Source organism: Tachysurus vachellii, chromosome 19 (genome assembly GCF_030014155.1).
Source record: "Tachysurus vachellii isolate PV-2020 chromosome 19, HZAU_Pvac_v1, whole genome shotgun sequence".
Classification (NCBI taxonomy): Eukaryota; Metazoa; Chordata; class Actinopteri; order Siluriformes; family Bagridae; genus Tachysurus; species Tachysurus vachellii.
Genome location: NC_083478.1, coordinates 11,375,226 through 11,519,404, shown reverse-complemented (window position 1 = coordinate 11,519,404; position 144,179 = coordinate 11,375,226). Strand labels below are relative to the sequence as shown.

Sequence of the window (144,179 nt, the reverse complement as noted above, 5' to 3'; positions counted from 1 at the left end):
TTCTTTTGTTTTCTATCACTTCCCTATTCAATTACACCACATTTAAATGGTGTTCAAAATCTAGACAGGCACATAGCATTGATATGATGTTCCTAGTTGTTTATTGCAACTTTATTTGTGTAGTGGACTTTCCTCAAACTGTTACCACAAACATGGAAGCACACAGCTGTATAGTATGTGTTTGCATGCTGTAGCATTGCAATTTCATTGTCTGTCTGTCCAGAATATGGAATTCTTTAGAGGGAGCTGCAGCTCAGACTGTTGCCTTTCCTATCAAGATGTGTATCTCACCTTGCTCATTGGATATACTGATTTAGCTTAAGGTTAATCACAGCATAATAAACTGAAGTCTGTCAACATGGAAAGGTCATGTTCAAAAAATTGGCTTAATCCAATTAAACCATCACCTACTGTATATTGATCTGGGGATATTGCTTCATCGCATACATATCCTTCATTACACAGCTGTAGTAACAGTTGCCAAAATGGATGCAAAGTGTGCAAAGTGGATGAAACATATAGCTTACCATCGATCATCATACCTTGAAAAGTTGAACTACATTCAACCACCACTCAGAGTGGTGGTTGAATGTAGTGCAACTTTTCAAGGTATGATGTCAAAGTTTTTGGCAGCAGTAAGACCAGCAGACAATCATTTTTGATTAGCAGACAAGGACAGCGATGAATAATCCAGCAAGAGAAAAAGCAGTTGGTCCTTTTGGATCTAAGTCATCAGAAAATCCGACAGTAAGTCCCGTACCAAGGAACAGAGCAACGCAATTCACAAACAGTCCTAGAACATATGCATATATGTACTTTGGCTTGAGCTGCTACACAGGTGACTTAAGTGGTTAGGCTTTCTTTTCATTTTATATAATAAGCAGGGAGTGACATATGCCTTCCACACTAACTTATAATGAATCAATTTGTAAGCTGGGCTTTTTGAATGAGCAAAACAATTTCCCCAGACATTGTCTCAATCACTCACAATATTCAATATCTCAATATCTCTCAATATCTCTTTCCCAAAAACCCTCAATCGGAAAATTTGTAATACTGTCATACCACATGTGATTTCTAAATAATACTCACAATACCTATAGATACCATACTAGAGTCCATCCATTTATTATAAATGGGTCTCTTTGTACTCCTTGTACTTTTAGTTGAATGATTCCTCTCTCTTAAGTTTCCTTTTGAAACTCAAAAGGCGTTACATAGCAATGGTAGTTATTGTGCATTAGCAGTTCACCTTATTAAAGGTTAATTTTAATTGATAAATGCTCATATAATAGTGAGTTGGACTCATTTCATATACTGTATTAAGGGACTTCTTGTCAACAGTGACATTTCACATCTCTCCTCTGAAGCCTTTTCATTAAAATATTTTTACTGATTAATCAGTAATTATTCTAGGTTTTCAACAGAGATTCTATACATGGTAGCGGACTAACAGTGATTATTGGTAATTCCACTCTTGAAATTCCCTCACGTAGGATCTCCTTTTGTTACTATTACTTATATGGTTTTAAGATCAGGAGTTTCAGTTTGGATGACAAGTTAATTTCCTCACAACTCATTAAGAATCCTCAGTTTTAATTGAAGGTCATTCAAATGCCATTCTATTAAAATTTAGGGCATTTGACAGAAAACTACAAAGAAAAGCAAAAAAAATAAAAGAAAATCCCTAAAGTGATCTTGTAGCAAAGCTTTTGCCCTTTTATAACTGCTGTCTGGGGCCATATAAAGTCAACACCGAACAAAGTAAAGCCTATCAGCGCTGCTATCAGTTTAAAGCTCAAGCCCATACTCCTAAACCTCTTCTAAATGTACTGTACTTTAAAATATAGCCAGTGATCCGTATTTCTCTCTGGGGAAGGCCAAAAAGCTGCTGCTGCTTCACTAGAAAAAATGTTATTTTGGCATTGGAGGATTTTTCCAATACTATCCTTAAGTGTATCGGACTGAATAGGAAGCTGTTCAGACATGTGGCTTTCTGACAGCACTGGAAAAGATTGAACTGGATAGTATCCTGGAAGCGAACGCTTGGGGTTTGTACCATAGAAAAAGTAAATTAAAGATTTCATCTAAAGAAAGAAAAGTATTTGTTTTCATTGATATTTCAGCAAAATAGGCATTTGTGGCTTCTTTATCTTTGCTTTGAAGGTTCACAGTAAGTGGCTTTACAACTGGGTTTGTTGCAGGGGTTCTGTGATATTCCAGAACAGACATTGAAGATGCCAGTTCAGCTGAAGAGGTGTCCAGTTCTGCATTCAGTTCCTGAACTTTATGATTTTTTATTTCATTGTGTGTCTTTCCTCATTCAGTGCCTTCTCTTAGCTTCAAGGTCATGTTTTTATTTCAGTGCAGCCGCCATGTCCATGCCCACTTTGAACTCCACTTCCACCTGTAGCCTCGCAGATGAAAATGAAAATGTCCTTGACCTAAATTCCTCACTAGACCTGAGACATGCAGTCTATAGGTTTCCACAAAATTCGATTTCCTGCAGTTCAGTAACCTTAGATGCACCAAGATAAAGTCTGACATTTTAGATTTAAAACATATAGATGTATCTTCTTTTGTAATCCTCTTCTTATCACAGTTTTTGGTTTGTTTCATGTAAAGCTTTTAAAACAACCAGCAAATACTCTAATTTTCCATTATTTGCTTCACACATGTAGCATCTTCCATGAACTCAAGCATTATATTCGTTCTATTGGTTAAGTGTGCAAGCTTTGTTTTTCAAGTATTTCCTAATTTAAATAAATATTCATTCTCATTTGAATCCATAACTATATTTGCGAGGTAAAACTTGACTTCTTTTTTCTCGGGTCCTCGGGTCACGGGGAGCCTGTGCCTATCTCAGGCGTCATTGGGCATCAAGGCAAGATACACTCTGGACGGAGTGCCAACCCATCGCAGGGCACACACACTCTCATTCACTCACGCAATCACACACTACGGACAATTTTCCAGAGACGCCAATCAACCTACCATGCATGTCTTTGGACCGGGGAAGGAAACCGGAGTACCCGGAGGAAACCCCCGAGGCACGGGGAGAACATGCAATTTAAATAAATATTCATTCTCATTTGAATCCATAACTATATTATACTAACTGTGCCCCCATGACCCGAGGCACGGGGAGAACATGCAAACTCCACACACACAAGGCAGAGGCGGGAATCGAACCCCGACCCTGGAGGTGTGAGGCGAACGTGCTAACCACTAAGCCACCGTGCCTCATTTATTACAGTTTTTATAAAATGTAAAATAAATCTCAAACTATTTTGGCTAAACTAAAATAAGGAACGTGTTGTAAACTTTTTCCAGAGAAGACCAGGAGACTTGGATATCCTTGTGCAGTAGTCTTTATTGTAGATACACAATCAAGTCTGACTTAAAGTTGTATTACCTTGTAAATATACACATTTTAGGGGCAGTCCCATCAGATAGAGACAAAACACTCAGGTGACAATCAAAGCATGAAAGGATGTAACAGCCCCACACCAGATCCTGGACTTTCACCCACCCTTAATCCCGTTAACATAACAGTCTTTCGCAGACCGCTTCATTATCATAGAAACGAGTTCACCTCTAATGTTTGGCATTCCTACTTGACTCAGACCTTGAACCCCATTGCCAAATTAAACAATGGGACAGATGTCACAAAGGGACAGATGATATCCTGAGTTACCTTTGCCCTTTCCTTTCATATTAATGAGATACAGGAACCACAAGACTAATGTAAAGTTTGAATTGAACTAGCCTTGTAACTTGATTGGGCTTCTATATGATCCACAGAAATATGCTAGAACTAAAAGGAAATAAAACAATGACTTAAAATTATTTTCCCACAAACGTAAAGGTATATGGTGGATTTCCAGTAAAATAGCAGACAGCAGTATGGAGTCATATTGAGAATTGAGTTGAATGACTGTCTCTTCCCATTGTGACCACACCCACCAGGTAAGCAGACCTTATTTTTCCAGCCAACCACTAGAGGGGGATAAACACAAATTAAAATTATACTGCAGTAAATAAATTGCACCATTTTGGCTCCTACACTGTATTTGCCATATATGTATTTGAGGGGCAATACTATTAGCTACAGACATTTTCTATGAGAAAGATTTTGTTAGAGGAAATGTTCTTATCCATGAAGGTTATAATAATAAAAATAATAATTCTGTGGTTCACTTCGAAAGCATGTACTGTATATAGTGTTTATGTGTGAACAAATCAAAGCAGAGTAATAGCTACTGTGCTTGCACATCAAGTATATTTTTTTGGATACAAGAAAAGGAAATTGTGTGAAAGCAATGGGGCCTCACTCACTCACTCACTCACTCACTCACTCACTCACTCACTGTACTTCTGAGCCCTTGGTTTGGGTAGCAAAATAACATAAGACACCCCATATTTCATCTGCACCAACATAACCGAGAGAGTGATCAGCAAATGACTCACACTGTGATACCGTTCTCTTTTCTCAGCAGCAAGCAAGACATAATCTTCCTGTTTTCAAAATCACATGCCAAGCAAACAAAAGAAGTTTCCTGCACTTTTGGAAAAATTGAGACCACCAACAGCAACCATTATGAGTCAACTATACAGAAATAATCTGAACATTAATGCAACAGCAATAATATTGTCATTAGGATACCAGAGTGGTGCAGCAGGTATTGTTCATGCCTCATCGCTCCAGTTATTGTGCATATCAGTTGTGTCAAACTCAAATGATGGGAAAATATCATTATTTTTATGAGGTTTTGAATTGCCATAATTAAAGTTTCTTCATTTAAAAATGTATTATTACTTATTCTATTTATTAGTAATAGTCTGTTTCTCAAAAGAAAAAAAGGAATGACTAAAAGAAGCTGTTTGAACCGTATGTGCTATTAGTAGGTGAAAACCATATTAAAGCCTTTTAAATAAATGTCTAAGGAAAGAGCTTGAAGGAGAAGTCACTTGAGATAAGCCTCATCTCAGTTTATCTCAGTTTAGAGTATGCTTAGCATCCAATCTATCTTGTTTCTCAGTCCATTAGCTTCTCATTATTTAACATATTTATAGGTCTCTACACTGGTTGGCTTTGAGACTTGGAGTTAATCATAGAACCACAAAAAAGACTAGCAGCTGACTGGATCATTTTAGACAGTGGTGTGATGGACATTGTGAGCTACAAGAATAAGTGCAATTTATAGTGTCACAGGCAGAAACTGCGAGGTCAATACTTTAAATTCTGGATATTTCCACACTGGTGTTGTATGCAGCACACAGTAAACACTGATATTTTATAAAGTATTTTTTTATTTTTGAGTGTATCACATCTATGACCTATGGATTTGTTTTGCATGTTTTCCGTGTGTTTCTTCTGGTTTCTTCACTTCCGGAAACATGTCAGTAGGTGCACTGGCTACTCTAAACTGAGCTTAAGTGATGCATAGTAATAAACACTGCAACCTTGACAAGGGCAAAGCAGCTACTGAAGGTAAATAAATGAATCACGAATGACTTATTATTGTAAATTGCAGTCTTCAATTCTACAAGACTTCATTCCAAGACTTAATTCAGAGTGTATGTCTGACTGCTTTGTGATGTTTTTTGTAGCTCTTCTGAATATTAGCACTAGATTTCAACCATTGTGTGTCAAATAAATGCATGCAATTATGAAGCTTGACCAAAGAGCCAACCATTATTTTTCTAATTATCCCCTTACTATATAATTATATAATGATGTAATTATATAGAGGTCACAGAAAAAATAGGTTATATTAATAGAAATAAAAAAATAGGTTATATTAATATAAATAATTGTGCTTAATTATAGTTCAGCCTTAATAACCACTTTATCCTAGTTAGGGTCACAGAGGATCCAGAGCTTATCTGGGGAAGATCTCAGACCTCATAAAAATCAAGGTGCAATTTGTAAAAATTGTGGCAAATTGGAAAGGCTGGAGTTGTGAATCAGCAATATTACCCACTGCTCCACTACCACCTCTCTTCTATAAGCAGAACTATATGCAATAAAACATTATTGTTTTTTCCATTATCGAGGACAATTACCAGCTTTTACTGTAATCAAAGCAGTAAGTAATGAATGTAATGAATGGGTCAGGATTGTCCTTCTTATTTTAAACATAGCTTTCACAGAGCAAAAATGTACAGAGAAACAGCAAAGCTCTCTATTGGTCTTGAGTGTGAAATTCAATCGTGTTGTCATTTGTTTTTGTTCTCAAAAGATATGAGTTAGATTGAGTGAGTGTGTGTGCATGTGTGTGTGTGTGTGTGTGAGAGAGAGACAGAGAGAGAGAGAGGGTTTAGATTGACATGAACAAAAAGAAAAGAACAAAGAAAAAGAAAGAAAAGAACAAAGTTAAAGGCCCAGAGTAATTCATTTTCTCTGGAGCAGAGTTCATGTGTACTTTGGAGGAAAGCTCACAACACCGAAGCAGTGGTGACAGATTTTCATTTATTTGTTTGTTTGTTTGTTTGTTTGTTTGTTTGTTTGTTTGTTCGTTTGTTTGTTTATTGCCAGAGTGGAAAAAGGTTTCTTGAAATTTTACAGTAAATAACAGGCAAAACAATTTGCCAATAAAGAAATATTAAACGTACACCATATAATAAACAAAGTTCTTGTAAACAAACTACATAATACTGTTTTTTTTACAGTAACTATGGTTAGTTAGTTCTAAATACATTATAATGTTGTACATGAACTTCTTTACATGAACTAGCTGTAATTTTATAAATCACTGTATTTACCTGAAACTCCAGTTGCCAACTATTCCAAACTGAAAAGCTTTTTTAACACTAAAAATTGAATAAATACTATAGATATTTACACAAAACCCAATACACAACCGGTTATTTTTATAGTAGCTAAGGATTTTTAAAATCTTTCCATTACAAAAAAAATCATTAGACTCAAATACAGACAAGTACTAATATTTATTTTATGTGTATAGCTAAAGGTGATCCTGAAGGTCCTAAAAAACTGGATGAGTTGTCTACATGACATTTGATCATCACTGGATTAAACAACTTTTGTAACCGATTGACATGTTTTTTCACCCAGCAAAATCTAAACATTACCCGAAAAGAAGCATGTACTAAACATTAGAGTCAAAATATAAAACACAACTACAGGAACTACTTGTTTGCTAAACTTACCTATACTGTAGGTAAATCCTTCCCAGAACACTTAAACCAAAAGCATATTTAGGCCCAGTGATCAGTTTGCAAAAACAAAATAAAAAAAAATAAATAAAAATAAAAAATCACACTAGAATAGATCTGAAAGCCAGATTGTCTTCTTCTCAAAGTGCGTCCTGGTGCCATCTCTTCCCCGCATGAACGACTCAAATGCACCCGGCTATCCACATGATGTAAAACAAGACGTGATTCATCAGACAAGGTCACCTTCTTCCATTGCTCGATGGTCCAGTTCTGATGCTCATGGACACTCACTGCAGGTATGTAACGCCATACAAAGCAAGCTGTGACCTACTGTGTGTCCTGACACCTTTTTATCTTGCACAGCATTTACTTTTCCAGCTATTTGTGCTACAGTACAGTAGCTATTCTGTGGGATCAGATAAAATTGCCTTCACTCCCACTTTACTACCTCGAATTATTAGCCTTGGGTAGACAGTTTTGTCTGTGGATGAGTTCTTAATGTTCCACAAAGATTTATATATTATATTTTCAAAAATAAAATCTAATAAATACAATGCAATCTTTTGCTGTAAAACTCCATAAAGTAGGTAGTAAAATATCTCCATGAGCTGTGTGAGGTGACACAGAGTGTGAGATGTTGTTGTATTAAAAAACATTCAACAGTTGCATGTAACCATTTTGACAACATTAAGGCAGTCTGATCTTGTAGAAAGCTAAACAAGTCTTCATTTTATCAACAATTATTCAAACCATCTCCATACAGTCTCTAGGAATATAACACTGCTCTCTTTTTTTACTCTTACTCACATCTTACTCAGCATAGTCCATAGGACCTGAATGCTGTCAGGCCAAGTATTGAGAGCTCCATTGCTGTACCGTCTCTGGATTCTTCCTGGAACTTCCTAACCTGAATCAGAAGAGGAACTATGTTGCCAGCACTTAAGTATGCCTGAGATGATGATGCCTCTCTGTAAGTATTGCACATAGGTTTTTAAAACATTTTGAAATATGTATGCTTGCTTTTGAATCTGAATGTGTCTGATCCAAATGCAATGATGAGAGAGAGTAGTGATACACATAGTGGTGCTTTGGATTCAGCAGGAGTGAGCTCAGAAATCAATGAGAACATTCAAATATCTCCTGATCTGAAGTAATTAGAGGTGTAGATATAATGTCAATACTAGATCCTCAATCTGCTGAATTTTCTATTGTGTCCCCAACTGAAAGAATTATTACTTATCAAAAGAAACAAGTTTTATACAGCATGTTCAGGCTGTTCACTTTCTGTTTAACATTGTATAAAATCAATTTTAAGGCTGTGCCAGCCCTGCTTCATGCAACTGCTCAATCAACCATTTGTGTGCTCTTGAGAGGCAAATGTGGACTTTACCTATTTTTCTGTTGTAACTGAACTTTTAAATGACAAGTAATGTTACACATTCAAACTCACAGTTACCTTTGTGACAACTTCATTTTGAATCTGTTGATTAAGCTGTAGTAGATCTTTTATCATCTCTGTGTTCCCCCTGGAAATAAAACTGAATTTTCTAAATGAAAATGAACAATCTGGGACACACTGAATGAACTTTTAGGTCAGTGCATTTTGATGCGCTTAGTAAAAGCATGAAAGATTAAACTAAATCCATGGTGTAATGCTGTGGAGTAAGAGACGGATGCAAATTACATTTAGAGATTTTATTGAATTTATTTTTTTCAATTAGTATATGGTCACTTGTCAGAGGTATATCACAGAAATACCTAAAAAAAAAAAAAAAAATTAAAAACTAAAATCTGTAAGATATTGTTTTGTGTATATTGTTTATATTTAGCTTTTAAGTCATAAATAAATAAATTGTCTGATTATATATGATAAATGACCATTGGTATATGGGTGAATCTGAATTAGGTGAATATTAGGAGCTAGCAATTAAGGGGATTATTTTTGATTAATCTTTTTAAAGGAGAGGTACCAAGATGGTTAGAAGGAGCTGCACTGCGTCTTTGTGGATTTAGAGAAAGTATGACAGGGTGCCGAGAGAGGAGCTAAGGTACTGTATGAGGATGTCATGAGTGGCAGAGAAGAACATCAGAGTAGTTCAGGATATGTACGAGAGGAGTATGACAGCAATGAGATGTGCTGTAGGTCAGACAGAGGAGTTTAAGGTGGAGGTGGGGCTACATCAAGGATCGGCTTTGAGTCCCTTCTTGTTTGCTATGGTGATGGACAGGTTGACAGATGAAGTCAGACAGGAATTTCCATGGACAATGATGTTTGTGGATGACATTGTGAACTGTATTGAGAGAAAGGAGCAGGAAAGGTGGAGATCTACTTTGGAAAAAAGAGGAATGAGAGTCAGCCGTAGTGTGACAGAATACATGTGTATGAATGAGAGGGAGGGAAGTAGAACAGTGAGGTTACAGGGGGCTGAGGTCAGTATTTGGGGGTCAACCGACCAGTGGGACGGGGAGTGTGGAAAAGAGGTGAAGAGGCGAGTGCAGGCGGGTTGGGGTGGGTGGAGAAAAGTGTCAGGAGTGTTGTGTGACAGAAGAGTGTCAGCAAGAATCAAAGGGAAGGTGCACAAGACAGTAGTGAGGCTAGCTCTGCTGTATGTGTTGGAGACTGAAACATTGAGGAAAAAGCATGAGGCAGAGATGGAGGTACCAGAGATGAGGATGTTGAGGTTCTTTTTAGGAGTGAAAAGGATGGACAGGATTAGGAACGAGCACATCGGAGGGACAGCTCAGGTTGGCTGTTTTGGGGACAAGGTTAGATTGAGATGGTTTGGACATGTACAGAGGAGGGAGATGGTTATATTGGTAGAAGGATTTTGGAGATGGGGCTGCCAAGTAAGAGGTCAAGAGATATATGGCTGTGTTAAATGAGGACATGAAGGTAATTAGTGTGAGAGTAGAGGATGCCAAGAATAGCATTAGGTGGATGATTTGCTGTGGCAACCCCAACGAAAAAAGCAGAAAGAAATAGATTTTTGATAAAGGTTTTAGAAATAATTGACCGGAAATTTTAAATGATTGAAAGTACTGACCAATAAATTTCTACTGAAACAAGTTCAGATGTTCAGTGCAGGACACCTCTTGGCATTTTTTTGATCATACTTGGGATTAATGCATGTGTATAGCACTGTAGATGACATTTCAAGTATGGATGATAAATTCAGGGATAATGCTCACCGGGCTTCTCCTTACATTTGCCATTCAGTTTATTGGTGAAAAGTCAAAGAGCAGAATGGTAAGTGAATAGTTTATGTGGTATAATTAATGAAGGAGAGACTTTGAATAATTTTTATTTTTTGTAGTCACAATTAGCTGATTTTAGAAAAGTGCGTCGAGAAGCAGTAGAAATATGATTAGCTCAAATGGATGACAGCCTTTCAGGAGAAGAAAGAATCTGTGGATAATGTGTGCCATATCTATATAGCAGCTCTATAGCAGCTCTATGGCTCTGTAAATAAGTAACAAACAAATAAAAAACTCAGTGTATTACAGAAGTACTAAGGGAACCATAGCATTGTCATATAGATACTGTTTGAACAAAGAATTAGAAGCTCCTAAAATGTTTTTTGTCAATCAAAAGTATTTTTAACACCAAAATTATTAAGTAATAAAAGAAAATGAGATGGTCAATGAGATGGGGGGGGGGTGCTATGTAGCATTGATTCCATATCTCTGACCTTTAACTCCTACCACTCGCTTGCATATATTGACCTTCACCTGGAAAATCACTCATTTGCTAATATGCCAAAAAGGGACAACAGTGGCATTTAGCGAATGACGAAACTAAAAACAGATTCAGGTTGTGTGCTAAAGCTGAAAGGCCATCAGATATCAAATACAGAATCCCATCTCTCATTGGGAACCAACATAGCTATTTACAATCTGTAACAGTACTAAGACCAAGCTGCTCTTCTTAATTTACATTAACATCAGTTTTATAAATAAAAATGTTAGACTATACAGTTTAAATAAGACGTGCTGGAGATAACTGACCATGAGGAATGGAGGTCACAAAGGGGAAACAATATGCATTCGAGGGCATGATATTGTTTTGAATGTGAGGGAGCATATTGCATGTGTTTAGCATTTCCATCATTGATAAAGATTATAACAGTTAATTATGAAGCAATAATGGAGAGAGCAAATACAGTTGGAATGTGGGTAGCATTGTCATTAGAGTTTTTTGCATGTTCTCCCTATGTCCATATGAGTTTCCTTCAAATAATACAGCTCGCTTCCATCTGCTAAAATCAAAGATACAATAACAATTAGGCTCATAATAATTATTAAATGCTGTTCTCTGTTTCCTCTTCCATGTAAAGACATAAAATGTAATTTAAATATCATATCAAAACTGCATGTGTTTGTGTGTGTGTGTGTGTGTGTGTTTGTGTGTGTGTGTAATGTTAAAATGTTTGACTGTGAAACATCTGAAATCATGTTGTCTTTTTCGGTATACCATTGGAGCCGAATGACCATCTGAATAAGGGGTTCTGTATGAGAATAAATATCTCACCATACGAATACACCATGACTGATCATTACCTCATAATGAGTTCTTTCTTGCCACGATCTACACTATTCCACAGGCCATTACACAACCAGACACTCTTCTGACACTCTATATGATTTTGATCATTTGATTAACCTCAAAGTCTAAGCAATAACATGCTTTTGGATGGTAAATAGCTCTTGGATGTTTGGTGAAGATTGACACATCATAACAATTCTCAGACACACTCATTCCTTCAGACACAGGGGGATTAAATGTGGATTACATTGCATTTTAGTTTTATTCACTTGACCTTTTGCCAACTTGAACATCCAAATTTCTGATGTGGGATTCACTGATAAGTGAATGTAAAGTACAGAACATTAGTGAGTACACCCCAGTGTAATATCACTTAACCCCATGAATCCTGATATAATGAACAGAAAATTCTAATTGAAATTTTAATTGAAATGTTTACTGAACCTTTAAACAAAATACAAAAAAATGATAACCATTCATATGATTTTGTATCGTATTTGATACATCAGGCTTTATGGCTTTAATACTCCTGATGTAGATCTGGGTGACTTAAAGTCATTTGTGAAGCCTGTTGTTAAAAACCTGGGGGTTTTAATGGATGGTGACTTTAAACTAGAAAAACAGATTAATTTGGTAGTTAAATTGTGTTTTTATCAGTTAAGGCAATTATCTAAAGTCATCATTTGTATCTTTTACTGATTTTGAGAGGGTCATCCATACTTTTATATCATCCCGCCTGGACTATTGTAATAGTCTCTATGTAGGCATTGGTGAGGCATCTCTAACACGTTTGCAGAGGGTAAACAAACGAGAACACATTATACCTATATTGGCTTCCCTTCATTGGTTGCCCGTTCATTTTAGAACATTTTACTTTTAGTTTTTAAATCATTAAATAACATTGGTCCCAGATATCTCTCAGATCTATTAAAGCCATATGCTCCATCCAGAGCACTTAGGTCTGCTGGGCAACTGCTTTTAGTATCCCCCAATGCAAAATTAAAGAGCAGAGGTGACCGTGCCTTTGCAGTAGCGGCCCCCAAACTCTGAAATAATTTGCCTTTGTACATTAGGCAGGTGCCTTCACTGGCTGTTTTTAAATCACATTTAAAAACATATTTGTATGGGGCAGCATACAACGCAGTATGAGAGTTACCTGTTAGGAGTTCTTTTTAAGTGTGTGCTACTAATTATTATTGTATTTATTGCATTTTTATTAGTCTTTTATTTAGTTTTTATTTATTTATTTTATTATTATTATTTTATGCTTTTTAATTCTATTGTTTATTTTATATTGTTTGTACAGCACTTTGGTGAACACCTGCTGTATTTAAAAGGTGCTCTATAAATAAACTTTGATTTGATTTGATTTGATTTGATGGCGATTTACAGACCACAACAATATGTATTTTAAAACAAATACATAAATTGTTCATTGTAATTTGAACATTTAAAACATTTCCTTTGGTTACTTTTGGTTTGTTTTTCCAAACAGGAACCTTTTTAAAACCTTTTTAGGGTTTTCAGGACTACTTACTTTAAGTCCTTGGCTCTGTGTTGCTTTCTGTAGCTCTTTTTTGTTCTATGTAGCACCATGGTCCTGGAGAAACATTGTCTCCTTTCACTGTGTACTGCATCAGCTATAGATGGTTGAAATGACAATAAAAGCTACTTGACTTGACTTGGTTAAATATAGAGTATTTCCTCCTACTTATTAACAACAAAATAATAACTGCACATTATTAAGCATTAGTTAAGCATTAGTAAATACGTAATTAATCATTTAAAAAGCATTTCTTCTTTATTAATAATAGTATATTTGAAATTCAGGCCTTAAAGTAGGAACTGATTGCAACAAAACTTAATACACCTGTGATCACTGACACCTAAGTTAGAAAACCTGTGATCACTGAAACATTGAAGCTATACTGTAGACTGTGTCTATCTCCATCATGGCGCCACATTGAAATCTAATTGTGAGAACAGACGAAGATGGAAAAAGATTCAGGCAGTGTCAATTATGTTTGTACATAGTTGTACAACAAACTAAGTTGTTTTGATAATTTTTTTCTTACTGCCTTTAAATTTGGCAGCATAGATTTATGATTGGGAGAATCTTGCTCAGGGATGACAGGGATGACATAATATTTAAGCCAACCAAGAAGTTAGAACAATGCTGGCTCAACAAAAAGACAAGAGGATTTTTTTCAATGGCTTTTGTATTATTGCAGAAAATATGCTCTGTGACCAACAAACGTGTATTGTTCTTAGACATATAATCCGATTTACATATACTATTTACAAAGGAACACAACTTTTATGAGTATCTATGAATTTTGAACCCTGAATACTTTTGGAATCAGTAAAAAGCTATGCAAATTGCTTCCAACAATTCTTATTAAAAAAAAATAAAGAAATAAACATGCTCACTGATAAAGATCAATTGTGCTCATTTTGTGGATAAATCTGAATGAATAATATACAATTTTGAGCTGACTGCAAGGAGGCGAGTGTGGACACAGAGAGACTATAGTAGATGACTTATGCTGTTCAGCAGGATGACGTTTATTGTCCCTGACAGCTTCTGTAGCCTCTTGTAAGCAACCATCTTTTCAAAACATGTAAAAGCTTTAAAAATTACAAGTGAGATATTGCTGGTACATTTTTTGATGTAGAATAAAATGTGAAAATACCTTTAGCTTGTTATAACCATTAAACTTATTTCAGGTTTTTAAATAAAAGTGCAACAAGGCCAACTTATTTCCAGGTTTTAGGACTTTTACATTATATTTACATTTACAGCATTTAGCAGACGCCCTTATCCAGAGAGACTTACATTTTTATCTCATTTTTATACAACTGAGCAATTGAGGGTTAAGGGCCTTGCTCAGGGGCCCAACAGTGGCATCTTGGTGGACGTAGGAATCGAACTAACAATCTTCCGATTGGTGGTCCAGCACCTTAACCACTAGGCTACCACATCCCATCACAGGACTCATTCCTGCAGCACACTTTTATTGTTCTAATCATATCTAGCTCTTGCCCAGTGTCCCAGTCACAGTGGCTCTCGTGTCAGAAAGGTAGGAAGACTATGGTTACAAATATTTAATGTTTCATATATATACCATTTCAGCATTCTCTTTCAACTCAGACATAATGCTCTGTGTTGATGTGCAGAGTCTCTGATGCATTCCTTGTTCACTCACATATCTTCCTTTATACACAATCTTCAGTCAGAAAGCAACACAGTAACAGTGCGTATAGCTTATCCTTGACCAACTACCAGCCTTTACCCATTCTTGTTAAAGCAGAAGTTGAAGTATAATGACTTTTCAACAAGGTTTTGTTTCGATGGAGACAAAACCTAAACTAGAAGGTTATTAGTTTTATTTGTTTTTAAATCCTTATATGTTCAGGTTTTAAGCTTGTAAGAGCTCTTCAGTGTTCTTTCCATGTGTTGTTATGGAGGGTTATTTATTTGAGAAAAGATTAAGAATTACATACACTCTGCCCTTGAGGCATGGAGGGCAGAGAAGTGAGCATACCTGAGGAGCTGAATTGCTGTATGCATGTATGCTTGAAGCTTTAATAAAAACCCATCTAGTTTTTCCGATTTCTTTGTCTCTGTCTCTTTTGCAGACATTTTCAAATCTATACCTTTTTATTATCTTAAATCACATTCTTAATTAAAATGACTAATTCTAGGACAGGGTTTGTATTGGAACATGGAAATCAAACAAAACTAGATGAAATAATAATGTGTAGTTGCATAAGATGTACGTTTCTATTCTGGTTCATTATGCAATGTAAATTTTATTCCTCTGACAAACAATATTTATATTTAATCATTTGTAATATGTCAGATAATATTTACATTTATTTAAACATATCTTTACTCTTTCAGTTTTGGTCCATTTTACTGAAGGACAAAAAATTAAGAAGTAATAAACTTGAGTGGATCGAAACCAAACATGCTGCTGTTGTTTGATGAAACTGATTCTTTTGATTTTTAATGATCAGAGGCATGAACAACCTGAGTTAACTACTGAGAGAAAACTACTGATATAGGATTATCACAAGACTAGACTTTTTAAATCTGACATAGACTAATAAAGAATGAACAAGAAAAATGTCAACAGGAAGCTGGTGGAAAGAGTGGGCTCTACTGTACAGTATGTATATCACATATATCACCCATCCCAACATTTCACAATTCTAGTAATGTAGGCTTGCTTCCTTCACTCTCTTAGTCACCACTGCTTCTGCTCAGATCTCAGCATATTTGGCTGACATATCATCATGGATGGCAACTTATCAACTGAAAGTCAATTTTGAATCGCTCTTCATCCAAGGTGTTTCATCCCCATGTCAGAATCTTGCGATCTCCTTAAACAACCCTCTGATCTCCCCTTCAGCCAATGCTGGCAACCATGGGGTAACCATGGACAACTGTCCTTTTCCGCACAAATTACTAAATTGACATGCTTTTATCGGTATCTTTACAATTTCAGGAGGTTTGGCCATTTTTATCCACACAGCTCATGCAGGTGTTATTCAGTTTCTTATTAGTGACTGGACTACTGTAAACCGCTGCTGGCAGGTTTACCTCTGGGAGCAGCAATCCAAAATGTATCTGACAATTTATTAACCTTCCAAAATTCTCCAACATCTACTTATTGCTGCGCTCCCTTTACTGGCTTCTGGTAGCTGCACACATCATATTTAATACTTTGACGCTTGCCTACAAAGCCAAAGACGGACCATGACCCTCTTACCTCAAAGCTCTTTTTACACCTTGCACTGCACCATGCTCCCTCAGATCCTCCTCTTTCATCTTTCATAAAGACTCTTCTCTGTTCTGGCACTTAGGTTATGGAATGAAGTTCCCATCGCTGTCAGAACAGCTGAGTTACTGGCTCTCTTCAGATGAAGACCTCCCAAAATACCTAAACTAGCGATTGTTTTGTTTTCTTGTTTGGTTTATTGAAAAATTGTTTGTCTGTTTCCTCTATTACCCCAACAGAGATTTACACTATAAGGACAAGGATATCTGCCAAATGGCAAATAAAACTATTCAGTGTTGTTCTGTTGAATGTTCAGGTTTTAAGCTTGTAACTTAAACCAAACAATTACATTGTTGTTCCCATGAGTTGTTAGAGAGAGTTATTTATTTGAGAAGGATTAAGGATTACGTACAATATATCTGACCTTGAGGCGTGGAGAGGAGGGAGGACAAGTAAGTAAAAGAGAGTAGACCTAAAGTGCTAACTTGCTGTATACTTGTACACATGAAGCTTACATAAAACCTATCTAGATTTTCCAATGTTTTTGTGTATACTTGTGAAAATTTTCAAACCTACACCTTCCAATTACCTTAAATTGGAACGTGAAAATCAAACATTTCACAATTCCAGTAATGTGGGTTTGAGTGGTGAATTTAATAAGCAGTGAGCTTGTACCATGGATATCTTTTTATCTCATCTTTTTCTGTCCATTATTGTTACATATTTTCCACAACGAGATCTAGATGCATTTACTGCATACGATGTCATGAAGGTGCAAACTGGCATTCTCTGATCCATCGGATAAAAATAAAGGTGAAGAAACTATAGAGACAGAAACCACTGTGAACAGAAAGCAAAATGAGATCTCTTCACAGAGCTAAATCAAATCTGCTCTTTTTGTCTTATGTAACCAACAAAATCTGTCTATTATATATATATATATATATATATATATATATATATATATATATATATATATATATATATATATATTTTTTTTTTTTTTTTTTTTTTTTTCTATCTATATATAATACTATAGCATTAACACCTTTCTGCTAATGCTGATTTCTGATATTAAGGATCTAGAATGCAGTGACAGAATAAAATCTGAATTGAAGAACAGTTTGTTAAAGTCCTAATACATTCTGTGTTGTGCAGTGCCACAGAAAGTATAGCAAATATTGTGTTCATGTCTCTGATATGAACTCTTGAACTCTTTTTAAACTCTTTTTTTAAACTTGTTTTTACTTTTCCTTCTTTTGGAGACATTGCCAATATTATTTATAAAATGATAAATCTATTTAATGTGAGCTATAAGCTCAGCAGATGAGGGCTTGGTCAGCTTATGCTCTAAATCCTGGTCATGCATTGAATTATCTGCCATTATTTTATTAATTAGACAATTTACAATATGATTTCAACTCTTTTTTTATGATATGGGGTATTTTATTTGAGCTATTTTATAATGAGGGTGGACACCATATTGTCAAATAAAACAAAATGTTCAGGGATTAATGTGATCATTTGAAGCAGGATTATTCATGCAGTGATCCTGGCAATATACTGTACACTTATATATGTAAAATCTTTATTTGTTTGCTGGTCATCATCTTTATCAGCGTCCTAGATTTTGGGTATTTTTGTCTGTTTTTTTGTTTGTTTCTGTATTTAAAAGCAATTGCGTACCTTAACAGATGGTGGTAGAGATGCTATTTAAAAAAAAAATTGATACTAAAATCTGCCAACCTAAGAGGCATAATCTTCTCAGAGGTAATTTTAATAATCTCTGAATACACCAATCAGCTATAACATTAAAATCACCTGTTTACTATTGTCTAGATCCAGGTGATGATATAATATTAAGATGTAATCATATAATGGGATAATCAATATTATTTACTTCACCTGTCAGTGGTTTGGCTGATTGCTGTATGAAAAATGTCATAAATCATAAACTCAAATATTTAGGGATAAATTTATCATTTTAAAATGTATATCCAGAAGTTATATATTTCTATAAAGCTGATTTGTAACAATAGTTATTGTTAAAAGTGCTCAATTGAAGTAAATTGAATTAAACTTTCTATTCACCCATAACTCACATCTGTTCACAATATTTAATTCTGTTTTTCATTTCCTTATACCTGTATAACTGTATAGTCCAACCATTGATTGTTACTTTCTGTTCAGCAATGAGAGGATAGGTTCCCTATTGTTTTATTCTTGATAGAAGTCTCAGCATGTTTTTGCCTGGTCACCGTTCCTTTTTCTACTAAGATGCCATTTATTCTTCAAAGTTATAATGCTACTTTGTGACAATGTCTATTCTTAAAACGATACAAAATTAAAAACCAAATTTGACTCAACCAAGAAAAGACAAACAGTACTATAGGTGTGGAAACGGTTGTTAGAATGTTAGATGTTGGCATATGGTGAATAAAAGTCTCTAAATGAGCAAAAGAGGTGGTGCATTTATTTTTTGTAATGTTTTAAAACCACATTTTTGTCTCTTTTCCATTTACATTTAAACAGGGGACAACATATTGTGCAAGATAGGGCGAAGACAGGATAAAAACTAGTTTAATACAATACAAAAAAAAAACATGATAAAGTTAAAATCACCCATTTTATTTGAAGGTGACCAGAGACAGAGCAGTGCATGAAGACGAGTTTTGGGGAAAATCATCCATCATAGCATTCTGTAAAAGAGCACACTTAAGAAGGAGAGTGAAAGTATGGTTGAGCTTTCAGTAAGGTAAAGCATAAAAAGGACACGCCATTGTGCAGTGGACAGAATAACAGAAAGGTCACATTTAACTCAGTGCATTAAGCAAGGCTTTTTGTATAGTGAAAGGATAGCTATTTGTTTTGTACATTTTGGAGATAAAAAATTCCATTGCCTAAGCAATCTATGCAAGAATTCTATTACATTTTATCTGTATAGCACTTTTAATAATGGACATTGTCTCAAAGAGGCTACAGAAATCTAAAAATTAAAAATGACAAAGTTCAATATTAAAATGTATATTTATCTCTAATCAGGAAAAACTCCCTGAGAAGTGAGGAAGAAACCTTGAGAGGAACCAGACTCAAAAGGGAACCCATCCTCATCTGAATGACCAGAGTATGATTAAATCATTTCATTTCTACAACTATACTGTATATAGTCAGCGGGAATTGTGTAACCAGGGTTGTGTAATCATAGCAGGAGAAATCAGCTGAAGGGTATTCAAGATATGTCTTAATTTTGTGCAAGTTTCAATCAATTTCACATCTTTGATATATCACAAATGCATCGGTTGTGGCAGATGCATGTGGTGCATTTGAACATTTCTAATTCCAGGAATGATTGTTTAAATACCCCATACACCGTAATATTTAAGACCACTGTAAGGCGAAATGTAAGACCACTTACAATGTAAACAGTATTACAGTAGAATAAATTGCTTTACCTGTGAAAAGAAATAATCTAAATCCAGACAGATAAGACATTTAACCATATCATTGTATATATGTTTCTTCTAATGCAGTGAAAAGTGTCATGAGGAGGTCATGAGGAGGACTTACAGATTGTGCAGCAGTACAGTTCAATGATGCATCCCAATCTCATCGTAATATTTCCTTTAGTGCAGCTGGCAGTCCACAGAAAAGTCTGGCATCACACACACATGCACGCATACATACACACAAACACACACACAATCCTGGCTAATGATGCCATTATGGCCAGTATTAAGTGTGTGAAATGACTGAATAGAGAGCTGGAGGAAGGGAAACAAGAGAGGGATTCTCTAAAAAAGAGCTACAAACCCTGATCAAAGTTCATCAATATACTGCATTAGTTTCTTCCTCAGAGCAAAAGTGCCTTGAGACATTATACCTTTGAAAATAGCTCATTTCAGTGCCATTCAAAATAAAGAGGATTCACTAGCATATAAGAATTGCATTGAGAGCAATGGCTACAGCATATAGAGAAGAATGGAAACAGTGGGATTGAATGGAAATTTATTTACTGGAAATAATGGGACCAGTAGCAAGTGTGCTTCTGATTATGATTAAAATCTGTATTGTATTTAGTCATCATGTGCCATCACAGGAACAGCCACACAGACGTAACACATCAGATTGCAGAAGAATGGAAAACTGTGATTTGAAGATGATTTCCCTAATAATACAACATGTAGTCCTTTACATTGGTTTTCACTGTATCAAGTAGTATTAGTGAAAAAACTCTTTCTCTTGAAAACTGAGACTGTAAGACAAGAAGTTCTGTAATGCCAAACTTTTACCTGATGTTAACCAGGCTTAAGCCTGTTGTTAACTATGGTAGCCATGCATATCCTGGGCTCATTCTGCATAGAAATAAATAAATAAATAAATAAATAAATAAAGCACTGTATGCACATAGTGAGGCAGTGCAGTCCAATTTCATGTAACAGAGCAAACTAAACGTTGCATACTTATGTACTATTCTAGCCATTTTTTTTATTAATGTTTGTAAATCTATCGAATTTATTAAATGTATATCAAGGTCAAACAACCAAATTAGTTTTAGTTTAGAATTTGCTATGGTTTTAAGTGCTATTTTAAGTATTTCAGGAAGATATTGTTTGAAGACAGTTGTTCAGAGATCATGGGGAAGTCCATTCCATCACAGTGCGATGACCTCTACATATACAACTTTTAACATACACCTGTACAAACAAATAATAAACATTCATTTTTATGACCTTACAATTTACGATAGCTATATATATATATATATATATATATATATATATATATATATATATATATATATATATATATATATATATATATATATATATATATATATATTTATATCGTAAATTGTAAGGTCATAAAAATGTATCCCCGTGCCTATATATATCATATATATATATAGGTCATATATATATATATATATATATATATATATATATATATATATATATATATATATATATATATATATATAAAAGGGATGTGACAAGTTAGAATCAGCTGGGATGATGTTACTTTTTTTGAACTGTGTAAACACCCCTGCCAAAGACCAGAGAATAAATATAATACTTCTGCACAATCTATAATGTAGATATAATCTATAATCTATTATGATCATCAATAAAATCTAAATCTCTGACTGGTCAATAAGGCACTGAGGCACAACATTCTATATATGTTTCTTCTACCGCAGTAAAGAGGTTCATCAGAAGGTCATGATGCTGGAGTACACATTATATAAAATACTCATTACATGGGATGCAGTTCAATGATGCATCCCAGTCCAAGCCTTCTCCTCTCAATGTAATATTAGTGCAATTGGAGCCCAATAAATATTCTTGATCATAGTAAAAACGTAAAATATTACTTGAAAAAGTATAATGATACTGAATTAACCATTAACTTGCATAAAAACACAATTAAATTAATGTAGCAAATAAATAGCTAGACCTAGAAAATTATCATATTCAAATATATTTATACCCATATTACTACAACTAAAATAATAATTGAAATACAAATTATTTAGCATTTAGTGTAGAGTTCCTTCTTTTCCAGTTTGATTACAAATTCTCACATATGTCAACATTTTAAAATTACTAGGGTACATCTCTACAAATATACATTAGTTTGTTTGTAGTTAACCTGGAGACCTTCATGAGAATTCTTGTGTCTTTTGTCCTAGGAGAAAAAGAAGACAGAATTAAGCAGACACGTCCTTTTGACAAATCCAATCTTATTGCAAAATGGGTTGCTTTAAACCAATAGACAACTCTTTTATATTATTATTGGTTCATCCTTTTTTTAACAACAAATGCAGTCTTCAAGGTTTGACTTGTTCAAAACAAATACATTTTTTAACAATCTGTGACAAGAAACAACAGATTTGATAATGGTTGGGTTCTGATAATAGAAAATGGTTGGGTTGGAAAAGGGATGTGACATGTGGATGTGATACAGACTACACAGCACTTCTGTACAGTATGCAGCAGTGAGTAATATCCAAAACGTAAGGATTTCGCCTGCTTCAGAACCGGTTAAGAGCATCTGACGAGTGGTCTGTAACATAGAATTAGCATAACGTGTATGTAGCTCTGGATAAAGGTATCTGTCAAATGCTGTAAATGTGTATATGATGATACTCCTTTCAGATGTATGGGTTTTCTGTTGGAGTGTTATATTGTTTTATTAATGTATTAATGTAGACATGTGTTAGGTTTGGAATGCTAGATGTGGTGAGGTGTGCTTCTAACATTAACAGAGATCAAGCTCATCTCAGCCCTCAATGCAGCATTATGACATATACAACAGTATGATTAGATTTCACTTAAAGGTTCATATACAGTAGGTTTTTAGTGACAACAGACTTGCCAGCAAATTACATTTGCCTTAGCAAGTCCTTAATATCTTATAAAGACTTTAATCAGTACTTAATATCTTAAATAGCTTTGATTGGTTAATTAATTTCTCTGCTGATGTGCAGAATCTTTGACTTTTAATCTTATTTTGTACATTTAGTATGCAAAAAAGGTTTTGCATTGCTTCAACAAGTTTGTCGAATGAGTCTGGTGAGTGTTTACTAACATAAAGCAAAACGCTGCCACTGAATATGCCTTAGGATTTAGAATTCTAATTGTAGGCAATAGGTGGAACGAACCATCCCTCACTGTCCAATTCCATCCTTGACTCAGGAAAGATGCTATCATAGAGTTGGCTTGAAGAGACAGCCATTTGTCATTGGGCTTTCTAATTAACCAAATGTTTACCAGAAAAGAAAAAAATACTGTTGACTCAAATCTCTTCTTCATTGGGTAAAAGGAATAATCTACCTCAAAAAAGACACTGACCACACCAGAGCACCGGTAATGCTTCTATTGTGTGCCTTACATCAACCATTGTCTCATTTCCATCAGTAATTGAGTGGATAACACATAATGAACCAACCTTTCAATAATGCAATGAGTTCACAAAAATTTTATGGTTTCTATCAAATCACTTCTTCTATTTAGGTTACCATTCAAGCCAAGTACTATCTCAGCACTTATTAAAATCTGACTGGCAGGAATCTTCAAAGATCAAGACACCAGCCATCATTTTTAGATCAAATCTCAGCAAGTTCAATGACATCAAGTTCAAGTTAATTTCACTTTTTCCACCTTATGTCCAGTTATCCCAAATCCTTTAATTGTCTTGGATGCAAATGCAAAACAAGAAGAAATTATAATCTGGTCTGATTAATCTGGTTCCCACTTCCCATATTTTTTTGTACAAAATGGAGAGGTGGTGTTGTGTGCATTGATTCTCTTACTGACATCCGCCCATATCTTCACTGAAGTAGACTAAATAATTGGCCATCATATCAGCTAGTGCAATGAATGGGTTATGTTAATATGGTTAGTTCTAAAAGTTCTGTTTATTCCGTAGGTCTTGTACATGTTTCTTCTGAGTTTGAAGTTACTACTTTCTAAGACTAGTCATTGGATTTGTTTGGCTTACGTCACTTTACACAGTACTCAAAATGTAAGTCACTTTAGAAAAGGGTGTCTGCCAAATGTCGTAAATGTAATGAGTCCTCTTTTTTAAATTGTTTATGTTAATTGTTAATAAACTTAGATAGATAGATAGATAGATAGATAGATAGATAGATAGATAGATAGATAGATAGATAGATAGATAGATAGATAGATAGATAGATAGATAGATAGATAGATGAAAACCATAACATTATGCTTAAAAAGTCTGCGGTTTCTGGTGAGTCTGCGCCCATGAGAATTTCATATTCTTCATGTTCTTAGCTGACAGGAGTGGAACCTGATGTGTTTTTCTGCTGTTGCAATCCATATACAAAAATGTCAGTCAGTGTAGTTAGGTTTTGCTCAGAGACCCACCGCTACAAAAAAATTATTGAGATAAATTAAAATCTACATTTTGGGGTAGCTAACGCTTGATTATCATTCTGAATATTTTGTTGTGTTACCTCCTGCTTCTTACAATTCTACATGGGCAGTGTGTATTTTATTATATAATTTAGACTGCTGTGGTCAGGGTTGGTTGGACAATCCCTTGCCAGAACACTAGGGGTCAATCCAGTAGTGTTTGTTAATTTTTCTATGCCATATGTCGTTGTTTATATTTTGTGCATACCTGTTATCCACGTTATTCTTCCTATTTATACCTGTTTTGCGTTATGTTTTTGTGAGACTTCATTATATTTGGGTGTCTCTTGTCATAATTTTTGCTCCCTATTTTATGTTTTTGTTTTACCCACCTAGTTTATTCTTAGTGCTTCCTGTGTGTCGGTCTTGTTATTTTTAATAAACCCCTGTCTCTCTGCTATCCATGAATTTGGGCACCTGTTCCTGACAGATGGTATTCTTAATTTGCAACCTAGTAAATCTCAATGTATATATTGATAGAGACTTTTGTATATCGCTCCAGAAAATGGCAAAAATGGCAAATGCTGTAAATATGAATAATTACATGTGGGTGGAATGCCTAGTTTAAGCTACATTCTCATTTGTACTAATATAGGTTTGTAATAAAAGAAGTACATTAAATTCCCTGTAAGTTATAGTTTAATTTACAGTAAGTGCTTTAGATACCTACAGTACTATTCAGAAGTCCTAGCTTCAGATGAAATCTTCTGCTGCTTTATTTGTTCTGAACTAAGTGTATGGTTGTTGTACAGTCTCAATAATGAACGTGAGTGATTCCTCATAACAGCTGGTAGGTACACACGTGGACAAAATTGTTGGTACCCTTCGGTCAATGAAAGAAAAACTCACAATGGTCACAGAAAAAAATTTAATCTGACAAAAGTAATAATAAATAAAAATTCTATGAATGTTAACCAGTGAAAGTCAGACATTGCTTTTCAACCATGCTTCAACAGAATTATTTAAAAAAAATAAACTCATAGAATAGGCCTGGACAAAAATGATGGTACCCCTAGAAAAGACTGAAAATAATGTGACCAAAGGGACATGTTAATTCAAGGTGTGCCCACTTATTAGCATCACAGGTGTCTACAATCTTGTAATCAGTCAGTGGGCCTAGTAACATAGTGTGTACCACACTCAACATGGACCAGAGGAAGCGAAGGAAAGTGTTGTCTCAGGAGATTAGAAAGAAAATTATAGGCAAGCATGATAAAGGTAAAGGCTATAAGACCATCTCCAAGCAGTTACAGTAGATGTTCCTGTGACTACAGTTGCACATATTATTCAGAAATTTAAGATCCATGGGACTGTAGCCAACCTCCCTGGACGTGGCCACAGGAGAAAAATTGATGACAAATCAAAGAGACGGATAATCCAAATGGTAAAAAAAAAGAGCCCAGAAAGACTTCTAAAGAGATCCAAGGTGAACTTCATGCTCAAGGAACATCAGTATCAGATCGCACCATCCGTCGTTGTTTGAGCATAAAAATGAAATGAAAAATGAAGCATATCAAGAAAAGAACACTGTAACTACTGTGAAACATGGAGGATGCTCTGTTATGTTCTGGGGCTGCTTTGCTGCATCTGGCACAGGGTGTCTTGAATCTGTGCAGGGTACAATGAAATCTGAAGACTATCAAGGGATTCTAGAGAGAAATGTGCTGGCCAGTGTCAGAAAGCTTGGTCTCAGTCGCAGGTCATGGGTCTTGCAACAGGACAATGACCCAAAACACAGCTAAAAACACCCAAGAATGGATAAGAGGAAAACATTGGACTATTCTAAAGTGGCCTTCTATGAGCCCTGAACTCAATCCTATTGAGCATCTTTGGAAGGAGCTGAAACATGCCATCTGGAAAAGACACCCTTCAAACCGGAAACAACTGGAGCAGTTTGCTCATAAAGAGTGGGCCAAAATACCTGCTGAGAGGTGCAGAAGTCTCAGTGACAGTTACAGGGATCGTCTGATTGCAGTGATTGCCTCAAAAGGTTGTGCAACAAAATATTAAGTTAGGGGTACCATCATTTTTGTCTAGGCCTGTTCCATGAGATTATTTTTTTAAATAATTATGTTGAAGCATGGTTGAAAAGCAATGTCTGACTTTCATTGGTTAACATTCATAGAATTTTTATTTATTATTACTTTTGTCAGATTAAAGTTTTTTCTGTGACCCCTGTGAGTTTTTCTTTCATTGACCGAAGGGTACCAACAATTTTGTCCACATGTGTAGCTTAACTTTTAGAAATGTTTTTGATAAGAAAGTGCCAAGATTGTAAGTCCACTTGACAAAGACACAGTCAGTGGTAGTGCAGCAAGATTGCAAAGAAATAGGCAGGGCATAAAGATGTACAAAATCCCTGTAACTGGTAAAAGACCAACAGGGTTAGTCTATTGAAATCAAAATAATGAATTGGGAACAAAAAAGAGGATATTTTAACAAATCATATTGATTTCCTGAACTTATTGATGCACAGAACATTGCATTAACTGGCATTAATTGTCTCTTGCTCTAGTGTTGCTAATTCCATTTATACATCTTTACACAATCCTGCTAAATCTCCCTTTTGTTAGAGCCTGATTGGCAGTGTCTAAATCTATCTTTCTAAGCCACAATTAATCCATGACACAAAAGAGTATCAAAAAAACATACAAAGGCATTCACAGAATTTTCTTTCACTTCTAGAATTTCATTATGAGGTGTCATGTAGTCCATGGAGCTACTAAAAGAAGTTTGAGACGTTAATTTAGTTTTAAATAAATCCCAAACTTTAAATATTCTGAATTCTGCAGCACATAATTATATATTTATTAATAAAATGTACAAAGAATATGGCACAACTGCTACTCTGTCAGGGGAGGACATACACCATAAGACAGTGGCCTGCAATTAGGGAAGACAAGAGACCATAGGTACAATTAACATAGCTGGAGAGATCTACAGGTCAGATTGGAGAAGGGGTTCATTGTTGAGTTCAATGTTATTAAAATTGAGTTTAATGTTATTACAGGTTGTAAAAGGGAGGGGCAAATATTCAGCCAGGCACAGTACCAGTGTATTACACTATATAATTTAAGTACAGTTTCAGGATTGTAAATGTAATTATAATTTACATACATATAAAAATGCTTTTTGTTACTGTTTAGTGCTTGTTTAAATTCATGTGGCTTTTGCATGAGATTAGAGGACCATATTTGAATAGAATAAGAATTTTGTCACATATACATTAGAGCACAGTGAAATTCTTTTTTCCACATATCCAACTTTGGAGGTTGGGGTCAGAGCACAGGGTCATTCATGATATAGCACCCCTGGAATAGAGAGGGTTAAGGGTCTTGCTTAAGGACCCAACATTGGCAGCTTGGTAGTGCTGGAGCTTAAACCCGATCCTCTGATCAACCACCCAGAGCCTTAACTGCTTGGGCTACTACTGCTCATGTACTGTAGTAGCCATAAATGTATGGGAGGTATGAGTCACTACTCATCAAAGCATCTTCTTTAGTCTGAGGGATGTTGGGAGATTCCACAAGATCAAGACCTCAGAGGTTCACCAAGATAGCCATCTTCTCAACTTCCAGATAACCTCACCTGGGTGACTGAGAATCTTCACAGACAACAAACTCTAATACTTTGTTGCACATAACAGTGGATTCCTTGTTGTGGAAAAACACAACTTGAGCCCATGTCAATTTCTTGCATGTAATATAAATTAAGAAATGACAAGAGGCTGAGTCAATTATTTCCAGCCCAACTGCATTTGCTACAGAGTCATCAATTGGCAGTGTGGTGCCCTGCAATTTAATTTGCTCTCTCTCAAAGATGACACAAAGAATTTCAAAACGCTAGATAATAAACTTGACAAGCCTCTTCACAGAATGAATGTAGACAAACCATTTTTGAAGACAAACCATGTTTAAATGAGTTTTAGAGCTCATCATCAACATGTGAAATCCAATCCACGGTTTTGTTTATGACAAGATGTTCAAAATGTGTGTCAATGGTCAGTAAGAGTCTCAGATTATATAAATAACTGCACCAAATCTAACAGCATCATTTGTATTTTGATATTCAGCACCAGTGACAATAGAGCTTCTCTTGCTGTAATCGTTGTGGGGTTTTTTGTTTTGTTTTTCAGATGTAGCTGAGTATGAGTGAGAAGGGCTATAATGTGTATGTTAGTGGGCAAGGAGAGAAACATAATACAAAGAAAGCAAAGAGCTGTTTTATGGTTTGATAAAACATAAAAAAGTATCAACTGATTGCACTGATTTGGTTTTGTTTAAGCGTTTACTGGGATTTGATATAAACTCTTCCAATTTTCAAAAAGTTAACATTAAAACAATCTGTTTTAAAAAGCTAGCGAATGACAAAAAGTCATATTCCTCAAAACAATCCTGCAGTATGGCAGAATGCATTATCCTGCAGAAAGAGGTGTGTATTTGACATGTAACATAGGTGTATGGAAAAATAGGGTTGAAAAGGTGTACGCAAGTTGACATACTTCTGATTTTACATGGAAGCTTTCATGGTTATCATGATTTAGAAAATAAAAATTTCATACAAATATTATGTTTTTAATTTAGCACCATACGTTTGATACGTTTGCTGGGTGTGATGAAGTGACTGTTGCACATGATCTTTTACTACCATCTGCTGGTTAAATTTAACAAATGCAATACAATACCAGAAAACCAGCATTGGCTGTGATTGAAGAGTTCAGCACTGACAAAACACTTCCTATTTTAACTGAAACTTTTCTTTAAAAAATTATATTTAATGTCAGTTATCTGTGCAGGCCAATCACATACCATGAAAAATAATGTCTTCATGGGCATTATTTTTGTACGTACAGAAGTGTACATAGGTTATTATATAGAGTCTAGCATTCAATTCAAAGTTTTTTTTTCTACATCATGCTTTGATTGGACCATCCTACTATTAAAACATGTTATTAGTCTTTACATTAAATAATTTTCCTAGTTTGTGCAAAATGTTTTTATATAAGCCTTTATTAAAGTAGTACTGGTTGCAATGCTAAGCTTTGCAACAAGACGGGCAATCACGCTGAATCTTGTTTACACAAACATCCCCGCCGTCTACTGTGCGTAGACCTATCACTTACTTAGACCACTACTTGGACCACATACCTGTTATGCTAATTCAGGAATTCATCAGACGCTCTAAGCACGTTCTAACTGTCCCAAATAACCAGAGAGGCAAAGCACCCACATGCCCAGAAAATCCACAGCCACTTATTGGACAGTGGAGACACCCAGCGTATGTGGCAGGGCATCCAGGTGATACGAACTACAGGTCAATTTCACCTGCCTGTGACAGTGACGCCTCAATACCAGATGCACTGAATGAACATAGAGTCAAGTAAGACCATCCCTCCCATCAACAATCAGGTACTCTGTCTAACCACAGCCGAAGTAAGTAGCTCATGAGTAGCGCTGTTGTTCCTACGTACCTCAAGACAACCACCATCGTCCCCGTTCCAAAGATGTCTACAGTGCCATGCCTCAATGACTTTCATCCCGTCGCACTCACACCCATTGTAATAAAGTGCTTCAAGAAGCTCGTCATAAGGCACACCAAGACCCAGTTACCACCCTCACTGGACCCCCTGCAGTTCGCGTATCATCCAAATCGCTCCCTGTACGATGCCCTTCATTTTGCCCTCACCCACCTGGACAATAAAGATACATACATATGAATGCTGTTCATAGACTTCAGTTCAGCATTCAACACAATCATCCCTCAGCACCTAACTGAGAAGTTTAGCCTGCTGGGCCTGAAAACCTCCCTCTACAACTGGATCCTGGACTTCCTTACTGGGAGACCTCAGTTAGTCCAGATCGGGAACAGCATCTCGAGCACCACAACACTGAGCACTGGGCTGTGTGCTCAGTCCACTACTCAGTCCATGCTGCTGACTGAAGAAATCACAACTGCATAGTCATCATCAAGTTTGCTGATGACACAGCCGTGGTGCATCTCATCAGTAAGAATGATGAGTCAGCATACAAAGAAGAGGTAAAAGCTAACTGCCTGGTGTAGAGCCCACAACCTATATCTGAACTTTGACAAAACTAAAGAGATAGTTGTTGACTTCAGGAGAACAGAGAGTGACCACTCTCCACTGAACATCAACAGAGCGTCTGTAGAAATCGTCAAGAGCACCACTTAACACCAGCTCCATCAGTAAGAAAGCCCAGCAGCGCCTCTACTTCCTACGAAGTCTGAGGAAAGCCCACCTCTCTTCTCCCAATCCTGACACTATTCTACAGAGGGACCATCGAGAGCATCCTGTGCAGCTGTATCACTGTCTGGTTTGAGGACTGCATCGTCTCAGATTGCAAGACCCTGCAGCTGATAGAGAGAATACTCTCCTGCCATCTAGAAAAAGGTACAATAGCAGTCAGCCCTCACAACCGGACTGTGCAATAGTTTCTTCCCTTAAGCCATCAGATTCCTCAACAAACAGAAAATTATACCAAACACACACACACACACACACACACACAACTGTATGAACTACACTGGACTGTACAAATCTCTCACTCATTGCAATGCCTTATCAAACTGCTTGATAATTTTTTTAATTGTTCGAATTTGTTTACTTTTGCTATTGTTGTAAAGTGCACTTTATAATATACAGTATACACACTGGTCAGTGCTATTTTGTTAATTTGTCTTGTAGTGTTTTGTATATGTCTTTTGGGATAGGTCTTAAGTCTGAAGCTCTGTGTTGTTTTATGTAGCTTTATGATATTTTATGTAGCACCATAGTCCTGGTTGAAATAACAACAAAAGCTTCTTGACTTGACTTTAGATTTTAAGTCCAAAAGTGACAGAATTTAATGATCACTTGCTGATTACTTGTGCTGTACTTCACAAGTCTGTGTTAGAACAGCTAAAGACCTTCTATCATTTTGTTCTGTTTGGACACAAATGATAAATTCATGAACTAGTTTGTTTTGTATGTTGAATAATGAGGTGTAAAAATGACAAGATCAATTCTGCTATCCATGGTTCTGAGGATGGAAGGAAGGAAGGAAGGAAGGAAGGAAGGACAAATGCTAGTCAGTAAAAAAGAACAGAATGTACACAATATACACCAGTGTACATGAAATACAGTAATCTACAGTAAACAAAGAATAATTCATAGTAAACATTAGTGATTGCTAGAAATAATTTAAGTTTAGTGGGCTGTTCAAAATGTCAGGTCCTTGTTCAAAAGGATTATTCGTTATTGACATACGTTAGAATTTATTATTTACATACACTATTTTACAGTAATCTAATTTGACTGATGCTTATCCAAAGCAAAACAACTAAGAAAGGACATAACTGAGCAAGGCTTAGGGTCTTGCTCAAGGGCCCCCAAAAACTGTAAATATATAAAAATAAATAAATAAATAAATAAATAAATAAATAAATAAATAAAAGTTTTTTTTGTTTTTTTTTACCAATTTCTTTAGTTGTTTGTTTTTCCTGTTTAGTGCAGCAATTCGATTTTATACTACAGTATGTTATTTTTATTCAGACCAATTTCTCTGAATCACTAACATAAGCTGTAAAATTAAAGAAGTATAAATCTATATAATAGATTGTATTTCAAATATAGCATCAGCTTTATTACTTAACATATTAATAATTCATTAGGCTATTGCATTACAGAGATAAAGCTTCACCGTTTGATCATGTTGGCAGTGAAGAGGTTATTTGACACAGGAATTAACTTTCACTGTGCATTTAATAGGTTTTTTTTTTGGAGGGGTGGGAGCTGACTGGAATCCTATTTAAGTGGTAATTTCCTAACTTGTAGGCTGACAAGCATTGTGTGATTGTGTGTAAAGGACCCTGCGAAGGGCTGGCATTACATCGCCATAGGATAACTGCCACAGTTGAATGGATTAATTACTCAAACAAACCTACGAGGAGGACAGTAGAGCAGCAGGTAACATTGTCACATCACAACTTCAGTGTCTCAGTTTTAAACCTGAGCTTTTCTCCATGTTTCCTCCTAGTTCACAAATAAATGAAAGTAAGTGGGTCCAATCCTATGTGTATTCCCACTTCACCTCTTAAAGAATAAATGAATTATTCTAACAAGCTTTCATATCATATATGAATAAATATATATCAATAAATAAATAAATAAATAAAATTATATATATATACGTATATATATATATATATATATATATATATATATATATATATATATATATATATATATATATATATATATATATATATATATATATATATGTGTATGTATATATATACACGTATATATATATGTACATATATATATACGTGTATATATATGTACATATATATATATTTTATGCATATTTTTTCATTGACATATATTTATTTTATTTATGTATTTATTATATATTATATTATATATATAATAAATACATAAATAAAATAAATATATGTATTTATTATATATACATATATATATATATATAATATAATTTTATTTTATTTATGTATTTATTATATATTATATATATAATAAATACATAAATAAAATAAATATATGTCAATGAAAAAATATGCATAAAAATATGCATACATATATACATATATATATATATATATATATATATATATATATATATATATATATATATATATATATATATTCATTCATTCATTCATCTCCGCTTATCCGATATATATATATATATATATATATATATATATATATATATATATATATATATATATAATTATTATTATTATATTTATATATCTTTTTTTTTTTTTTTTTATACCTTTTCAGATGTCAGTTTTCCTTCTTTGCGACTCACTTACTGATCGACTTACGTTCCCCTTTAAGGAGACCTGACGTAATATTACGCGCCTGCTTTCGTCTCAGCTCTGGACGTTTTCTCTCTCGCACGGATTGCAAACAAATCTCACGCACCCTGCGTCCCACCAGCCTTCCCTCTGCGCGCTTTCGGTGCAGTCCGCGCCCGAGCAGCGCGGGGGAAACGCGACGGCAGCGCATAAATGACCCAGGAGGACATCGTGCAGCAGTAAACAGGTATGCAGAACGTGTCGCCAAGGCAGACTTGTGATGAAAACAAGGAAACCGGTGATATGATGCTGCATGATTTCTGCCTGTAAGACACACGAAGGACTGTATAAAAGACACATGGAACACATGCAACAAAGAGGATTTATTTTGCTACATTTTATATGCACGTAGCATTGGCTGTAGTGTTGGGTTTGGAAATGTTGGATGCAGCTGTGACTGCGCACTACAGATGTTTGGATGCAGATGGTATGCGGCGTGTGAGTGCGGTTTAGCGTGATGTTTTCGAGATTCTGCACGTGAAAAATTGTCTGCAATACGTTTCTATAGATGTGTATTTCCTATAAGTCTGTATGGATCATTTTACTGATAGCTGGACGCGTGCTGGTTTTGTGCCTCGTGGGTCGTGACAGGTGCAGAAAGCTTGCGTGTTAGGGCCTGGTGTGACCTTGCACAATTTGTGCCCGTGTCGCAAATTATTACTGATGATCTTTAAGTATTATCAAGGCCCTTGTTGTCAAATAATAGATGCACCAGACAATTTTTTGGAGTACTCAGCCACTGAGAAGATTCTGCCCTTCTCATTTCTTCCATTCAGATCATGGGACATTCAGAACAACGTGTCCTATTCAAACTAAGGTCTTACATGTTTCTAATTAAAATCACATTTAATAATGATTGCTCTGTTGAAAAATCCGACACAATTTACCCAGCTACAAGCTGTCAAAACACTGGCTGAGCTTCTCAAGCTGGTAGACCATCTTTTCCAGTTGGTACGTTTTTTTGCAGTCTTATTGCTTGTCATGTCTTATTGCTGTTTTTAATGGTATAACAAGAACTTTCATCAAACATTGTATTAACAGCAGTAATTCAGAAATTGTTTCCTTTCTATTGGCACATAACACCATATTTGACCGGTTTGACCAGCTGTGCCTGTGTTTTGGTAGCTGGTCAAACTAAGCTGGATTTTTCACACAGATCTGTGAGGCCTGTTATTTTCCTGCTCTTTTCTCTACTCTGTATCACTCCACTTTCACAGCATGTTCAAACCCAATCATTACACTTTGGGCTTCTCACATTCTGGAATAGTGGCCGTCTCCATGGAGACTTCATTCACCCTGTTGGTGTGCAGCTTCATGTGTTTTGTTTTTCTGTGTATGTCTTGTTCAGTACATTTCAGTGTCATCCATGGCAAAAAGCACCATTTCTCTCAAGTGTTTATTTATATTACACTATCTATGCAACAATACTATTAAGAGCAGCTTATAAATGGCCTAAAGGGGTCATGTCCCTTGTGTTTCATAGATAAAAATACTTCCATATATTTTTTTGCTATGCTCACATGTTGTTAGCTAGCTGGATTCATATGGAAGCAATGGTTTATATGAGAACTAGAGGATAATAAGAAAATATACAGTATGGTATGAGGAAATGAGGGTGGGTTGATTTATATGTAGCCAGACTGTAGATTCATGTAGTCAATCTGTGATAGCCATGTCACCTATAACAGCTTCTAGGTTTCTGTGTATTTGGATTAGGAATTTTCTAATATTTTCACTGATAGATCCATAAAACATGGGGCATGGTGGCTTAGCGGCTAGCTAGTTTATTAAGTCATGCATGGTAGACTGATTGGCATCTCTAAGTTGTTCATAGTATGTAAAGGGTTTTGTGATTGTGTACACATTTGTGCCTTGCAATTAGTTGGCACCCCAGCCAGGGTGTGATCCCTATAATCTCCATAATAATAAATAATTATGTATTTTTCATGAACAATTCAGCACTTTGTCAACTCTTATTTCTAAAGATGCTTGTTTTATAAATAAAAACCCCATTACTGGTTAATTATGTATAGTGTAACACTGACTGGATCTATTTAAATTTCTTTGATTACATACACTAAAAAGTACAGGTTGACAGGAAATATTGTAGTCTAGAATATTCTGAGCTAATTGGAAACTTAGAAATTTGCACTGATTGGTCATATGAGAGTATGAAACAACATATGAGAGTATGAAACAACAAAAAATCTAGACTCTTCAATTAAATGGGATTGTATGAACGATGACAAATTAAATGTAAAAACAATATTAAGTGTCTTAGTAAAGTAAGAGCTATGGTGCATCTTGGCTCCAGATTCTACAAGTCTCTGGAATTCCATTGGCGGTATGGAACACTGTAATGTTCTTAATTATCAAACCATTTAGTGAGCCTCCTGACCTGTGGATAGAGTGAATTTTCAAGAGATCATCAGGAAATAATTGTTTTATTGTGATTGTTTTATTGTATGGATTTGCAGTTATCCTTCTCTCTAAGCAGACAAGAGACCCAAACCATGGCATATTTTTGGTCCTTGGCTTCTCAGGCGATCAAGAAACACACATAACATCTCCAAAGAGGAAACATCCTGGAAGATTCAAGAGTACCAATTATACTGCAGATTCTGGTGGTTCAGCATGACAGAGTAATGAGAATGTTTTCAGTTTGCCAAGAACTATAAAGTATGTGAATGTCCTAGAAATACATGAATGTTTCTTTTTGACTGTGACTCATAAGGAGATACTAAATCCAGAATTATACAAATGGGAAGTAGGGAGATATGCACATTTGTGTTACAATAAATAAACAAATTATATACGCCGTATGGCCAAAGGTTTGTGGATACTTGACAGTCACTCACATGTGAGGCATCCCCAAACTTTTGCCATAAATTTGGAAGCACACATGTAGGATGTCCTGTATGCTGTAGCTTTACAATTTCCCTTTACTGGAACTAAGGGGCCCAAATATATTCCAGCACGGCAGTGCCTCTGTGCATAAATAAAGGTCCAGCAAGACATGGTTTTCCAGGGTTGAAGTACTAAAACTCAGGTGGCCTGCACATAGCCCTGACATCATCCCCAACTGAACACCAACTGCACACCAACTGCACTCTTAGCCTGATATGATTGTCCAACCTCAATAATGTTCTTGTAGTTGACTGAACACATGTCCCCAAATCCATGCTCCAAAATCTAGCAGAAAGAGGTTATTATAAAAAAAAAAGAATTTCAGAACTTACAAGACTTAAAAAACAGCAGAAGGCTGTTTTATGCTGATGCAAGCACTTAAAGACCAGCATATTTATGCTGAATCAGTGAAAAATTCTGTAAAATCTACTTGGTTATGTAACTTGAAAAAAAGTAAATATGAAAAAAATGTTATATGTTATGAAACATTGCTGATTACATGTTCAGTATGAGTTTAATCACTTTAGCTTAATCCCTTCTGCACATAATAAATAATTAAAACACAAGCATGTTCACAGGGGTCTATATACCACCCCCTTAAGGTCAGGTTAGCTTTATTGTGTAACCTACAAATGAATAATATTGACTTTGTCTTTGTTTCCAGTAGTCTAGATATTGTTATCATTGTGTGTTTATTATGGTGAAATAGTGACTGGCAGATATTCAGCTTCATCTGAAAAGCTTAGCTCAGGGCAGCTGTGCCTTTCAAACCAGACTGTGGACATCCCAGTGACTGTAAAGAAGAATGATACAGCACATTTTACAACGTAGTGATGAATATGACCGATAGTTGAAAGAATAGGGGTTGAAAGAAAAAAGCTATTGATCAAAGATGTCTTCAGTCCTTTTAATTTGTGTGAATATTTATGATCTGTGGCCGTGCGTGTGTGTGTTTGAGTTCGTGCGTACACTGTTGGGGTGGGGGGTTGCTAGCAATGTGTTAGTGAGTGACTCAGTTTTTCTCTGCATGGTACTGAGTCATGTTCAAAGGAGTCCCAGGGTGCATCTAGTAGTTAGTGCACCCTAATTAGACTGGTACAATAACCCATTTCATTTTCAGAAACATGCTCCACAAGACATCTCTCAAGATATAAACCAAATACAAAGAAAATCCTTCCATCCTGTCAGTTGTGCTGTTGTACTGTATATTTTTTTTAGATGTATCACAGACGAGTACAGTATAATAGTTAAAAAAACTGTACACTACCGAGGAAGCAAATATACTGCCAAGGTGTTGCTTGTTAGAACAACTACTTAACTAACAACCAAATAGGTACATCTATAAACCAGTTCTAATCTTTAGGCTTCCCTGACAAAACATGCATGTTATTTTTCACACAAATTGCAATGAGTGTGGATTTCTGGCTATGTATCTAAATAATTCAAGGTCATATTTTCACTTGGAGTTGCTAAATGCTTTGGGATTCAGAAAACCCGAGAGAATGCACAGTCATCAAGTAAACCCGTTTTAGCATTTTGGCACAGTTAAGGCATACTCTTGCAGAAAATCCCTTGTACAAATGTATAATACAAAGGACACCTTCTAACCAAACTCACAGAATATGTACTTATGTCCTCTTTTTTGTTTTGCTATATGTAGACCGAACATACTAAAATCTAATGATCACAAAAATCGAATAAAGATGGGATTTTATTAAACATGACACTTATGACAGGCGGCACAGTTAAAGTTAAATTTCACACATACTCCAGATTTCCACATGGGTTTCCTCTGGGTTCTCTGGTTTCCTTTTGCCTGTAAATTTATACTTAAGCTTAAAGTATTAATTAAAGGCATTTAATTCAGCCAGCTTTTATCAGAAATTTCGCTCAAGATTTCTATTATTACCATTTTTTCCTGACCTTTTCGTACTTTCTGTTCTGTTGGGGTTTAATAACATGACTAGGCAAACTTATGTTTTGGCCAGATACATGAAGATACATTGAGAAATTCCGAAAACTGTATCAGCAATGGCAGATAAGTGGCTTTTACACATCTAAGTTTACCTTATTTTGGTAAAAAAAAAAAAGATTTTTGGCGTTTACACCATATTCTATATTCTAGTGAAACCAGAGGCTTAATGATATGTCACTGGATTGGGTGTGTCTAGAAAAGGTTTGGCAGGGCAAATGAAAAGTTATTGAGAATAAGCAGTATTTTCTAGTGGTCCTGGCTTTTGCACACACAAAAATTAGTGAGTGGCAGGAAAGAAGGGTGTAAAAGTGAGTAAACTTACTAAAATTACTAACTAGGAATCTTAACAGTGATTCAGGAACAATTTATGAGATACTCTGAGCAAAAAAGTCAACTTTTATCTTAGAGAGGAGGCGGGGTTAGGTATGACACGTTCTTTTAAAGACTGTGACTGGTTGTTCAACATTAAAAATAGGAATGCTTTCAAAATATGGTCTTTTATAAACCTTTGTCTATTATAAAACTTTCTCTATGTTAAGATATTTGAGGCTACAACATGTAGGTTATTACGTTCATGACCTATCATATTAGAGATGCGCTAAAAGCTGTATGTTACATATGTAATAAATGTAACGTAAATGTAACCCTTTTAAGGGTCAAAATGCTCTGTGAATAATCTTTATCTTTACTAGGATCTTTTCTTTAATTTTAAGGGGAAATTCCCACATTTCTGAGAATTTTCGTAGAATGTCGTCACTAGGTACAACTCTTTGCACTAACAGTTTTCATGAATGCGCGCCCTGAATTTCAACTTCAGCAAGATAGACTTCAACAAAGAAGGAATTTTCTGGTTATGCACTTGCACTTTTTGACCATATAGTACACAGTTATAGAAAGGATTTTTTTTCCCAGCAGAGATGAGGTTTCCCTTTTAAATCTAGTTCCTCTCAAGGTTTTTTCTAAAATTTATATATGCAGTTTTGTTGACTTTTCTATTTGCTGTGGGTGTCAGGAATGAATTGATGTATTGCTCAATGCTATAATGTTAGTGACAGATTAGTATTGCAATAAAACTTAATGCTAAGTGGCTAATTCTGCATCTGCTTCAAGTTGCAACCGTCTTCAAAAAATCAGTAGCTCTATATTTTTTTGAACCTCAGTAATTCTGGATGGTGTGTTGCTTTGTCCTTTTTTCCCCCAGGCTGCTTTGAGCCAAGGTGTTTAAGCTCAGTGTGGAGAAACAAGGGAGGGAAGATAGGAGCGAGACACTGATCCTCAGAGAGTGAGCTAGCTCGCCTCCATGTCTTCACCTGTCAATAAAAGATCTACATCTGGGACCCGCAGGTAGGGTGCTAGTATTTTTTTAATTAATTTTTTAATTGTATTTATTTGTTTGTTTGTTTGTTTGTTTGTTTGTTTGTTTGTTTGTTTATTGGGGGGGGCGATCACCTGTAATCTCTCTCCTGTCACATTCCTGAGGCAACTTAACTGCACCCTTTTACTTTATTCTTTCATTTATTCCTGTTTTTACTGCTTTACTCTAAACTTTTTCTTCATTTGACCATGCAAAAGCGACACTATATGCTGTTTTTTTTTCATATTATATGCTACTAGAGTTTGAAAATATGGAAACAGAATTTTGGGGTCAGAAAATTTATATATCACATCTGAAGATTAATTTTAGTTTGCAGCAAACATTTATTCCTTAATTAAGTGCTATTTCATTCTCTTTCTCTCTGCTCGGCTATGGCAGCTGTATAACTTTGTGGTTTTAACTGTGTTTTCACTCTTGGTCTCTTTTTCCCCAAGAAGATGGATGATTGCCTTAAGCTGTCATGCTGAGTAAAAGATTTTAAAGTCAACATACCGAGCACAAATCCTTGCAATTGCTTCTCGTATAAGATGCATTAATGTAATTACTAATTAGAGTAGCAAAATTTGACCTAGAAGATTTTATGTGATTATAACAGAAACGACAATAGATTGAAATATATGTTAATGATATATTTTGTCTTGGAGTTGCTGGTGGTGTGATTGTCTTCAAGTTACTAAGGTATGTTTAAACATGTGTATGCTTGCAAAAGTGATTGCAATTCTTTTGCAGATATATGAAATATTTGTGGGAAAGTATTTGTAGAAGTAATAGTAGAAGTCAGCATTAGAAGCAGTAACATCTTTGCTTCTGGTAGAGCCCAGCTCTCTGCCTTTCTGTCTTGTCTCTCTTCTCAGATTCAATCCTCTGAAGGCCCTGCAGCCCAAATGGCGCTTGCAGCAAATACTGTCTTCTCCTTCTGCATCCCCTCCGTGAGCCTCAGATTCAATACCCTCTTTAGGTCATGGTTATAGCAGAGCGCACTACTGTTAGTAGTTATTTAAAAGTGCAATCCACCCATGAAGCCAGAGCCAACCTAAAACCATCCCTTAACTCATATTAAGGATATAAATGAACTGTATCATTAGGTAAGGTAGAGAATTAATTTATCTTCTCTTTTTAAAAGAGCACGTAATGTCCTATTGACCCAGACCATCTCTTTTGATGTTGAAAAATACATTTTCAGTTCATTAAATAAAATTAGTTGTATAACAGAAGAGTGTCAGTAATGCCACAGCTCCGCATGGTCATGGCTCCTGGATCTCTCTCCTTTGTCCACACTAGTCAGTTGTGGGGGTATGCGGAAGCGGGTAAACAGCCCTTTTATTTTAGTGTGCTATGCTCTTGAGCGTCAATCTTTGAAGATGCTATGCTTCATCTTTATTGTCTAGCCACTATTGTATGATTAGGGAGAGGTGGAAAATGGCAATTAACCAAATAGGAAAGGAAACGGGGAATTTATTTTTCAATGATTAAAGTATAAATAGGTATAAAATTAAAAATAGCAGGTGTCCAATTTATCTTCTAATACACCTTTAACAATGTAAACATTGGGGATCCTCTTACTGGCAGGTGCAACTGTACAGATCTAAATAGCAAAAATGGCATAGACCTATTTAACTTTAAAAATTAAAATCCAAAGATTTATCTATAGTTCCTGCATCACACAACATTTTTACAATTAGTAAATATGCGGTGTGTCCACTTATCTTGTATTTGTTAAGTCAGTCCTTCAACCTGTGCCAACTTAAATAGAATTGCCATGTTGTTTGAAATAACTGTATTTCTATGTTGGCTGAAAAGATATTGATAAATAAGGATGCTACAGAGCCAAGGACAGGCCACAAAAATATCTTGTTTGTGCATAATGTAGTAAGTTTTAAGTGATGAAATAAATCAAAGTCAAAAAAACAAATCACGCACATGTTTTATGGCCAAAATATGGTTGGAAAGAATGGAAATATTAAGGCAGTATCAAATTGTGAGCAATTCAATCCAGTTTATTCTGTAGTGCACATACTGTCTGTAACACAATCACTGTAATCTAGATATTATTTAAATGATTCTTGTGGGTTTTTGTTTGTTTGTTTGTTTGTTTGTTTGTTTGTTTGTTTTCTTTTTTAAAAACCAAACAAAAATATGCAATGAAAAAAATATTTTAGATATTTTTCTATATTTAAAATTTTAGGAAATGTTCTGATTCCTATTTTTTTTTTTTTAGCCAAAAATGTTAAGTAAATACAGTGTGTCGGGGCTGGTTAAGGGTTGGGACGATCAATGGCTTCTTTCTTATGGGAAATTGCAAACTTTAGTGGCTGTTGTGTATGTAGCTTTTGTTTCTTGATATCTCGAGATCTGTGTGACAGAGATACTGAATTTAAGCAAACATCTAAAATAGTACACAGAGAGTATATAACTTAATAACCTATTATTTATTAGACAAATTTATTAGGGTTTTAATCCCTTTTTTTGCTTCCACTTCTGTACAATTAAATATAGCATCTCTCACCACACAGCATCATTAGCATTGCACTTGAACCAGTCCATCTTATAGAACACAGTACGATGGACGTCCTCTGGTGCCCATGTCCCTGACTGTCTCTCTCTGTCTGCTATCAGTAATGATACCAGATTTCTTATGTCTGCATTATGTCCATTATGGTTTTTGTTTGTTTGTTTTTGCTTCTTTGGCCGTATCCACATATCTCTCCCCATACCCATCCATGCAGCCTTGGACAAACTATGTTAAAGGAAAGGCATGTAAAAGCTTCTAAATAAAGCTTTGCTTCTGAATGGTTTGTTGCTGTGATAAAAAAATCATTCTGGGTTGGGAGATAAACCTATTCTGTGGCTTGTTGAGCTTTTGGCATTAAAACACTTTTGCACTCTTGAATGTAAATAAACCACATTCATAGCTACTGGTTTTTCATGGCGTATGTGCAAAAGATCTTGCAGCCTGTGTTAGGACCTTGTATCATTACTTCAACAGTTCAGTAAACATGGAAAACGGTAACACAGTTTCTAGTCTCTCAACCCTTTAAATGAACGTTGCTTAAATGCTTGGCAGGCCTACCCAACCTGGGGATTTATTTCCCACTGAAGGGAAAAATTAAAGAGCATTTATCCTTTAAGCTTCCCTTAATTCACTGTTTATAGTATTTGCCTAGTGTTTGCCTGCTGCTTGGTTTAATATTTTCTGCTTTTGGGGAGTACACTTAAGGTAAGAAGTGCTTCAGTGACATCTAAGTTCTGACAGATTGTGCCCTCAAACGATTAGTTTCATGTCCAAGGGCAAAGTTCCTAAGAACATGTTTAAAACAGGTCTAAAACAGAATCCTCACTTAAAATATACGCTTACTGGACACTTTATTAGAACTTTGTACAACTGGTCATTCATTCATTTATCCAATTAGCCAATCCAGAGCACTACATTGAGTTCCTCTCCTCTCAGCCAAGAACAGGAATCTAGGTCAATAAAATTGAGTATCTGAAGACTAGGAAAAAAAATTGTTTTTTGTGGCTATTTTCACTGCGGTGACATCAATACTTAGCTTTCCTTCTTCTCACACCTCTTTTTGTTAACTGTATCCTATTGGGGTAAAACAGATTAAAAATATATGACCCAATTTTAGAGCAGATTTTGTTGTTTTATTTATTTATTTATTTGATTTTTTTATCTAGTCTTGTTTGTAAAGGTCGTTAACGAAACAGAAGCACTGATATTTCAGAAGCTGAACAATGATTGACATGCATGATTAATCTATCTACATCTTTTACCATTAAAGGTGTAAAACCCTCACTGGACAGTTAATATTGACTTTCTGGCTTAAGTTGTTTATGAGGGTCATGAAGTGATTTTAAACCACTTAACCACTTTGTGTATACTTTGCTTAAAACTTCAAAAAATAGGTGTCTGGGAAAAGAAATAAATCCAAAAAACGTATTTAGTTTAAAACAGAATACAGGATCACGAGCATCCCAACCCTTTGCAGGTGTGTAGGTGTGTAGGTGTATGCAGTTATGTGTAGTCCCATGAGTAATGATCTGTTCTTGTATGTGGGTCAGTTTTGACTATTGCAGGTTTATAGAGCTAGACTACACACCCATGGAGGCAGGCATTATGGTCTCTATGAGGCAGAGCCGAGGATTTGTGACACCCAAGTCTCCAGAGCGCCACTGTCGGTCAGAGCGTCATCCATCAATTGCCCATTCTTTCTGTCTCAACCTATGTCCTGTGTTCTTTTACTTTCTCCGGCAATACTCTAGCATGAATTATTCTCCTCATCTTATGTTTTTTTTTAATTAGACTGGATTGCATATCCAGGACACTTATTAACCATAATGCACTATATATTACTGACTGGACTGCTTGCTCAGGCTTTATCATCTGCCTCGAGGCTAATTTCAGTTTATATACTGAAAGATAAATTCTTTCTTGTTGTTTTTTGCTAAATCATAGCATATAAATCAGCTTGAAGATTTTTTGTTAATTTCTGACATTTGTGTGTATATGTTTTTCTGTTTCTTCAGAGATGATGGTCCCTGTGAAGTTACTCACCCTGTGTTGTGGCATGTTAGTGATTATAATGTAGACAGGCATGTTTTGTTGTGCAAGAGAGCAGTTTATGGCTAATTTTTTTCTATTTTGGATAATTAGTGACATCACAAAATGCTCTTCACCATTGGCCTGTGTTATATATTTCCATTTACAGAAGCTGCTTTAACGTTTTCCTTTTCTCCCTATGCTGTAGGCGGAGTCCAGCACCTGTCAGTAACCGCGATCCCTATGGCAATGCTTCTCTCAGCAGCAGCAGCAACTCAGGATCATGCAAGGGGAGTGATTGCAGCCCCACCCCCAGGTTGGATGCATATTAGAAATTAAATAAATGCATTCAGATTAGAGGTAAAAAGTTCATGGCATGATAACTTTGCAATCTAGTATCATGCTTTCCCAATATTATGTGCTCAATAACTCATATAGAAAGAGACTGGCTTAACAAAACAACTTTCTTCCATACTCCTCTTCCCAAGGCGCCATATGAAGTACACTTCCTGCACGGATAACCATGGTATTAAACCACCTCCTCCTGAGCAGTACCTGACCCCTCTGCAGCAGAAAGAGGTGTGCATCAGACATCTGAGGGCAAGGCTCAAAGAGACAGTTGAACGACTCCAGGACAGGTAAAATCCCTATGTGGAACCTGATGAACCATGACTCACACTGCCAAAAAGAAAATCATTATGTAATCAAAGTCTCAAAGTTCGCAAAAACACAAATGTTTGTTCTTTCAGATTTAACCCAGTAACAGGCAGTTCATTAATATGGTTACAAACATTTATCATAATTCCAATATATAGTGTTCATAAATATATCTGCAACTTTTCCCATTGTTCAATAGATTATAATAAGTGTTTGTGAAATAATACATCCACAATGAGCTGATTTTCTTTTTTTTAAAGTATAGCTTGGACATCGACTTGAAAGCACCAGGTGTTTATATCAATAAAAATGAATATACCTTGTTTTTTCGAATCATGTCCCTTATATTTATATATGAGTTGTGATACAACCTGTTACTGTTTGGTTCCTTTGTCGCTTACCTGTAATAACTTCTCAGGAGTACACTACAAGTTGTCAGTCAGCTCTTAGGTGGATTTATCAGCACTTTCACAATCAAGATTTATTATGCTAAGTTGTTGCTTTACAACAATTATCAATATAACTATGAATATATATCTGGAGTGCTGGAGAAGACTGCGCAATGGTCTGGTTCTTACATCATTAAGATCTTGGCACTCGTGAAAAAAATGTTGTGACATCATATAAGCTTATTGAATGTTGCTATAGCATCATTGTGTGCCTTAATTAAAGCAAAAGACGGTCCAGTGAAATGTTACTGTGTTAGTCAATAACTAAAAATATTTTATTGTAATTTTATATCTAAGCACTTGGAAATTATTAAAGTTGTGCCATTGTGTACAGTAGGCACTTATACTGTTAGCTTAAATGGGCAACTCAACTTGCCGATAGATATCTATAGCTTCTAATTATTAGTTTCTGTTAAAGGGTTAAAGTGATTCAATTTAAATTAATTATGTTTGCAGAGTTTTGCATTTTATTTGGGAAAAAACTCTGAACATGTGCATTTGAACTGCTTCACATCTGGTCATTAATTCCATAGCACACATTCTATTGTGCATGAAAGGTCCCGTGTCTTCCCCCACCCCCACCCCCACACACACTCCTTTACCTCAATCTTTTTTCCTCTTATGCATTGCTGTCTATCTTTAACTTTCTTTCTCTGTTTGATACACAGACAGATAAATGGCCAGACATGCCACATAGTGTAGTATCCTTCTTTAGAATACACTTAGAGTATACATACATACAACTTGTAGAAGTGAGACATGACCAAAATACATTTGAATTATGCTATAAAATACTTATTCAGAAAGTAAAAATCTTATTTCATGTTTTTGTCCCAGCACACATAAAGCACCTTGAATTACTATTATAAATGTCTTATACAAATTAACTTGACTTTTCTTGCTTACTTCTCATGTACTCAGAGACACTGAGATAGATGAGTTGCGGACTCATTTGTCCCGGATGCAGGAGGACTGGATTGAGGAGGAATGCCATCGTGTTGAGGCCCAACTGGCTTTGAAGGAGGCACGCCGGGAGATCCAACAGCTTAAGCAGGTGATTGATGTTGTACGCTCCAGCCTGGGTGAGGCAGACTCAGGAGTGCAGAAGTGCTTCCAAGACATCAATGTCCAGAATCACAAGTTAGATACCCTGCTGCAAAGCATGGAGCTGGCACAAGCCGGAGTGGCAAAAGTTACAGAGGCCCCAAATGGGGGTGGGGCGGTGGGGGCAGGGCCGTGGATTGGTGAGGGGTCAGTGGGCTCTTGTGAAGGCTCACCGGCCCACTCAGTAACCCGCAGCTCTACCTACACTAAACTTAGTGAGGTTGCACCACCCGAACGCAATGAAAGTGGCAGTGGCTCGGATGTGGCTTGCTGCCTGTCAGCAGAGGGTACTCAAGACAGTGGTTTTGTGTGCTGTGGGGAGATGGAAGGGGCTGGAGCCACACGGGCTGAGCTGCTGCTGGAGGCGGCTTGCCTATCAGAGGAAACGGCATCACTGCTAAACGCTTGTTCACGCTTGCCCCACTCAGCTACATACGAGGCACTGTGCTGTGGAGAGCCACGGATGTTGCCAATGCGTTGCAGCTTGGGTAGAACTGCTGGAAGAGAGGCAGCCTTGAGCATCAGCAACCCCTGCTTGTCGCATCACCACCTCTACCTGCACCACCTGCGAGAACAGGCAATTCAGACAGAATATGATTCTGGACCAGCCTCTGCCCCAGTCCATGGAGCTGCTTTTGGCTCAGACTTGGACACTATTGCTGAGGTTCGCACTTTCCGCTCTCAGGCCTGCAGCCCCACCTCCACCTGGCTGTCAGATGAGGGTGACGATCTAGACTCTGTCACCTCTGAGTCTGTTGTCACGGCCACAGCTGGTGGGAAAGCTGTTTTTACAGGGACACAGGTCTCCACTGAGCCAGCCCTGGCACTAGGTGCCACCGAGGCAGTTGTCACGATGGCTGTAGTTGATGATTCTCTGTCTCTGTTGCCCACAGCAAAAGCTATGGCAGAAAATGATGCTGCACAAAATCCTTCCGCACAAGATACATCCCCAAGGCCTGATTATACCTCCTGCCCTGTGCCAGAGATGCCATTGGTGGAGAACCCAACCCCACAAACCACACAGCCACAACGTGTAGCCTCAGAGACCAACATCAGTGGGGTGACTGTTGTAGAGGTGAATGAGGATATTGAAGAAAGCCAAGAAGAAGGTGCCACAAGTACAACAAGCTCTGGCTGTGGTGTGCCTGTAAAGAGTTACTGGAGCCGCCATTTTTTAGTGGATCTTTTGGCTGTGGCAGTGCCAGTGGTACCCACAGTGGCGTGGTTGTGTCGGGGCCCAAGGCGTGAAGGCCAGCCCATGTACCACATTGGGGCATTGCTGCGCGGTTGCTGTACCGTAGCCCTGCATTCCCTGCGACGAGGGGGGGGTCTGCGCCATTACCCTGCAGGGGGAGGGGGGCCAGGAGGCATAAATATATGAGATCAGACCTTGAGCACCAGAGAGATTCTCAAGCTGCTCACAGTGCAGTTTTCAGATCACACTGGCAGATCATTGGGTGTTAAAGAACAGTTGACGGCAGGTCAGGAGGCAAGATTAGCACTGCACCTTTGGTCTTAAGTTAAATCCTAACAATCTTAACTCTAGTTCTGATGTAGGATGGAAGAAAGTGGGAAACGTGTTTTATCGATAACGTCAGTCCTTTCTGGTTTTATAAAATGGTACCCTTTATTTTTTAAAACCTCATCTGTGACCCAGTTTTCCACAATTAGTTGGCAAGAGAGGAAGCTGCTTGTGGTCATCTGACACCACAATGTTGGTATTTGTAGGGGCATAATCAGAGTGATGAAAATAAAATGCTTAACTCATTGTCTTCCTGTGTCCTGATCCCATGATGTACTCTTTTGGTCAAATTCAATAAGACGTGGCTTTAAAAACTATGTGTGTTAATACGTGTGAGTTTGTGTTTGTGTTGTGTTATTGTGCTCTGTAGCTGAAGCACCTGAACAACTGGGCATGATCATTGCTGCAGCAGTTGTAGGTGCATGGTTAGTTCTCCCATTCTTGTACTGCTAATCTATTTATAAGCTTCATATAGACATAGACTGGTGTTTAAGGTGGCTTCTCCTGCTAGAATGTAATCCATAGGCAAAAAAGTACATGACACGTATTAGCTTTATTGTGGTATTCTAAACCAAAATGCGTCTGTGAAAGACAAAGTACAATTTTAGGATGTATGGGCCTCGAAATGGGCTAAAATCAAAGCATTGGAGGATGCATGAAGAACAAGCAATCATACAATGTTTATAGTAATAATAATTCTACTTATTTATGATCAATTTAAAATCGTGTGAGATTTATGTAGAGGTATTCCTTTCTTTTTTTCACTTTGAGAATGTGTCAATATTAGTAGTCCCTGTACTGTAGTTATACTGTCTCATTTTTCACTTTTTTGTGAAAAAGTGTCTCCATGAAAATGTCACTTTCGACTGAATCGGATCTATATGGTGACATTTATTGATATCACTTGCACTACAATTCACTTTATCACAAATTTACTTGAAGTTTAGTGTGTATGCAATATTTAAAGGCAGATATTCACAGAGACCACAGATTCAGCTGACCCAATCATGTACACATATGTAGGTAGTGTACAAATTGCAGCCATGTGTGCTAATCAGAAATAAATCCTAAAGCACCGTCTAGCCAGTTAATATATGAAGAAATTGCTGTTTTAATCTTGTGAATGTCTACATCTTTGATCACAACCTTCATTAGTTGCCTTTTGCTGTAAACGCCCCTCTGTGTGGAGTCACGGCTGTCAGCTGGCATTTATCTTTGGCAATGTACATTCACATGTGCATTGTGAAGCCAACATATAATATTGTAGCTGTTCATGTTTTTTCCTCCTAAAACCACACGACAATCTCTGTGTTGTGCATTCTCTATTTTAAGTAAATAAGCTAGTCTCCTGCTGGCTGTTTAAGCACGTGTGTGTGATTGTAAGACACTGAACATGTGGCGTATATTTCATTTGTTTTTATGCATTTCTGATTTTATATTTTATTTTAAGATTGTTTTAGATAATGATTGTGTGGCCTTTGTATATTATTTGTACTGAAATGGTCAAAGGACGTTCAAAGAATGCCATTGTGGTCCAAATTCTTTTGGGCAGCAATTCATTACCTCTTATTTCTAAGCTTATCAAGAGCCATTTAAATGCTTCAATGCTGTTGATTGCAGGATGAAAGCACGAGGTTTGCACTGAAGTGACTGATAAGACCTTGAACGTTTTCTGTAAAGCCATATTCTACTAAAGGATAGTGTGTGTAACCTGTATTCTAATCTGAGTAATGTACATGATTTAATGAAGTACACCTTGTGTGGTAGCAAGGGGACTTCAGTTTGTGTGAGGGGTTGTGTGCATTTGGAAATGAGTGCATTCCATTGCAATCTTCCTGTTCATTTGAGTCTTATTCTAACAGATTTATGAATCAAATTAACCCGACAAACTAATATTCACTTTACATGTAACAATGAATTGCCAACTAGAGTCCAGATTTCAGCAAAACATCACATGATCATGAATAATCATGGCTTTATATGGAAGACTAAAGCCCTGTTCACACTGCAAGTCTTAATGCTCAATTCGGATATTTTGCTCAGATCTGATTTTTTTTGTTTGGCTGTTCACATTACCTTTTAAAATGTGGCCTATATCAGATACCAGTGTGAACTGTTTGCTGTTTCTTTCTAAATGTTTGTGTAATGGCAGCACAGAGACGCAGTGTTTTGAAAATTTTCAGATGTCGAGGGCAACTTTTGATTATTTGATCCATTTTGTAGGCGTAGTCACGTTTGTGTGCGTACTCGCCGGGACATAATTGTGACGAATGTCGATGTAGATTGACGTAAAAGTCGCATCAAATCTGCCTCGGTTGTTCACACTGCGGCTGATTCAGTCTGATTTGGGTCTGATTCAGGACCACATATGGAAGTGGTCTGAATCGGATTTGAAAAAATCAGATCTGGGCTAGATTTGAGTGTTCACACTACTCCTGAAGAAGTCTGACCTGGTCACAGTGACCCCAGAAAAATCAGATTTGGGCCACTTTTACCTGCAGTGTGAACAGGGCTTAAGATTTATTTAGACACTCTCTTCACCTTATATCAGTAACACCACAAAGCTTTTAGAATTTGCAGGCCAACATTGCTTAGAACACTGATATTTGGAATTTGGGCATAGTATAGTTACTTGATGATGTGCTTTAAAGTCTCTAGGTTTGGTATTTATCTCGGCATACAACAAAAGAACAGAATGTCACATGCATCACATATGAATGATAGCACTCTATTTTTTTAGCATTGCGTAAATTATGTTACACTTCCACACAATGTGTAAAAATGAGGTAAAATGAGGAACAATAAAATTGTTTCTTTCAATGTTTGTAATGTCATTTATGTCAATTTGTTTGTCCACAAAAAAAGTATGGGTTAATAAGTCAATACTTAACTGTAAATCAGCTATTTTAATAGTAATCCTATAGTGTACAGGAATCCTTGTTCACAGCTGTCATTTCATGCTACTCTGTATAAAAAAAGACTATATTAAACAGCATGGTGAATATACTCCCCTCTTTTGTTCAAATGTTTGTCCTTTTAGCCATTTTAAAAATGTCTTCAACTATTCCGCTCAATACATGGTTCATCAAATGGGCTGCAGCACTTAAACACCTTCCCAGCAGTCAGGGGTTGAAACTAGTCAAAACATTACACCATCTTATTCTACAAGAATTATTTATTTGCTTTTATTACAAGTAGGTTGAGGCTACATTTGAATACACTGTAACTGTCATAGAATTTACATATTGACAGATCGAGCCATCAACTATTTATACAGTTTGAGAAGACAACTAAAATGAACATATATATTTTTTTAAAAACAAAGACTAATTCAATCTTCCTTGGTTACAGTCCGGCAGTGCAAGTCCTTCTTGGCACGTAGTTGTGAATGATAAGTTCTTAACGAGACTAATGAAACCTGTGCATAGTGGGTAACGTCGTTTAAGAGTACTGAACTCAATGCCCACAATCCTTATTTTCTTCGGAAGCAAACCTATTCCTATTGGTTTTCTTTGCCCACTAACTAATCGAATGGTGTAAGTTGAAAGAAAATAAAAAGTGATAAAAATCAAAGCCAGTAATACTCAGGGATAGGTCATGGATTATTATTGTTACATATAAAATACAATTAAACAATTGAACAGTAATAAGGAAGATAGAAAAAAAAAGATATACAAGAACATGTAAAGTAGAAAAAGGCAAATTTCTTATGTTATACATGAAATTGATTGAAGAAAGGATTAACTCTAACACAGACCAGCCATGTGCTAGAACAGCCTGATGGAGATTGCAGATGTTCTGGAAGGGGCTGAGGTGTGTGAGAGGCTCAAACCTCAGGCACAGAGTGATCCATTGCTGACCGCAGCAGGCCGCTTGACATCCTGCAGCAAGAAGAGTGGAATTAGCATTTAGCACCATTACATTTATAAGACAAAAAATTTTTTATTTCAACACAACAAATAAGTAATCAGCACATTTTATCAAGAAAATGAATTCATTATATTTAAATGTAAACCTTATCTAAACCTAAACCTTTAAAATGGTACCAAATTTTTTGACCCTAAATAGGAAATACTGGAAAATTCTTTAACTTAAACCTTTTAAGTCAACACTCAAACAAAACTCCAAAACTTTGTTGTTCTAAATTTCAGGCTTTAAATCCAATTAACCTTCCACATTAATACTGATTGATAAGAGTAATTATCATCATGACCCTTGTTAGCATTTTATAGCATTGGCTCGCTCTGAATTCAGCCAAATGTAAATGTGACCATTAGCCTCCATCCACAGAACAAGCATGTGCGAAATCTCTAAAACCATCTAATGAGTGTCAAGCTCATATTGTTTCGCCCTCATATTTGCAAAGATCCCATGTGTACACTTTTAATACCCTATATTATGTTCAATATAACCTGCACTGAATGAATTACTATTGGTATTAATGCACTAACCTCTTAATCATATGCTCATAGATGAACTTGGGCATGATGGTGATGGTCATGGCACTGGGAGATGTGTTCAGGATGTCTTTAATCTGAGGATCCTGCAGACACATGAAACAATTAAATCCTGTACTCTAAAATCCAGTACAATGAAGTAAGATCCAAATAAATAATGCAGTTTATTCCTTCAGTCACTCAAACGCTAGAAATTCGTGCTCAGTTACCTTGAGCCCGATGACATTCTGGCCATTGATCTCACAAATGTAATGATCAGTGAGAAGGCCATTGCGGGCAGCAGAACCATCCTTCACCAGAGAAGTGATACGGCCAGACTTAAAGATAAAGCCGACGTGGCCAGAGCTGTCCTTATGCATGGTGATTGTGCGCTGGAATGGCCTATGTGCAAAGACAAAGAAAGTAATAGTGTAAGAATTGACAGACCTACAGGTATGATACTGTACTAAATCTGTATACCTTGCATGATAAAAGGTGTCCACATGGTGGAGCCAGAGCCAACATGCTGGATGTTTTTAGACACAAAGTACCACATAATCCGTGTTTGGTAAATAATGTTTAACTGAAATATCCAAGACATCATGCAGACACCATTAACATTCAATCTGCATTTTTGTGCATCACTTTTAAGGGACAAAACTTGATTCTCTGACATCTGTTGATGACCTTTAATCTCTATAACCTAGCTGATAAACTGCCCGTTCCTTATTTGACATGTGTTAAAGCAGCAAAAACACTAAGATGTGCAGGACTAGGGATATTCTAGGAGCAGACTAGGAACCTGTGAGCTTGGTTTTGGAGATGAAAGGCAGGTAACAAATGTTCTGAGGCCTGGCATGAGCAAGAGAAATGAAAGAAAACAGTCTAGATTATACACTCACTTCATGAGGCACTCTATACTCTATTATCTGAAGGGCCTCGCTTTTCTCTCCAAACAGCCTTCAATCTGGGTTGTATGGATTCCTTTGAGATTCTGGTCAATGCTTAAGTGATTTATTCACACAGTTCCTGCAGATTTTTCAGATTTTTCTTTTAATACTGTATATCTCTCTATTGGATTCAGATCCAGTGGCTGGGAAGGCCACTGAAGAGAACTGAACACATTTTCATGTTCATGAAACAAATTTGAAATTACTTTTACTGAACTGCTGCTGTTTTTTTTTTTATTGTTTTGGTTTTTTTTTTTTTTGCCCCATCCATAGTAAAATCTAGAGACTGCTGTATGTGAAAATTCTGGGAGATCAGCAGTTCTAGAAATACTCAAACCAGTTCATTTGGCACTAACAATCATGCCACACTCAAAATCACTAAAATAAGTTTTCCTTATCTGATGGTTGATATGAAAAGATTTCGAAGCTGCTGGCCCATATCTACATGAATTTATACACTGCACAGCTGCCAAAAGATTGACTGATTAGAAAATTGCATGCATTTTGTCGGGTTAATTCAGGCAATTTTATATTTATCTGTTATGTATTTTGTATAGGTGTATCACAATCAACAAAATAAAAGAACAAAAACTAGAGTCATCAAGGTTTATTATTAAGAAGTAATATGGCACAACTCACACTAATTATATAGAGTATAAGGTTTCGTCAATGGACTGACCTGTCACGGACCACAAGCTCAATGCGCTGTTCGGCTGCTGCCTTCAGAGCCTTGTGGGCTTTGTCTGTGCTCCAGCCGGCACAGTTCTGCCCATTGACCTGCAGCACCTGGTCTCCAAAACGCAGGCCAGCCAGAGATGCAGGTGAATTTGCCTGCACCAGCTGAATGAACACACCCTAGAGGGGAGAAGAGGAGGGTAGTTTAAAACTAGAATTAATTTGAGAAATTTTGATCAGCCTGGGTTCAAATGAAGGATCATCAGCATGGAGTCCACTAGTCTCATCACTCACTTCACACTAAATATTGATTGTATTTATTAGTTTGTTTAAGAGAAATTCTCACATCCAACTAATTACTAGAATCTGAATGCACAAAGGACTTTGTGGAGTACCAAGAACACCAACTGTGCCAAAAAGTCATAGTCTGCCAGTTCTGCGATTTGAAGAGACTACCTACCTACCAGACCTTAGTAAAGATACCATTTCTAATTAAATCCCAGTTGATTAGAAGCTTTGCCCACAAGGTCACGACATCCTAGTATATATAAGGTTTACTCACATTGTCAATTTCTCTTAGCCGCAGGCCAACTTTGCCATCCTGGTCCTTGCAGAGTATGACCTCCCGAAGACCTGGGTGAATTTCAGCTCTTCTGATGCCCACATCAGCACCCGTCACCGGTCGCACCATGCCACTTACACCTGATCCTACTGCAACTTGCTGCAGAAAGAAGGGGAGGTGTGAGAAAGACACTGTTATACCAAACATGAAGAGGAAAGACATGATTAATACCAAGGCCAACATTCACATTCTTGTGGAAAAAGTGCATTACTGCCACTTGCACTGTGTAGTGTGACGTACAATACATATGATTTCTTTACAACGTCTGCTTGTTTCTGATATGTTCCTCTGTGTAATGATCTCCTACAGCATCATTTTCATTACTTCAGATGTATTTGTACATATTGGTAACGCTTAGCATACATCATTTGTTTAGTTTTTCCATTTCAATTGGTCTTAATTTTTCAATAATCATATTCAAAATGAGTTTATTTAGTGCACTCAATGACTAAAGACTATGGCTCGTTATTTTACTCTAATGCTAAAAACGTGGGTTTATCAGAGTTGATGTATGATGATATACATCATCCTGTGAAATTTATCAGTAAGGTTTCAACTTCAGTAGTTATGATGGGTCTTAATTTGTGCTTAGATCCTAATGATATGGGAGAGCAGATCAATGAGTGAAAGATCTCAGTTAATGTTTTTGTTTTAAAATTCGCATTACACTTTGGGGAAACAGGCAGGGAAGTCTACTAAGCAGATTAAAATAAAAAGAGACACCAAAAGAGGAACAGCTGTGTTGACATGCTACAATTGAGCTAATACGTAACACACACTAAATCTTATTTGTAAACATACAGATTGGAAGTACTTCAGGGTGGAGAACTCGTGTCAACGGTGGAAGAATCTTAAGACACTGATGCAAAGCAATAAAATGTTGTGGTCAGTAATGTTAAATTTGAACTCCATACAAAACCAATTAGGTTTAAGGTTTAACAATTTTGAAGATGTTACAGAAAAATATTCTTGAGGACAGATCCTTTAAAAATGCATATCTTTATATGAAATAAGGTATCGCTCTTAGCTGAGTTATTTCTTTGTCCTCCATCTCAAAGAGAACAGTATTGTAAAATATGGGACAAGGAGGCAGCTTATCTGAGTCACATGTACCATTTCAAATGTACTTCCCCTACATGACTTTATGATCAGCTAGTTGAAGTCACAAGACCAAGGAAACCAGGATTAAGTTAAGGAAAGATCACACACACGCACACACAAGACCAAGGAAACCAGGATTAAGTTAAGGAAAGATCACACACACGCACCCACAAGACCAAGGAAACCAGGATTAAGTTAAGGAAAGATCACACACACACACAAGACCAAGGAAACCTGGATTAAGTTAAGGAAAGCACACACACAAACACACACACACAAGCTTTACTTATATTTCTGAGATATTTCTATGTCCCACACACACCCATAACCACACACACTTACATTGTTTGCAGCTGGGATAAGAGCAAGGTTCTTCTGCACCTCATCGCTGGTCAGACTAAGCCCCATGTAGTCCCCAAGCTCCTCCAGTTTTGGGTACAGACCTAGAGGAATCAGAGAACAACACAGGGCATGATTTCCCATAATTTTGCTGACATGTGGATGATAAGGCATAAAATCTTTTTTCAAATATATATTTTAGTGTCTTATCTAGTAAACAAACAAACAACTAACTAAAATTATCTTTTATTTGTGATCAAATGTACTAGTTTTATTGATCAACTAGAAGACATCATACATAATGTAACTAAGGCTGTCCTGATTATTAAATAACGCAGTTATGATCGCAGTTGTTTAAAATATCCGCGGTCGCTGTATCCAACCACAATTATTGTGCACTTTTATTAGCCATAAGGGGGAGCTTGTAGACCTGCAGCACCCTACTTCCAACAATGCTTGCTCTGCACGCATTTCGCTAAGCAAATACGCGTGTTAAGTTCAAATGGCACTGTTCTGCCAAGCCAAAAATGATGCCACCTGTCTGGGCACATTTTGGTTTTATAATGTGGGGATATAATTTTGGGGATAGCTTGTATGTGACAAATTAGAAACATCCAAAATTTCTTAGTGAAATATGTCATAGTCTAACCCAGCAGTTCTTGGTCAGTTGAAGCACTGATAAAGTTTTAGTCATAAAAGAAATAAATCCTCGGGTTTCTCCAGTGTATGGAGTAGGCATGCTTCCTCTTATCCAGCATTACCACATGATCCCATTATAATTCTAATAGTGTAGCAGACTGACATTTATCAAAGAACCTTTGTCAGATTTATAAAAGGACCTGAGCAAAACATTAACAGCACTGAATGAATAATTAACATCTTGGTTCACATGGGAGGAACTGATGAGTGGAGCACTCAGTGTTATTATGGGTGCTAAAAGAGAGTGAAACACAGCACAACAGAACAACAGAGAGACTAATGGTGCACGATGAAGGGGGGGCTGAGAATGAGAAGAACTGGCATCATCCCCTTTCTGTAATAGTGCATTACCAACACTAATCTTATATATCTAAAAAAAAAATCTGTCCTTCATACACAGAGCTACCAATGACGTCTCCATGACTACACAGAGTTCCTTCCTTCAGCTTAGCGTAAACAAAAGCCCCACCGTCTCTGATGGTAACCAATCCTTAGAGAGAGAATGGCACAGGGGAGAGAGGGAGAGAATGAAAGGGAGAGGAAGAGAGAAAGAGAGAGAGCGTGTGAGAGAGAGAGTAAAATAAAGAACATTTCCTCCCCTAAAATTCACACGTTCCAGTACTCTCACTCTTTTTAGGTTTCTTACACCTGGATGTAAGTGGACTCTAGTGGCACACATCTGTCTTAAAGAGGGCGGAAATGAAAAAATAAGAACCTACACACAAAAAAACTATGAATCTTTTGTGCAGTTATTGTCCCTGGGGCATTGACAATCCATTACTGCGTAACCACCACACAACAGTTTCAGGGTTTTCATCTTAGTTCCTCATTCTGCACGCACAACACGACTTCAGGCACAAGAGAAAAAAAAGCGGAGGGGGTACAAAAATGGCAAGCATGCAGGAATCTGAATATATTCAGCTGGAATAAATAAAAAAAGGGAAGACATACCAGCGCTTGGCATGCCTTGCACGGCAGGCTGGTAGGTCTCCTCAGCGATGGCTGGAGCAGAGGAGGAGGACTGGGCAAACTGGGCCTGTGCCTGACAGAAAGGTTATCCATTTAGATAAAAGATATTAATTCAATTCAGTACTTCATTTGTAAAAAAAAAAATAAAATAAAATAATAATAATAATAATAATAAAAAATAAAACCCCAAATCACCACTCCGTATGTTTTTTTGAAAAAATATTTAAGTCATCATTAAAATCTTTTTTAATCACACTTCATTACCCTCATGACCTTGTCCACCTTCAGGTCCTCCAAAGATGGATACAGCGACATCCTGCAAAATAGAAAAAAGGGGAAAGATGTTGATCGCATGTAAGATGGGACATGTGCCTATAAACAGTGAACGTAGTCTTTACATGCACTTGACATGAAACTTGGCTAAAGGCATAGTACATATTGTTTGGTCAGGGAAACAATAAGGTACAATAAAGTAAGGTACAATGCAGGAGGCATTATTTAGCTGTGCTCCAAAACCTTAAGATCTCATTGCTCACTGCTTCACCCACATATCTTGAGCGTCCTACACAGCCTCTCACACATATTACACCACAGATGGTCCAATACACTTACACAACCATAAGCCACCCTCTTCCTGTTTCTGCTTTCTTTACAAAACTACATGCAAATGCACACACACACACACACACACACACACATATTTATGATCAAACCTCTCAGGGCCCCATTTATTTACTACCAGTGATCTTTATGGTCTTTGTCTTCACGATTTTAACCGATGATCCTCTTTTAAAGAAACTGCCATACTGGCACAGACATTCACATTTTAACCTACAGCCCAGCAAAATTAATATTACTTGTTTCTGGAGAGCTAATGAGCAAAGTGTTTAGGGAAAGTCAGTCCTTTTAAGAACACATGCAATTCACCTCCATTACACAGGAGAAACATGACTCAGACTACTATAATACTACTTTAAATCGTAGTACTGTAGCACTTTATTAAATACTTCATTTAGAAGATACAAACTGTAATAAACAGATATTCAGAGGAGTTCACAGTTCCCAGTTGTCCAGAGATTTGGGCGAAGACACAATTGCAATGATGAATTGAAAAGGCTGTTTATCTATTCACAAGGATTATTAGTAAGTTCATTTGTCCATATTAGTTCACAAGTTCATATCTATTTGCAGAGCCATATAAAATGAATGCTATAATTTAGGCACATGCCCTGTAACACAATTTCCTGTGATATTTGCTGAAGATTATATAGACATTTCGCCTTCATTTTGTAAAATAGAACGGTTCAGAGAGTAGTTGCGGCTGTAATGTTAATACACAGCGACTTGTGTATTATTATTATGAAACGTGCCAAGACAAGCAATAAAAGAATTTTAAAAAATGATTTGTTTTCTCATTGATGTGCTGACATTTTTTTAGGAGGATATTTATTTAACATTTAGTAAAGGAGTCACTAGTATCCACGCTTTGTGAATGGTTACAGTGATTTGCAAGGTTTTCCGGTACGGAAAAGTCTTAAATGAGTTATTATGCTTTTCCAATTTCTCAGTAAAATGACAAGCTGCAATAAAACAAGTGACAAAATGAACTATACAGACAAAATGTGGCCCAAAGTTTGCAGCTTTGGAATGTCTTTGTATGCTGTAGCATTACCATTTCTTTTGTGTTATCAATCCCAATGCCCCTGCAAACAAAGTGAGGGCCATGACAACACGAAGAAGGTTTGCCAATGAATTCGAGTGGCCTGCACAGATCCCTGAATAAACATAAAAACACTCAGGCAAGCAAAGTCTACTAGATAGCTTTCCCAGAGGAATGGATGATTATTAATAATAGGCAAACGTGTTTTTAAGTTTATATAAGTAAACCTATTATAGGTTACCAGCCTTCGCCTTACTGTATATGTTTACAACACTAGTCTGTGCTGCACTTTGAGCATGCAAATAATTGTTCAATGTATGCTTCACTGTGCATCCCGTCAGTAGAATATCTAATTTTGACTTCTTACAGTATATCGCCCATAAAACAGGTTTGGGGACTGTGTGGATGGATTACTTTTAAAGACAATTTGTCATGTGAATGAAATTTCAACAATTATAAAATAAAAAGACGGCACATATTAATACCCTTTCCTTTCTCAGGCCAATGCCGTCATGCATGCTTTAGTTTGCTGTGCATTCCCCTTGCACATGATATTCAGATTAACAAGGTTGATATAACATGCTTACCCGTCACCATTTGCTGAAAACATTCGAGCACTTAAACCATTCCTAGCAGCTGAAACCGCCAACACAACACAGCGTCATCCGTCACAGCGAGATTAAACAGCATAACAATATGGTTTGTTAGTTTAACGTTAAATGGGAACTACATTTGGGATCGGATGTTTAAAAAGCACATATGGGTAGGAGAGTCAGGTGTCCACATACTGTTGAGCATACAGTGTAACAGTCTTATTTATCATAACTTTAACTCATTATGTTTATTAATAACGCCACCAAAAAAGATAAAATGGTCAGAATTAGCTCTCTCCTTTTGAGACTGAATCAAAAAGATGGGGGGAAAAAAGAAAAGAAAATTACCACAGTACCTGCACCATTATAACATCCTCATGTACTTCCTTATACACTGAAATGGTGGAAATATTTGTTTTCCTGTCTTTTAAGAAAACGGTTTTGAAAGACCAAATTGTTTATATCATGGAAAAGCAGAATACTTGCTCAAACCGATTATGAATCGTGTTTTGTTCGGATATAACTCAATGTTTACAACAGTTAAAAAGAATTAAATGGAAATGGAAAAACTACATGAAGAAACAGTTTGTCTAAAATGGTTCCTTCACTTTGGATTTACAAAGAACAGAAATTTTGAGCTGCTTCTCTATAGTTTACTGCAATATTCAGGTCAGCTATGGTGTAATGAACAAAGCCTTTTCAGCCAAATATAGTGACTCATACAGAGCAGCACAAACTGAGAATGAAGCAAAATTTTCAGAGAAATGAAAGTTCATTAGGAAAGACTTGAGACGTTGTATCATATGACTTACAACAGTAGAGTACAGTTTAGGATCAGCATTACAAGTGAGCTTCTGTGAAACTCCAAAGTGTACATTAATACCTTAACACACTAACAACAGGTTGAGAAAAAGGGACACAATGGATAAAAACGTGAAGCAACTAGCAACCAGACACAAGATTAACCAGCCAGGTCAACAGTCTTTTACGTCAGGAAAAGCAAGCATGTGGTTGGCTGAAAAAAAAACAAAGGTCGCCAAGTACGATAGAACTGGCCAACTAATTTAGAGAGAACAAAACACACAAAGCTGGTCAATGGGTGTATCTGCATTACACAATGTGTTCTGTACCTATTTTATTACCTAATCTGTATATTTTGCACTCCATCCTGTCAAGCTTTTTATACCTGCAGTAATGAATGAGTGAGTGAGTGAGTGTGAGTGTGTGTTAGAGTGACTGTGTGAGTGAGCGACTGTGTGAGTGAGTGAGTGAGTGTGTGTGTGTGTGTATGTGTTTGTGTATGTGTGTGTGTATGTGTGTGTGTATGTGTGTGTGTGTGTGTGTATGTGTGTGTATGTGTGTGTGTGTGAGTGACTGTGTGAGTGACTGAGTGAGTGAGAGCAAGAATATGTGTGTGTATATGTGCATGGTGTCTCATTGAGGGTGTGTTCCTGGGATAATCTCTGGTACTACTGCAACCCTAACCAGGACAAAGCAGTAACTCTATATGAATAAACAGGAATGAACAAACAAATCATACGCTGTGTAGCTTTAATGCTTCATGAGTACTAATAGTAAATGACATGAAGAAAGCAGGCACTAACTCATTAGCTTTCAATCCCTATTCCTAATGCCTAAGCTTCGATGTGCACTGAACCCACTGGTGGGTTGTGCACATGAAACAGCTTACTAGCTTACTGCATTCTTGAACACGGCTGTTTTTGCGTTCTAAATGTGGCTTGGTACAAACAATATACCTGGGATGCAAAATCCAGGTCTTTAGCGTTTTCTTTCAACTTTGATTAAAGTGAGCTGGTGATTTGTCCACCACAGATCTCCCAGAAGGATCATATCATAATTGTAATTGTTCAGAGCTAAAAATATAACGTCTGCAAATGTTAAACTGATTAAAATGTTTTAATATCTGTATATTGTCACACAGATATTTTATCCACCTTAAGGTCTCTTGAATTTAAACCATATTCTAACTGCAAAGTTTTCCACCCACAGAACACAACAATCTTAACAAAACCTTTCCATTTAATCACCACTCAGATTCAGGTAGGACACTGCATTTGATGAAAAAATCTGCATGTTTCGAGTAGGAATGCGAGACAGAGAGTCATTGACTCCACCTCATCGCAATCTGATATATTAGTTTTAAAAGGAATCCATTAGTACATAATAATAATAGTTTGTACTGACTGTCCATTTGAGTGCATTATCCTGAACGGACACATCTTTAGTACTGCAGTGATTTAGCAGACTGCTGTCTGAGGTGTATGCCGCCATTTTATACTGCGCAAGACATGCAATACCAGCAGTACCTCAATTTCTACTATAATCTGATTCAGGAAATGCATGAGAGCGCAAACAGGAAACTCATCAGGACAGACACAGTTGATGACCATCATTCAAGACCACTGCCTGGATTTATCAGACAGATGAAAGGTTTTGTGATACATATGTATATTTAGATTTTGTGTCTCTGTGGTAAACAGTAATAGCATTTCAATACACTAAACAAAAAGAAACAAATAAATAAATAAAAGCAGTATTTCAGATTTCTCTCATTATGGTACACAGTGTAGACTCAAGTCACCTAAACAGTTAATATTAAGGTTACTTAAGTCTAATCTACTAGGTGAAAAGATAAAATGAGCCAAGGCAGATATTTACAGTTTAATCTTTTTCAATAATAATAAACACATTAGAAATCCATAAAAACCCAGACATGCTACTCTGAACCTACAAATTATTCATCTTGCTTTTTTTTTCAGTTTCTCTTTTCTGGGAATTGGGTGTGTACTATCCAGTGTCATGTTGAGATCCAACATCAGTTATCTTTTTTTTTGTCATATATGTTTTTCCTTTGCTTTGCTTGTATTCTTTTCATTTTCCACTGTACTTTTTTTCTCAATACAGTTAATTTAGAGTTAATTTCATTTCTAAAAATAGTGCAAACTCTGCTAGATTATAGATAAACGATTCCCATTCCCCTGCCATTCTGAGATCGGCAATCGGCAGATCATGATCTTGGTGATCGGTAATCGGTGATCGGCCCCAAAAATGCTGATCGGAGCATCTCTAATCGTTAATGTAACTGCTGCTGCTATTACCATCTACAGTGGTATTCAGATTTTGAACATATTACAATACTATTATTTTACACACACACACACACACACATACATATACATACATACATACATACATACATACATATATATATATATATATATATATATATTTCAAGTCAACATTGTACACTTGTACATAGAAACAACAGTCTATATTTCCATATTTAAAATATAGACTATATTTCAAACTATGTTTGTATTTCTCTGTGTTAGTATTTTTTACATAGTGTCTTGTTTTCTGTACTTGTCGGGTATTCACTGTTTACAGCAAATAAAGAATTTTATTGTACTGGGAAACGTGTTCCTTTACGTGTTCCATCTTTATTCTATACTATTTATGTGACTTGTGGTATGGGTGCTATTTCTTTTCACTCCCTCAGAACAGGTGTCTTGACTGGGAGGCTTAAACACTTATCACACTGACACTGACCCAACAATCCACACTCCAAGGACAGAAAGCACAAGCATTGTGTTCACTTGGAATAACAACAATGACGGAATGGTATAATGGCATATTTTTTTGCTTGAACAATTCTGAATAGATTGTTAATAACACTGCTAAGATGATATAATTCAGGATACTAACACACCAGGACAATATTAATTAGTTAAAAGATTAATCTGTATCATGCAGTCTTGTGCAATGTCAGTATTGTAATGAACATACAAAATAAAATACTGTGCCACACTAAAGTCTATTTCAATACTGAACGAGAGCCTTTCATGACAAATCGTTGGTTTTTCCATGACACAGACAGACACCCGTTTTAGTTGTGCTATCTTGGTGTTTTTCCCCCAAAACAACAACTTAATACGAGTCATGAGAGTGACCGGATCTGATGACGTCACTGGGGAAAGTCCCTTCCTTAACATTCAGGGGTTCTAGAATTGCCTCCTTACCTCTGGGAAGCAACATGCCTTCAGCTGGGACACGTTCTTATACCAAACACGTGACTTAATTCCGCATTTCCGTTTCATTACGAAGCTTGTGCCACAACCCTTTCCCGATTTCTACCTGATAAAACGTCTATAAGCAACTTTGTTTTCCAATAAGAAGCCCAAACACACACCAAATCAAAACAAATGACATGTTAAGTCGCCTAGCTGTTACTTATGCGACTACTAGCTGGACAACTGAGTTTTCCTAAGGTAAACAGCTAGTTAGTTAAATGTTGCACCACCAAAACTCATCTCATCCCGTTGTTATTTTCGCTACGTAACTTTTTTTTAAAGAGACGTCGTCGTGAATTAATGTCACTGTTAATGCACTATTGACAAGTGTTCATTTGTCACAGTCAAACCCTGATGTTTTTGCAACGTTAGCTGGATATTTAGATTTGTTTGGGATTTGTAACGGAAATCAGTAACGTTACATCTTGCTAAAGGACTTCGATAGTTAGACAGATAACCTTTAAAAAAACTTATAAAACAGCAAATGTGAAGAAGGGGGAAAATGTTGTATTCGAGATATATATTTATACATATACATAAATATATATATAATATATAACCTCTTTGTTCTAACAGCTGGCTAATCTATTAGCTAACTAGCTGCTCGTTTAACGCTAGCAACACTACTGTTAACTTAGCTTCTCAAGATGGAGTCAAATAAATCAAAATAACTTACGTTTATGGTCCCGAATATCCGATTCCAGGTAAAACGTTAAGAGATGTGGGTGTTAGACGGTGTATACGTAGACAAAGCAGTTTTTTGTGTCTGCCTAGAGGGGGAATGGAAACTCTGCCGTTAACTTCCTGCTCGGTCTGTGACGTGTATGTTGACTGTCGGTGCCGAAGTGCATTCATTACTCACTGCTGCAAATATATTTGCTTTATAACTTTATTGATCAGAATGATTCGACATGTAAAGACATGACTAAGCACTGTTGTTTATTAGCTGAACTAGATAAACTAGATATATTTTATTAGCCAGTCTATAAATATTACAAAAGATGAAACTAAGGTTTTAGGCGTTAACTACATTAGGTGAGTCATGCTTTTATTTTTGAGTGCACACACGAATCATGGTGTTGTCTTTAATGACAAGGTGTTTTCGGTTCACATAGAGATGTGATTTAATCATAATGCCAAGGATATTGACAAGGATGTAAACAAGAATAATTATGTTCCTGGTAAGTTGAAGTTCAGGTTTGGACATTTTTTTTTCTCAACGCTACTCCTCCTCCTCATCCTCCTCCTCATCCTGGTCTGGTGTTTGTTGCTATTACCTTTTCTAAGAGATCGGAATTACGGTTTTCCCGAAAACGGAGCCTCAAATTGGCCTATTTTCCCACAGACTTCCAATCAAATATTTGGAGGTTTATAACTCGGCAAGATTTGTAGCTACTTCAACCAAACTTCAGGCTATTGGTTTCCCATTGACTTTACATTGACGGAATCTTGGAATTCAGTAGCTGTGATGTGTATTCTGGTGACGTCACTACGTGCAGGTTAGCCCCAAAGTGGTATCACAAGAAGTCAAGTCAAGTCAAGAAGCTTTTATTGTCATTTCAACCATATATAGCTATTGCAGTACACAGTGAAATGAGACAACGTTTCTCCAGGACCATGGTGCTACATAAAAGCAAAGTCAGAGCTAAGGACTTAGTAAGTTAGTCCTAGATACATAAAGTGTAACTGTGCAACCTGGTGCAAACAGTGCAGGACAAGACAAACAAGACAGAAAGACAGTGCAGGACAAAAGACAGTGCAAACAAAAAATACAAGACAATACACAAAACAATACACAAAATACAATGTTATACACAAAAGACAAGGGATAGGACAATACACAAATGACAAGACATTGTTATAGCAACATTACCACAACATACGCATGTGACATATGAAAACGCGTATGGCAAGCCATTTTAACATTTAATGGCTTGTCTGGATGTGTAGAGAAACTTCCGTACGAGTGTTCTGATGGCGTCACATGAAAGTCAATGCCCAATATAAATGGAATTGCAAAATTTCCACAACATACCTAATGGTATATCAAAACACTCGACACAATAAGAAGAACTTATGGATTATGTGTATTCTGGCAACGTCACATCGCCTCCACTCACCTCCAGAATCATCGGTACCCTATCTGAAGTATTACCAACCTAAATACTTCAACCAAGTATTACCCTGTCAAAAGTATTACCAACCTAAACCAGACAGAAATAAATTTTTTTAAGAGCTAAGCAGTTTGCCTGTTTGGTGACTGCTTAGTTTCATGATTTCCCTGTCTCTGCAAGTGTAACTATTTATATCATCATGAATTTTTCCTAATATTATGTCCCCAGGTGGTCCACCGGCAAGATCCCATGCTCTCATTGTCACGGTCCAGGTTCAATTCCCGTGCAGGGAGCTCACTCAGCCACTGAAGAGTTAAGAGTTGAGCAGGGATAAAAATGGGAGGGTTGCATCAGGAAGGACATCCGAAGTAAAAACCTGTGCCAAATCTAATATGCAGACCATGTGATCTGCTGTGGCGACCCAGAATGGGGAGCAGCCAAAAAAGAAAAAAAAATGAAAAGTCATAATATTATTGTACCAGTAATATTATCTTTTACTATTAAAAATCAGTAGTTGTGTTGTATGTTTACAACAATAACTAATGTACTGTTCACAACAATAACTATGGGTGGGATGGGGTAGCCTTTGTTGTTAAGGTGTTAGGTCTAGAGTTGATTTCAGGTGTGGCAATCTGTTGCTGTTAACTCTCAATATGGAGTGAGGCAAATTATCATAATGCTGAAAAATCAAAACACTTTCCTCGGGGATATAGCAAAAAACATTAGGTATGGCCAACTCAAATGCATGCTATATTTGCCAAAAGACAGAATGCACTGGGGAGCTCAGGAACACAAAAAGCCACAGAAAACAGAACCCCTTCACTACAATTGGCCAAAACAAGAACGCCTACCAGAGGGTTTGTCTGTATCAAAGACAAAATCATAAATGCAGAGTTTAAACCACTGATAGGTCAAACTGGTAAAAAATACCACCCCACCTGCAATGGGATTTTGCGAATGAACTCCTGACCAACAACATACCACCCAATTGGGATTTACCCTCTGGCAGTCTCTGAAACCCAGGCAATGGAATGCTATATCAAGGAGGACCTCAATGCAGGCCCTCCTCAGACCCTCCACATTTTTCTTTGTGAAAAAGAAAGACATGAGCTTACAACCATGTATTGCCTATTGGGGCCTCGATGCCATTACCATGGGATACCGATACCCCCTGCCGCTGGTACCCACAACCTTCAGCCAATAAACTTGATTATACGTGCCCTCCTCTGAATACGAGAATACGTGCCCTCCTCTGTCTGTCAGTGGATCACCAGCTTTCTGACAGACAGGCAGCAGCTAGTGCGACTGGGAAAACTCATCACCAGCACCCGCACCATCAGCACTGGCACCCCTCAGGGTTGTGTCCTCTCCCCACTGCTCTTCTCCCTGTACACAAATGACTGCACCTCTAATGACCCCTCTGTCAAGCTCCTGAAAATTGCAGATACCACACTGATCGGTCTCATCCAGGACGGTGATGAGTCTGCCTACAGACTGGAGGTTGAACGACTGGCTGTCTGGTGCAGTCTTAACAACCTGGAGCTGAACACGCTCAAACAGCATAACAGTGGAGAAGATAGTGGACTTCGGGAGAAACCCCCCTGCTCTCCCCCCACTTGCTATCATGGACAGCATTGTGACAGCAGTGGAGTCATTCAGATTCCTGGGATCCACAATCTCCCAGGACCTGAAGTGGGACATTCACATAGACTCCATTGTGAAAAAGGCCCAGCAGAGGTTGTACTTCCTTTGCCAGTGGGGAAGTTCAACCTGCCACAGGATTTGCTGAAACAGTTCTACACTGCCATAATTGAATCCACCCTCTGCACCTCAGTTACTGTTTGGTTCAGCTCAGCTACCAAATCTGACCTCAGAAGACTACAGAGGGTAGTCCGGACTGCTGAACGAACCATTGGCACAACTCTCCCCACTCTCCAAGACCTGTACTTCTCCAGAGTGAGCAAAATCTGATTCTGATTTCTACTGTGATTTGTGAAAAGGTATGCTTTTTCAAACGATCACAAATATAAATATAGCTGCAAGCAGCGATACCGGGGTCAAGCCGATCAGATGCGCTCAGAACATGTCGCTGATGAACCATACCAAGTTTTGTAGCGATATGGCATTGTATTCGTAAAAAAATACTGAACTTAACGTGAAAATTCAAAATGGCCGAAACACAAAATGGCCGTCCGAAAACCGTTTGGTATCGTTTGACTCAGCATGCCTCAAGGAGTCTAACAACACCTCCTTCATGATTTTAGACTCAAGTTTGCAGTAGTTATAAGCAAAAATAGCTGTTTTTAAAATTTCGTGGCCACTAGGTGGTGCTGTCACGAAACGTTGCATGCTAATAATAAGAAAACTAACGATAACAATAGGTGTCTATGCCCCTAAGTGTGTGTGATAAGTGTGTGTGATAAGTGTGTGTGTGTGTGTGAGTGTGCGTGTGTGTGTAAGTGTGAGTGTGTAAGTGTTGAGTGTGTGTGTAAGTGTGAGTGTGTGTGTAAGTGTGTGTGTGTGAGTGTGTGTAAGTGTGAGTGTGTGTGTCTGTGTGTGTGTGTAAGTGTGTGTGTAATTCAAAGTGGCGGACAGGAAGTACAGTAGGTTTCACTATGATATTTTTGGGATCGTCGGACTCAGCCTGAGCCACAACAAGACGTTTGTGTGTGTAAGTGTGAGTGTGTGTGAGTGTGTGTGTCTGTGTGTGTGTGAGTGTGTGTGTGTGTGTGTGTGTGTGTGTGTGTCTTCTTTTTGCTGTATTCTGATTCTCAGAATTTTGTCTCTAGGCCTTACGAGTCAGCAGTTCTGAACATGAACATAATTGGATTTTTGGACTGTTGGTGGCGCTAGAGGGTTTGAGCTAGACACACCAAAGTTGCTATAGTAACTTCTAAGACTGGCCTATTACATGTGTGCCAAATTACATAACTTTCCTACATACGGTTCTATGGGCTGCCATTGACTTCAATGGCGGAAGAGGAAGAAGAAGAAGAAGAAGAAAGCTAACGATAACAATAGGTGTCTACGCCCCTTCGGGGCTTGACCCCTAATTAATTTGTTAGAAAAGACAATTTGCTGACATGCAATATAACAGCTAATTTTGCTTTGGGGTTTATGGATTTATCTACATGAACTTTGACCTGCAAAGTCATGAGCTTTGGTCTTATGAGTCGATAGAAATTCACTGCCGTCAGGACTTCCTGTGATCACATGATTTCGAGTTGTAAGTGGGGGAAAACAGTGTAGTGAAAATCCACTGTGGTATCTTTGATGCTCTACACCAGTGGTCCCCAACCCCTGGGCCGCGGACCGGTACCGGTCCGTGGACCAAATGGTACCGGGCCGCCCAAGTAACATTAAATTTTTCCATTTTATTTACTGTGGTGTATTTCTCTCGGGTTTGTGCGACTTTCCATGGACGAGAGGTTAACCGGGAGCTGAGAGACATCACCTAAAGCCGCACCAATACCGCGCATGCGCAAAATATCATGATATCGGGTCGGGTTTAGGTGACGTCTGGAGCTGAGCGGCTGCAAGCGGCAGTGGCGTTGTAGCTTTGGTGGAGAGAAGGTGTGTATCGCTCTTATCTCTGTTCACCGGTACTTTCTCATGTTTAACAGTGCTTGGTGTACGTGTATATTGTGTTTGCTCAAATTTAACCCACAAATTAGCAAAAATTAGTACGAAACAGACGTCGTTAGAAAATTAGAAACTCTGCCGGTGTTCTGGATTAAAGTCATGGCGGAATACCCTGAGATTGCCACCACAGCACTTAAATCCCTATTGCCATTTGCGACATGCTATGAAGCGGGGTTTTCTGCAGTGACAGCAACCAAAACAAAACAACGGAATAAACTGGACAAAAGCAACACACTTCGGGTGTCATTGTCTCCTATTACCCCAGATGGAACCATCTCGTTGCAAAGAAACAAGCTCAGGGTTCTCATTGATTTAGCGTTGTAGTGAGTTAAAAAGGCATGTTTAAATACAATTAAAATTATTAATTTTAATTTAATTGTATAGCCGCCACCCCCCACCCCCAGTGGGCCGTGGTAAAATTCATCAAACATCAAAAAATCAAACATTGAACGGTCCGCGTCGAAAAAAAGGTTGGGGACCACTGCTCTACACCACCCCCAATAAAATGTGAGCCTACAACTCACTATGAGATTGCTGCAGCTCTGTGCCAGGCCCATAGTTATACTGTAGGACCTTGTAGTTCCTCATACATTTACTAAGCTCACAGTTTTAGGACCGCAATACAAAGAAGTGGAACTATTAATGCATTTCCCGTAGATTTCCAACCAAGCAAGTAGCATCAATTTTTTCTATATAAAAGTAGCTACTTCTTGTAAAATGAACAATTTAAGGGGAGCATGACCAGGCATCAGGAAAAAAAATTACATATGCAACAAATGCTGAATTTTTGGTAAGAAGATTATGATTTGGCTTTGTTTTACAATATTTACACACTAGATTGAATAATATACTTGTGCAACTTTGTAATAAATAAGAAAACATTTATTTTTGAAAATACAATATAATGTTTATTCTGTTTACAATATAAGACATTTCAAGAAACAAAAGTTCACCTTCCAGATCTAAATTAAAAAAGAGGAGTTGGAATTAAAAAAAACATTAAAAAAACATAAATAAAAATAATAATAAATTGGGCTTAATCATGTATGTTATAATGTATGTGTAATATTACATATAGACTGTTATAAGCAAATATACAGTATGTGCCTGTTGTACTCATAATCCTTGGTTTTTAAATAAAGGTTTTCTTTATTTGAATTATTTTAATATTTATATTTTAAATTTTTTTACATTTATATTTTTAAAATGGAGTTAACGTGCTTTATTTCTACTCCTTTCTAGAAATGTATATGCTGTATAGGCTGTTACCTAATATATCTGATGATCATTTCAAAATTCATGAATTATAAGCATGCAATCCTTTATTACACTAATCTCAATTTAGAATCTATTTACACTCACTTACAGTCACAAACAAGTGCCAGCATATGCCAGTCAAGTATGTTTAATTAAGGTTGCATTCTTTTTTACTGAAACATAGTTTGGATAATATGGATAATAAACCTTGAAAACACTGGTAAATTCTTGAATGACACTTTAGTAAAGCTATACAGATCCTGCACAGATAGTATACAAGAGCTATTAAAAGGAAAATGTATTTAAGATAAATAAGTGACTTGTGATCAGGCATGAATTCTTCAAAGAAACATCTCCTCTCTTGTCTCTGCTTTATTTTCTGCTCTGTAGAAAAGAAGTAGACACAACAATCACATAATGATGAATCTTGTTAAATAAAAATGTTTGTGTTTTTAGTCTCAGCACTCAGAACTACGGAAGCGTATTGCATTCACTTGAGGAAAAAAATCTACTCTGTTTTTCTGAATTAACGACTTAATTATCTCAAAATTATGAGAATTTTTCAGGAAAAAAAATTGTTTTGCTCTGTTTTTCTGAATTAATCTCAAAATTATGAGATAATTTTTCATGAATAAAAAGTTTTAATGACTTAATGTGGATTGCATGGAAGTAAACATGTCCCGCCTTTCAAGTTTAATCCGGTTTTATTTTACTTTGGGTTTGAGACATTGGGAGATACTGCTGTCTTTAAGTAATATAAATGGTATTGTTATTGCGCAGACACCTCAAGACTTTGCGCCTGTTCAGACGAAAAGAACATTCTGATCTGCTTGACGTTGCTGTGTTTCTCCAGGATCAGTTGAACCGATATGGTATGCTTCACGGTAGCCGTATCACCATTCGTGAAAACCCGTCGATTGCACCATTGATGCAGATCCCATATGGTTTGAGTTTATCATATGAATCAACATGCCATAAAAAGTTCGGGCCTGGATTATGATACAAACGTCGCCGAAGACGATTCCGGCGCCTCAGTTGCACTCCATGGGGATCCAGTATTTTCAACAATTGCCTGATTGTCTCTTGGGTCACCACATAGCCAACCTGAATGCATTTCAGATGCATCTTCTTATATCCGCAATGCAATGTCAATACAGCAATGTCAAGCAGATCAGAATGTTCTTTTCGTCTGAACAGGCGCAAAGTCTTGAGGTGTCTGCGCAAAGTTGACGCACTAATAACAATACCATTTATATTACTTAAAGACAGCAGTATCTCCCAATGTCTCAAACCCAAAGTAAAATAAAACCGGATTAAACTTGAAAGGTGGGACATGTTTACTTCCATGCAATCCACATTAAGTCGTTAATTCAGAAAAACAGAGCAAAAAACTTTTTATTCTTGAAAAATTCTCATAATTTTGAGATAATTAAGTCGTTAATTCAGAAAAACAGAGCAAAAATTTTTTTCCTGAAAAATTCTCATAATTTTGAGATAATTAAGTCGTTAATTCAGAAAAAGAGTAGATTTTTTTTATTCATGAAAAATTCTCATAATTCTGAGATAATTAACTCGTTAATTCAGAAAAACAGAGTAGATTTTTTTTCCTCAAGTGAATGCAATACGCTTCCGTACAGAACTGATCTAGCTCAGAATTTCCGTATTGCCAGTGATACTGGCCTGATCCTTTGGACTTGTATTTAGCTGAATTTATTAGTGTACTCTCACATTCAGTTTTTGTCTGTAAATAGTAGAGTTGTCTACATTAGATTCAGTTCCCCCACTTATGAATAACATAATTGGTCAATGCGATATGCAGCATTTGACGCATCTTATTAATTTTTTTTTAGATAATGGTATCTTGAAACTCTAGGTATAGATAAGAATCAGACCTGAAAAGATTAATTACCAATATTTGTGTACTTATGTACACCAACCCACCCACACACACCCCCACCCCCCACTATGGGCACACTTACCCCGCATTCTGCAGTTTGGCCTGGATCTGCCAGCGTCGTTGTTCATTTATGGGGTAAAGGCAGAAGAACACCATGCCTATCAGCAGCAGACAGATGGGCACTGGGGCAAACAGGACCTGTAATGTGGTGATCACTGCAGAATCATGCCTACAAGCACCAGGCTTGTACCCTGCAAAGCTGAGGAGGTGATTCATGTGTAAAGTATTTCATTCGCTTTAAAACAGTGATCACATGTAGATCTACCATTTTCCATCTGTAGTCTAATTCTATAATGAATAAATCAAGAAAACAATGCTCTCATTGGTTAGATTTGGTATAGAAGCTATCTAGGAGGGGGGCACAAGTAATATAATAAAGATCTAAACAGGAGTTAATATCATATTTGCCATAAAACATGAAGAAACGTGGCAGGCTACAAAGTTGTTGGACAGTTACATACATAAGCCCAGTCAATTTGTATTCACAAACTGGGTGTTAAACTTTTAACTTTTGAGAGTAACCAGATTTTAAAATGATTTAATTGTACTTGTGGTTTGAAAGAATGCAAAAGATAATAAAGTTCAGGAAAGCATTTTTAAGATTTATATAAAAAATATCAAATCATTTACCGTGTGATGGCCTGTCACCTATATAAATTTTTTCATCACCTAAATAAAAAACAGGAAGCTTCTGTGCAATGTACCAGGTCATATTAAATAAATCCCCTAAATGTATTTAATAAATAAATCCTTACTGTAGTGCAAGTGTAGAGACACCATGTGACACTCCTCCGCCAAACTTGTTAAAAAATACATAGCAAGAGTAAAACATGGGCTCCAGATCGCTGCATGTTGGGTTCTTTACCTTAAAGTCATCTACCACATCCGGCAGCATTGACCTGAAAATAGACAAGCAGGTCTAAATGAAAAATAAAACAAAAAAGATTATTCTTTATCTTTATTGGTTGATACATTATGCTGAAACATTTTCATGGACTGGCATGCTAGGCATCAGACCTCTTCAAACAGGGAGACTATTATATTACATTCTTTCTGTTTTGTTTTTGATTATTGGACTCTCTCCCAGATGAAGATTAAAAGATGATGTCCAACTTGAACTTACCAGGGCAGTAAATAGATAGAGGCTAGACTGGCACCAGCCAAAATGGCCACCAGGGCAAAGATGAGAAAAGTACCCTTTACACAGGATATGATAATGAGAGCAGGAATGTAAGTCTGCATGGAAATATAGGAACATAAAAATACTGAATTAATTACTTGATTTTAAAATGTGTGGAGATTTTTTTGTGGTGTGCCATATATGTGTAAAACAACAATAAACAACAGCAGTTGTGTCTCTGAATTTGCTTTTGTGTTTGTAAATTTGCTGTTGTGTTTTTGGTATAATTAAAGTGTTTAGCACTTATGATTTAGCTCATTTATCAGATACATTTTAGCCAACTTACTGCATTGTGTTCATCTTAATAATGTAAAAATTAGGAGAGAACATAATCTTACTGTTAGTCCAATGAAGATAGTGGTCTTCTTGCCCAGCCTGACCAGTAACATCTGCCATAATGGAATGGACAAAGTGGCTGCCAACTGCACACAAAATGAGAGGTGTAATATTAATTAGTAATACTAAACAAATAAAGGCAAAAAGGTATATATTTTTGTAACTTTCAGTTTTTATTTTATTATTATTTCAAAGGCATAGACTTACAATACCTCAATACTACAGACCTAAACATAACACACACACTGCAAAATGCTTAGGCTCAATTCCTAAATGTGCAGAAAACAACAGAAGAAAATGGTCATACAGGCCTGTTGTTATTTCTAAAAATGTGGCATTGAGTACAGCCATATCAAGCTCAATGTGTAAGAAAAAGTAATGGATTCATGTTTCCCAATGTATAGGAGTGCCTTCCTTAAATCATACCTGACAGTATGGGGTAAACACTGCTTCCTGCATTTCGAAGAAAACTAAACCTCACTAATGCACACACACTGCAAGGAATATTTCTAATGTTTATGAACTTTTGATTTACTTTACATTCTGCACAGAAATGCATATTCTGGAAGACTTATGAATTCAATATACTGTATGTCATGATTTGTGACTCAAAATGTACATATATGTTCAGTGACATAACATCCACATGTCAACATTTTCTATATTCATAATTTGTCTTTAAGTTACAAAAACATTGTTGAAATTCATGGTCTACTGTAAGTTGTCTAAATTAATTGTCCACATAATACTATCTTCACTGAGACATTGTCAAAACAAATGACTGTGGACAAGCCAAAACATATTATACATGTGCTGAAGGCTTAATCTGTTATTAATCGTTCTCATTCTGTCTTACTTTATATTTATATTACTTACATAACTGATCAAAAACAAAATTCAAGACATGGGAGTCAATCATCTATGACGCTTATGCATTAGACAATATTGCTCCTGTACTGTTGTACAGAATTATGATCCTACAAATTGACGCCTTATGTATAGAATGTACGTTCAGTCATTGGTCCTGAATTTTATGCGGACAAAAGGGTAAACCACTTTAAAGATCAGAGAGCTGTCTACGGGAGAAAGACAAGCATATGCAGATGCAGATGAAGAAAAGAGAGAAAAGCAAGCAGAGCCTTTGCAAAAGCATTGGGCATGAACAATAAAACCTTTTGAAATGTTCTGAAAGAAACCACTGGTGGACTAACAACCAGACATCGAACAGGACAGCCAAGTAAGAATCTGCTCATCATCCAAAACATACAAGCCCACCAAACAGGGTGGAGGTAATGTCATATCTTGGGCTTGCAAAGCTGCTTCAGATACAGACTCACCAATTATTATTTATAATGGTAGCAGCAAAAGGAATTTAGAATTTTACAGAAACATTGTCTTCTTTTACAGAGTAATACATCCAATCTCATTAGGAGGAACTTTAACATGCAGCAAGACAATGAAAACTCACTGCCAACATGAAAAACATGACCTTTCTTCCAACCAAATATTAAGTGTTATTTACTTTAATTTACTTTGACTATGTGCTGTTTTTGCTCACCAATATAGATGTTTTTGATCATATTTAGATATAAATTAGGAAGTATCATTTGATATCAAACTCAAATGTAATCAGTATATAACAGAAACAAAAGAATTGCCCATGTTGTTCCAATATTTTCAGAGGGGACTGAATTACAGGTTGTGTCAAAACCACATGAACAATTTCTTTTCATGTTCCTCAAATTGCTTTGATGTATATTCCAGCTTTGTCTTTGACTCCGATGCTTCAGCTATAGTATAGCTAAATGTAAACCTGGTGAAACTGATGTATAAGCATACACTTACCAGTAATATGAGTACAAGGTGCTGGAAGTAAGCCCCCAATCCAGCTACATGTGTACAGTAGAGAGCTAGGTTTCCCTGGGCCATCTGAAGAAAGGAAGAGAGGGAGGGAGGGAGGGAGGGAGGGAGGGAGGTATGGATGGATGGATGGATGGATGGATGGAAAAAACTCCCAATGTGAAACAGTAAACATTCATATAAGAGTTTTTTTTTAACTTTGTATACTGTAGCTAATGGGGCCCATGCATCTTAATGCTATATTCATACCTCTAATGCATCACAACATGGAAAACACACAGGTGGCAAGTGCTAGTTTTCATCACAATACAAGTGCAATGTACTACAAAAACAACATTATTTTCAAGGTTCTGACCTGAAAAGCAACTGAAGAAAAGAGAAATCCCAACACGAGTCGAACATATGGATTATGTCTCACAACCATTTTCATACCAGTCAGGTATGACACTTGCATGCGATCCAGTTTACTCAATGGAGCTGATAAAGAAACAACAAGATTAAAAATAGATTATTTTACAGTTTTATGCAAAAAATGTTCTGTACTCCCAGGAACTCTGCACATTGTTCTTAAGAATTTTATGATACTGAGTGGAATCCATGCGACCCTGAACTTTAATAAGGTTTCCATCACCTGTGCTTGCCACACAGCCCCATAACATGATAAACCCTCCACCAACTTTTATAGTAGGGAGCAAGTTCTTCTCTTGGAAAGCTGTGTTCTTTTTCTGCCATGCAAAGCACTTTTGGTTGTGACCAAATAACTCTATCTTAGTTTCATCTGTCCACAGTACATTAGTCAAAAATAATTCTGGCTTGTCCAGATGAGCCTTTGCATACCTCAGAAGACGCAGAAACAGCTTTTTACCCATAACCCTTCTGTTGAGCCTTTCAAGTGCACTGGACTGTGGAACGATGTACAATGATACCATCAGCAGCAAGATGTTCTTGAAGCTCTTTGGAATTGGTCTGTACCTGTCTGTCACCATTCTTCCATTCCTCGCCTCTGCCTTTCAGATATTTTTCTCGTACTACCATATCTTTCCCTCATAAAGACTGGTCCTGTGGCCTTCCATTTTCTAACTATATTTCTGACTTTGGAGACAGAGACCTTAAACCTTTGTGATAACTTGTATCCTTCTCCTAATTCATATTGACAAATTATCCTAGTTCTTAGGACATTAGGGAGTTCTTTTGAGGTTCCCATGTTGCTACTTTCTAGTAGAGAATCAGGGAAAAACAGACTAACAATTAGCTACCTTAAATATCCTTTTTCATGATTGATTGCACCTGTGTTTGCAGTGTAATCTTAATCGAGCCAAACAAATTGCAATTTTGTGTTGCAAATCAATTTTGTGTTGCAATTCTGTAATTCAACTCAGTACATTCATTTTTGTCATTTTTCTCTAGGAACAAAATGACATATCAACACAACCTTTTCTTATAAAGACAGAGCAAATTATTATGCAGCATAGAGGGGTGCCAAAACGGCATAAAACTGCATACAACAGTGAATGACAATTAGATATTTAGCAAAATTGTTTATTCCATATTAAAACGTTTATTCTTACCCAGTTGCTCCTTCACTCCAAGAAACAGCACAAGGCAGCACAGAAAGTAGAAACCTCCTAACACCAATGCAGCAATCAAATAAGCTCTCCTCTGTTGAAGTACAACACACACTGAAACTACTCCTTCAAGTCATGATCTTAAATGATAGAAATGTGAATGTAAAAAAAAGTTTTAAATTGTTTGACACAATCTGACAATAGATGTAGTCAGCTTGAATGTAGAAGCCCTTTAAAACTAGCTCCTACAAAGGCGCTAGTCTGTGTTTTATCACTAGTAGTCAAAATACAGCAATAAACTAAGAGTCATGAACAGCTACTACAAAAAAGGTTTTAATGTATTGAAACAAAACACTGTAAACATTTTTTAAATAAATAACAAATTTAGGGGTTTTCACACCAATGCATTCTTAATCTTCAAGTTGGTTTTTTTTTAAATAATTTTGCAAACTATATTAATTCCCCTTACTTCAATATAATGTTTGTGTATGTAGCTTAATGCCATGGAATGCTAATTATGTTCATTTAAAGAATAAATACTTATGGAAAGCAAACATATTAGGAAAAATTGTTGTTTTGTAAGCAACGTACTGTGTGTTCAGTCTTTACATTTCAAATACAGATAAATTTAAGAGAAGTTGCTGTTTACTAAACCGATTTGTTTGGTCCATCCCTTTTGACACCGAACTAAATGTAATGTGGCTCAGTAAATAAAATGTTTTAACCCCTGTTTTCAGCCATACTTTATTTATTGTGCAGTTAAACATTATATGCTCTTTGTGGCACATGGACCATTACATGTATTGCTGCAATGTCTGTGAGGTTTTCACGTCTCTTAAGACAGCTCTGTGCATAAACTCAATTTGTCTCACATATTTTGAATAAAAGCATCTGCTATATAAACAAATGTAAATTTTATGTAAATATGCTGCAAAGGTCAGTGTATTATTAGAACATTTTGAGTTTTTACAGTGTTTAAACTGTTTATGTTTAAGTTTACGTGTGAGAGTATGCAAATCTGTACAGTGGATACTTAAGTATCTCTAACAGCCTCTATATTTTCCTTCATATCTATTTTTTCCATAGCAGCCATAACAGTAGGTTTACTTTCAGACGCTTTTTTGACAGATTAGAGTACACACATATGGCAATCATATGGCTGATTGTATATTGTATAGATTGTAGGTCAGATAATATTTTTTGCACAATAATTACGTTTGAGTGATGGTCATAAATGGTCAATAACATACAAAACTTTCCCTAATATTATTAAAATAGTATGATGGCTTGATGGTAAATCACACTTCTGCTACTCTCTTGTATCCACCCAAAGCATGCTAGACTGTATGCTTGTAATTTTATCAGATAAAATTAATCTGATTAAATTAATTACTGCCTATGCAACTGTTTACAGTGCAGAAAATGAAACTTATACTTCAGCAAGGCTTGCAACTTTCAGGGTGTGCCACTAAATGTCAAGCAAAGACAAGTACTCTTGTACAAATTTGCATATGTCAGAGTATTTATTTCATTTGTAAGCAATGTTCTGTGTGTTCAGTCTTTACTTTTCAAATGCAGATAAATAAACACATTTAAGAGAAGTTGTAGTTTGCTAAGCTGATTTGTTTTTAAATCCTAGCTGCCATATGTTAGCTACATACATTTAATAAAAGTAATTTAGGTATTTTTTTTATTCATCAACATTTTACCACATTCTGCTAAAGCTAGCATCATCACTTTATAAGCATTTGATGTCATTTTGCATAATGACATATACTTCTGGTTATAAACATCTGTTTGTGGTCTATTTGAGATGATACTAATCTTCTAAACTTCATACACTAGACTGTAGAATAGTATAAGTGCATAGTGTGTAGTATGTCATTTGGCACATAGCTTTTGTGTTAAATAACCACTTATAAATAAGAAACAGATGTGCCGCATGCCAGATGCCACATGCCACAAACTCCGGATTTTTTCATGTCTCTAAAGGAAATTGCATGGGGTTATATGAGGTAAACTGAATTGCAGTGGATTCAGAGCTGCATCATGTTGGGCAGATATATCATTGGAATAAGTGGGAAGTCTCCCGGAAAGTCATCAATTTATTAATAACGCTCAGATTTAGGGTGTGTGGCAGCCTACAAGTGACACCCTTTAGTTTGAAGGGATTTAAAATTAATTTTGAAAATTGAAGTTAATTTTAGGAAGTTAAAGTTAATTGAAAAACCTGAAAAGCACTTTGTACTAATGCAAAGAAAATGTAATGTATCTTTAGGGTATACAAACCACTCAACTGTAACTCTTCATGTTTTCATGCCTGGAGACCAATCTGCCTCACTTGTGAATGGGACAAGTAAATTAAACCTTCAAAATTATTGTCTATGCATTTGTTGCTATATTGCTTCCCAATGGGGTTTTAGGCTGCCAGAATTCTTAGTCTAGTATCGATATATATTCACTGATAGAAACTTCAAAGCACTTCTGTAAGTCACCTTGGATGGGTGTGTGCCAAATGCAGTAAATGTAAATGTAAGAAATCATGTGATAAGTTTATGTAAGCATGCCTGACCGTATCCTGCAGTGTGGCAGTGAAAGGAGTTGTAGAGTTGTGGTACAGCAGAGATGAGTAGTTTCTAGTAAGTGCAATACTGTCATTGAGCTCACTGCATGCTTGTGCTTTTTTAGCATGATACACCCCCACAATCTGTCCCTGAATGGTGGCTCCTGCCAATGTTGCAAACATCTCCATTCCCATTCCTGCAGGATGAACAGAATGACAGAAGAGACAATGTAAGCAAGTTTGTACTTTACAATAACAACCTCCGGATAAGTATGAGTAACCCTACAGTCAGATTAAATATAGACGTAGATAAACAGATATAGTTCCTGTGGAATTGCTAAGATAGAACTTCAGATATGATATGCATGTATCATATGCATATCACATACATTTACATTTATATCATGTGTGTACCACTAGGCCATTTATATTAAAGAATTCACTTCTATTTTATAGATGTTGTCTCAACTACTAGCACTGTAGCATGAAACATACTGAAGTTGAAAGAAGTTGTATGTGAAGAGAGAGAGCTCCCTCCCAATATTACTCTCTAGACACATGACTAGTGATGGCTGTGGCATCATTAGGATTCAACTCACTATTTCCCAACAATTGGGTGAATGCAATTGCTACTGAGTGGGTGTATGGTGCCCTGTGATGCACTAGTGTTCCATTCAGGGTGCCTCGTATTCTCAACATGGGTCAGTCTATATTACTATTATGGTCAATTATAATAAATTAATTATTAAAAGGACACAGAGGAACACCATAAAATGTAATTGTTTGAAATTAATTTTAACAAAGCAAGTGTATTGAACATCTAAAATCTGCTGGACTGCTTGAATGTGTTCACATCCTCTCTGTTAGCCAGGATTAGATGGAGTGGGGTCAAGGATTAAACAAATCATTACAAAGTTTTAAGCCCACTGATTGTAATCATGTGACTTAGAGTGGAACTTTTTATTCATACTTCGAATTTCATTAGTCATTTTATAAACCATCAAAATTTGCTAAGAGACCAGGGAAAAATGATTATGGATGTTGTATCTTACTGTAGCCAGTGGCTGAGTCTCGGTCTTTTTGATCACCACCCAAAAACATGTTTAAGGAAGTGTAGGGCACATGGTAGCACTAAAAGAGAAAAGATAAAACAGTGTATAGTAGTACAGTAATGTGTCCATCTTTTCTTACTATTTGAATGAGCAAACAGGTCTTACAATAAATAGGTTTAAAAATTGTCTTAAAAAACAGAACAAAAAAGAACTTGTACCGTGTTCTAAGAGACCATTACTATTTATAGCATTGGCTATGTAGAAGCAAAAAGGAGCGTCACCTAGAAACTCAGTTTTCCTGATTGAAATGATATTTTCAAATATTGTTACATAATTTTACACTAATATAATTTGGATAATGGGCACCAAAACAGCCTTATTGTCAGACACCATAAATTACCATCAGTGGACAGGAGTAAGAGAAAGCATAACTGGCCTAAATAAATTAGATAGGATTCATTAGCTGAAGCAGGAAAAAAATGAAATATTTTATTGAAATGTACACATGTAACTACAACAACCACAGCAAAAACATGCCCTGTAGAAGGGGCAGTAACAGCAGGAATAAGGGTCATGATTATAGTGATGGTCTTACACTCATTAATGTGTCAAAGAGACAGCACCAGCTAAAGTACCAGCAAAAGCTGAAGACAGGAGACATGCTGTCCTGGGGAGTGTACCACTGCATGATGTAGGCAATCACTCCCAAAGGCATGGAGTATACAATCCTGGTAGAAAAGGAAATAAACAGAGAAACAACACATGCAAGAAAGTCCGGAGAAATGTTTTATGTGTATCTGTTCACCCGCCTACAAAAAGCTGTGGACGTTACAACTATATGCTTTCTCAAGCCAAGATTCCAAATAGAACATGTCTAAAAAAAATCAAGCTATCAAAGGAACATTGGGGAACATTTTCTGAAATAAAGTACAAGAAGTACTCTAATGTTTACCCTCTTCCTTACCAGGGAATGAGCTTGCCTATGCATGTGCGTCCACTCTTGCTGACCATGTAGCCCACTAAAGGGTCTGTGATTGCATCCCAGGCTCGGCCAAGGAAAAGGTTTACAGACACATAGAAGGGTGTCATCTGAAAAATGGAAATTTAACCTGAGACTGAAAAGAATATCAACATACTGTGTATATAATAATGAAAATATTTCAGCTATTTATAGGAATACAGTACTTAGTGTTCAGAGATGTTAACTTTATGTATAGATGTATAAACAAATGCAAATTTGCAGTAAGAAGCATTTACTAGTCATTAAAGACCTGCTCATGGACATACCCTTGATATCTTACTGTTCTAATCAGATATTAAAAAGGTTGTACTACAGTTGTGTATTCTGAGAGATATTGCCCAATTTAGAAGGGAAACTAAATATATTATATACTAAATAAAAATATTTTAGACAGAGATGAAAGAAACTAAACATCTGTAAATCTGGGTCATATCTAGGAAAGACAATATGAATTGAAGTCACAAGCCACTTCCTAGTGGATACATATATTTTTCAGTGATCTTTGATAAAATGAAAATATTTGATTTAATTTTATCTAAAAGTTCTCAGATTTTCATTAGCAATATGTGGTCTCACAGGGTTACAAAGGAAGTTAACATAAAAAGTGCCAAATTGCATTATTACATGCTAGGACTAATGAACAATCTTCTGCAAAGTTGCTCTGCTTTGCTGCTATGTACCATATAACACCTTGTATATAGCTTCTGCAGTGGCACGAGTGTTTATAAGTGTAAAGAAATAATGTCAATGTGTGCTTTACAAAACTACTTGAGATAAAGATAAATAAATGAGTGAATGCCTACTGTATTGAGCTACATTAACCCACATCCATGTTAACACAGATTTTCCTAATGCATTTTGATAAAAATGTTAACATTTAGCTGATTTGTTCAGTCATAAATTTGAATCCATTATTTTGTGCTGCCTATACAAGTAATAGTGTTTAACATATTCAAAATATGTAGTAGTAATTTCCCTTTTTCAATTGACCAATGTCTGCGATGGGTTGGCACTCCGTCCAGGGTGTATCCTGCCTTGATGCCCGATGACGCCTGAGATAGGCACAGGCTCCCCGTGACCCGAGGTAGTTCGGATAAGTGGTAGAAAATGAATGAATGAATGAATGAATGAATGAATGAATGAATTGACCAATGTTTCCATGAGCAGCTTCTGGGAAATTAACATTTCTGTTTTTCTTTACATGAGATAAATCTCCAGATAAACTGATTTCACATAGTGTTAAAATAGCATATCTCTATTAGACAGGAAGTATGTTGTGTTGCAATGTCTGCTCTACAAGAAGCATATCAACATCTGACCTGCACAACATCCAGTAGGAAGATCTGCATGAAAAAGCCTTTGGCATTACTTGTCATTTGATAGGGCATCCCTCCAATGGCGTAGCACAGTTTTCTTATAAGTGGAATGCCTGACCCTTTCTGCAAAAGAAGAACATCTGTGCAGTATGCTACATCTGGATTTATTCCACTGCTGCTTACAGATATAAAAATTAGCAATGGTAGCAATTTTATTGACAAACGTAAAAGCTTTATTGAAAAGACCATTTAATAGCATTCAAACATAACAAAAAAGACAAAATGTCTTGTGGAAAACATAATTTGTGGATTTTCTTTGCTGTAAAATTCTTGCTACACCTCATATTATTTAACATATATTCAAAATAATCTTTGGCTCTAAGTGCCTTAGTCTTTGCTCGAAGATATTGCAGGACTGAAACATTCTAGTTGTGTGCTTAAAAAGTTTAATGCCACCAATTTTCCTCCTGTCAAAAAGTAATTACCCTCTTAGTTTTGAAAAAAAAATGAGCAAACATCATTTTACATGTCCTAAAAAGCACAAGCATTATGCCTGAGATTTTTGGGCCAATATTTTAGAGCTGAGTCAAAAGTGAAAGAGTGCATGCTTCCTTGTGTCTGAGACAGAGCAAATACAGCACTCAACTTACATTGAAACGTGGTGGCAGTATGAAGGTTTGTCAATGTATTGTTACCACTGGACCTGAGTGACTTGCTATTGTTGAAGGAATTCTGGGATGTAATTGACCATTCTTGAGAATATCCAACCATCTGAAGTGTCATTGGTTAATGCATCAGGATAGTCATCAACAAGAAAAAAATAAGTCAACATCTGAGGGGTTATATAATTTTGGGGTGGCCCAGACAAAACCCTGACTCAAAACCAAAATGCTTGCCTTAAGACGTTCAAATGGGTCAGAATTTAAGTAGTTCTGCAAAGACCAGTGTGCCATGATTCCTCAACAGAGATTCACAAGCCTTTTATCATATTATAGCAAGCTTCTGGTTGCACTTAGTGCTTCTGAGGACAGTCCAACCACATTTTAGATTTAAAGGGCATTTATTTTTCACAGGGCTGAAATGGGACTATAAAGATTATATTTTATTCAAGAAACAAAGTAAACACTTTACGAAATGAAATGTAATGAAATTACCTGTTGGTCATAGCTTGGGTCCTCAGAACACGCCATTTCCGCGCACTGTGTGTGTGAATCCCGGCGCATCCTCACGCGCCTCGTCCTCGTCCAGACGTCTTGAACCGGTTAATTCTGCGACACTGAATGACTCTCTAATATATTGTGTGGTGAAAACTACACAAAAAGTTGTGCAGAAGACTTCCCCATGCCTTGAACAAAGTTTGATGACGTCTCCGAAGCGATTTGCCTTCTTGATCCTTTAAAGTGAATGGAGGGAAACATCCAGTCGTTTATATTTGAGTTTAAACGTACAGTCGCATGCGGAAACCTTCAAGTAATGCAAAGTAGGTGGTTACACCTTTGTTTTTTGAAGCCGAGTCCTCACGCAGCAGTGTAATGCACCCTGATGTGGTAATCTATGCTCTACTCCATAAATTTACGCCCCCTTGTTGCGCCCCCAGTATAGGATTAACAGTTATGCCTTGTTTGGATTTTTTTTAAACTGGAGCCAATGCTCTATTGCGCAATTTCCCGTTGCACTTGGCTAATGTGGGTAAGCCTCATTTACAAATGCACGCTGCATCAACTTGTGTGTACAATACTATATACATTTATAAATAACAATCATCATCATCATCATCATCATAATAATAATAAATCAGACCACATGCCCAACATCAGTGCCAATCCTCCCTGTTGATGTGGCCAATACACACACAGATTTAAGGTAATTTAAATTCCAGCCTGCAGCCTAGTTTTCTTTGGCCTGGGTGATCCTGGAAAAATATGATTGAAATGGACTATTGTACAGCATTGCTTCCACACTATTTGAAGTTTCACAGCATACCTGTAGAGCAGCGACCAGAAATGCACACCACACACCAGCGCAAGTCACACAATTAACTAAACACAACAAGCTTTTTTCCTTTATCTGAATACTTACAAGCAGTATAAAGTATCAGAAAGCAATACTTGAGTAAAAGTACAAGTATCGTACTAGAAAAAGACTTTGGTAGAAGTGAAAGTTACCATTTACAATATTACTCAAGTAAAAGTCTTAAAGTATCTGATATTTACTGTACTTAAGTATCAAACGTTATTTTCTGATATTTAATGTACTTAAGTATTTGAAGTAAAAGTAAAAAGAAAAATTTCAGTGATTTTCGGTAGGCATAAGAGTAAGGGCGGTTCTAGGGTTTCATCTTTAGGATGAAACGTTTAGCCCTGAGTGAGAATTTAAAAAAAGTTTTATATTATATATTATATGACTATATAGTAAGCCAAAAGTGATGGTATTATTAAATGGCAAAAGTGGACACCAAATTTTTATGCATGATGCCAGTCTTGAATCAAATCAGTTCATGTATGTGTGCATTCTCTACAGTGTGTCTAATTAATGCAGTCATTAATAAAAAAAAATATTCACAAGACAAAGACCAAATCAATAAATGTTATTTTTATTTAGTATTGAATGAATGGGGCACGGTGGGGCACGGTGGCTTAGTGGTTAGCACGTTCGCCTCACACCTCCAGGGTTGGGGGTTCGATTCCCGCCTCCGCCTTGTGTGTGTGGAGTTTGCATGTTCTCGGGGGTTTCCTCCGGGTACTCCGGTTTCCTCCCCCGGTCCAAAGACATGCATGGTAGGTTGATTGGCATCTCTGGAAAATTGTCCGTAGTGCGTGAGTGAATGAGAGTGTGTGTGTGTGCCCTGCGATGGGTTGGCACTCCATCCAGGGTGTATCCTGCCTTGATGCCCGATGACGCCTGAGATAGGCACAGGCTCCCCGTGACCCGAGGTAGTTCGGATAAGCGGTAGAAAATGAGAGAGAGAGAGAGTGAATTGTTTGCATTAATATTTTGTTTGTGCTATCAACTCTGGTAATAAGAATAGTGAAATTTCACTGCTTTTGGTTGCCGTCTTTGCGGCTTTCCGCCGATTAACGTTATAGATAAATGCCTCCAGCTCTGACTGCGCGTGCACGCTGCGCGTGTCTGTGCTTCTCCGTAGAGCGTGCGGATGTGCGTAACGCAATCTAGGAGCAGTGGTTCGCCAAACCTCCCTTATTGCAGTCGCACACATTTCTTCTGATTTTATTTTGTAGTAACGAGTAACGAACATGCTTAGTGGAAATATAACGGAGTAAAAGTATACATTTTATCTAGGAAATGTAGTGGAGTAAAATTGAAAGTTGACATAAATTTAAATAGCAAAGTAAAGTACAGATACGTGAAATTTCTACTTAAGTACAGTAACGAAGTATTTGTACTCCGTTACATTACAACACTGCTTACCAGATAGATAGATAGATAGATAGATAGATAGATAGATAGATAGATAGATAGATAGATAGATACTGTAGATACACACATACATACATACATACATACATACATACATATCAGAGATGGGGGACTCGAGTCATATGACTTGACTCGAGTCGGACTTAAGTGCAAATTTGAGACTTGAGACTTGCTTGACAAATATTAAAAAAAGACTCGACTTGACTTTGACTTGGCATTCATGACTTGAGACTTGACTCTGACTTGGGTTAAATGACTCGAAATAACTTGTTTTTACTTTTTTTTTCTTTTTTTTTAATTTTGTTTTTGAACGCACGCAAGAGCGTAATCTAACCACGTGACGCAGCAGGCAAGCAGAGGGAGCGCGCGCACTAACTAATAAACTTTAACAGTCGTGACGACACATGGAAGGCGTGACACCAAAAATAATTAAGATCGGGTACCGGGATTTTGGCAAGTAAGAGCGGTACGAGTAACGGCCATCCCTGCATCAATGCACCTGTTGAACGTGTATTCAGCCATGGTGGGGTGATAATGCGACCACATCGCTCACAATTGAGTGACAAAGTTCTATCAAATTTAATTTTTTGCAAGTACAATGTAGTGTAATTGTTTATGTGGAAATGTCAGCTTTTTTGCAATACCACTTATAGTGCTTTAAGTGAAAAGCTTATGGATCGTTTATGGGGATGCACATATATATATAAAAAAAACCTAAATATAAAAATAAAAAAACCTCAGAGTTACAAGCACAGCCATATTCTTGTCTCGCATGCACACACATTCAATTTAAAGGGATAGTTTCATTAGCCCCATTCACTTGTATAGTATTCTTACTATAATTCTATGTAATGGGGCTCATGAATGGTTTGGTTACAAACATTCCTCAAAATATCTACGTGTGTTCATCAAAACAAAGAAATTTATACAGGTTTGTAACATCATGAGGGTGAGAAAATGATGAAAGAATTTTCATTTTTAGGTGAACTATCCCTTTAATATTAATAAATTACACTCACTCCAATCATTCTCTCTCTCTCTCTCTCTCTCTCTCTCTCTCTCTCGCTCTCTCTCTCCAATAGTTAATTCACTTCAAGGTTTGTGTGATTCAATAATTTACATTTTTTGATTGACGTGATTGATTGTTGTTGTTATTCTGTTGTTAAAAAGGAAGGATCTAATTTAAGGATGTGTTCATGTCCCATTAAAAGGGAATGCCTGTTCAAAAAATGCTATTTGGTTGCATAGAAACCATTGTACTTTTTTATATATACTTTTCCATGTTCTTCTGCCATGTTTGAGGCATATTGAAACTTTTCATGCTTTTATGTTGGCCTTATTTCAGCTACATTTACATCTTATTCTTTGTAGTTTTGATTTTTATTCATTTTTAGATTTTTATTGTATTTACAACTCACCTGTATGTGGACACCTTTTAAAAATAAATGCATATAATAATTTTTTGTTGCAAATAAAACTCTCATAGTCCATAAATACTGTAGATTTAACTTTGTTTAATATATACATTTAGTTAAATCATCAAACATCTGTATGACTTGCCAGTGACTTGTTTGACTCAAGCTACAACTTGACTTGAATTGCTTGACATAAAGCAGTGAATTGACTTGACTTGACTCTCACAAAAATTGACAGACTTGCTTGAGACTTGAAGGTTAAGACGAGACTTACTTGTGACTTGTACATGTGTGACTTACTCCCACCTCTGATACATATTCATGCAGTTATCTAATCGTGTGGCAGAAGTGCAGCACATAAAATGCAGATACAGATCAAGAGCTTTAGTTATTGTTTAGATCAATCATCAGAATGGGGGAAAAAATGTGATCTCTGTGATTTTAACCATGAGATAGATGCAGGTGACACATGGGCTGGTTTGAGTTTTTACAAACTTTTGCTCTCCTGGAAATTTCATACATAGCAGTCTCTAGAGTTTACAGCGTATGGTACAAAAAGCATAATGTGAACGAAAGGTCTGAAAGCTGAAACACCCTGTAGATGAGAGAGCTCAGTGTTCTAATCAGACAGGAAGTCTATACTACTGTAACTCAACTAAATAAACTCAAATAAGCCAACGTGATAATTCCGTTCTGCTGGGGTTAGATTGCGAGAGACGGCAACCACAGGGTGCATTTTAGGCTTCTCCACAAAACGCCGGCATGGTCAGCAGTTGTGATATTGTGAAATTTGCGATACCCAGGAAACGTTGCAGCTCCTTTAGGTTTGGCCATGATGTTATGATGTAACCGAGAAATGCGATGGTTCCCTGATGGAATTCACACTTTTCACATTTTACATACAGCTGGGTGTCTATCAGGTGGCAGAGGACACATTTGTGAGAATTTCACGAGGTGGTGTGGTGTTGTCATGGAAGGCTTGGACAATACCCAGGTTTTGTTTATGTCTAGTCCCATGTGTTTTTGTTTATGTTTTGTGTTCCTGTGATCCTTATCCCATTCCTGTATCTGCACACCGCTAATTACCTTCCCTATTTATACCTGCAGTCTTGTGTTTTCTGAGTCCTTGTCACCCGGTCACCCCGTCCGTCTTTCATCTCTGCATTTGGGTCCAGAGTTTGTTCCAACGGAGGCACCATACACATGACAGAAACATGGGACAGTACATGAACAAAACCTGCCTGAACTCTATCTGGTGTTCCAGCAGAGAAATGTCCAAGCCATCCATGACAGTTGTATTTAGGCAGGATGCTGGTCTGAGTGCTGGACTCTGGGCTCTCCATTGAGGCAGGAGAGAAACCATTGAATGAGCTACTTGTCTGGCCAGGACAGCAGAGTATTGTAAAGGAGTGGAGTGGAGGTTTTGGATCTGCCGGGTGACAATGACATTTTCATGGACATGCAGACATACATGCAGGCAACACTGACAACCCAAAACCAGGAGTCTGTGTGAATGACAATATATATTATAAAAAATGTTTAGAAAATGTAATGATTATACAGTTATTTTTTTTTAAGTTTTATTTAAACTAAAACACGGGTCCTGTTTTTACAGACACTCTTTAGTCTCACGTTTCTTGACAAACTCGACTGACAATAAGCACATATTTGAGCTTGTAAAATATTTATTTCATATAAATAATAAATATAAAAACATTCACGTTGTTCAATGTGCAAATACTTTCTATTATATTTACCAAACAGACAAAAAGATTAAAATGCAAAACGAGACATTAACTAACTTATCATTTTTTAGCTGTTGTATTGAAACCCTTCAGAGACATTAATGGTAAACATGGTAATTAAACAAGTGCAACCAAAGCGTCGGTATTGAATTTGACTTTGGAATAAGGCATGATTCAGATGGGATGGGAAATTTTCAGCATGTTTACCAAGTTTACTTAGTGCTTTAAAGGAGCGCCCCCTTGTGGAGAATCAAGAGCGTGTTAAAGTACAATTTTAAAAAAAAGGCCCAAAAAAGGATGTATTTCCTTATCCAGTTGAGGAAGTTTAACCTCAGCCGTCATCGAGTCTGTTCTGGGCACATGAATAACTGTCTGGTTTGGCTCAGCTACAAAATCAAACATCAGAAGACTGCTGAAAGGATTATTGTGTTCCCCTGCCCACCCTTTAAAAACTTTATATATCCATAGTGAGGAAAATGGCTCATAAAATCACTCTGGATCCCTCACATCCAAGTCGTCCACTTGTTCAACGTTTAGCATCTTGCCGGCGCTACAGATCCACAAATACCAGCACAACCAGGCATAAGAACAGTTTCTTCCCCTAGGCAATCTATCTCATGAACAGTTAAATGTTCCCCCAATGTGCAATAATCTTATATTTATTTGCATAGCCGATCGGCCCTATACGCTCACTACGCAAGTTGCGTAGGGCCCCACAAATTACGCAAGGCCCCGCCTCCCCCTGCCTCGTTTTACAGCGCATGTTAATGTTTACTGTGTAGATGACAATATGAAGCGGAGCTATCCATCTGGCCATGTAAAGAGGAAAAAGAAACAAAATGAGAGTTAAATGCGAGAACAGCCATCAGGCAAACTTGTGTTCTCTTCAAGTTTGATGTCAGCAAGAGCAAATAACAGTAAAGTTAAGTTGATGTGATTCTGTCTCTAGTCTCTATCTGACTAGCTAAATTAGCAGTGCTGCAGTGCAAGTGTGAATGTGTGGCAAATGGTTTACATGGCTCACGGGTCAGGTAGGAGGGCCCCTTAGCAGAATTTTGCTTAGGGCCCCAGGGAGGTCAAGATCGGCTCTGTTTATTTGTTACCACCTTAGTGCATCCCTGCATCTCATTCTATTCTATTCTATTCTATTCTATTCTATTCTATTCTATTCTATAGCACACCTGTATATACAATTTATTTCTTTTTCAACTTGTTTTTTAATTTGTTTGTCTATTTCTATCTACATGTGTATTTATATTTTTATATTTTTATACAACTTATTTTTGCAATTAAATGCATGTATAACAACTTTCATCTACAGAACAGTCTCTTACACTAAAATCACAGGGGGAACAGAGAAACCAAAGCGAAAGCTATAATTATCAAGCATATATAACTTCTTATAAGCCAACAGGGACCTTAAAGTATGCATTTAATTGAATACTATCTTATTTATTGCGAAATATACCTTATTTTGAATAAAAACAATTACACGACGCACGAGCGGTTCAATGCAAAACATTGCGGAAAACGTCATTTTACGCATGCGCGCTAAAGAGGAAACAGGAGAACTGAATTCTCCGGAACTCCTGATAGCATGAACACGCGAAATAAAGTACTGTAAAAAGCATAATAAGATTTTGTGTTTGAGTTCATGTAAGTAATACAAATTTTACCCATGAGTTAGAAACGGGTGCAAAAAAAGCCTTCTATTTCCCAGGTCTATTTGATTCTTTACAATGTAGTCGATAAACAAATGCTGTAATCTCCTGGATCACTGCGAGCTGGTCTATGGTTACGTCACATTTTAGAGCTGTTTTACTAGTATATAATATACCTATTAGACGTGTAAACTGGCCAATGACTTACAGTAATCGTATAAACATCATGTACAGGAAGAGTGTGGTTTTTGTTTTTTTCATTTCCTGAATTGAAACCGAAAGTTTGATTATTTTTAACCGTTTAGTATTTGGTTCTAGGTTATATTACGATTACGAATGGCTAAAATAAACCTGTTCTTTTTTGTTAATATTTACAGGACTAGACTCAGCTAAAAGTTCTGTTATAACACTGAGGACAGGTGTTATTAACCCACGAGGCCAAGGACTTCGAGATGACTTCTCTGTTTCTACACAAGAAAAGAATGGGTCATTCAGAAAGCAGACCAGTGGTGAGTTGTTTATTTATACATTAGTCTGTTGCTTTTTGATTGTGACTAGGACAAGGATATGACATTTCACCAAAGAACATGACTTAACTTGTATACCGAAATACAGTTGAATATAACAGAACAATGTATGAATAAAATAACTATTTACATACACACCAAAGGTGGTCTACATGTAGGCCTAGGCCTATTTCCTACATCCTATGCCTTTTACTTTTGTTGCAAGCTTTTGTTGTACTTTGTTGCTGCTTGCTTCGCAGATTTGAGCAACTTTGCAGAAACCTCAACCTCATAGCGCTCTGTGTCAATGAATTTGTTTATCTTGCAAGACAGATTCACAAGTGTATGCTGAGACATCTCACTCCTAAATTCTGTCTTGATGTGATGCACAATGCTGAATGCTCTTTCCACATCACAGTTAGAATTTGGCAGCACCAGTAGCACCTTCATCAGCTGAAAGATCTCCCTGAATCTCAACTGCCCTGAGCTCACAGATCTTACTTTGGACAGCTTCCCCCAGAACTCATCGACTGGTAAATTCTTGTAATTTGGCACCAGTGCTTCCAGGTTAGTTGAGACATAATCCAGGATTTCTAAATGGAGTTGTTCTCTGGCATCTGCCTTCATCACATTTGGAAATCTCTCTGCCAAAGTCAGAATTTGCTCTGGTTTCACATCATCTTGGTTCTCTGGATTGACCACTGACATTTTTCAAGATTTGGTCTCTCATTGGGAACTTTTCCTTTACTTTTTGAAAGCTCCTGACATAGAATGCTCTGACATCTTTGAAGAATTGCTTTTGTCTTGTGAGTGGAAAGCGCTTCCTCATTTAGCAAAGGCCTCCTTGTCAAGAACCCAACAGAAAGTTCTTCATCTGGACAATGAATTTCAGGGTTGCTCACATCTATCTCTTGCAATTTCAGTTCTCTCAATACCTTTGGCACAATAAATCTGCTTGCTATGTCATGGAGGAGTTCTTCCACACCGTCATTTAACTTGAAAATGACGGTGCTTTTGTACTCTCTGCTGGGCTACATTGCAAAAGTCCTGAAACTTCTTAAAGTCTTCTCTTCTTTTGTGAACTTTTCTCAAAGTAGTAGTAGATTTCAATTATTAATTCCTCAGGTGACATTGAGAGCTCTTTAGAAGCAGTTTTTGCACATATGTTAATCAAGTGACTTGGACTGCCAACACTGTATATATAAGGTGCCTGTGCTTTCATTCTTGATAAGACAAAGTTGTTTTTACCAATCATGACATTGCAGTTGTCACTGCTGAATCCTACGCTATTAGACCATTCAAGGCCTTTTTCATGCATGGATGATGCAATGCAGTTGAATATGTTGCCAGCTTTGGCATCATTGCATGTCTACAAATCCAACTCTCACCTTATCCTGTGCTTCACTGTAGTACCTGACTAAAATGGCACACTCCTCACACATGATGTCATTGCTTTCATCAACCATAATACTGTATGGCCTTTTTTCTGTCTGGATTAACTTGTACAAATCCTCTGAACATTCAGGTTCCAGTGCCAGGTTCATCATAGCTGCCGTTTTAGTGGAAGTGCAGGCATAATTTTTTGCAATCTCAGAGTCTGGAAACATTTTCCTAAATAACTTGCCTGGTGTGCCTACACACATGGAATGGCAGGTTATGTTCCACAATGAAAGATGTGAAATACACCTCAGCTGTAGTCACCTTCTCAGTGAGACTATCTGAATGGAGGAACTGAGATATATTGGAGCAGCCTTCCCTGCACGTAGCCTCCCTAACATGTTGTGGTCCCTAAAATATATAAAATCATAATATATCATTTCTATAGGCCTATGCAATTATTGGTAACACTGTATTGGTAATGTATTAACTAACATGAACTAACCATGAGCAGTACATTTGTTAATCTTTGTTAATGTTAGTTAATAAAAATACAGTTGTTTATGGTTTGGTCATGTTAGTTCACAGTGCATTAACTAATGTTAACAAGATTTGAATAATGTATTAGTAAATGTTCAAAGTAACATTAACAAAGATAAATTAATGCTTTATAAGTGCAGTTCATTATTAGTTCGTGTTAACTAATGTAGTAAACTAATGTTAACTAATGAACCTTATTGTAAAGTGTTACCCAATTATTTGTTAATTATATTAAAATATGTAGATCACTTTTACTATTTATATAAGCTGAAGATGAAATGAAACTTGTTGAAGTCACGTCAACATGTCTTTTACAATCATTTACCCCGCCATGTGCAATGCTTAAGTCAATGTTACAAAGTTTACAGCGTGCAACATTGTCATTATGTTTAACGCTTATAAGACAGGGGGACACTTTCGTGTATTCTGGCGTAAAATGTGTCTTATACTGTGGTTTTTTTGGGGCACTCTGCCATGGGCCATGATGGCGCTCCTGTTTCTAGATAAAACTGATTAATTCGGTTCGGGAGAAGAGATAAAAGCCCGACCACACTGACAATTGATTGATTGACTTACTGAAACAGGCCAATCAGGATGCGCTCTGTTTACATGCGCTTAATGGCGCACACATGCAAGGTCTCTAGCTCCCCCTCCCTCTCTGCCGTGCGCGCGCTACAAGGTTTGGCACGCAGTCTATGTCGCGCATGCGCGCTCTTGCTCACCTGCTCTAGATTCCGGGAGATTTTAACTAATATGCGGGCATCAGGGAGCCGCTATCAATATGCGGGAGACTCCCGGAACTTACAGGAGACTTGGGATGTCTGGACTAGGTTATGGTCATCATCCAATGATTCTTTGCCTCCAGAATGTATTCACCACTTGAATATTGTGAATCTTTCTCTTTACTGTGTTGCAAGATAAAATTTAAGTATGTTGTATTGATATTCTGTACAGAAATAAAATTACTTTTAAAATTTAAAAGTATTTAGATTTAAAAAAAAAAAAAAAAAAATCTATGAATCGATAATCTTGATGGTCAGGCCAAGCCAAATTTTGACTAGTGGTTATTGTGGCTTGACATTTATTTCATTTGAAAAGTATGTTCTGCTTAGTGACATACAGCTGAAACCTAGATATACATGGGGGAAGAACCACAACGGTGGTTATAAAGTTAGTAAACAAGCTGTTCTTGCAATTTTTAGAAACTGTATTACCCTGATGCACTTGTTATAAAAGCCCCTGAGAACTGTGCTTAGGGATCTGTGTAGGTGAAACCTTTTTATTTATTTATTTTTAAATAAATAAAATAAAATAAACAAAAAATAAACAACTTTCTACTTATTCTATGGCTCATGAATAAATAGTTTTATCTACTAGAATCTCCAGAACAAAACAGATTTTTAGTCGGATGTAAAAAACAGATTTTGATTGTAGTCTGGGCTTTGGCTCAGTTATTCCACAACATAAGCTTTTTTTTATTCATTTCCATTCATTTGTATTTTCACCCTTTGTGTTAGATCATTGTACATACATTTTTACAAATTTCTGTATTGCTGGAACAGGTTCTTCTCAGGAGTTTGCTTATATTAGCTCCGTCTATGTTGCTCTTGATGGCAAGATGATTTTCATTTCCTCCTGCTAAAAGATATTTTTGTTTCCTGCTCCTATAAATGTTTAATAATCTTGAAGCTTCACAAACTGTCACCAGGTCCTTGTGACAGCAGGACTAATCTCATGACATTTTTGCAAATACAGCAAATGAGAAAAAATCACTGGGGAATGAATACTTTCTGGATGTAAATATTTGGCCGACTTGTGTTCACCTGAAATGTAATGTTATTTTTCTTGTTGTGACCACAGTGGCCATCTCTTCCTCTTGCTATTATTGAGGAAATTTTTCTAAACCTGCCTGGCCAGCAAGTGATTTGTGTGTGCCGCCTGGTGTGTTCTGAGTGGAAGTCGGTGGTGGACAGCACTGCGTTTTGGAGAAAGCGATGCCGTAGCGAAGGACTCAAGCCTCTCACTATCCACAAAGTCCCAAGACATTGGCAGATGACTTATTTTCTATGTAAAATGAGACGGAATCTGTTGAAGAACCCCAATGCGGATGGTGAGCAAAAATCAATTAAGATTAAACATTTTTTTCCTTGTAACTGTGATATGGTTTGGAAAATGTCTGTATGTATACTGACACTGTTTGATTAAAAAGTTAGGATGTGTAAAAAATAACTATAGTTGATATAATATCAGAAATGTTTTTTCATCTAGAAGGCTTTGCTGGCTGGAAAATCGAAGAAAATGGAGGTGATGGATGGATTAAAGATTGTATTTTTGTACCTCATCCAGATGAGACTGTAACAAAATGCTTTGTTACCTCTTATGAGTAAGATTCATTTTGTATTTATACAACATTTATATTATTTTATACAAAGGAAACACCGCCTCCTTTGTTTCTTCTACATTCTTGTTACCTGGTGATGTACAAACATGAATGGATTGAGTAGCCCATAGCCAACTGTGAAGTATTTAATAAAAAATGAAGATGTGCAACTATTATTTTACATCTAAGACCTGCTGTCTATACGCAATTATTAACTGTGCTTCATATAACAGGCAATGCAAAAAGAGTCAGCTGATCAACCTAGAAGAAGAAGGGTACAGTCCTGCAATTATGGATGAAATACAGCCTGACATTGTGATATCAGATTGGTGAGTCTTTGTTCAGCTTTTGTCTATTATTTTCTGAATAAGAATAAATATTTTAAACTTTCCTCTTGTCAAATAATTAATTTAGGCTTATTTGCCCAGGTATGCTCCACGGTGGGACTGTGGCAGTGAATATCAAATTCAAATCGAGTTACTCAATCACCAGAAGAGGACTGTCCAGTCATTTGTGTCAGCACCTGTGTTTTTTCCTCAATGGAATGATCAGAAATGGGAAGAGGTTAGTTACTTTTATTTGTTCCCATGCAAACTCCAGGAGATAGTTGCACGATTTACATATTCTCTCTCTCATCTCTCTCTCACTCATTTTCTACCGCTTATCCGAACTACCTCTGGTCACGGGGAGCCTGTGCCTATCCCAGGCGTCATCGGGCATCAAGGCAGGATACACCCTGGACGGAGTGCCAACCCATCACAGGGCACACACACACTCTCATTCACTCACGCAATCACACACTACGGACAATTTTCCAGAGATGCCAATCAACCTACCATGCATGTCTTTGGACCGGGGGAGGAAACCGGAGTACCCCGGAGGAAACCCCCGAGGCACGGGGAGAACATGCAAACTCCACACACACAAGGCGGAGGCGGGAATCGAACCCCAACCCTGGAGGTGTGAGGCGAACGTGCTAACCACTAAGCCACCGTGCCCCCCTGATTTACATATTCAATAAACAAAATGTTATTAACTTAGAAAAAAATCTTTGTTACTCCCTTTAAACGGCATTTTAATGATTCCACATGATTAGCTCGTTTTGCTAGGTGTGCACATGGATCAGACCATTAATCAGTCTGTTGATATTGTAAGTCTTGTGTCATACCTACCAAGCCACTGCAATATTTCTCTGTAAATTTGTGTGCTTGTAGTTTCGTGGTTTGCACGCAGCAAAAGGTGTACAGGTTTATTGCTACATTTGTTGTATATTATTTATAGCAGATTATTGTTTTAGTAAATTTTTTTTTTGGATTGTATCTTAAAATCATAATTTTTACCCTATATGCTGATACTTTAGCTACACTGTTATTTCTTTACTGGATATTTTCAATATGGATTTTTTTAGCAGTTTTTTTAATATAAGATGTCTATAACTTGCTGTTGTTTTATTTTAGATGACATATACCTTTAAGGACTATGGACCTGGTGTTCGATTTATCCGTTTTAAGCATGGAGGGAAGGACACACAGTACTGGGCTGGACATTATGGAATAAGGGTTACTCACAGTAGTGTGGAAATCTCCTCATAAGCATAACATAGAAATAATACAGATGATATGTAAAATGATAGTGATTAAGAAAGTGGTAGCTTAGTGGTTAAGGTGTTGGACTACTGGTCGGAAAATTGTGAGTTCAAACCCCAGGTCCAATAAGCTGCCACTTCTGAGTCTCTGAGCAAGGCTTTTAACCCTCAGTTGCGGTATAATTTGTTGATAAATGTAAGTCACTGTGGATAAGGGTGTCTGCCAAATGTCTGAATGTAAATGATTACTGCAATTATTTATACTAATATGCTTAAAATATGTCTGTGGTGTTCAATATGATGGAAAGAATATTAAACAGAGAATACTGTGAGATGTTATAAAAATGTAATCCAAATATTTATAAAATAATCAGCATAATATAATTCTTACATATAATTTGTAAAATCAGCTAAATGCATTTTTTAGATCTAAGGTAACAATCAGCAAATTTTGATCTGTGCAAAATATTAAAACATTAAAATATCATATTGGTTTCTTCCTTTTACTTTTGAAAAAATCATATTTAATGAAAATAATGCTTTAAAAGTGTAACACTCACAGACATTACTTCACTCTTGGTGAATAAACCTACCATATTTAATTTACCATAAGTATCTGCTCCCCCTACAGTAGCTGAAGCAGCATTTGACTAGAAATGTAATTAGCAATGAGCAGCGATAATGTATGTATTTCATAGATGTTTTCATTCTATATAATGTACACAGATTTGTTTATTTGTATGCTTTGTATGCTGTATGTATATATGTATATATATGTGTGTGTGTGTATATATATATATATATGTGTGTACACATATGTTTACATATTAGCTATATATATATATTTACACGTGTTTACATATTAGCTTTATATATAGCTAATATGTAAACATATGTGTAAATGTTTTTTTCTTTTTGTTATTGTTTTTCTTTTTCCTGTTTCTGCACCGTATGACAGAGAAATTTCTATTTAGAAATTTCAATCCTCTGTATGTCCTATATACATATAGCAGTATTGACAATAAAGCTGACACTGACTCTGACTCACTGACTCATAACTATAGTACAGTAGGTGACCCACAAGCTCCGCCTTCTCAGTGACGCAGAAGGACGTAGCTGTTTATTCGCGTTTATGCGCATGAAAGATTTTGGTGGTTGTGGTTAAAGCCTTCCCCGGAAAGTACTAACGCCATCCGTAAGAAAAAGTGAGTGCTCCTGCGCACAATTGGTGTTTTTTTTTGTATTGTATGTATCGTTCGAATCATATAAATCTTGTCTATATGTCCAAACCTATGGCGTGCTTTTTACTAGCCAAACTGTCAGCTGTAAAATGCGCCTGTGCGCATACTACATACTGTGCGGTAGTATTATAAAGTGCTTTTAGTTCTAAACACATTTGGACTGAAAGTACTTGCGTTTACTTCTTCATATCATCCCATTATACTGTGTTCTTACATATAAATGTATATACACCTGGGACCAAATCTTTGTAATGACACGTACTGTAAATGGTCAGGACCAGGGGCGTAGATTATAAAAAGTAAATTCGTCCCCCTCACTTTTTTAGTGGAGAGTTGTGTTCACCACATGCTGAGGTTTTAATGGAGCAATGTATATAAATGCAGAGTGGTTTAAAATTCAAAGAGACAAGAAAGTTTAAGATTAAGTCTTAAGATTTAAGTTTAAGTCTATACATGACGTTCACGGCAATCAGTCACTCACTTGTCACGTCATCATCACGCGCCCCCAGTACTGTCGCTCGAGTCGCACCCGCGGTCCAGCATTCAGTTACGATGAGCTCAAAGCGGCAAAAAAACGCTTCACTCCTTTTTTTTATAAAAATGTCAAGCAGTGTAAGTTGGCATATGGTATCTGAATTGTGTTGCACAATGTTTAGTAACTCTGCCTGTTGCTCTTGTTGAATAATTAGCACGTTTTAATTTAAAGGATTATAAGGGAAAATAGCTGCTTTGACAAACGTTATATAAACTCTTTTATAACGTCTTTTGTTTTAACAAGTGTGTTATCAAAACCCTTCAAATAAGAATAAAGATAATGTTGAACTGAGATTTTACAGCATGTTTAACTCTGCCAATTCTACATAATATCAAGTATGTGTCACTGTATGTACACGACAGAGACGAGGACGACGAATAGTGACATTAAAGATGTCATTTTAATAATAAGGAGCAGGTAAATCACACATACTGTACATACAACGTAGTAAAGATGATAACCGACAATGAGTGAAGACAGTGGTGATGAGTATAAATAGAGTCCGGGTGAACAGACAGGTGGATGACGGGGTGCAAAGGATGATGGGTAATGTAAAAAATGTAAATAAGGTACAAAGATGTCTTTTTAAGGGTACTGACCCAATGGCAAGCTGTTCTATTTCTTTCTTTCTTTCTGTTTTATAATCATATATAATCATAACGCATATAAAGCATGATTAAAAAAATCATGATTAAAAATAAAACCTGTCATTTACACAAGGGTTAACTGAAAAAACAAACAAACAGATAACACTAGACATTTCGTCCCCCCCACTTTTTAAATGATGGCTACACCCCTGGTCAGGACACTTAGGTTTACAGGCTTCACCTTTATTCGGTGTACATGAAGGAAGAACACAAACCTCTATGCATGGTTCAGATAAATTCATCAATGACTGACAGATAAGACAGTAATATTACAGGGAAGGACAAACAAATCGGGGATCGTGTCAGTATACATTAGTAATTAGGGAACAAGGAAACTAATCTGTGTTCTCAGGAACTGTTTACTCCATCAGATCAATACAAATTAGAATATATAACATACATTATATGGCCAAAAGTATGTTGACACCATCATTAATGATTGACTACCTTTGTAGCCTCCAATCTCGTTTTGTTTCTCTTTTATTAAACTCCTCTATGTAATGCTGGGTTGTCTGAAACACCTGAACCTATTAATTAGGATGGATGTTCACATAGTTTTGGCCATTTAGTGCACAAAATGTGTGCAAGTTTATCCATTGTCCATTTATCCATTATCGTGGATAAATAGTGTTGTGTTTATGAACCGTATAAATACAACACTGTTTATCCACAAAAACCGAGACATTTCAAAGCCTGAAATTTGATTCATTTATTCATTTAGCCGTAGTATTGCTTAATCCTGGTCAGGGTTACACACACATGCACACAAACATGCACACCTAAGTTTGATTTACAGTAGCTATGTTTTGGGGAGGTGGAAGAACCAGAGGAAACCCATTCGGAGGCAGACTATACATGTAGATGTATTCCACACAGACATCAGGATGTCTGGTCTCAGGTCTAGATATGATGAATGTTTTTATTGTATATATTGTCATATGTTTATGTTCCTACCGAAAGTCACCATCTCTGAATACAGCCCTTAGTATAATTGTAATTGCCAAAGGAAACAAGGTGTGTATGCCTTCAGCCAAAACTGCTGATTTAACATAACATGTTTACTTGTTTAAATTTTAGTGTCCATACTGGTTAACTAACACTCAAAAATACAAATCCAATTCTGATAGAATTAATTAAGATGAATTAAGAACTGTGTAGATTTAAAGAAATGTGGAATTGATTTACTTGACAGATCATTGAGGGAGGGAAAAGATTCTTCGTCTCAGCTTAAGCAAAACAGTTTTCATTTGTAGAGCACTTTTAACAATGAACGTTGTCACAAATCAGATTTACAGAAATTTATTACAGATTTAAAGAAATATATAAATATGCTATCAGGTAGTTTGGCATTAAGACTACATTGCCTGTTCGTACATTTTGCAGAATGTTTTTCAGAAAACTGGGCCAACAGCTGGGGCGACCCACTCAGTCTCTCTCTGGGTGGTTGATTAGCAAGTTCCTGAAGAGGAATAACCAGATCCTGGAGGAGAATGCAGTGAAGCTGTGTGAGATCCAGCCTCATGAGACAGTGTTGGAGCTGGGACATGGTCCAGGTCTGGGTTTGCAGGTGGCTGTCAAACTTCTCACCGAACCTAGAGGAAAGTTGCTGGGGGTGGATTACTCCAATTATATGCACCGCATGGCCACAAAGAGTATGCAGGATCACATAGCCAGTGGAAAAGTAACTCTGTACTGCTGTGATGTAGCAGAAATGCCATTAGAAGACAGCAGTGTGGATAAAGTATTCCACTGCAATTGCTACTACTTCTGGCCCGATATGAAGACAGCAGCCTCAGAGATATACCGGGTGATGAAACCAGGTACTGAAATGCAGATGAAGTCTTTCAGACTTTGTTTCTTACTTTTTGTATTCTTGTTAACTTTCTTAGAGGTTGTGTAAAGGATTCAAGAAAACTGAATGTTTTTTCTTGTAATTCTATGATTTCGCCATGTAATTGTGAAATAATTATTTCACATTGTTTAACTCCATCAGGTGCGCTCATGGTGACGACCCTCAGGCTGGATCATATTGTTGGTTTTGCATCTAGGAACGTGTTTTATGGTGAAAACTGGCAACCCAAAGTTTACATGAAGGCGCTGCAGTCCTGTGGTTTCACTGATGTCCGAATGGAGAACAGAAGAGACAAGTTCCTCCCATTTCAAGCAATTTATGCCACAGCTGCTAAGTAAAGCAGAAACATCTCTGTTTTGTTAGATGTATATCTGTCACTCATGAACTTGCTTTCCCACATCGTCCACTCTTACTTACACCCTGCAATCATATTCTCACAACAATTATACACTCACTTTATCACTTACACACTATCTCACTTACCAATTCCACACATAATCCCTCCATCACTTAATATCAGTTATGTATTAATATTGATTGTCATAATCAGTGCTTTGTTTACTGCATTGAAATCATGACTGTTTGACAAACCATCTTCATGTTACCGGACCTCAGGACCACGATCTGTTTATTGGTTGTAGGTGGTTTTACAGGCTCTAAAATAGTTCACCTACAGCATAGGATATCCTTAGAGAGTATCAGTGATTTTTCCTATCGCTCTGCTCCTGTGACTTTCACAAGATTAAATCCTCCATCTAATGAAGCATAAGGTTTACATTTACCGCTGTGCAGATAACATTAAGCTCTTTCCCCTGAAATATATTGAAAGCTGTACCTTAATTTTTCTTGCCAATTTTCTTGAGGATATTACGTGATGGATGGTGTCTAGTTTCATGTTGAGTCAGACGATTATTATAATTATTATTATTTTAATTATCGGCTGTTGAAAAGTATACATTTATCTCATTTATACAGCTGAGCCATTGAGGTTTAAAGGGCCTTGCTCAGGGGCTCAGGAGCAGCAGCTTGGAGGCCCTGGGATTTGAACTCACAACCTTCTGATCAGTAACACCTTAGCCACTGAACTACCACTTTCCTAATCACTATTATTTTACTTTTTATGTATTCAAGTCCTTATTTTATTTCTTGTACCGATTTATTTGATATTCAGCACTATGGCCAACACAAGTTGTTTTAAATGTGCTTTCTGAATAAATTTGACTGATTATTTTGTCAGATCGGAGAAAGCTTTGTACATGGAAATTGTAAGAGACTAATGTTGTTATCCCTCCCAGATCTCAGCCTTCAGATTGTAGACTTCTCCGAGCTTCTGCTTTACCTGAACCTGTTGTTGTTTTGTGAAGACTCTAGTCGTAGAAAGTTCCAGAACATTAAGCATTTAAAAAGTGCATTGTTTTGTTTATTCAATTTAAAATTGTAATTAGTGATATCACATATTTTCTCATAAAAAAAAGTTGAAGAACTCAATTTTATTTCTCTTGTTACCTATTAAAAAGATTGTTTTGAAGGCTTGTGCATTTCATCACTTCATCATCCACGTTTCCGGCGATAATGTACTACAATACCCATGAGGCCTTGCGCCGGACGCGGGAACATGTTTGCACGTGACGTATTAAATTTCAGCCGGGAGAATCAAAGTACAACAGAAACAGCTTACAGGAGACTGGTGTGTTATAGTGGACTTGTGTGCAGTAACAGATTAACACCGCACGCTCTAAACAAATTATATATGTAGAAATACAAGTAATAGTTATAGTTATTTATAAATAATAATAATAAAATTTCTGACACGAAACTTTGCTAAGTTTATTGACGTTAACGTAAACATCTGTGCTAACGGCTAACTGTGCAAACGGCTAACTGTCGAGATAAATTCAGCCGCAGTTCACTGTTGTTAGATTGAAATGTATTCTTTTGTTGGTATTCTAGACGTGGACGGAGACAACATGCAGAGGAACAGCCGTCTGAAACGAGAGCTGCAGATGCTCAGTACTGAGCCTCCGCCTGGTGTTTCCTGCTGGCAGCTGGACGAGAGAGTGGAGGAGCTTCAGGCCCGTCAGTAGTCAGCAAATCTGTCGCCGTGCACCCTGTCTGTAGTCCATCTGTCACTGTGCACCCTGTCTGTAGACCATCTGTCACTCTGCACCCTGTGTGTAGTCCATCTGTCACTGTGCACCCTGTCTGTAGACCATCTGTCACTCTGCACCCTGTCTGTAGACCATCTGTCACTCTGCACCCTGTCTGTAGTCCATCTGTCACTGTGCACCCTGTCTGTAGTCCATCTGTCACTGTGCACCCTGTCTGTAGTCCATCTGTCACTGTGCACCCTGTCTGTAGTCCATCTGTCACTGTGCACCCTGTGTGTAGTCCATCTGTCACTCTGCACCCTGTGTGTAGTCCATCTGTCACTCTGCACCCTGTGTGTAGTCCATCAGTCACTGTGCACCCTGTGTGTAGTCCATCTGTCGCCGTGCACCCTGTGTGTAGTCCATCTGTCACTGTGCACCCTGTGTGTAGTCCATCTGTCGCCGTGCACCCTGTGTGTAGTCCATCTGTCACTGTGCACCCTGTGTGTAGTCCATCTGTCGCCGTGCACCCTGTCTGTAGTCCATCTGTCACTGTGCACCCTGTCTGTAGTCCATCTGTCACTGTGCACCCTGTGTGTAGTCCATCTGTCACTCTGCACCCTGTGTGTAGTCCATCTGTCACTCTGCACCCTGTGTGTAGTCCATCAGTCACTGTGCACCCTGTGTGTAGTCCATCTGTCGCCGTGCACCCTGTGTGTAGTCCATCTGTCACTCTGCACCCTGTGTGTAGTCCATCTGTCACTGTGCACCCTGTGTGTAGTCCATCTGTCACTCTGCACCCTGTGTGTAGTCCATCAGTCACTGTGCACCCTGTGTGTAGTCCATCTGTCGCCGTGCACCCTGTGTGTAGTCCATCTGTCACTGTGCACCCTGTGTGTAGTCCATCTGTCACTCTGCACCCTGTGTGTAGTCCATCAGTCACTGTGCACCCTGTGTGTAGTCCATCTGTCGCCGTGCACCCTGTGTGTAGTCCATCTGTCACTGTGCACCCTGTGTGTAGTCCATCAGTCACTGTGCACCCTGTGCGTAGTCCATCTGTCGCCGTGCACCCTGTGTGTAGTCCATCTGTCACTGTGCACCCTGTGTGTAGTCCATCTGTCGCCGTGCACCCTGTGTGTAGTCCATCTGTCACTGTGCACCCTGTGTGTAGTCCATCTGTCACTGTGCACCCTGTGTGTAGTCCATCAGTCACTGTGCACCCTGTGTGTAGTCCATCTGTCGCCGTGCACCCTGTGTGTAGTCCATCTGTCACTGTGCACCCTGTGTGTAGTCCATCTGTCACTGTGCACCCTGTGTGTAGTCCATCAGTCACTGTGCACCCTGTGTGTAGTCCATCTGTCGCCGTGCACCCTGTGTGTAGTCCATCTGTCGCCGTGCACCCTGTCTGTAGTCCATCTGTCGCCGTGCACCCTGTCTGTAGTCCATCTGTCGCCGTGCACCCTGTCTGTAGTCCATCTGTCGCCGTGCACCCTGTCTGTAGTCCATCTGTCGCCATGCACCCTGTCTGTAGACCATCTGTCACCGTGCACCCTGTCTGTAGACCATCTGTCACCGTGCACTCTGTCTGTAGTCCATCTGTCACCATGCACCCTGTCTGTAGTCCATCTGTCACCGTGCACCCTGTCTGTAGACCATCTGTCGCCATGCACCCTGTCTGTAGTCCATCTGTCACCGTGCACTCTGTCTGTAGACCATCTGTCGCCATGCACCCTGTCTGTAGACCATCTGTCGCCATGCACCCTGTCTGTAGTCCATCTGTCGCCGTGCACCCTGTCTGTAGTCCATCTGTCGCCGTGCACCCTGTCTGTAGTCCATCTGTCGCCGTGCACCCTGTCTGTAGTCCATCTGTCGCCGTGCACCCTGTCTGTAGTCCATCTGTCGCCGTGCACCCTGTCTTTAGTCCAGCTGTTAATGTAGAGAATAGAGATGATGATCTTCTTTGTATAGTGTTTAGTAATTGCTTCAGACCTTTTATCAGTGCTCATGGTTTGACACCGCACTGCTGTTTCATGAGGCTTTTTTGTTGGTGTTGTTTCTCATTCTTGTAATGGAAAAGAGGTGTTCAGTGCTACTTTTACAATGTCAGTTTGATCATATTTTGTTAGTGGTAGCCCCATGGTGGTGGAGAAGAAGGTAGTCTGATTTATGCAAATAGTTCTAGTAGAGTCAGTTTTAGTCTCATGCTTAGTGTCATGGTGGGCATGTAGAAGAAAACTTACACAGATGGTTTTGCTTTTTATTTCTGACATGAGGACAGTATGCCATACTGGAAAGCAAAGCCTTCATTTCATTGCTATAATGTTGTTTTAAAAATTATAAGTAGAATATAAATATTTTTGCATAAGATCTGAGTGCAATTTCCCTCTGCATTGCATTTCGTTTTCTGACTATGTTGCAATCGTGCAACACTGAATTACAACCACTGTCCAATCACAGCACAAAGCCAGTAAAGTAACACATTTTATAGGTTTCTAAAATCTCATTTTTTCACGAAGCCATTATGCTTTTCAGAATAACTGTTTAACTGTAATGAGTTTAAATTTGACTCAATATTCTTAGGTCACAGCAGGTTTTAGGACTTAAATCGTCATGTCACAAACAAAAAGTAGTACCATCTCTGGATTTCATTTGAGGATTTTCCTCAATCCCTGATTGCTATTTTGTCAGGCACAAGAGCTTTACCATAGGTTAGCAAACTGTATGTGTGTTTATACGCTGTGATAAAATACATTATACAAGACAAGGTGCAGATGCTTCCAGAGCAGACGTATAAACACAAACAGGACTGATGAAACATTGCAGACACACAGTAAATCTAAGAAACCATAGCAGGAAGATTGTAAGAATATTTGCAAGAATATTGATGTGATGTGGTTGCCATTAATTACAATCAAGTTCACTTGTATTATTTATGATTGTTATAACAAATGAAAACTGAACGATAATCCTCTCTTTTTCAGAAATTGTTGGAGGTGCCAACACTCCATATGATGGTGGGTTGTTTACACTGGAAATAAAGATCCCTGATAGGTGAGGCCTTTTAAATAGATGTGTGTTTGTGATTTTCGGGTTTGTAGTCATAACATAAAAGTCATATCTCAGTGTACTGACTGCTGTTTACCTTATCGGTTGAAGGTATCCATTTGAACCTCCAAAAATGCGTTTCCTGACTCCCATCTACCACCCCAATATTGATAATGCAGGCCGGATTTGTCTTGATGCGCTGAAATTACCACCCAAGGTAAGGTGTTTAAAAAAAATAAAAAATCCTTAAACGAATCATGGCACCGGAAAATTTCAAGATAGATTCTTTGAAGCTACATTTGATGATGATAATTGATTTATGCTCAAATTTAGGCTAAAATATTTTACTGTTACTGAATAGATTGAAAGTGTCACATCAGTTATATGTTCTGCCATTTACTTTGAAAATGTACATATGCACAGTAGTATTAGAAACACTTCAAATATTGACAGTACCACTGGGTTTCATGTATCAAGTGCAGGCAGGGTGAATGGCTCAATGCAAGGTATATTAAAGTATATTTAAAGAAGTATATTGCTATATTAAAAAAGGATTGTGACACAGGAACGTACACAGAATACCATAACAATAAACAGTGAACATATGCATAGTGAATCTGTGACCTGCAGTGCATGATATTGGAATGCTGTAATTAGTGTGATATTCACAGGGTGCATGGAGGCCCTCACTGAACATCTCCACAGTGCTGAGCTCAATACAGCTTCTCATGGCAGAACCGAACCCTGACGACCCATTAATGGCAGATATTGTGAGTTTTTCCTGACTTTCTGCTTCTAACCCACTGACTCACCCACTGTTTTCCGTCCTTGTATGTTTTTTTCTAATGCATTTCCTTCAGTCCTCAGAATTTAAATACAACAAAGCAGCTTATTTGGAAAAGGCCCAAAGATGGACAGCAAAATATGCAACACAAAAGAACAAGGTTAGTGTTTATTATTTTTAACAGTTTTAGGTCTACATAATACACTATTTACCACTATTTGCCACTTTATACACTATTTACACACCATACTGCACCTGGACACTTTAAGGACAATCTTTAAAAAACATACACATATATGTTATATGTATATTTCTGCATTTGTATATACATTATTTCTCCACCTACATTTTCATATTTTTATATAGTTTTTTATATAGTTTTCTTATATAGTTTATCCTTTTTTTATTATTCTATTATTATTTTATTTTTTGCTTTTTTTATACTTTTATTCTGATACCGGACAGTTGCATAAAGCATTTCACTGCATGTCGTACCCTATGTGTATGTGACATTTGATTTGATTTGATTTGATTTGATAATGAGATTAGGATGGGCAATAAAAAATAATGCCGTTCGTTCGATTGCAATATGGATGCATTATTGACCTTTGCTGTTTTACCTCAAATAAAGATATATTTCAAATGTAGCAAGTAAGTAAATATAGAAATGCTGCGGCTTTCGCTCTTGCTTGTGTGATGATACAGATGATATGTGTCTAAACAATGATCCCGGTTCCAGTGGCCTTTACTACAATCATGTGTTTTCAGAATATCACAAATCAATATCACAAAAGTCTTATTTCAGCATTAAAACTACAGCTAGACTAATGAAAGCAACTGAACAAGGATTTAGAGCAGTATATCGTCCTATTTTACAGAACCCTCACAAAATAAAGTATTTCACATTTTAACTGCAGTGTTTAAATTAGAGTTCTGAAACCGTTTTATTCAAGCTCAGAATTATAGATTTACAGCTGCAAGAAATATATTTCAAATGCAATAACAGGCTTCATAACCATTAGCCCACTAGTTTAGTTTCTAACACGGCCCTCTATTTTCTTCGCTTTTCCACAAATTGTAACCTTTTTATCTTTCATTCTTGCTGGAGTGTTTCCATTTCCTATAGAGATTCATTGAGCTGAAAACAGAATTCAATCCGAAATCAAACTATTTGTCTGGCGTATCAGTTTCCTCTGTTCTCATTTCTACGTTCATGTTTAAAGAGCCACCGAGAGAGTGATAGAGGACAGTGAAGTGATGCAGGGTCACAGCAAAAGTATCGGCCAAGCAAACGTACTCTGACGCCAGCTTTTATAACAAAGTATTTTAAACATGTGCAATATTACCTATGTGCAATATGTCTTCAGTGTAACCACTACTCTTTTTATACATTTTTGTTTTTGTATATACTGTATATTATATTGTCTTTATTCTTTATATATATTTTTGCTGCTGTAACAGAGAAATTTCCCCACTGTGGGACGAATAAAAGAATATCTTATATCTTAGACAATTTTGTCAGTGTAATAATTTACTCTCTTCTCTGTTGTTTGTAGGGTCATGTGGATACAGACCAAAAGATTCTCGAAGACAAGCGCAATAAATCAGCACCAAAGAGAGAAGCACTTTCAGCACAAGAGAATGTGGAACCCCCCAAAAAAGTGTGCACATAGTTGTGTTAGTGCACTAGTTGTTTTAGGATTATTATGTTTATTTTTTGTCGTGTGTGCATATTTTCAACGTGTTAATAAAATCAGATATTAAACATTATTTACAGTGGGTTCTCATGACAACACACATATTAAGGTGACACATGCAGTATAATAAGGTTTACGGCATATAAACGTTTGTGTTAAACATTGGAAATGTTTATTTTGAGGTAATATTCACATGATAATTTCCTTAACGAAACATTCCATATAAAAATATTTAAAAAAAAAAAACAACAAAAAAACAAAAACAAACCTAGAGTGTATCTGAATGGCAATAGACCAACTTCACACACAATTATGATAAACTCTCTTTTTTGTGATGGAAAAACACTTAAAATTTAGGTATTTGGGATAATTTTGGGTGCTTGTTATATCAGATTAAATTCTGGACTGATTAAAATAAATATACAAGGGGAAAGGTATCATCTGCCAGCGCCACACTCACGTTGGTATGGAAATGTTTTTGGAATGAAGTTTTTGCGTTGCATATCACATGTGACTGTCAGGTTATTTACATTTTTTTTTAAACGAATTTCATCAAGACTGATGAAAAAAGCAAATCATACGCATCAGTGGCTTGATTAATTAACCGCGATTGAAAGTGAATGCATTTTAGAAACAGAATGAGCTTTGGTTCACCAGTTGCTTGTATTCCCAACTTATCCAGCCACTTTTAGGATCAGGCAGTTCAGAGCTGCAGCACAGCCGACAGTTCAGGATGCTCCGAGAGCTCGGCTCTGCCTCAAATCTAATCATATACAATAACACTGTCCAGGTTTTCTGGAGACCTAAGAAAGTCTAAATGACTTATTAATTTGTACAAAATAACACCATTTCAACAGCTGACTTAGAAGATGTTCTTATGATTTGTGTTTTATCTAGTTCACTGATACTAAACAATAATATTGTCACAATATTGAGTATGAATAAATAACCAAATTTAAAAGTCTTCTTTAGCCTTTAGGTCTTTCTGAGAAGATTATTCTAATGAAATATAATACAAATTAAGATAACCTTTGAGACATTTTTTTCCTTACTCTTACCTTATGCTTATTCTATTCGTTTTGCTTAGTTCTGATGACATAATAATTCAAGGCAAAATAAGAAAAAAAAATAAATAAAGCATAAAGGTTGCAATAATTAGTCCTTTCCTGAACTGATTCAAGTGTAGATGGAGAAGTCATAGATGGATTCTGCCTGAAAGGACCTATGGCAAGGTTGAACTCATAAAAGAAGACATTTAGGCTTCTTCTTGGGCTCTGGGGGCTCCAGCGCAGCGAGTATGGCCTCGTCAAACACGTTCTTTAGCCCTTTCTACAAAGAAAGAAGAGGAAATGATTTGCGTTAACAAGTTTATTGTCTAATCAGGAACTGAGAAAGATCTGACTTAATCTTGCAGAAGTGCAGGGCAATATGACTATAATATCACGATAAGTTATACACATGATCGCAAATATTTTTTGTTACACATCTGTAAATAAACTTTAAATTGTTCAACTTTACAAAGATTTTTATTTGTCTCCTTTTCAGTGCAATATATATAAATATGTTTATTTTATTTTATTGATTTTTTTAAGTGAAATATTTTGAAATAAATAAAATGTCTGTTTCCAAACACACTCACTTGTGTTAAAGCTGAACATTCCACATATTTCACTGCTTTTAAATCCCTGGCGAGTTTCTCAGCTGTCTCTGGAGTAATAGGTTTCTGCTTGTTCTTGGCAAGCTTCTCAATGGTTGAGGGATCGTCTCGTAAGTCAATCTGAGTCCCGACCAGCAGGAACGGGGTCTTTGGACAGTGATGGGTAATCTCAGGAACCCACTGCATGCAAGAGGAGGGAAACAAACACTCATTAAAAAAGTCTACTTTAATAAAACTGGGCTAAAATTGTAAAATACGAGATGGGTTTTTTTTTTTGGCTGGAGGGAAACATACTTTTTCCTTGACATTTTCAAAGGATGATGGTGAAACTACAGAGAAACAAACTAAGAAGACATCAGTTTGGGGATAGCTCAGGGGTCGCAACCGATCATAATCTTCCTGACCTGGGAAGAGAAAACATTATTTCACATTAATTTAGAGCTTCAAACTTTTACACACGCACACACACACACACAGATTTTCTACAACACTGTACTGGGTGGGCTTGTAATATTTAATAAATACACTATATTACACTGCTGTGACCTATATTACACTGCTGTGCCATTTTCCCTAAGAATATGCTAGTCAACATTCAGAACGCCTAAATACATGAATTCCAATAATAAAGTAGTTAAAACCAGTGTTTTTTTCCCCTCCTTCCTGGCTCAGTGCTCAGAAGTGTTCTTTTAGTAGCAGTGCCAACAGAAAAACGTCAGCCATGTGCTCAACTTCGCTCAGCTTTGAGTAAATTACTGCAATTTTGTTTCAAATGTTTTTGTATAGTGATTTTGTATAGTGCAATGTACATTGTCTCAAAGCAGCTTTACAGAACATAAGAAAGTGATTATAAATGATTAAAAACACTGGAGAGTGTGAATGACCATAAACGACGGAGTGTGATTATTTATAATGTCCTTCCTACAGTCATATACAGAAAGTTGGAGTTATGTAACCAGGAGCAACTCATAAATTAGCTCAGCATCTGAGTGCGTTACTGCATAATCCACTATTCACAGCTGATATTATCATCATCTTCACCCCTGTGGTTCTGTGCAATTAAATTGTTGATCACATTAAAAAAAAACATATCAAAACCAACATCAAGCCTAGCAGCCTCCTGGTATACACAAAGACAACACCATACCTGCGGTGTCAAATAATCCGAGAGTGTAAGGTTCACCGCCGATCATTACAGTTACAGCATAGTTATCAAAGACCTGTAAATGAAAACAAAACCATTACGTATTTCTTAAGTTTATATATTGTTTTCTTATGACTAGTAACTAACAATACACGTCATCCTAATCATAGCAGAGTAAGAATAGTACAAAAAGGCTGATATACTTACTGTGGGTACGTACTCCGAAGGGAACTTGTTTGTGGTGTATGAAATCAAGAGGCAGGTTTTACCCACAGCACCATCACCAACTACTACACATTTAATCGTCTGCATTGTTTCACTTGGCTATCTATACAAAGGAAGTGGGGGAAAAACAAATTTTTAGTATTAGGCATGAATAGCAAACTCATTTATAAGCACAGGCTACTTGAATATAAGAATTTGAAAGCATACAGGGACATGTGTAGAACAATACACTCGATTTGATTCACCAGTATGGCTTCTGGTAAATATGGGCACCAGCTGCTAGCCTTAGCATGCAGTCTTTTATATTATGAAAAAGGTATTAAGACAGTGAGGGAAAAAAAATCAGATAAATTTGGTAAAACTTAAAATTTTCATTAGTTGTGTCATATTGAGAAACATCAGCATGTCATCCTAACTGCAAACTCAGAGCTTATAGAAAATTTAAACTTCCAAACATGTTAATACCTGATGTGGTATATAGATAAACAGAAAATTGCTTAAAATTAGGCAAAATATTTAAAATGTACATTTAATAATGTTGCTTGAAAAAAAAAAGCAAATCGCCTTTTTAGTAGATGAGAACAATACCAGGGGTATCACATTTTTTCACTGACGTGTGCAGATACAGGCTACTGTCCATACCACACCCATACACGCGGTCTGGGAACTGCGACAGTCTCCGACCGCTAAAACCTACAGTGAATCGTGACAACAGCTAAAAAAAAAAAACATTGAGGTCCCGTCGCCTCGTTTATTAAACACTGCATCCGTAAAGTCACCAGCATCGAGGACGACCTTTCTCATCGACTCTGACATGAAGGTACTGAAGCATCTGTGCCATAACCACCAGACTCAACAGCATCAAACTCAGGCAGTAAAATTACTCAACACGTCGCTCCTTCCTAAAGCTCACCTGAACTAATCAAACACCTAACCCAATACGACTCTGTACCTCTGCACTCTACAAAGCTGCATCAGACACATGGCTTATTTATGAGACTTTTTTTGCCACCAGAATTTGTACTACACAACATAATAGTTAAACATGCAAGAGCTTTCCTGTGTTCACTGTGCTGTGTGTTTATTTTCCTGCTGTTGTCTCACACTGTTGTGTATTTTCACCTTATGTTCTACTGCAATGTTAAGTGTTTCACTGTGGTCCTGGAAAAACAACACTTTAGGCATCAATACCATTCATTTTATGTTCTGTAAAGCTGCTTTGAGACAATGTCCATTGTTCAAATAAATTCTAATTGAACTGAATTATGTTAATTCCCAGTACATGTTTTTGAAATGTGTCAATGCCAAAACACTCTCAATAATGATACTGTTTAAAAGACGTTTTATCAGATTATTTATAATATTACTGTGGTAAGATGCTGCAGTTCTTCATAGAGCGCAGTTTGCATTAATACAACGGAGTACACTGGGCATCACATAGTATTCATTCATTCATTTTCTACCGCTTATCCGAACTACCTCGGGTCACGGGGAGCCTGTGCCTATCTCAGGTGTCATCGGGCATCAAGGCAGGATACACCCTGACACCCATCGCAGGGCACACACACACTCATTCACTCACGCAATCACACACTACGGACAATTTTCCAGAGATGCCAATCAACCTACCATGCATGTCTTTGGACCGGGGGAGGAAACCGGAGTACCCGGAGGAAACCCCCGAGGCACGGGGGAGAACATGGAAACTCCACACACACAAGGTGGAGGCGGGAATCGAACCCCCAACCCAGGATGTGTGAGGCAAACGTGCTAACCACTAAGCCATCACATGGTATTATTTTTTGAAAATAATTTTGGCACATCGGGTTTTTAACCTTACTGGTTATGAAATATTAATGTGGGAGAAAATGCATTTTTTCTATTGAAACTAAAGATAATTTTTAGGCTTTTGTCAGATTTGAGCTCTGTTTAAAATCAATAATTCACTGCTGATCTACTTTGCGTCTGAGGGTCTCTGCCTATTCACCTACAAAGGATTTGTAGGACTGAAAATAACTGCTGAGGAGCAATACAAAAGACAGATGTCTAGTAGACAGAATTTACTAACAGGACTTTGTATATACTGCAAAATAAATAGGTGGTTTAAATGGATGCTTGATGTAAACTTTCTGAAAATGACTGAATGTCTCTAAACTCAAACCCCAGCTAGTTAACCACAGTAGCTAACGTTACAGTTGAATGTTGTACATCTTGACATGCGGTGAAAACAACCCTGGTTCCTTTTTCACAACCTCTCTAATGCAAACCCCTTTCACGCATTCGCTTCACAGACAATTTAACAGGAAGAGATTACGTTTGCACAAGTTGGTTTGCAAACCTGCTGCAAGCTCTGAAAACAAGGCATAAACTGAGACAGAAAATACAAATCCTTTAAAAATGGTACATCATTAATACATTTTAATCAGAGACTATACTGTTTTTGCTGCAAAGTAATGCTTTAATATTGCATTTTATTTATAAAACTATAATGTCGTTCCCTAAATAGACCCAAAAAAAAAGAAAAAGAAAAAACCTTGACATGTTTATAAGACATTTATACCACAGTAAAACATAATAGAAAACGTCCTGACCATCACAAAGCAAAAAAAAAACAAAAAACAAAAACAAAAAAAAAACGTTTTCATTAAGGTTTAATAAAGTCACCTCACAGAAAGTTTTACAATATTAAAGAAACACATTTTAATGCTTCTTGTCCATGTTTATGAAGTCTACATTGGGCTGCAAAATGTTTATTATACGACTGACAGGACGTGATGCAAACACAAGCAAGCCTTCTGGACCGGAAGTCAGTCTAAGCACGTTTTCTTATACAGTTACGTTTTAAAATCACCTTCTACAAAATCTTCCAGATTATTTGTACAAGTAAGGAATGTAAAAAAAAAAACAGCTATTTGTACCGTTCATGCATCATTAAAGCCACCCTCGACTACCTGTGTGCTTCCTCTTGGCCTGTCAGGTTATTCAGGCCACTGTATGAACATATTAAACCTGGCATGTTAGTGTTTTAGGAGTTAAAGGTATCGTATAAACAGTCAGGAAAACCCTCTAGTTTATCAGGAGAGCTTTAGTAAACTAGATGACTAGCTGGTTACATAATGACCTACTAGTTATTATTGAGGAAGCTAAACTCTTGCTTGGCTAATCAGCAATGTACAAAAACGTTTTGACATTTTGTTACGCTGCTAGAAATTTCACACTGTCACACTATCAAAATATCACGAGGCATTTTCTAATGTCACTAACAAATTAGATTAAAAAAAACTATACTTCGATATTTTATATAAATGCGATCTACAGGAGGACATTTTGATAAGACAGGACGTAGGCCAAAATAGCTAAAGCAGCTAAGTGCGTTAACAAGCCGTTAGCGAGAAAAAAGTGTCTAGCTAATGTAGCTAATAAGCTACCTGGCGTAAAATTGTCAATCTACTGCGATATCGATTTAACTCACTATATTATATAGTATATATTATACTTACTTGACAAATATATTAGTAGTGATAATGTCGATAACTGTGCTAGCTTTTAACAGGTATCTTCTACCGGGAGCTAGGCTAGTTTTTGAGGCTAGCTTGACGCTAGGATCTTGTTAGCAAAACAATGACAAGTCTCAAATTCTGTACGAGATATCAGATAAATGACTGATTTGATCTCTTACCAAAGTTGTTTAAGTGTAACCGTAGACTGCAAACGGCAGCGGACTATAAACAGAGAGGAAAAAAGAGCAACTAACGTCCAGGAAATTTTTTTACGGTGACCGCCCAAACACAGCTTCCTTTGTACACAATAAAAGTCTATTACACACCCTCGAAGTATGAGCAGGAAAAGCGTCGCATATGGCGATAAAAACATTTAGTGACAATGACATGAGCAACACTTTTAAAGTGTATGAGGTATTTACTCAGTACCGGCTTTAGGGACTGCAGAACATGTCCATTTGTAAATGATTGCTATGAGATATTGGAGCACTGAGTTCAAAATTAAAACGTGTTTAGTGTTTTAAACTTTTGTTGGTTTAATCTGAGTTTCAAGTCAAGATGTTCTTTATAGCTAAGGAGCCTGAGGCTATAAAAGGCAACACTACCTGCAGCATGACCATGAAAACACATAACTCAGTGTTTACATTAATTACTAGTGTATGACTGACCATGCTCAGGAGGCTAGATTTACACCCCATGACCAACCATCTCTAAACTTTTATTTGTTTGTTTTTAATGTATGCTATGGGCTTAACATTCATGGGAACCAAGAGGCCCAAACCTGTTCCCTATGCCCAAAGTTTATTACTTAAGTAATTAATTACAAGTTTGATTAAAGTTTTTTTTTGGTCACAGATAGACAGCATAATTTAATGCATCTTTCACATTTGTTCCCCAGTTATCTTTGCAAATGACAAGCAATAATGAGACTTAGAACGTGTTTGAAATAGAACGTGTGTAGTGCCAAAGGTAAAACAATTTATGACCTCCTATAATAAATCTTACTGGACCACCTGTAATTAAAATATGTACATACAGACATGGAAACATAAAAATGAGTGATTTATAAGCTACAGGTAATTTGCAAGCATAATGCTTTCTGGCACATCATCATCAAAGAGAAGCACAAGTATAAAACTTTGAAATGTAGTAACTAACATTTATGACCTCAAATGTGTGTACATGAACTTTTGAAAAGAAAAAGAGAAAATAAAAGATGGCAACTTAATATAAAAAGGGTATTTGAAACCGTAAATATTCTTGGAAACAATAATTGTTACAGCTTATAAAACTGAATTAGGTTTACTGATAATACGTTACCCTTAATTATTGACTAAAACCCACCTTCCCCAATCACATTTAGAATACTTTGATTAATAATGTCTGCAATCATCATGAGGTAACCATACATTCAGTAAAATTAATAAATCACTTTAAAAAAAAACAATAACAACAAAAGAGCAAGCAAAATTACTTAAAACATTCCTGAGAGTAAATAACATTAAGAGATCGAGAAGGTCATGTAAAAACTTCATTTTAGGGGCACTTCTTCACAAGCAAAGTAATCCTTCAGTGGAGCAAAGAGATGCCTGATCACTGGGACACTCCAAGATTTACCCAACACCTTCTGTCTCTGTATGCGATTCATGTTCTTCACATCTGTGTAATGCTTTGGAAATCCAAAAATCCTGACACAAATGCAAGAAGAAAAAGTGGTGAAGTTGTGGGTTTAATATTAACATAAATTCATTCGCGCATATGTATACAAAAAGTGACTCACTTCTCCAGTTCTGTGATCCATAAACCGTCGTCCTTTCCATTCATGGAGACGGGAAAATGCTGGTCATTGTTTCCCTGCTTAATGGAGTTTGTGCGTGTGGTGATGGTCCTTACTTTGACATACTAATATGAGTGCACACATGGAAAAGCAATTAATAAGCACAGTAAGTTAGTCCAGCTTTAACAAAGGATAAATATGTAGCACTATTACATTTCTATTTCCATGTCCATCAAGTCGTACCTAAATTTTCTTAAACAGCCCAATTAATTGCTTAAAAATGCTAACAGATTTTTATATATATATATATATATATATATATATGTGTGTGTGTGTGTGTGTGTATATGTATATATGTATATATATATAGATGCAGAGAGAGAGATAGATAAGACAGATGGATGCAGAGAGAAAGAGAGAGAGAGAATGAGAATATTCACACTGTTACACTGTTACATTCTCATAGATTTTCAGTGTCATGTACTAAATGCTTAAGATAAAAACTGCATGAGACCTTAGCAGTGCGGCCAACTTCAAGGCATTCCTGGAGGGTCAGTTTGTCATTTTGGGAGGCGATGATTGGTCTAGATAAGAATAAGACAATAGTTACAAAACACACTCAATTAAAGGGATATACAGTGAGGAAAAAGTTATTCGATCCCATGCTGATTTTGTACGTTGGCCCACTGAAAAAAAAAAGAAAAGATCCGTCTATAATTTTAATGGTAGGATTATTGTAACAGTGAGAGACAGAATAACAAAAAAATCCAGAATCCAGAGAAACATTTCAAAATAGTTATGTTGGCTTATAAAAGCCAAGATTCTGTTTTGCTTATTCTTCTTAGACAAAGATTTATTAATTGCTACGCCTCCTAGGACTTCCGAGCCACATGCACCAAAATCGGGTATGTTGCAGACCTTGGTCTGAAGTTTGTTGCGATCGGAGTTCCGGTACTCATGGTACCGCGTCTCAAAGTGGCCTTTTTTGCCATAGACACACATTATAAAATTTTGAGGTTTATAACTCGGCAAGCTTTCGCTCTATCTACACCAAACTTTTATTACATTATATTATTTAAACATTACTTTAACTGTTGTAGTTAAATTATGTTAATGTTTATAGTCTTTTATATTGTGTATACTTTTTTCTTTTTTTACCATTTTATGCACCATAAGGACTGACACTTTATTTCATGACAATAAAGAGTCTATTCATTAAAGGGTGCAAAGCTGATGAGAGAGTGGATATGAAATACCCACCTGTTCATGCCTGGCAGATTACCCCAGAAATACCGTGCTCTGTGGGCTGGGCTCACTTTAACTGCATCAACAAGCACCGGGTTACACTGTGAACAAAACAAACACATGAACAACAAAAGAATTAAAAGAAATAAAGTTCCTTAAAGATTCTAATGCAATGGATAATCGACAATACGGGAAAGAGTAAATCATAAAGCATTTCAGCTGTGTGTTGCCTGTAAAGCTAACCAGCGAAATCTTGATGTAATCAGTATTGACCCTATATGGCTGCAGCACTGTTGAGTCATGCAACTGAGTTAATTCATGTTAAATCTTTTGAAAAGATTTTGAAAAGTTTTTATTCGAGATTACACAGGGATGAGGCCACTTTGATTGATTGTCTCATCAAATTCACCTTTTTGACAACTCCACAAAGTGCCCAATGAAATCAAATTAATTCATAGAGTCGTAGATGAAATCCAAATGTTCTCCTGACAAATTGCTCATCAAATTGAAACAGTTTTATTTCAGAAGATCTAGCCCATGGTTCCTCTCAGGTCCAGTCAGCTATAAACACACTGTAATCGATTGCTTAAATATATACTGTGCAAGTAAAATGCTGTTAATATCCACTCATGATACATTAAACCTCTGCCCCCTCACGGAGTGTGAATTCTCTAGTAAAACTAGTTTTGTGGAAAGGTTTTCAGTGCCACTTAGGAGAACCTTACTTCCAGGAAACGGCAGATATCAGCTTTGTCCCTGGTGTTCATGAATACAACGTTCTCAAAAAGCCAGAAGAACGGTCGAGGGTCATCGTCCTTGGGCTTCATGATGTTCAGCAGCCGGTAATACTCAAAGAAAAGCCGTCCTGTGCCCTCTGCAAGCAAGAGAGGTTTTATCGTTTGAGGGGGAGCTCATTATAACATTATACAGTATTCAAGAAATACCTACTGCATGAGTATAACACAAAAGCCTTTTCAATTTACCTTAGAAAAAAAAACTTTACCCTGCTTGCTAATTTTGATGGATAGGTTATGACTAAGTTAAATAATACTGCTAGTGGTGATGATTAATAAAAGATGATAACGTGTGAATGCCTAAGTAGAGAATAAAAACAACAACTGTATGCTGTTGAGTACATGCAAACTGATACTAACAAGCTAATGTGTGTTTGATTACCCTTAATTATTAACCATAAAAATCTTAATTTATTACACATCACATTTAAAGGATAACATTTTAAATCCTGCTCGAGTAGTTATGGTCATCAAATAACAAGTAGAATGTCATACCAAACAAGCCTTTCCGTGCTGGATTTACTATGGACAAGTCGTTACATGGGCTGCCACCAATAAGAAGGTCAAATGGACCCCATTTTTCAATCTGAAAAACAGTGCAACAAGTTGACAGTAAAATGTCTCAAAGTTCAGTCAAAATCCCCAATCCACAAAATGAGAGCAACAATATATTTTGACTTCCTTTACTGTTACAAAAAGAAAAAAGGCCAAAGCGACTGAGTGAAATACACAGAAACAAAGTGTGGAAAACCCATATACATACGTGCTCCTGGGTAATTCCACGCACGTCGTTCACATGGGTGATTTTTCCACTATGGTTCACCACTGAGATGGTGATAGACTCCTCATCTATTTCTGATGCAACATATGCTTCCACTTTGAAGCCCAGATCCTTTAGTACCAGGTATCCTAAAATGCACACACACATCATAGACAAGGACCAGTGGAGGACTCAAAGTAGAAGACAATAAAGCTCCATTGTACCCATGTATAGCTGGTCCTAATGCACATGAAAGTTCCTTATTATATTTAATTCATTCATCTTCTACCGCTTATCCGATCTATCTCGGGTCACGGGGAGCTTGTGCCTATCCCAGGCGTCATCGGGCATCAAGGCAGGATACACCCTGGACGGAGTGCCAACCCATCACAGGGCACGCACACGCACACACACACACACACACACACACACACACACACACTCATTCACTCACACAATCACACACTACGGACAATTTTCCAGAGATGCCAATCAACCTACCATGCATGTCTTTGGACCGGGGGAGGAAACCGGAGTACCCGGAGGAAACCCCCGAGGCACGGGGAGAACATGCAAACTCCACACACACAAGGCGGAGGCGGGAATCGAACCACCGACCCTGGAGGTGTGAGGCGAAAGTGCTAACCACTAAGCCACCGTGCCCCCCTATTATATTTAATGTTGCAGAAAAATGTATATACAAAACTTTTAAGTATTCTTTCAAAATGTGTAAGAAAGTGATCTGATGTTAATAGGCACAGGTTTACCATCCCAGTGGAAATGATCACCATTCCAATAGATATCCTGTACTACCACTGCCCCATACACAGATAGTGCCAACAGCTCCATCTTGTGGAAAATCTTCAGCTGAACATAAACCCTTTGCACCCGTCTGCAACTTACCTGTAGAGATACCATCAAATAAGGAGAGGACCCTGATTGGACGTCGCTGTTTGGCGGGGATTGATGGGTAAACTCGATGTAATTCCTGACAGTAAGGACAAAATCATGGTATCAAATAGTTATACTTTCAAATTTCAGCAGAGTCTGGAAGACTCTTCTCCAGAAACCTACTTACACTAATACTTCATTTTAAACACTAGGGGAGAGCAGTGCAGAACCAAACATAAAGCACGGCTTTTATTTATTATATTTCACACAGACATTAGTTTCCAGCTCTGTGTTATTTTTACCAGTAGTGTTAAAATTACCATAAGATTCTGAGGAATGATAAGAAAACACATACAAATTCCATGGCTTTGTTGTTGGCGGCAAAGAATTCCTGGACACGAATACTCCAATCATGTCTTGGTCTCAAAGCCCCAGAGCTTTTCTCTGGTGCACACATGTAACAGATCCAAGGGTCCAAGTCTTTGAGTTGATTAAATGTGCCTTCACCAATCAGGATATCCAAACAGTCAACACAGTAGGAGCTAAACACAGAAGACAAAACGAGTAAAGCTGAGTATAAAGCAATTGGTCTAAATAAGAGAAATGGCAATATTTAAGAAAAAAAAAATAGTCAATTCTCTTTTGAAATGTATAAAATTCAGTTGGTAAAGCTACAATTTTCCTTATTTTATGCTGCAATACATATGACTCTATGCTAAAATTGGTGTGTACACTCTCTCAGGACAGTAAGAGGACCCTAGCTGCACATCAAATTAGGGGCAGCAGGCAACAACAAGGCAAAATTGGCCCAAATCTTGGAGCTTGGAGCTGCCATTCCCCACCCCACCCAAACTGTGCTGTACATGCATTGTCACAGAGCAGTGAAGCATACTTGGGAGAAGTAAGATGAAGTAGTAAGAGATGAGATGTATATAAATTATCTTGTTAAAATGGCACCTGCCAAGTACACCCCTTCATGACAACATTTTCACATGTCAGCAGAGGCCTCTGAGGACAATAACGTGTCCTGCCTCACTTTAAAAACTGTTCAGGTATAGTCTGAGGATCATGACAGATTTCAAGGTGGTGACTTGGCCTACTAATTCCTTAGATTTCAATCCGATCAAGCATCAGAAGGATGTGCAGGACACACAAGTCTGATCCACGGAGGCAGCACCTCACAGGATCTTACACAATCAGCTTAAATGATCTGATGCCACATACCACAGCACACCCTCAAAAGCTCCAGAGCTGTTTTGGCAGCACACAGGAGACATACACATTATCAGGTAAATGACTGGCAAGTGTTATTGTGACAAATGAGATTGAGACTACCCTATTTCTCTGGTCAGCACGAGCAGTTTTGCATCATCAGAATTTAAACTTGATATTTGCTGATTAGAGGAGAATAAAAACAATTCGTTGCACCACATTCACAGAAACACCTATTGTATGTTTTACGTGAACCTGAAGCTTTTGACCTGTCTCATGATTATATTCATTGAACTGCTCACATTAATTACTGCATTAGCAAACAGATGTTGTACAGATGTTCCTTGTACAGATGTTCCTGTTAAAGGCTTTAGCCCTATTCGGACGGGATTAGTTTTACGTGGGGACGTGGAGTAATGCAATTTTACCTCAGGACGTCTGTAATATTAATTGGCCAATTCGCACAGGACAAGACATCTCAGTAAAACTAGCAGAAGTGGGAGGGGTAACCACAGTAACCTCCTTGTCGTCATGTGCGTATGACGTTGCTTCCTGTTATCACGTCCACAAACAGACAACATGGCGCCTCCATGCTTGCAAAACGCGCCAAAAACTACTTTTAAACAGGAAATGACGGAATTTTACCGTACATATTTACAGCGGGTCTATTCGGACAGGATTAGTATTACCTGAGGTAATTTTTCCTGACCTTTTTACAGAAGGTAAAAGTCGTCGTAATCTTTACTGACATTGTCCGTAATATTTACCGAGATGGCACATTCGGACGGGACAAAAATCACAGAGAAGCTCTGGTAATAATTACTTTACCCCCACGTCCCCACGTAAAACTAATCCCGTCCGAATAGGGCTTTTGACAGCGTCTCTTTTCTACTCGGTCAAACGGGCAATACCTTGGCCTCACTTAAGGAAATAAAGTTAAACAGATTCATCACCACCCAACAATGTGCACGACTTGCAAGTGGCAGGTATTTTCCTGGCATTTATAAATGAGCCATTATCCTACACTTTCAAATGGAAGCATAATTCAGGTGCACCTTGAGTACAATTGAAACAGAAAGCACTGGGCTGTGTTGCTGCATAAACATCTTTGAGGTAATCATTAGTTTCAACTCTGAATGAATGAATGATCATTTAGTTCGAATTTACTTACCGGGAACAGCTGTGATGTCCACACAGAATGACTTCCTGCCCAGCACAGCATACAGTGCAATATGACTGATATCCATCTTCATCGTATCGATATAATGTCTCTGTGAAATTATCCTACACACACAAACAAAGGTATAATACTAGTCATCAGTAGAACAGTACTACAGATGTACCAGAATGTAAATAACAAACCCCCTACCTGCATAATTCACTTAAAATATTTAAACATTTGCTCGAGGTCTGAAGTGGTCCAGATGTTTTGTTGTTGTTGTTACATGTTAATTGCTTGTTTATTTAAGTTGTGGTGGACCACACAACTGTTATTTAACCCCTGATAACTAAAACATAGAATCAAGAGAAAGTCTACTTTTTATTTCCCATGATGTAATTTCTACTCAGCCACCAAAATCAAGTAACATTATTTCCAGTTAGGCTACATCATCTCATTTCCATGCTGTAAACTTTATTTTGTTAGAAGGTGTTTGTGGAAAACAGCTGTTCTCAAAAGTACCTTGCATTTCAAGCACAGACTCCCTTCAAATAGTGGATGGAAGATCTCGATTTGTGCAGATCCACACGATAAGCAGAAATCTGAGGAAATCAAAATAAGAAGGAAGTTACAAAACTAAACCTGGGCTACAATAATCATGGTGCAATCATGTTTAACAACCACTTTTCTCACCTTCAATACTTTTCCCTTTCACCAAAACCTTCTGTGCCATTTGATCTATAAAGAAAAGCCAAAAACATTTTTTTACAAACTCAGAGGACTAAACCACTTAGTGTTGTTATATAAAATTTAAAATATACGTACATCTGTAATAGTATTCCTTGTCTTGACCAGCCGAGCTTCTGGTACTTGCCTCATTCTTAGGAACACTTTTCTGTTTACTGGAAGCTGGCTGATTGTCTTTTTTTAAGGAAGACTTTTCTGATTTTGGATGTGAAAGCTTTTTACTCAGGTTGTTATCCTTCAGGACCAACCGGCCATTCTGCAGTTTCACAGACAGTCTCTTCAAGCATACGGACACTTCTTTTAAGTTGTATAACTTTACTAATTGCTCTTTAGTCTGAGGGATTTCAATACATTTTTGCAAGTTCTGATCCAACATTTTAAGGCATTCTGAAAATTAACACAATAGAAACAACAGGTCACTGTATGTGTAACAAACCTGAGAGCTTCATATGACACAACTTTGGGAAGTTGAAGTGCTTATCTTTCTTTTTTTAAATGAACTTCTATACCATCTTCTCTTGATCGTGGTTTGAGTCCATTTGGTCCAGATGGTTTAAAACCTCCAATGGCCCAGTCCAACATTGCTTTAATCAGGTCATCCTTAGAGTCTGACCTGAGAGAAAAGACTTTTCCAGCACGCTCAGCAGCCACCTACATCCACACAGGAAGAAAGGACGCACAGTGTTTCTCTCAACATGTAGACATAGACTGTGAAGTTCAAGTTTTAAAACAATTTTGTGGCAGTGAATTCAATTACATTAAATCATGCTAACTTCCTTATAATGCCAATACTTTAATATGTTCTAGGACATTTTAACAATTTAATTATCAGCTACTGGCCACAGCCTATAATTCTTATACTGGTGAAGAATATTTAAACCCCCTAATTAGCGCCAATGCAAACAGTAATACTAAGCACTCTACAACTATGCCATAGCTGACAATAAGCAAACACTGAAAATATTCTAGTAGACTAAATTGCTGATCCTGGGCTTACATCAGCACTGATGGACACTGATCATATTCAGTGCGAGTTGGCAATGTAGAACAAAAAAGAAAAACGACAATGATAAAAGGGTATAAAGAAAAATGTCAGCTTATTGAAATTAGAAGCAAAGTAAAATGGTGACTACAGAGGGGACAAAATGATCTCTTCTCCCACTGTGCGTTTTAGTTTCACAGACAACTGTAGCTGCTGAGCCTGTCAGTATACTATTACACACCCACCAATGACCAGAATATATCCATGTGAGCAATACATAGAGATAAATCTCTGACTGTGTAAACGCAGCATATAGACTGAATCTGACCTGCAAAGAATGAAAGATGGCATCTTTGTACGTCGTCTCCAAAGCAAAGAAATCAGGGCAGAAACACTGTGCAAATACAAAGTAAGGCAGCAGATCATCTGGATGAACCTGCAAACGTAAGAAAGGAAAGAACACGTCAACCCTGAGCACCTTAAAGAGTTAATGTAGAACAAACAAACTGTTTGCACTCTTACCTTAGAGACAATACCATCTCCAAACCACACCACCTTGCGTATGTGTCGTTTGGGTTTTCCATCTGTCCATCTGTACACCAACCCAGGAATCAGCACAAAGCCTTTCACCCGTCCCCATACCATCTCCCCTGCTGCGAATGGCTTCCCATCCTACAGGTGCAGACAAAGCAAAGGCAAAACACGTAGTTTGTAGAAAAAAGTTCTATATACCACCCTGCAATATTCCTGGGTTTGTTTGAAAATAAAAAGTCACAACAATTTGATTTTATCAGTTTACCTGGTATGAATTCTCCATTTCATTATTAGGAGCTAAGGAACTATTGTGTTTTTTCTGAAAAAGAAAAGAAATCATGAAATATCAACTTAACCAGTAAACTAATTTAGCACTGTGTATTTAGTAGAGACAAATAATAATAAAAGTACCTCTGGATACAACGTATTAGTCCTCATCACATCATCCATGTCATCATCATCATCTATAATTATTGGTACTGAAATGTCTTTCGCTGTAGACAAATTAAACCACAAAAAAAGCAAAAATAAGTTATAAATTCCTGAACCTCTTCTAAAACATGTGGGAAATTATTTGGTAAAATATTGATTTTATTAACCTGGGTTTCCCTGTTTAATTTCCACGTCTGGACCAGAGGAGCTGGCATTCATCACCATTAAAATATCATCCTCTTCTTCAGTCAGATCAATAACCTCTGAGTATCAGAACAAGTCTCAGATTAAATTATGTAGTTTGATTTAGCATCAACAATCATCGTTCATTGATCTTTAGCAATGGCTTTATCCTGGTCAGAACCACAGTCACACACATTCACACACTCATCCAGATGTGAATACATGGAAGTAATAACTACCTAATGTTGAACACTCTTGAGTCTCGGGGCTAGGGGGGTGAGAAGGGGCACTTTTGTAAGAGCTGGTGTCTGTAACATCCCCATCATCATTATCATGTACCATGTCTATGGCATCAGAACACTCCATTTTTTCCTCTCTCTCATCACTATCTGTGCAGTGATCGGCACCCTCAAACATCTGAGATCATACAGAAACAGGCAATGTTCCTTCAGAACATATACTCTTGGCCAGGATGTAAATTATAGGTGCACAATATCTGATTAATTAAATACATTTAAAAACAGTTACTATTGCTACTATGCCCCCTTTCCACCAGAAAGAACCGGGTGCTGGTTCAGAGCTAATGCTGGTTCGAAGTTGGTTCCACTGGCGAGCCTTCTAAGAACCAGTTTGACTTTCCATGTGCCAGAGCCAAGTCTGTATACTCACTGTATACGTCTTATCTTTCTCAGCAACGTGAGTGTAGCAGCGGCAAACACAAACATCATCAACAATGGCGGATGTTGCTTTATTGTTAATGCTCATGCCTTTGCGAACCTACGTTGGCATCCAAACGCGGCAAATCCAACGTGTACGCGCAGCTCAATGTATTTTGTATAAACGGAGGTTGCAATCGAGAATAACGGAAAGTACATAATGTTATTTTATCATTAACTCAGAAAAAAGTTAACCTTAGCATGTAGCTACCTACTATCATGTGTGCTGAAAATTGATCATATTGCAGTAAAGTAAAAGTGTATTAAACATTGGTATACTTAAGTTACATTATCAAAGGCACTAACAGTAGCCCCGCCCCCAGCCCCTGACGCAAGCGGTTCTTAAGTCTAGACCAGCAATGTTTTGGTGCTACTTTAGAGGCACTTTTCCTGGTTTAGTGCCGGTGCTTTGGGTGTCGAAAAAGAAAGAACTGATTTTAAACTAGGCACTGGCTCTGAACCAGCACTCAAACGGCCTTGGTGGAAAAGGGGCATAAGAGGAAGGCAATTCACATGGAATCAGAATTAAATCTTTCAGTATTCATATTAATCAGTAGGCAGTGGCATCCTTAACAATCAGAACTACAGAATTCCTACAACTACAAGAAATATTTTTATGCTACTTCACTGTTGTTAATACATATTTGAAATAAGATTTAAGATAAAAAAGTTACAGGATAGATTTAAAAGTTTAAAAGACATTAATGAAAGACATTTTGCTGTGGAAATGATGGAACAACACAGCATATAATATTTCTATTTTGTTCTACAATATCATGCCATATATCTCACAAATCAACAGGATGTACCAAGATAAACTTGGATGTAGTCCATAAAAACCTGTTCTTTCTATGTTCACTCACTTGTGCAAAAATCCTTTCCATTCTCAGTGTCTTAGGCAAGGCCAACAGGCATAAGATCAGCTTTCGAAAGAGAGATATCTTTCCCATAATCCTCAGCTCAGACTTCCAGTAGTGTTCCAGTGTCTGTACAGCTGAACCTACGAGTACATCTTCCTGTTCAGCAAACTGATATTCAAGAAACTCATCAGTTAACAAACTGACATCTTCTCCACAAGCACAAAGACCAAAGTGGACAGCTAAATCAGACACAGCCTTTGCGGTGACTTCCAGCTTGCCTTCTGGGCTTAAGAGAGTGTCTATAGTTCTCAGAGCAGCATCAGGAATGGGTAAATTCTTAAAAATACTGCAACTGACTGCTGTGTAGAATGAAACAGCACGCTTGTAGAAGAGTTCTCTGGCACCAGTTAGCTCGGTGTTATTTTGACTTAGGTATCCCATCACCTCTTCACCAACCTTCACCTTGTCTCTTGGTAGATGGGATCCCAAGTTACCTCTCCTGAGGAAGCGTTCCACAGCTTTAGGAGTGAGAAAGCTACATGTGTAAATATGAACTAAACTCCAGGCATCTTGGAGCAATGTTCTCACATCTTTACCACATTCCAAGCTCTCCTGAAATCGGCAGAGAGGCTGCAAGGCATGGCTCAGAAACAGAAAACTTAGCCTTAATGTCTCATCACTCAAGAGGGAACAAATATGCTTATTTATTTCACTCTTGGCACTTTCGGAATTAAAGTATTGCAGCAAGTCTGACCACGCTAGGGTCATTCCATAAATTGTTGTTCTGAGGCTGAGACAATGAGACATCAAAGAAGGGGTGAGACTGAAGTCTGCCATATTATTAAGCTGTTCCTTTAGAAAGTCTGGTAGGGAAGGGTAGTGTCGGTGGACTTCCTTAATCAGATCCTGGATCTGTTCTGAAAGCTCCATTGCTGTAATTCCTCCATGACATGCTTGTTCTAGAACATTTGTAAGGCTGCACAGAAAAATAGTGCCTGGATTCAATGCTTTCAGGCCTGAAATCAACTCTGTAAGATTAGGTGCATTGGAATAAAATGTTGCAAGGTTGGCTGGACTGATCTCAAACTTTTTAAGAGTCTCCACAAGACAGGTCATTAAGGCAGCACGTGTCTCCTCAATAACATCAAGCAGCCTCACTTTGGTCTCTCCAGCAGTCTGGTCGAAATACCCAATCAAGACCACGTATGATTTCTCCCCTTCATGGTACACATACAGACAGTAAGGGGCCTGCTTACAAAAAGCTGCAATGTCTTTTGGGTATTTTAGACCCAGCACTTGCTTGGCTTTGCAACATGTAATATATGGGTCAGTGCTGGCTGAGACAGATGGACAGTATTTCCTGATAAAACACAACACCCGGCTGGAGTAAAAAGAATCCGGAACTTTTCTCTCCATGTCAGCATTTTCACTAATCCTGCCTGGAAGTGCTGCTGCAAAGAAATATAATGCATGAGAAATGACCAGATGTGTTATGCAACTTGAGATTTTGTAACATTACAAGAAAAATGGAAAGGAAGTGCAAAGTCTCACAATTGTCCAGCTGCACAAGAGAGTTTGGTTTCTTAGGGACACAGGGTTCCAGAATTTTTCCACCTCGAGCCTCTATAGGATTGTAACTACGTCCTGAAAAATTGTGTTCAAAAAACACTTTGAACCACCTCAGTAGATTTAAGGCATCTGTGGAATTGCCGTTGACCAACTTTTCAATCTCCAATGTCTGTAGGAAAAAATATGAATAAATAAATTTTCAGATTGGAACATTTCAGAACAGTGGACAAAATACTCCATGCACTTCCTTTTCTAGGAATGTATGAAATATTTTACATACATTAAACACATAAACTGACACAAAAATATGACAAAATTCCTAGCTCATGCAGATATTCATGAAAACCCTGTTTTACACAGATTACTAAGTCCACTGTCAGGTGAAGAGAACATTGATTCTTTATTGTGATACAATGGAACCTGTCAAGGGGTGTGATTTATAAGGTAGCAAGTGAACCATAAGGTCTCAAAGTTGATGTAACGATGCGAGCAACTGTGATGAGGGCCAGATTGTGATGGCTAGACAACTGGGTCAGAGTATCTCCAAAACAGCCGGTCTTATAAGATGTTTCCAACATGCACTGGATAGCAACAACCAAAAAGGGAGGACATCCGGTAAATTAGCAACAATATCATGGGCACCTAAGGCTCACCAATGTGGTAATAAACCCACCCCTTGGGGCTGAACATGACAAGGAGTTCAAGGTGTTGACATGGCCTCCAAATGCCCCAGACCTCAAATCGAGTGAGCTTATGTTGCATGTAGTGGACAAGCAAGTCCAAAGCATGGAAGCCTCACCTTGTAAATTACAAGACTTAAAGGCAGAGGTGGGAGTAAGTCACACATGTACAAGTCTCAAGTAAGTCTCAAGTCTTAACCTTCAAGTCTCAAGCAAGTCCGAGTCATTTTTTGTGAGAGTCAAGTCAAGTCAAGTCACTGCTTTATGTCAAGCAATTCAAGTCAAGTCATAGCTTGAGTCAAGCAAGTCACTGGCAAGTCATACAGATGTTTGATGATTTAACTAAATGTATATATTAAACAAAGTTAAATCTACAGTATTTATGGTATATACAGTATTTAAAACTCTATGAGAGTTTTATTTGCAACAAAAAAAGTTGCAAGAGTTGAAAGAGTTGTGAATAGAATAAAAATCTAAAAATGAATAAAAATCAAAACAACAAAACCTAAGATGTAAATGTAACTGAAATAAGGCCAACATAAAAGCATGAAAAGTTTCAATATGCCTCAAACATGGCAGATGACCATAGCAACCAAATGGCATTTTTTGAGCAGGCATTCCCTTTTAATGGGACATGAACACATCCTTAAATTAGAGCCTTCCTTTTTAACAACAGAATAACAACAACAATCAATCATGTCAATCAAAAAATGTAAATTATTGAATCACACAAACCTTGAAGTGAATTAACTAATGGAGAGAGCGAGCGAGAGAGAGAGAGAGAGAGAGGGGGAGAGAGAGAGAGAGAGAGAGAGAGAGAGAGAGAGAGAGAGAGAGAGAGAGATGATTGGGGTGAGTGTAATGTATTAATTATTAATATTAAAGGGATAGTTCACCTAAAAATTAAAATTCTTTCATCATTTTCTCACCCTCATGATGTTACAAACCTGTATAAATTTCTTTGTTTTGATGAACACACGTAGATATTTTGAGGAATGTTTGTAACCAAACCATTCATGAGCCCCATTCACTTCCATAGTATTCTTTTTTCCCCACTATGGAAGTGAATGGGGCTATTGAATGGTTTGGTTACAAACATTCCTTAAAATATCTTCCTCCATGTTCATCAAAACAAAGAAATGTATACAGGTTTGTAACATTATGAGGGTGAGAAAATGATGACAGAATTTTCATTTTTGGGTGACCTATCCCTTTAAATTGAATGTGAGTGCGTGTGCATGTGAGACAAGAATATGGCTGTGCTTGCAACTCTAAGGTTTTTTTATTTTTATATTTATATTTAGGGTTTTTATATATATTTTCATCCCCATAAACGATCCATACGCTTTTCACTCAAAGCCTAACACTGAAGACCAATTATAAGTGCTACTGCAAAAAAGCTGACATTTCCACATAAACAGTGACCAACCATTTACACTACATTGCACTTGCAAAAAATTAAGTTTGATAGAACTTTGTCACTCAATTGTGAGCGGTGGTCGCTTACTGCTGTTCTTCTCTTCTCATCTTGCACAAAATCCCGGTACCCGAACTTAATTATTTTTGGTGTCACGCCTTCCATGTTTCGTCACGACTGTTAAGGTTTATTAGTTAGTGCGCGCGCTCCCTCTGCTTGCCTGCTGCGTCACGTGATTAGATTACACTCTTGTGTGCGTTCAAAAACAGATTTAAAAAACAAACAAAGTTATTTCGAGTCATTTAACTCAAGTCACAAGTAAGTCTCAAGTCTTGAATGTCAAGTCAAAGTCAAGTCGAGTCATTTTTTAATATTAGTCAAGCAAGTCTCAAATGTTTGACTTGAGTCCCCCATCTCTGCTTAAAGGATCTGCTGCCAAAGTCTTGGTGCCAGATACCACAGCACACCTTCAGACATCACCTTTAAAGATGTTATAGTCACACTGTTGTAACCACACATCATAGTAATCATAGTAAATATTATCAGCATTTTTGGGGCCGATCACCGATTACCAAGATCATGATCTGCCGATTGCCGATCACAGAATGGCAGGGGAATGGGAATCTTTTATCTATAATCTAGCAGAGTTTGCACCATTTTTAGAAATGGAATAAACTCTAAATTAACTGTATTGTTAATAACTGTAAAAATAGGCTACAGTCAAGACCTTGAAGAACCACCAAGTGTTTATTTTAGAAAATGAGAACTTAAGGCTACTGTAGGCCATCTTTCCAAAATAAGGCAGAGTAACTTAAAATTATTCCAAACAAAGAGGGGTCAGGCAGACCAACACACATCAGATCAGCTTAGTGGGATGTAGCCTCTTAATACACTGATTACATTTTATAATTGGCAGCAAAATGTAAAACTTGTTACACCAAAACTGGCTACTGCCACAAAGGACAAAACTATGGCAAGTGTTTTTTTTCCTGTTATTATTATGAACGTCTGATGTAGATGACGAACCAACTACATCAGAGCCAAAAAATAAAATAATGAAAGCTACTGTAAGCCAATGCCATCCTTTCTAAATAACAAGGCAGAGAAACATGGAGGCCAAGCAGATAGTTACCAACCAGATGAACTTGGGATGGTATGAGGTTACATAGGCCCAGGCTACTTGTAAAATGTAAATAAAATGTAAATAAAATTTTTAATATATTAAAATTAAAACAATTGGCCACAAAATGTTTCAAACCAAAACATGCTGGGCCTCGGCCTACTAACACAGAGTACAAAATCCTTCAGGTCTCAATCATAAAAGGCATCACTCACACTCACATCACTACTAGTTTAAATGCATCACTCACAGTCGGCTGGTTGAGGGATGGGGATGTTGTTGGCTTCGGCTGGTTTAGTTTCTCATACTCAGCATATTCAGTTGTATGGCGTGTTCTAAGATGCCTAATCATGTTAGTGGTATTAAAATGCCGTTGCTTGCTTCCACCTCGATTTCATCACGACATACATTGCAAACGGCTAACTTTACGTCTTTATCGGACACTTTGAAAAACTTCCAGATGGGAGAATTCATGTTGCCACTGGTAAGCTCCGCTCTGCTGTTGTTTACCTGTGTGCAGTACATGCACGTGTGAAAAAGTCGTGCGAGTAATTTACGTCATGTGATCGGCTTTTTTGATCGGCGCTTTTGGGGTTCGCCGATTTTTAGCCAATATTGGCCGATCATGATCGGTGGCCGATCAATCGGAGCATCACTATTATCCATCAACTTCTGCTTCCATGGGCATGTCTAGTCTTTCAATTTCATTTGCATGCCTCAAATACCACAACAATATACAAAAGCTAATTGTAAAAACTTTCATCATGTCTTTAATTGTATATTTTCTGAAATGTACTGTTAAGGTAAATCTTGACAGTGATGATAAGTGTGTACTGAATTTTATTTTATTTTTTTATTCTGGCTGAAAATAATGTATACTGTTGCTATGATCTACATCTCAGGTACCATCTGTCAAAATGTGGATGAGTTAGGCTACTATTCTTTTGCCATTAGAACAACGTACACATGACCATCAACGACCTGATATTTTCTGGCACACTTGGTCTTCTCTTTAGGACGTCCTTGCTCCATTTTATGGTTTTGTATTCCTGTATTTTCATGTGGGACATGTGCTACATGATGAGTCATATGAGATAACTTGTTACTAAAACTTACTTTATTGATGGAAGTCTTGATGAAGGTACCTTCAAGTATCTTGTAATTATTGAATATATCCATTTTATCCTCTATTCTGAACTTTACATTTTGTAAGTCAATACAGCCAGGGTAAAGCACGTCCATTAACTGGCAGAAGGCAGCACCTGGAAAACACCACATGAAGGGGAAAAAAAGCCCCTCACTGATTTATCACCTTTATACACTATATGACCAATAGCTTTTGAACACCTGACCGTCACACCCATATATGCACATAGTTGAAAGCACACAATTTTTTCCCTTTAGTTGCGTGAAGAGGCTCAAGCTTGGTCTGCACACAGCCCTAACCTCAACCCCACTGAGCATCTTTGGGATGAACTGGATCACGGATTGCATCCCAGGCCTCCTAAGCCAAAATCAGACTAACCTCACTAGAGGATGAATGAGTATAAAACCCCCACAGCCATGTTCCAAAATTTAGTGGAAAGCCTTCCAAAAGTAGAGTATATAATAATAGTAAAGGGGAACTAAATCTGACATGGAATGTAAAGTACATATGGGAATGATTGTCAGGTATCCACAAATATTTGTCTATACAACGTACATTATAAGCTCAGTGAAACAAAATTTGATAATAGAAGAAGATTATTATGAATAGTTATTTTATCTTGCGGTTTTGCTTTTTTTTGAGCATCAACAGATTTTCGAGAACTTTTACAAACTCCAGTGTTACTAAGAAGAAAAGGAGGAAGGATAACGGACCAGACCATTTAAAAAAGTTAAATAAAACTTTCAAACTTTAATAAAACTGCCATATGAAAAAGTACAGTTATTCATTTATATATTGTTTCACATAGTGTCTTGAGTTACAACCTGCTTTCAGCCTGAGCAAAACTAAATATCACTGATCGTTACTGATGCAGTTGCAAATCTGTATATAAGCAATGTGCAACCCCATGATCTGGGGTAAATGAAATGTTTGTGTGAACAGTGAGTTAAATACCTGAGCATGTTTGCTCCACAGTGTTGAATCCAGACTGCAACGTGTGATTGAGCCAGGCCAGCACCTCAGCATCACTATCTTTGGCTTCTAATACATGCGTCACACTCCGCACCATCTTTCCATAACCTGAGGGACATTCCATACCATGTGCATGCGGTTACCATATTGTAACAGACATAAAGAACTGTAGTGTTAACATGATTAGTAGGCTCTGTATTACATTTACTGAAAAAGGGATAAATTAATTTACTGAATATTTTTAAACACAAAAATATAACAATGACATTTTAAACTACTGAAAATCATCAGTAAAAACTACCATCATAGAAAATAAATTAGATACTAGTAGCAGTTTAAAAGAAGAATACTTAAAAACTTCTAAACTGAAATGGTGAGTGTTATCATTCTATGAACTGTGACTTATATTTGGTTGATATGATGGTGTTAAATTACATAAAAAGTGCTTTTCTTATATACAGTTGATCACTTTTAAAGCAAATCAACTGTATTTACTGTTATAAGCACAGCTTGTTGAAAGCACCTCAGAATTGCACTTGTTCTCCTTGTGTTTGCATGGGTTTGCTTCAGGTTCTCCTTTTTCCCCACCTTCCTCCCAATAAGACTGGATTAGCAACTCTATAGTGAACCTACTTGTAGATGAGTGTGTTAATGTGTGTGTGGGTGTGTGTATGCATGGTGCCCTGGGCAGATGTGTTACAAATCTCTTTCGTGTGGCTCTATTTAAGCTAACAGACACACCGCATATCTTCTAAAATGTCCTCCTAGTTCACTTTGTTAGAAATGCCTAAATGTTGCGATACATAGTGTATTGCAAAAACAACAACAATAATGTGATGTAAACATATTTCTGACATGTGAATGGAAACATTTCTCTCATAATAAAGAACAGCTAATTTAACTGGTTTCTTCTTTTTTTTTTCCCCCCCACAAAAAGTATTCATCCTTTCATCTACAAAACTCTTTTCCAGAGCTTTTTGTTTTGTTTTTACAGTAATTCTTTGCCTTAAACAGAACAGTAGGTGTCGTTTCTTTTACCCGACATACAATATAAACGCTTTTATTGTATTGTAAACATTTGACAAGGTTTACTAAAGTGGTTAAAACTACAAGGACTAGTGGACTAATGGCTAGGATAAAAACAATACTCCAGCTATTGCAGGACGATGAGGTTGGGGAGGCTACATCGAGTTGTAAACAGCTAAATTGTAGGTAAAGTTAGAAAAAAAAAAAACGTGTTAAAAATTTGCCTAAATATTTGGGGTTTGTAACCATTCAGTTTTAAATGATTAAAGCTTAACGTCATACTATTGCTAGTACGACTCTTTGTTAGGGTTAACTAAATAACTCTTAAATAACTAAGTAACCCCTATAATTGTGATTATTACAAGTACAAACTTTAAAAACTCATTAGAACTAAGCATTAAACACCGATATTAGCAGATGTGTTACAAATGTCTTTAGTGTGGCTCTATTTAAGCTAACAGACACACCGCATATCTTCTAAAATGTCCTCCTAGTTTAGCTACCATAGCTACTAGAAAGCGAATTGTATTATTACTAGCGTTACACAACACGTCTACGGAAAATATCCACACTATCCCACAGTTATTTAAGCTGGCTGACCATAACAAGCCGGTATGTAATTAACCGAAATATTCTAAGAGATAGAAAGAAAAAAAAAACAGTTTTTAAAAAGTTTATTTTTTCTTAACTTACCAGCCCGCGCACGTACCAGCACCTGGTTAATTGTTACGATTCAGCGTAGCTCCGCCCCCTGATGCACAAGCGCTATCATTGGCCAATATTTACAGGGAACGGAAAACGATCAAGTAAACAATAATAAATCTTGTGCCCAAACTACAATGCAGATAATAAAACCTATTTATATGTTTTTTCAGTATGTTATAATTGTTGTATTATCCTTCGCATGCAGACGTCATTTGTAACATGTACAAGCACTATGTGTGTATGTTGGTTAGCCCACGCCATTTAAAGTCCTTGAATTAAATCTTATGAGTACTTATAAAACTCTTCTTTATTAGGAAAATCTGCACATACATGCATTTATCTAATCAGGACATCATGTGGGAGTAGCACAATGCTTGCAGTTACAGGTCAAGAGCTTCACTTTAACATTGGCATGGTTAATTGTAACAGTGGTGTGGTTGATCATAACAGTGGCTTGGTGTGATCATAACAGTGGTGTGGTTGATCATAACAGTGGCGTGGTTAATCGTAACAGTGGCATGGTTGATCGTACCAGTGGCGTGGTTGATCGTAACAGTGGCGTGGTTGATCGTAACAGTGGCGTGGTTGATCGTAACAGTGGCGTGGCTGATCGTAACAGTGGCTTGGTTAATCGTAACAGTGGCTTAGTTGATTGTAACAGTGGCGTGGTTGAGTGTAACATTGGCATGGTTGATAGTAACAATGGCATGTTGATTGTAACATTGCCATGGTTGATCGTAACAGTGGCGTGGTTGAGCGTAACAGTGGCATAGTTGATCGTAACAATGGCATGTTGATTGTAACATTGCCATGGTTGAGCGTAACAGTGGCATAGTTGATCGTTACAGTGGCATGGTTGAGTGTAACATTGGCATGGTTGATTGTAACAGTGGCATGGTTGATCGTAACAACCACATGGTTGAGCGTAACAGTGGCATGGTTGAGCGTAACAGTGGCGTGGTTGATTGATAGGATTTTCACAAGCAACAGTTTACACAGACAAACAACTCTAGTGTTTACACAGAGTGGGGCAAAACAAAAAAGAGAAAAAAGTGATTGACATGGTTGATTGTAACATTGGCGTGGTTGATCGTAACGTTGGCATGGTTGATTGTAACAGTGGCATGGTTGAGTGTAACATTGGCATGGTTGATCGTAACAATGGCATGTTGATTGTAACATTGCCATGGTTGAATGTATCAGTGGTGTGGTTGAGCGTAACAGTGGCATAGTTGAGCGTAACAGTGACATGGTTGATTGTAACAGTGGCATGGTTGAGTGTAACATTGGCATGGTTGATTGTAACAGTGGCATGGTTGATCGTAACAATGGCATGTTGATTGTAACAGTGGCATGTTGACTGTAAGATTGCCATGGTTGAGCGTAACAGTGGCATGGTTGAGCGTAACAGTGGCATGTTTGATTGCAACAGTGGCATGGTTGAGTGTAACATTGGCATGGTTGATTGTAACAGTGGCATGTTGATTGTAACATTGCCATGGTTGAGCGTAACAGTGGCATGGTTGAGCGTAACAGTGGCATGTTTGATTGTAACAGTGGCATGGTTGAGTGTAACATTGGCATGGTTGATTGTAACAGTGGCATGTTGATTGTAACATTCCCATGGTTGAGCGTAACAGTGGCATGGTTGAGCGTAACAGTGGCATGGTTGAGCGTAACAGTGGCATGTTTGATTGTAACATTGGCATGTTTGATTGTAACATTGGCATGGTTGATCGTAACAATGGCATGTTGATTGTAACATTGCCATGGTTGAGCGTAACAGTGGCATAGTTGAGCGTAACAGTGACATGGTTGATTGTAACATTGGCATGGTTGAGTGTAACATTGGCATGGTTGATTGTAACAGTGGCATGGTTGATCGTAACAATGGCATGTTGATTGTAACAGTGGCATGTTGACTGTAAGATTGCCATGGTTGAGCGTAACAGTGGCATGGTTGAGCGTAACAGTGGCATGTTTGATTGCAACAGTGGCATGGTTGAGTGTAACATTGGCATGGTTGATTGTAACAGTGGCATGTTGATTGTAACATTGCCATGGTTGAGCGTAACAGTGGCATGGTTGAGCGTAACAGTGGCATGTTTGATTGTAACAGTGGCATGGTTGAGTGTAACATTGGCATGGTTGATTGTAACAGTGGCATGTTGATTGTAACATTGCCATGGTTGAGCGTAACAGTGGCATGGTTGAGGGTAACAGTGGTGTGGTTGAGCGTAACAGTGGTGTGGTTGATTGTAACAGTGGCATGGTTGAGCGTAACAGTGGCATGGTTGATCAATAGGATTTTCACAAGCAACAGTTTACACAGACAAACAACTCTAGAGTTTACACAGAGTGGGGCAAAACAAAGAGAGAAAAAAGTGATTCTGCAGGCTGTAACACCCTGTTCTTTAGAAAGATATGAAACCATGACTTGGTTAGGCTTTAACAGTCCACATCCAGTTCCACTCATGTTAGTAAAAACAAGAATTTAAGACACATTTCATGTGTACAGACTCACCCAAATGGAGTAATAAAACTGAACTGAAATTGAACCATTTTTTAATCTTTATTTGTTCAATTTTGATGAGTCTGTACCCATGATAGCTTCAGATTCTTGTTCCTGGGTGAAATTAGTAGAGGCTTCCTTAAGGTTAGAGTTCCTGGCAGCTCTTGTACATTTTGTGCATGATTTTATGTACTGCGCTCCTGCTATGTACTGTAAATGGTTGTTTAGCTTAGTTATACATCTATACAGTTTCTTACAAAACAATTCTAGTCTACAGCAGAATTACAACAGGAGAACCTGAAAAACTATTGTAAAGTTACAGCACTGAAGACTTGTCAGAAACCATACATTAAGGAAAACAATAAAAAAATTATATATAAAATATATATTTAACCAATATTTGAGACACTCATCATGGCCTACATTCCAGCCATATTACTATCCTCTGTATTTAGGCTATTTTTTGTACTTCCTGTATAGTTCATTCACTTCCTGTGTATCTGTGTGTGTATGTGTCTGAGTGTTCAGGTGTTTGCGTCTGAAAGCATTGTGATGCTGTTCTTCCTCCAACTATTTTGCTTTCTCTTTGATTGGGTGGAAATGTCGCCTTTCTGCACTTGTATGTGTAGATGGGATTCTGCGTCATCTTTGCCAAATAAATAATTGTCAGTGAAAACACTCACATTTTTGCATAATACAGTAAAGGTCATACCTTCTTTATTGGTCTCAATGCCACTAACAATGCTTTGTTACATATAGTTATGAATAATAATAAAAAAAAAGTATACAAAAGCATACAAATGAGTACAAAAGTATAAAAATAAAGCCATGGAGTACTTGCTCCAAAATGGACTTTGTATAAAATGTACTGTTAATATGTAAGTTTTCAGTGCTAATGCTTTCTTTTATTTTACCAAATAGCAAGCGGATGACAAACATTTATTCAACATATTTAAAGAACAACTATATAAAATGTTAGAACTTAAAAATATTAAAACACTATAATATAAAGTCTACATAAGGTGAAAAGTAGGCAATACTTTGTTCTATTTTTACATAGACCTACATTTTGGGCTATTAGATGTTTGTAGCTCTCAATGCAAATATAAGTGACAGAGAACTTCTATCTTACATGAGATAATAAAACAAACATATTTCGGCATACAGTCTTAAAATGGTTAACATCATATTCAAGCTTTGTTTCTGAACAGTAGTCGTTCTGAAGCACATATATCTAGAGCATATGCATTACTTTTTTATTTAAAAGCAATCAAAAAGGCTCAAGGGGTTACAGTACTTCAAAAGGCACCATAAGTTTAAAAATATTTGAAAGTGATACTAAAAACAGAATATTTAAGGAAGAAGCTCAAAAAATACAACCTGTTATAACAGAAAACCCAATACAAAAATTTTTTTTTAATTATTTTTTAGTTCAAAATCAGTCCTTATCTTTCAGGAAGGTGCGTTCATAATATACTGTAGTTCCAGTGAAGGTCTATGTGAAGACCCTAAAATCTAGTTGTAAACATACAAAACAGTACCCTGTGTGTTGTTTAGAATTACTGCATTTTGCTTTTTTTTTTAATACAAAGACTCTGGACTTGTTCTTTTTATACTTATGAAAAATATCAAATATCAAATAAGCTACTTATATAGAAATTGTATATTTTGGCTTTGTTTTTACAATGCTTTATATGTTAATATAACGCTTTATGTGTTTTTTCCCCCTCAAATGTATGGAAAACTCTTTGAGGTTCTTTGTAAAAAAATGTTTGCAAATATACTGTATGTCGTGGGCTCACAGCTTAGCTTTGCACTGATGCGCTCATTTCAAGTATTTCTTTTAGTAAAAAGACCTATAATACAAGGAATGCATTACAAATGCTTGTCACACAATCCAGGCACTACACAAACAAGAAGAAGAACAAAAAAAATCCCTTTTTTTTCCCCTTTTGGGAAAAGTCCAACTGTAAGGAATAATGTTGTGACTTGAAATTAAAGACTCGGTCTGTGTATTTTGATCTTTGGCATCCTTAGATAACTTGTGCTCTTTTAAAACAACTCTGATATTTTGGAGCATAATCAGTGTTTCAATTATTTGAAGTAACAAAAAGTAAGGGAATTAAATATTACTACATCTTTGAATAAGCACGACTGCAAAAAGACAGTCCTTGAAGAATGGTATTTTTTTTTTTCAATTCAGATTTTGAAGGTATATACCATACAGAATAAACATGGGAATTCAGTATACATATTCTGAATAAACATTAAGATATAATGTTAAAATTTTCTTTTGAGATGAGAGTTTACCAGAACTTCTGTCCATCAAAGTAGAAAAGGCATCTTTATGTGAAACAAGATCCCTGATTATCAAGTACTGAGAAATGTTGAGGACAACTGAGTTTGAATGTTTGTGGTCATCAGTTAGTAAAACAGCCTCTTTTCCAACCTTACAAGAACCACACATGATATTTGCTGGCTCAAAGCAACAGCATGACCAGCTGGACAAAATCACAAAACTGGATATCTAACAAGACAAAAATAACTAAACCTCATAAGTTCCTCTGTGTTTTGTGAAGCCATTTGCAGCTCTGTTGCTGTAGGTATTAACTCAGTGTGTAGAGTTAGTAGATTGGACAATTTTTTTGGTTGTTATTCACAAGCAAAATAGTCCTTCAGAGGGGCAAAGAGATGTCGGATGACTGGCACACTCCATGAGCGACCCAGCAGTTTCTGTCTGGCACCACGTCCCATGTTGGACACATCTGTGTAGTGGACAGGGAACCCAAAAATCCTTAAAGAGAAGAGAAGATCATTTATCCGACAATATACAATGGATAAAAAGTCTTCAAACCCCTGTTAAAATGGCATTTTTGTTAAACCAATGTTTTCTATTCTCAATGTGAATATAGAATGTAGAAAAAATAAGTGAAAAGGATAAAATAAAAAGATTACAATAACATGGTTGCAAAATTGAGCACACCGTTTTATATCATATAGCTGTCATCAATGAAATAATTCTGATCAACACCAAATATAAAGATTAGTTGTGTCAGTAGGATTTTCTTTACATCCTCATGGTTTCATCTGACCCCTGGAGCCATAGTGCGTAAAGAGCTTACAAGGCATGCATGGTATCTCACGTTTTGAAAGGTATCGATCAGGAGACGAGTGTAAAATAATTTCCAAAACATTTGATTTACAATGGAACGTTGTAAAGGACACCATTACCAAATAGAGAAAATGGAGTTCCACAGTGACATCACCAAGAAGAGGACGTCTCTTCAAAACGTATAAAAGGACGAGACAAAAACGCACTCAGGGAGGCTACCAAGAGAGCTATGGCAAAAATAAAGAAGCTACATGAATATCAGACCATGATTACTGCATGTGACTACAATTGCTCATATTCTCATATTAGATGGAAGACTCTTTCTTACAAAAACATCCATGCTTAACTAAATCTCCCAAAACCACATGGCAAAATGTTATGATCTGATAAGACCAATTCCAAAAGGTACAATAAATCCATTGTATAATTTGTGCAACAAAGCACATCACCAAAATAAGTCCATACCTACTGTACAGTGTAGCATGGTTGTGGTAGCATCATGCTTTAGCTGGCTTTTCTTCAGCCAGAACTGGGATTTTTATCAAAGCAAAAAGAAACCAAGAACAGCTACAAATACCGGTTGATTTTAGCGCAGAACCTTCAGGTTTCTGCTAGTATGATGAAGATGAAACAGAATTTCTGCTTTCCGCATAGCAATGACCCAAATCATACATCCAGTTCAACAAAGGAATGCCTTAACAAAAGATCAA

The 144,179-nt window shown here is 37.1% G+C and overlaps 9 protein-coding genes across 19 annotated transcripts in view; 4 read left to right on the top strand and 5 right to left on the bottom strand.

Annotated features, from left to right (window-relative positions):
- The first annotated feature begins 33,343 nt into the window (after nt 1-33,343).
- snphb (syntaphilin b) lies at nt 33,344-50,182 on the top strand. Of its 2 annotated transcripts, XM_060893724.1 has the most exons (6): nt 33,344-33,516; nt 39,413-39,555; nt 43,649-43,765; nt 44,335-44,442; nt 44,615-44,764; nt 46,154-50,182. In XM_060893724.1, exons 2-6 carry the CDS (start codon nt 39,512-39,514, stop codon nt 47,715-47,717), a joined length of 1,983 nt encoding a protein of 660 aa, XP_060749707.1. In that variant the 5' UTR covers nt 33,344-33,516; nt 39,413-39,511; the 3' UTR covers nt 47,718-50,182. The 2 variants fall into 2 exon arrangements, with proteins under 2 accessions (XP_060749707.1, XP_060749708.1); XM_060893725.1 differs by lacking the exon at nt 43,649-43,765 and having other exon boundaries at nt 33,345-33,516.
- Nucleotides 50,183-51,015: 833 nt separating this feature from the next.
- On the bottom strand, nt 51,016-64,824 carry sdcbp2 (syndecan binding protein (syntenin) 2). The gene is made up of 9 exons (XM_060893723.1): nt 64,670-64,824; nt 57,914-57,965; nt 57,632-57,722; nt 55,985-56,085; nt 54,482-54,640; nt 53,924-54,099; nt 52,525-52,696; nt 52,310-52,401; nt 51,016-51,739 (listed from the first exon to the last, which is right to left on the bottom strand). The coding sequence occupies exons 2-9, from the start codon at nt 57,962-57,964 to the stop codon at nt 51,685-51,687; spliced, it is 897 nt and encodes a 298-aa protein (XP_060749706.1). The 5' UTR covers nt 57,965; nt 64,670-64,824; the 3' UTR covers nt 51,016-51,684.
- Nucleotides 64,825-70,715: 5,891 nt separating this feature from the next.
- LOC132862335 (sodium-dependent lysophosphatidylcholine symporter 1) lies at nt 70,716-85,440 on the bottom strand. 2 transcript variants are annotated; one of them, XR_009650019.1, is made up of 14 exons: nt 85,011-85,440; nt 83,860-83,979; nt 82,484-82,608; nt 82,115-82,247; nt 81,520-81,598; nt 80,477-80,664; nt 77,908-77,998; nt 76,695-76,816; nt 76,325-76,408; nt 74,482-74,565; nt 74,087-74,199; nt 73,719-73,862; nt 72,986-73,101; nt 70,716-71,390 (listed from the first exon to the last, which is right to left on the bottom strand). XR_009650019.1 is itself a non-coding variant. In XM_060894308.1 (14 exons), exons 1-14 carry the CDS (start codon nt 85,077-85,079, stop codon nt 71,348-71,350), a joined length of 1,572 nt encoding a protein of 523 aa, XP_060750291.1. In that variant the 5' UTR covers nt 85,080-85,436; the 3' UTR covers nt 70,719-71,347. The 2 variants fall into 2 exon arrangements, 1 of the variants encoding a protein (XP_060750291.1); XM_060894308.1 differs by having other exon boundaries at nt 70,719-71,390; nt 72,986-73,162; nt 85,011-85,436.
- A 5,812-nt stretch (nt 85,441-91,252) lies between these two features.
- LOC132862551 (F-box only protein 6-like) lies at nt 91,253-99,546 on the top strand. Of its 5 annotated transcripts, none has more exons than XM_060894614.1 (7): nt 91,253-91,323; nt 92,493-92,624; nt 96,399-96,648; nt 96,807-96,921; nt 97,152-97,247; nt 97,347-97,482; nt 98,376-99,546. In XM_060894614.1, the coding sequence occupies exons 2-7, from the start codon at nt 92,568-92,570 to the stop codon at nt 98,508-98,510; spliced, it is 789 nt and encodes a 262-aa protein (XP_060750597.1). In that variant the 5' UTR covers nt 91,253-91,323; nt 92,493-92,567; the 3' UTR covers nt 98,511-99,546. The 5 variants fall into 5 exon arrangements, with proteins under 5 accessions (XP_060750597.1, XP_060750598.1, XP_060750595.1 ...); XM_060894615.1 differs by lacking the exon at nt 91,253-91,323 and adding an exon at nt 91,989-92,110 and having other exon boundaries at nt 96,810-96,921; XM_060894612.1 differs by lacking the exon at nt 91,253-91,323 and adding an exon at nt 91,989-92,110.
- A 28-nt stretch (nt 99,547-99,574) lies between these two features.
- Nucleotides 99,575-104,105, top strand: zgc:194242 (uncharacterized protein LOC100005854 homolog). The gene is made up of 3 exons (XM_060894617.1): nt 99,575-99,708; nt 102,310-102,746; nt 102,920-104,105. The coding sequence occupies exons 2-3, from the start codon at nt 102,311-102,313 to the stop codon at nt 103,114-103,116; spliced, it is 633 nt and encodes a 210-aa protein (XP_060750600.1). The 5' UTR covers nt 99,575-99,708; nt 102,310; the 3' UTR covers nt 103,117-104,105.
- Nucleotides 104,106-104,347: 242 nt separating this feature from the next.
- Nucleotides 104,348-110,464, top strand: ube2t (ubiquitin-conjugating enzyme E2T (putative)). Of its 2 annotated transcripts, none has more exons than XM_060894618.1 (7): nt 104,348-104,465; nt 104,729-104,854; nt 107,847-107,916; nt 108,022-108,127; nt 108,582-108,680; nt 108,771-108,854; nt 110,251-110,464. In XM_060894618.1, exons 2-7 carry the CDS (start codon nt 104,746-104,748, stop codon nt 110,365-110,367), a joined length of 585 nt encoding a protein of 194 aa, XP_060750601.1. In that variant the 5' UTR covers nt 104,348-104,465; nt 104,729-104,745; the 3' UTR covers nt 110,368-110,464. The 2 variants fall into 2 exon arrangements, with proteins under 2 accessions (XP_060750601.1, XP_060750602.1); XM_060894619.1 differs by having other exon boundaries at nt 104,426-104,542.
- cdc42l2 (cell division cycle 42 like 2) lies at nt 110,368-117,252 on the bottom strand. The gene is made up of 6 exons (XM_060894620.1): nt 117,097-117,252; nt 113,400-113,520; nt 113,196-113,268; nt 112,343-112,452; nt 112,031-112,228; nt 110,368-111,720 (listed from the first exon to the last, which is right to left on the bottom strand). The coding sequence occupies exons 2-6, from the start codon at nt 113,502-113,504 to the stop codon at nt 111,631-111,633; spliced, it is 576 nt and encodes a 191-aa protein (XP_060750603.1). The 5' UTR covers nt 113,505-113,520; nt 117,097-117,252; the 3' UTR covers nt 110,368-111,630.
- A 995-nt stretch (nt 117,253-118,247) lies between these two features.
- LOC132862344 (uncharacterized) lies at nt 118,248-138,014 on the bottom strand. The gene is made up of 25 exons (XM_060894321.1): nt 137,834-138,014; nt 136,097-136,222; nt 135,112-135,257; nt 130,761-130,947; nt 129,213-130,660; nt 127,873-128,050; nt 127,618-127,713; nt 127,430-127,512; nt 127,284-127,337; nt 127,007-127,156; nt 126,813-126,920; nt 126,012-126,153; nt 125,581-125,889; nt 125,449-125,493; nt 125,278-125,357; nt 124,768-124,880; nt 122,740-122,926; nt 122,397-122,481; nt 121,497-121,642; nt 121,229-121,319; nt 120,665-120,813; nt 119,955-120,040; nt 119,209-119,278; nt 118,698-118,819; nt 118,248-118,605 (listed from the first exon to the last, which is right to left on the bottom strand). The coding sequence occupies exons 2-25, from the start codon at nt 136,209-136,211 to the stop codon at nt 118,449-118,451; spliced, it is 4,347 nt and encodes a 1,448-aa protein (XP_060750304.1). The 5' UTR covers nt 136,212-136,222; nt 137,834-138,014; the 3' UTR covers nt 118,248-118,448.
- A 3,785-nt stretch (nt 138,015-141,799) lies between these two features.
- The window catches only part of dnmt3bb.1 (DNA (cytosine-5-)-methyltransferase 3 beta, duplicate b.1), a 40,870-nt gene continuing 38,490 nt past the window's right edge, over nt 141,800-144,179 (bottom strand). For all 4 annotated transcript variants that reach the window (XM_060893837.1, XM_060893836.1, XM_060893840.1 and 1 more), the window contains one exon: nt 141,800-143,151. In XM_060893837.1, the coding sequence (XP_060749820.1) occupies nt 143,010-143,151 (142 nt within the window). In that variant the 3' untranslated portion in view covers nt 141,800-143,009. The remainder of the gene's footprint in view (nt 143,152-144,179) is intronic.

What these genes read in the sequence shown, in the direction of transcription:
- LOC132862551 (XM_060894614.1), top strand. Translation starts at nt 92,568, where the DNA reads ATGACTTCTCTGTTTCTACACAAGAAAAGAATGGGTCATTCAGAAAGC. An exon ending in ATTCAGAAAGCAGACCAGTG is followed by an intron (nt 92,625 to 96,398) that starts GTGAGTTGTTTA and finishes TTGTGACCACAG; the next exon opens with TGGCCATCTCTTCCTCTTGC. An exon ending in GAAGAACCCCAATGCGGATG is followed by an intron (nt 96,649 to 96,806) that starts GTGAGCAAAAAT and finishes TTTTTCATCTAG; the next exon opens with AAGGCTTTGCTGGCTGGAAA.
- LOC132862344 (XM_060894321.1), bottom strand. Translation starts at nt 136,211, where the DNA reads ATGGTGCGGAGTGTGACGCATGTATTAGAAGCCAAAGATAGTGATGCT. An exon ending in TGTGGAGCAAACATGCTCAG is followed by an intron (nt 135,258 to 136,096) that starts GTATTTAACTCA and finishes GGTGTTTTCCAG; the next exon opens with GTGCTGCCTTCTGCCAGTTA. An exon ending in ATATCTGCCGTTTCCTGGAA is followed by an intron (nt 120,041 to 120,664) that starts GTAAGGTTCTCC and finishes TTTTGTTCACAG; the next exon opens with TGTAACCCGGTGCTTGTTGA.
- cdc42l2 (XM_060894620.1), bottom strand. Translation starts at nt 113,504, where the DNA reads ATGCAGACGATTAAATGTGTAGTAGTTGGTGATGGTGCTGTGGGTAAA. An exon ending in CGGATTATTTGACACCGCAG is followed by an intron (nt 112,453 to 113,195) that starts GTATGGTGTTGT and finishes TTCTCTTCCCAG; the next exon opens with GTCAGGAAGATTATGATCGG. An exon ending in TTGAAAATGTCAAGGAAAAA is followed by an intron (nt 112,229 to 112,342) that starts GTATGTTTCCCT and finishes TCTTGCATGCAG; the next exon opens with TGGGTTCCTGAGATTACCCA.
- ube2t (XM_060894618.1), top strand. Translation starts at nt 104,746, where the DNA reads ATGCAGAGGAACAGCCGTCTGAAACGAGAGCTGCAGATGCTCAGTACT. An exon ending in AGTGGAGGAGCTTCAGGCCC is followed by an intron (nt 104,855 to 107,846) that starts GTCAGTAGTCAG and finishes TCTCTTTTTCAG; the next exon opens with AAATTGTTGGAGGTGCCAAC. An exon ending in ACCCATTAATGGCAGATATT is followed by an intron (nt 108,681 to 108,770) that starts GTGAGTTTTTCC and finishes CATTTCCTTCAG; the next exon opens with TCCTCAGAATTTAAATACAA.
- LOC132862335 (XM_060894308.1), bottom strand. Translation starts at nt 85,079, where the DNA reads ATGCGCCGGGATTCACACACACAGTGCGCGGAAATGGCGTGTTCTGAG. An exon ending in ACCCAAGCTATGACCAACAG is followed by an intron (nt 83,980 to 85,010) that starts GTAATTTCATTA and finishes CTTCTTTTGCAG; the next exon opens with AAAGGGTCAGGCATTCCACT. An exon ending in ACCTTGTACTCATATTACTG is followed by an intron (nt 74,566 to 76,324) that starts GTAAGTGTATGC and finishes TTTTGTGTGCAG; the next exon opens with TTGGCAGCCACTTTGTCCAT.
- zgc:194242 (XM_060894617.1), top strand. Translation starts at nt 102,311, where the DNA reads ATGTTTTTCAGAAAACTGGGCCAACAGCTGGGGCGACCCACTCAGTCT. An exon ending in ATACCGGGTGATGAAACCAG is followed by an intron (nt 102,747 to 102,919) that starts GTACTGAAATGC and finishes TAACTCCATCAG; the next exon opens with GTGCGCTCATGGTGACGACC.
- sdcbp2 (XM_060893723.1), bottom strand. Translation starts at nt 57,964, where the DNA reads ATGTCGCTGTATCCATCTTTGGAGGACCTGAAGGTGGACAAGGTCATG. An exon ending in GGCTAAGAGAAATTGACAAT is followed by an intron (nt 54,100 to 54,481) that starts GTGAGTAAACCT and finishes TCTCCCCTCTAG; the next exon opens with GGTGTGTTCATTCAGCTGGT. An exon ending in AGAATGTCATCGGGCTCAAG is followed by an intron (nt 52,402 to 52,524) that starts GTAACTGAGCAC and finishes ATGTGTCTGCAG; the next exon opens with GATCCTCAGATTAAAGACAT.
- snphb (XM_060893724.1), top strand. Translation starts at nt 39,512, where the DNA reads ATGTCTTCACCTGTCAATAAAAGATCTACATCTGGGACCCGCAG. An exon ending in TCTACATCTGGGACCCGCAG is followed by an intron (nt 39,556 to 43,648) that starts GTAGGGTGCTAG and finishes TATGTGGGTCAG; the next exon opens with TTTTGACTATTGCAGGTTTA. An exon ending in GTTGAACGACTCCAGGACAG is followed by an intron (nt 44,765 to 46,153) that starts GTAAAATCCCTA and finishes TCATGTACTCAG; the next exon opens with AGACACTGAGATAGATGAGT.